Below are 144,179 nucleotides of genomic sequence, written 5' to 3' on the forward strand. Positions count from 1 at the left end.
TGCTTAGGATCATGAGCAGCTCCTTTCCTTCTCCATACTCTTCTCTTCCCATCACTCTGGTACAAGTTGATCTTGGTCTCATCTGTCCATAGGATGTTGTTCCAGAACTGTGAAGGCTTTTTTAGATGTCGTTTGGCAAACTCTAATCTGGCCTTCCTGTGTTTGAGGCTCACCAATGGTTTCCATCTTGTGGTGAACCCTCTGTATTCACTCTGGTGAAGTCTTCTCTTGATGGTTGACTTTGACACACATACACCTACCTCCTGGAGAGTGTTCTTGGTCTGGCCAACTGTTGTAAAGGGTGTTTTCTTCACCAGGGAAAGAATTCTTCGCTCATCCACCACAGTTGTTTTCCGTGGTCTTCCAGGTCTTTTGGTGTTGCTGAGCTCACCGGTGCGTTCCTTCTTTTTACGAATGTTCCAAACAGTTGTTTTGGCCGCGCCTAATGTTTTTGCTATCTCTCTGATGGGTTTGTTGTGTTTTTTCAGCCTAATGATGGCTTGCTTCACTGATAGTGACAGCTCTTTGGATCTCATCTTGAGAGTTGACAGCAACAGATTCCAAATGCAAATAGCAGACTTGAAATGACCTCTGGACCTTTTATCTGCTCATTGTAATTGGGATAATGAGGGAATAACACACACCTGGCCATGGAACAGCTGAGAAGCCAATTGTCCCATTACTTTTGGTCCCTTAACAAGTGGGAGGCACATATGCAAACTGTTGTAATTCCTGCACCGTTCACCTGATTTGGATGTAAATACCCTCAAATTACAGTTGACAGTCTGCAGGTAACGCACATCTTGTTAGTTTCATTTCAAATCCATTGTGGTGGTGTATAGAGCCAAAAATGTTAGAATTGTGTCGATGTCCCAATATTTATGGACCTGACTGTATATACAGATATAGTATAAAGCGTTTTCAGCACAACCTGCCATTACTAACCATGCTGGCCACAATGTTTATCGGGGCTCACCTTGTAGACTCCCAAAAACTTTTTCACATTTCACCAGTCAAACTTCCTACTACTGCTCTGGAATATCATATTCCTACCATCTCCCTCGCAGCATGGGTAGCTCAGGGTATTCATTCCATTGGCTGCCTATATGCAAAATCTACCAGGGAGGATTTATCAACACTCCATAATAAGTACCTACTCCCAAATAAATTGTTCTATCAATATCTCCAGATACAGCATTTTCTGAGTTCTCTGCCTTCACTTTTTTTTTTTGTCAGGAGAATAAACCTCTCAATTCCTTCCTTGATAACTGCAAGACCCCACGTCCCAAATTATCCACCCTTTACTCTAGTATACTATCCTCTGACACAGAAAATAAGCAGCCATTCATGATGAGATGGGAACAGGAAATGGGGAAGTCTTTCTCCATTTCTCAATGGCGGCAGGCCCTCTACTGGTCCTTTTAAATGCTGCAAATGTGTCAGTCATGTAGAGCAGAAGAGGAAGATCCAGTTGCGCTGGTATCTGACCCCTAATAGACTGGCCCACCTGGTTCCCAACTATTCTCCATTATGCTGGAGGGGGTGTGGTGAGGTAGGAACTCCACTCCATATGTGGTGGTCATGTCCATCAGTTAGCACCTTCTGGTCTGAAATGACTGATATTATTAAAGAGGTCACAGCAGAAAACCTAATTCTCTCTTTGGAACTGTCGATTCTGGGTATAGGATTAAAAGATATCCCCACTAAATTCTGGTGGTGCGGCTCGCAATATTATTATCCGTCAGTGGAAGTTGGCGCAAAGCCCTTTAATTGCTGAGGTTGTGCAATCAGTCAACTCGCACATGCACTGTGAGATGGTTTTTGCCCCCACCTTAAGCTCCAGGATAAGCGCTCATAATCAGTGGTTGCCCTGGCTTTCCAGTCGCTTTGCCACTGCCCTGCCTGATTGTATCATGTAACCTACATCCTGTATACTTTGCGCAAATAAGCACTTTTCTACATTTGTATCATATCTGCATTTGTATCATACTACACCTGTATCTTAGTGTAAAATCATCTCAGTATGTCTTACCTTAAGATGTAGTACGTTTCGGTCGCTGATTTATGCTCAAGGACAATGTACTCCTGCTTTTCTTTGTTTGTACTCCTTGTTTGTAACTACTCTTTCACTGAAAACTTCAATAAAAATCTATTGAACACAAAAAGTGATGAGATAAGAGAGGTGAAATAGGTTTACTTGGCAAGGTGGGGGGCAGAGTTGTGGGTTTTATCATGAATTTATAATGGAGAAAATCTGCAGATATTCATAATTTATTTTACAGTGCCCTTTAAAAATAATTGTGCTTAGTAAATAGTGCCCCTGACAGTAAGAGTGCCACAAGCATATTGTCTCCCAAAAACAATTGTGCGAAGCTCATAATGCCTCTGACAGTAATAATGCCCATTAAATGGCCCAAAATGTCATTTGCACATGACCATAATAATGTCCAAACAGTACTTCCAAAAATAACTGTGCAAAACAGAATGCCCAAATAGTAAGGGCTCACCCAGTACTCGCAAAAAAATGGTGGCAAGCAGAGTGGTCTCAACAGCGCTCCCAAAAGTTACTGTGCCAGGGTGTCCCCCATACTAACAGTGCTCCCAAAAGTCCCACCGAGTAATAATTCTCTCCCAGAGTGCCTTCCTACAGTGGCTCCTACAGTGCCTCCAATAGTAATAATGCTCCCTCACTGTGCCCCCAGTACTAATAACACCCCTTATAGTGCCCCTAGTATTAAAGTCCCCAATAGTATCTCCCATATTTCCCCCGGTATTTATAAGGTTCCCCTAGTATAGTGCAATTAGTAGCAGAAATGCTCCCCTGTATTGCCCCTAGTAGTAAAAAAAAGCAAAACAGCCCTACTCCCAAACCCCTGCAAAATAGGGCTAGGTCTTATTTTCGGGGTAGGTCTTATTTTTGGAAAAACACGGTATCTACTATATGTTCTAGCATATTATCCAGATTGTGATCTTCCATTTATCCTGTGTGTCTTTTATCCACTGCTGTATTGTATGTACTTGTATTTTTATCCATTTTATGGTTTAAATAAAGTGTATTCGTTATCAGTTGTGCTATGTTTTTTTCTTTGGTGTTGCTCTTCTAAAAGAGGTTCTGCAGCTGTTGGGGTGTGTATGACAAGAAATAATGTCCATCCCATTATTAAGAATATTAGATGACACTCGGATTTGTGTGACCTGTATAAAAGTTTCCACTGTGGCATGTTCACTAAGTACAAAATGTGTCTATAGTGTGTTTCTTTCATATCAAGGAACTGATGTCAGGGAATACAGAGATTTGCAAATGAATTACAGAAGGTACAGAGCTGGAAACCTATAAACAGGTCCATTCGTTAGGAAGTAGGACTCCTAAGGAAGTAGCAGGGTTGTGCAGAAGAAGACTGTGTGTCAGCGCACATGGGAACTGGGCGAGCAGCCATGGATCAGCAGAAGATACATGTTAAGTGTACACAACGCATTTCATTCCGTGCAACTGGTTGCTGAATGAGGACTGGTTTGCTTAGCATTTTTACAAATGTTTGCCCCTTTTTTACTATGGAACAAATTCTTGCCTGCGCAAGGAAATACTTATTACATGACCTTCTAGAAAGTGAAAAAGTCTTTCTATTTATAGGCCGGGCTGATCAGAAACAGGAAACAGGGCAAAGAAAATAGACTAGACAAACTCACTTCTACAGCACAGACCCGTGTGACATTTGATGTTTTCTTGTGTAGCTGTAATCTACACAAAATTACTATATACTGTGGCGGAAAATATATTTGTAGGTAGCATCGAAGCTGCACTGAGCAGAGGACATATATCCTTAAAGAGATATTTCAGGATATTATAGATTGTGGTAACTTATATATTTTAATATATTTCTGTCTGATGATAATAGCATGGCTTAGTTAGAGGAGGACCTGATATTTACTGTTTCCTTAATTCTGACCTTCATGGTTAATGAATAGAATGGCAGATTTGCAATGAAGACTGATACATATGTAGGTAAAGGGAGTGATCACTGCAATAGAAATCATTAATGGTTGTCACCAGCACTTTATAGTCCTAATATTCATAAGAAATGTCAAAACACAATGGGGACATTTATCAAGACTGGCATTACCATACGCCAGTCCTGATGCCTGATGTGCTGGAGTGAGATGCCCCTTTATTTAATAAGGGGCAGCTGGCGAAGACTTGAGCTATAATTACGCTAGTCTACGGCACAAGAGACTCTCTGGCCCTTCCTCTTTTCTAGCCACTTCAGAAAGGTGGTAAGCTCAAAAAGTCGCAAATTCTGGGGCAAATATGAGGTGCACCATAATTTACGACTTTTTAACATCACAATAGTGGCGTACACACATTAACAAATGCCCCTTAGGGCTCATGCACATGGCTGTATCAGTTTCTGCGGTCCGCAAATTGCCATTTTTTTTCACTCCTTCACAAATGTCCTATCCTTGTCCACAAAACGGACAAGAATAGGAAATGTTCTATTTTTTGCAGGTCCGGAGAATGTCACAGAAGCAAGTCCAATGTAGTAGAGTAGTAACAGAAGTCCAAAGAAACAAGTGATGGACAACAGGAATGCCGAACCTCCTGAATAATCAAATTTGAATAACCCACCAACGTGACCTCATTGCTGAGCATTAGTTTGCCATGGAAACTTTATCTGCATTGGAAAGAGGCTCCAGAGCGAGGAGGGGAGCGGTGCATCTGCTACTGTAGCTGGATCCGGGACAACAGGGGAGCTAAACCTATGTATAAATATAATGCATCACAATGTAGTGCAAGAAAATCACTGCAGCTCTCACCTGCACCTCCCAATGGAACACGGAAAATCAGACCTGGACACAGTCAGATCCAGAGTTCAATGAAAAAAAAGGAGAATCCAGCCCCACGTACAATAAACTTTAATCGGCTTCCATTAAAATCCAGACATCAAAAATGGACAAAATTTGCTGTGATGAGTTTCGGGCTATAACATCTTTAGCCCTTCATCAAGACCGATCTTGATGAAGGGCTAAAGATGTTAAAGCCCGAAACGCGTCACAGCAAATTTTGTCCATTTTTGATGTCTGGATTTTAATGGAAGCCGATTAAAGTTTATTGTACGTAGAGCTGGATTCTCCTTTTTTTTTTTCATTGAACAATGGATCACAATGTGGTCTTAACAAGAATCTGGGTTTTATGTGATGGTATGACTACAGCTTGCCATAGATCATGAGATTTGAACCTGCTATCAGTGCTTAAAGTCCTTATAGTGCTTAAAGGGGTTCTCCAGAAATTAAGAAAATGAAAATATGTAAATATTACTTTATTATAAATATATTCCCAAATACCTTTCATTAGTTATAATGGCTCATTTTGTCTAGGGAGCAATGATTAGGAGAAACAAAATGGCCGTTGTCCTGTCAGTACACACAAAACCAGGAGGACAAGTTATTTCACAACGCTGAGGTAAAAAGCTGCCTCATCCTCCTCTCTGCTCTGGTTGTCAGGATTATGATTCTGAATACAGTTTAATATGATATTTAGCAGAATCTTTGTGGGAATAGAGTTCATGAGGAGACATGAAGTACAGAGAGGACGGACAGGACAGACTGTGGTAATGTCAGGCTGTAGTAATGGAGACTGCATTCAAGTGCTGCTGCTCATTAGCCACATCTGCTCATGAACTCAAGTCCAACAGAGATTCAGCTAAAGATTTTATCATCTGTATTCAGGATCATAATCCCTGACAAGCAGAGCAGAGAGGAGGATGAGGCAGATCTTTACCTCAGTGTTTTAAAGTCACTTGTCCTGCTGTGTTATTAGGACAGGTTTTGTGTGTACTAATAGGACGGCGGCCATTTTGTTTCTCCTAATGATTGCTCCCCAGACAAAACGAGCCATTATAACTAATGTAAGGTATTTGGGAATATATTTAAAATAAAGTAATATTTCAGTATTTTCATTTTCTTAATTCCCAGAGAACCCCTTTAAAAGTCGCTATCTCTCTGCTGACTCAATAACTGCAGAGCTCAAAACCTCTTTTGGTATTAACATCAGCACAAAGACTGCACCAACAGCTTCATGGAATGAGTTTTCATGGCCGAGCAGCTGCATGCATCCTTACATCACCAAGCACAATACTGAGTGTTGGATAGAGTGATGTAAGGCACGCCACCACTGGACTCTGGAGCAGTAGAAACATGTGACGCATCACACGTCTCTATCTGGGAGCCTGATGGACAGGTCTGGGTTTGGCGAATGCAGTGACTTGACCCTGTCTTGTACTCTGAATCCTCACTGCATCATCATGCATCATATGCTTCTAATCGTTACTTCTCCGTGACTCTCTCTCTGTCTATAGAGAGATTGTGTTTCAAATGCTGGGTAGCGATAATGGAAAGTCAAAGATTAACAAACAGCAGAGTAGATATGGAGTAACTACCTTACCCATTGTAGTAATGGGACAGTCATGTAGTCTTTCACATTGGTAATCTCAACATCAGCAAGCCCTGACAGCATTAAAACAAAGGTGCTAAATATAGATAATGGTATGTAACAAAGGAAATGAATAGAGCAAATGAAAATAATTACTTCTGAGCTTTGGTGACATCATCATGTAAGCATTCAGATACATATCGGAGCTTTTTTATTAGCTCGGAAACCTCTTTCAGTAATAGACTATGCAAAACTTCATCCAGTAATTTAAACTGCTTATCCCTAACTGAAACTACTGTAATATCTGGATGCAAGCACATCCAAACTTAAAAAAGGGCACTTTGGTCCCCTGGAGAAGTGGCCCAGTCAGATTTAGCACAGTGGGGTACTGATGGCAGCCTTGCTACTCCACCCTGTTTGGCTAGCATGGGTGTAAGGGGTGATGCACTCACCTGGGGACACACAGTGCTGTTATGGCTGAAGGTTTGTTGTGAGAGATGTCCTGATGGTCGGAACTCCGAAGGAGAAAGGCCACAGGAGACAGAGAGTTCCTCGGTCAGGTGTTGACTGGTGTCCACTGTTGAACTTTGAGGACCAGTGTAGCCACTGTGGTGGGATTATTCTCGGTGGGAAGCAGAGGACTCCTGCAGACTAGAGGCCTTATAAGAGGAAAGCAGCAAGTACAGTATGTTTCCAGTATAGGTCGAGGGAGCAGAGGAAGTCTTGGTAAGTAATGCAGGTTGTTTTTTTTCCCAATAAAAAAACAAAGTTAGGGCTCATGCACACGACCATATGTATTTTGTGGTCCGCAAAAAAAACGGATGACATCCATGTGACGACCCTGTTACATTCATTTTTTTTGCGGATCCATTGTAATAATGCCTGTCCTTGTCTGCAAAATGGACAAGAACAGGACATGTTCTATTTTTTTGCAGAATGGACTTGCGGACATATCTGTTTGGACACGGACTAATTTCTGTTTTTCTTGTGACCCCATTGAAATGATTGGTTCCACATACTGGCCGCAAAAAAATGGACACGGAGAAAAATATATTCATGTGCACAGGCCCTTAGTGAGTAGTTATGTCTCCTATATAGTTGCTGTGAGCAGAAGCTCCTGGACTAAGCGAACATTTTCCACTGGGTCCAGGCCATGCCCCCTTCTTTTCCAGTTTAAACACAAGGTTGTTGGTCTGCAGAAGATCTGAAGCATCACATGAATGATGGTCTTCAGCCAACTAAAAAGCAAGGAAGATGTTCCTTGCAGATTTGAGGCTGCATTTCTGCAAACTTGGTCATGATTTCAACAGTGAGAAGAAAACCCTTAATACAAAACCATCAGGGAGTCACCTGATCAACCCTCACTCTCCAACATGACAATAACATTAATGGGGTCATTTATCAAACTGGCTTAGTTGTCCATAGCAACCAGGGGCGGATTGGCTATAGACCCTACAGGGAAATTTCCTGGTGGGTCAATGTCCAGGGGGCCACTCAAGCCCTCTTGTTGGCCACAGGCCAGATACATAATGATCTGATTCTCAACTGCGGCAGTGCCTTCCTGAACTCAGCTGTATTACTGTCTTCATGATGGTGATATAGCTGAATACAATGGTGAGGGCGGCAGTATTTTGTGCTGTCCTGTCGTATTTGGTTCTGCTGGGGCGGTATTCTGCGCTGCACTACAGTATTACAGGGCACACCTACTTCGGTTGTCCCCGCCTACTTGTTTCAGCCTGTCTTCTGTGAGTTTGAACCTACCAACAACATGGGGCTACTTTTAGTATTTTTTCCAGGGCCACTTTAAGTTCCCAATCCACCCCTGATAGCAACCAATCAGACGCTACCTTTCATTTTCCAAAGGAGCTGTCAAAAATTAAAGGTGCAATGTGATTGGTTGCTATAAGCCAGTTCTACTTTACACCAGTGTGATAAATGACCCCATAAATCTACAGGAGGCACAGACACAAAAAGATTCTCATTTCTTATAACTAGCTTTCTCAAAGTACTACATAATAAATAAATAAATAAATATCTACCGTATAAAACAAAAAGGTAAAACAGATCACACACTATGAAGCAGAAGCCACCCAGTCACATACATCAGCAAAAGATGCCTAACAATTTCACAAGCCAGTTAGCCCAATATAAAGTCAAGGTAGATGGGCCCTCAGAAGGGGCATCCTTAGAATACACTCTATATACCCTGTATACAGTCCAACACTGAATGATGCTCACCATGTGGACTGTGGACAATATAGCTCAGCATCGTGCCAGTCCTTAGTGGCTGGATCATCAATCATTTACTGCTTTTACATTCAGTGAATGGAGCCCTTTAAGGAGAAAGCTGAGCAGAAGGACGAAGAACGACACAAAATCCCTCCATGTCCTCTGATGCATTTTGCATTGTGCGGTATATAAATGTTTTGTTTTTCTTTTGTCAATCACAAATTTAAAGAAAGGGAAGGAGAGAAAAAGAAAGGCACTAACTGTTGTGTGTCCCGGCCATGCCATTTACAAGCCAGCTTTTAATAAAATAGAACAGGATTTCACAAATTCTCACAAATATTTGGTTACCATGGAAACATTAAACTCTGTATTTACAAAACTGCCTTGTGTTACCAGACGTCTCCCAGCAGTTGAAAACTTGTATTTCATTCACAAGCTGCAAGATAGACGCCATCGTCTTAACGCTATCCTAATATTCATGTTATGTAAGATCTTCATCCGACAAGTGCTGCTAGTCGTGTGAACATGCACTACTACAAAAAAAATCCCACGTCTGTCATACTGTATGCATACCATTATGTTTCCTAATTAAAGTTGTCAGGCATGATGTCGTTTTCACTGCCTGGCCCTGTCAATTAAAGTGCAGAGGGCGCGGTAGTTGCAGAGAGAGCAGAGCCTCTAGGTGTAACAGCAACGACCCTGTTGATCCCAGAGGCTCATTTTCATATATTAAAGTGTCGTTTTTTCTCAGCAATGCGGGCACATATGAACATGGGACCAACACAGATGCCTTCAGCTGCCAAGCGCACATGTAACAGGTCAGTCAGTGTCATAGGTACAAATCTGCTGCAAACAGATAATTTGGACTGTTGCCAATAGGAAATCTGGGTCAATTTATTTAGGAGCACAGAAGCTTTTACATAATACACAGTTTCACTATATACCGTTTGTTTCACCCTATAAGACGCACCGGCCCATAAGACGCACCTAGGTTTTAGAGGACAATAAGAAAAAATATTTTTCATTAGACCTCAGATCAGACCAACAATCAGACCCCCAATGTTAATCAGACCTCAGCTAACAGCCTCAATCAGACCCCCAATGTTAATCAGACCTCAGATCAGACCCACAATATTAATAGGGGCCCCCATTCAGACCTCAGATGAGACCCACATGCCACAGATCAGCCCCCATGCATATATCAGCCCCCAGCCTCAGATCAGCCCCCATGCCATATATCAGCCCCCAGCCTCAGATCAGCCCCCATGCCATATATCAGCCCCCAGCCTCATATCAGCCCCCATGCATATATCAGCCCCCAGCCTCAGATCAGCCCCCATGTCATATATCAGCCGCCAGCCTCAGATCAACTCCCATGCCATATATGAGCCCCATGTCATATATTAGCCCCCATGCCATATATCAGCCGCCAGCCTCAGATCAACCCTCACATATCAGCCCCATGCCATATATTAGCCCCCAGCCTCAGATCAGCCCCCATGCCATATATCAGCTCCAAGCCTCAGAGCAAATAAAATAAAAGAAATCCACTTACCTGTCCTGCTCTGCTCCAGCACTCTCTCTTCTTCTTCCTACTGTCGGCTGTGCTGTGACCCGACGCACACAGCCTGAGGTCACAGAGCGCCCTCACGCTGTGCGCAGCCACAGCATAGCCGACAGCAGAGGACCAGGAAGTGGTGAGTACAAGGCCTGGGGAGCACTTCATTCACTGCTTCCCGGTCCTCCGGTACTAATGAGCGCTTCCATAATGGAAAGCGCTCATTAGTATTTGACCCATAAGACGCAGTGACATTTTGCCCCCACTTTGGGGGGGGGGAGTGCGTCTTATGGGGTGAAAAATACGGTATATATTTTACTTACACATGACAGTATAAAGCATAATTTTATTATAATAACATATAGTCATTAAATGCCTCCTAAAGTATTACATTAGGTTCGAATACGACTAAGGACAAAATCTTTATGGTTTGTATGTTCTCCCTGTGTTTGTGTGGGTTTCCTCCAGGTTCTTCGGTTTCCTCACACACTCCAAAGACACATTGATAGAGAACTTATATTGTGAGCCCCATTGGCTCACAATCTAAAACGCTGCAGAACATAGCAGCGCTATATAAGTGCATAAAATAAATGCTCCTAAATGGATATATTACACACTGCCCTCCCTGAACTTGTCAGATGATTATGGAGTAAATCCTTGTGTTTTATAATGGATAATATTTTCAGGACTGCTGACACATGAGAGGAATGTCTTACAGTCTGACATTCCTATGGCTTGCTCTATCCACCATTCACAGGCCTATTGTTATTAAAAGAAAAAGTATAAATAAAAGAGTTCTATAAAACACGATAAACCATTAGATACAATGTGAAACTAAATTACTCAAAACACCAGATTCATAAAAAGAGTGTATTTCAGCCCTCTTTGAAGGATGACTTACTTGAAATATTTTCTACAATTTTGAGGAGTATGCCCTATTGATGATAAATGTGGTGCATGCACCATGGGGGAGAAATGCTGTGTGACCACCTGTGTTAGTTTTATGGATGAAGCAGCTCTTCAGATATCTACTCTTCGCTATACAGAAGATACAATGGTTATTGTACAACTTCTCAATTCATTCATAACTTTTAGTGGGAATAATAGATGAATGAAACAACATGGAGTCATAAGATAGATCCTCCAGAATTATGACATGGGGTAAGTAGTTAGTAAAACAGACATGTCAGTAGACGTGACAGCTCCTTCTTTAAGAAGGTTGTCCAGATTTTTTATTTAAAGAGAACCTATCATCAACTTTATGCTGACCTCACTGAGGGCAGTATAAAGTAAAGTAGTGACAGAAATGCTGATTTCAGCGGTGTGTCACTCATGAGCTAAAAGTAAGTAGTTGCCGAGAACCAGCACCATAATCATTGCAGCACATGCCTTGAGAAAAAAAAAAAAAGAGTCAAATCTACTTGAGAAGAGTCATGGTTATTGATAATTCCTGCTGATGATTGGCAGTTCTCTCCTAGAGAGAAAGGGAGAAAACTAGGTAGAAGACTGTCAGCCATCAGCAGGTGGGCGGGAGAGCAGGAATTCATGAATAACCAGGACTCTTCTCAGGTGGCCGGGACTCTTTTCCAGGCCCAGTCTGCAATGATTGTGATGTTGGTTCTCGGCAACCACTTACTTTTAACTTTTAACTGACAGACTGCTGAAATCAACTCACCTGTCTCTACTTTATTCTGCCGTTAGTATAGGGTGCATTCACAGGACCGTATAAATGGATCCGCATCCATTCCGCAAATTTGCGGAATGGGTGCGGACTGATTCATGTCAATGGGGCCGCAAAAGATGCGGACAGCACACCGTGTGCTGTCCGCATCCGTTGTTCCATTCCGTGGCCCCGCAAGAAAGATAGAACATGTCCTGTTCTTGTCCGCAACCGCGAACAAGCTTACGCATTCTCTATATAGTGCTGGACATGTGCGGTCCGCCACATGGCATACAAGCCAGTTTTTCTGCAGAAAATATGCTAAAAAATGCAAATTTTTAATAGTAAATCTGCCCCATTTCTCTGTGAATTGACACACCCCGTAGGTGAAACAACGCTTCAATGAACAAGATTCATTGCAAAGGGTCTAAACTTCCATCTACCATCATACCCAGTAAACAACTGCAACAGGCCACACACTTCTGTTTATCCTCTTCCTTTAAGGGCTCATTCACACGGCCGTTGTTCGGCCTTTCCGTGCATTGGGGACCGCAATTTGCGGTCCCCAATGCACAGGCACCATCCGTGCGACTGCCGCAACAGATCCAGACCCATTCAACTTGAATAGGTCCATGATAAGTCCGCACAGCAAAAAAATAGAATATGTTCTATTTTTTTAGCGGTGTGGAGGCACGGAGAGGAAGCACTACGGAGTGTTTCCATGGGGTTCCGTGCTTCCGTTCCGCAATGACCTTCTGATATATACTTTTTAATTTTTTTTACTTTTCCTAAGTTTAAAGTTGAAGTTTAAAGATCGGACTTCCTCCATACATTTATGGCGGAGGTCCGGAAGTGGTTAAAGAACATCTGTCAACATGGCATATTTATTGTCCTTTATATATTTAAGAAAATTAACTATTTGGAGCACCAAGGGGCTGGCCATAGTGCTAAGAGCACCGCTAGCGTAACACCCCTGTGCTCTGTACTCTCTCTCCTCTTTTGATTGATAGGGCTAGACATCTCATCTAGTCCTGTGGTCTCGTGCCAGCACAGAGTTGGCTAAGTGACTCAGTGCCTGCGAAGTGGATCCAATGAGCGCTGCTTTACAAGCTCATCAGATCCACTGCGGAGGGGCCATTTAGTCAACTTGGCTCTTGCGCAATGGATCTGCTGCTGCTTCCGCATCTGATCCACTGTGCAAAGGCCGAGTCACTGAGGAGACTTTGTGCTGGCTTGAGAACACAGGACTAGATGAGATGTCTAGCCCTGCTAATCAAAAGGGGAGGGGGAGTACAGAGAGTACAGGAGTGTTACGATAGCTGTGCTCCTAGCACCGCAGCCAGCCCCTTGGTGCTCCAAATAGTTAATTTGCTTAAATATAAAAAGGACAATAAATCAGCAAATATTAACCCTAGAGACAAAAGAATGGTTTCCTTTTAGTCAGCATAATCAACCCTACCAGGCAATATGCCTGCTTTAATAGGGTTGATCATGCTGACAGATGCTATTTAAGTGAGTGGAAATAGATGCTGGCCTCAGCTGTGCAAAAAACATAATCGCTGCATCCAGCAAAACAAAGAGCCGTGGTGAGGACTGAAGCAGATTGCAGGAAGAAGCAGAGGGAAAAAATGGTATACATTCAATTGTTATTTTAGGCAGTTTACAGGAGTTGCCCAAGTTTTTATATAACTCAAGCAACTCCCTTACATACCGAGAAGTGACACCACAATGGAAAGATCTATATACACTGAGCAAAAATATAAACGCAACACTTTCGGTTTTGCTCCCATTTTGCATGAGCTGAACTCAAAGATCTGAAACATTTTCTACATACATTTCAGAGTGTCCTTTCAAAGGCCCCTTTCACCCAAAGACCCATTACTCTCAAATATTGTTCACAAATCTGTCTAAATCTGTGTTAGTGAGCACTTCTCCTTTGCCGAGATAATCCATCCCACCTCACAGGTGTGTCATATCAAGGTGCTGATTACACAGCATGAATATTGCACAGGTGTGCCTTAGACTGCCCACAATAAAAGGACACTCTGAAATGTGCACAGTTTTGCCTCACGCAGTGCAATACATCTCTGTCGCATAGAGTTGATCAGGTTGTTGATTGTGGCCTGTGGAATGTTGGTCCACTCCTCTTCAATAGCTGTGCGAAGTTGCAGAATATTGGCAGGAACTTGAACACGCTGTCGTATACGCCGATCCAGAGCATCCCAAACATGCTCAATGGGTGACATGTCCGGTAAGTATGCTGGCCATGCAAGAACTGGGATGTTTTCAGCTTCCAGGAATTGTGTACAGATACTTGCAATATGGGGCCGTGCATTATCATGCTGCAACATGAGGTGATGGTCGTGGATAAATGGCACAACAATGGGCCTCAGGATCTCGTCACGGTATCTCTGTGCATTCAAAATGACATCAATAAAATGCACCTGTGTTCATTGTCCATAACATACGCCTGCCCATACCATAACCCCACCGCCACCATGGGCCACTCGATCCACAACGTTGACGTCAGCAAACCGCTCACCCACACGATGCCACACACGCTGTCTGCCATCTGCCCTGAACAGTGAAAACCGTGACTCATCCATGAAAAGAACGCCTCTCCAACGTGCCAGACGCCATCGAATGTGAGCATTTGCCCACTTAAATCGACGAACTGCAGTCAGGTCCAGACCCCGATGAGGACAACGAGCATGCAGATGAGCTTCCCTGAGACGGTTTCTGACAGTTTGTGCAGAAATTCTTTGGTTATGCAAACCGATTGTTGCTGCAGCTGTCCGGGTGGCTGGTCTCAGACGATCATAGAGGTAAACATGCTGGATGTGGAGGTCCTGGGCTGGGGTGGTTACACATGGTCTGCGGTTGTTAGGCCGGTTGGATGTACTGCCAAATTCTCTGAAACGCCTTTGGAGACGGCTTATGGTAGAGAAATCAACATTCATTGCAGGGGCAACAGCTCTGGTAGACATTCCTGCAGTCAGCATGCCAATTGCACGCTACCTCAAACATTGTGATATCTGTGGCATTGTGCTGTGATCAAACTGCACATTTCAGAGTGGCCTTTATTGTGGGAAGTCTAAGGCACACCTGTGCAATATTCATGCTGTGTAATCAGCACCTTGATATGCCACACCTGTGAGGTGGGATGGATTATCTTGGCAAAGGAGAAGTGCTCACTAACACAGATTTAGACAGATTTGTGAACAATATTTGAGAGTAATGGGTCTTTTGTTAATGTTTCAGATCTTTGAGTTCAGCTCATGCAAAATTGGAGCAAAACCAAAAGTTTTGCGTTTATATTTTTGCTCAGTGTATGTGGAGTATATAGTGGCCATGAATTCTTGTGTACAGCAGGGGTCTACAGTCCTGACACCAATCTATAGAATTATACTGCTTCAATGAGAAACCAATATAGTATCAATAGAACAACACAGGAAATGTTTATGCAGTTTGTGGAATTAAAAAATCTGATCCACATGCTACGGAGAGTGTCTGCAGTGAAATCCGCACATAACTTGAAATGAGGGTGTGTATTTAAATTTATGTAGCAGACATTTGCCCCAGATTTCTTCATGTGCAATGCAAAGGGTAAAATCTGCGGCAATCTGGCAGCATAACATTTGTGCATCAAAATCTGCCCTATTTGAAAAAACTTTGTACATGTAAACATACCCTAAGGCCCCTTTCACACGGGCGAGACTTCAGCACGGGTGCAATGCGTGAGGTAAACGCATTGCACCCGCACTAAATCCGGACCCATTCACTCCAATGGGACTGTGCAGATGAGCAGTGATTTTCACGCATCACTTGTGCGTTGCGTGAAAATCGCAGCATGTTCTATATTCTGCGTTTTTCATGCAACGCAAGAAAATCGCAAGCATCCATCCGCAAGCAAGTGTGGATGCGGTGCAATTTTCACGCATGGTTGCTAGGAGATGATAAGGATGAGCAAGCCCATTAAAGTCTACTCACTGTATTATTTTCCCTTATAGCAAGGTTATAAGGGAAAATAATAGCATTCTTAATACAGAATGCATACTAAAATGTGCCATGAGGGGTTAAAAAAAATATATAAATTAACTCACCTCATCTACTTGTTTGCGGAGCCGGCATTATCTTCTTTCTTCTCCCACGTGGTGAGCGCGATTATGTAATCAAAGGACCTTTTGCAGGTCCTGAAAGAAGAAGAAAAAAGACGATGCCGGCTGCGCAAACAAGTGGATGAGGTGAGTTAATTTTTTATTTTATTTTTTTAATTCCTCAAGGCACATTTTACTATGCATTCTGTATTAAGAATGCTATTATTTTCCCTTATAACCATGTTATAAGGGAAAATAATAAAATGAATAGAACACCTAACCCAAACCCGAACTTCAGTGAAGAAGTCTGGGTTCGGGTCTGGGTATCACATCCAGTTTTTTCTCACGCGCGTGCAAACATCGGAACGCAATCGCAGTCAAAGCTGACTGAAATTGCGCGCCTACTCGCGCGGTTTTCCCGTAATGCACACGCGACGCATCCGGAGCAAATCCGGGACGCCCGTGTGAAAGAGGCCTAAAGGTACAGCTTTCAGTCATTCAGGATAGTCGCCACTTGCTAATCAAAGCGACATACTCAAGAACAGTTGGTCTGACTGTGTGCACAAAGCAGCACGATAGTAGCGCAATGAAAGGTTTAAGACTTTATCGATTCCTCATTAAAATCCATCCCATAGAAACAATGAACACCGCTTATGCATTTCAGGCTAGCAAGCTGTAGCTATGACTTTAGGGCCTTAGTGGCCTGAAAAGCATAAGTGGTGTTCATCTTTTTCTATGTGATGGGTTTTAATGAAGAATCTATAAAGCCATAAACTTTTTTTCATTTTTTCATTGATTTTGGATGCTTTCCTATATTTCTGGTTTTGCCAGCAGAGTGTTGTTCCATGCATGCTCAGAAGTAATAGGAGTAGGAGCAAGGCGGTACTGTGGAGTGAGGTAGGACTGAATCCATGCTACTGAACTCTGGGAGAATTAATTTTCAGCTCCCCCCAAAAAAATGCCAGTAGAGAATGAAAGCAAATGGCAGATGCTTAACAGTTCATGGTGCAAAGTTTTGCTTTTTTGTATTTTTTTTAATCAGACCTGCATGAACTTTTTTTTTTTTAACAGAAAACCAGAGGCCAAAACAAAATGCTACTCTGGTGAAGAACACGAAGAGTTGCAAAAAAACAACAACCCCAAAACAACCATTTCTCACTATTGGCTGAATCAGCCCCTTGCAGACTTCGAGCTCTGCCGCCCCCTGTCTCCATCAATCCTTACTGCCACTCTGATTTCCTATGTCCAGCACTTAGGACTTGGTAGGTCTCAGTTCCTTCAATTCCCTGTTATCCTCATACACATGAATGTAAGAGATAGAACTAGTATGCAGTCAGGTCAGAACACAAACCATTCACATATCCTTACCTATAGATGCCATGCTACAGTTACCAGCCTCCCTTATCTGACATATGAATCAAATGCTTGGTCTTCATATTGATGCACAAGTCCCAACATATTGAGGCACATTCACTAGAGACGCGTTTCAAACACAAGTCTTAGCAAACATTCCGCCAGAGTAAAATAGACGCACACCTCTTAATTAACTTGTTATATCTTGTGCTGTCCGTGGGCCACAAACCCAAACCTCTGGTATAATTGACTTCAGTTTCCTAATGTAAAGTATTGTAACTGTAGAAGGAAGTGTCAGGTATGTATACAGTATATATATATATATATATATATATATATACAGTGGATATAAAAAGTCTACACACCCCTGTTAAAATGTCAGGTTTCTGTGATGTAAAAAAAAAACGAGACAAAGATAAATCCTTTCAGAACTTTTTCCACCTTTAATGTGACCTATAAACTGTACGACTCAATTGAAAAACAAACTGAAATCTTTTAGGTAGAGGGAAAAAAAAAATATAAAAATAAAATAATATGGTTGCATAAGTGTGCACACCCTCAAACTAATACTTTATTGAAGCACCTTTTGATTTTATTACAGCACTCAGTCTTTTTTTGTATGAGTCTATCAGCATTGCACATTTTGACTTGGCAAGATGTGCCCACTCTTCTTTGCAAAAACACTCCAAATCTGTCAGATTGCGAGGGCATCTCCTGTGCACAGCCCTCTTCAGATCACCCCACAGATTTTCAATCGGATTCAGGTCTGGGCTCTGGCTGGGCCATTCTGAAACTTTAATCTTCTTCTGGTGAAGCCATTCCTTTGTTGATTTGGATGTATGCTTTGGGTCGTTGTCATGCTGAAAGATGAAGTTCCTCTTCATGTTCAGCTTTCTAGCAGAAGCCTGAAGGTTTTGTGCCAATATTGACTGGTATTTGGAACTGTTCATGATTCCCTCTAGCTTAACTAAGGCCCCAGTTCCAGCTTAAGAAAAACAGCCCCAAAGCATGATGCTGACACCACCATGCTTCACTGTGGGTATGGTGTTCTTTTGGTGATGTGCAGTGTTGTTTTTGCGCCAAACATATCTTTTGGAATTATGGCCAAAAAGTTCAACCTTGGTTTCATCAGACCATAACACCTTTTCCCACATGCTTTTGGGAGACTTCAGATGTGTTTTTGCAAAATGAGGCCTGGCTTGGATGTTTTTCTTCGTAAGAAAAGGCTTTCGTCTTGCCACTCTACCTCATAGCCCAGACATATGAAGAATATGGGAGATTGTTGTCACATGTACCAAACAGCCAGTACTTGCCAGATATTCCTGCAGCTCCTTTAATGTTGCTGTAGGCCTCTTGGTAGCCTCCCAGACCAGTTTTCTTCTCGTCTTTTCATCAATTTTGGAGGGACGTCCAGTTCTTGGTAAGGTCACCGTTGTGCCATATTTTCTCCACTTGATGATGACGGTCTTCACTGTGTTCCATGGTATAGCTAATGCCTTGGAAATTCTTTTGTACCCTTCTCCTGACTGATACCTTTTAACAATGAGATCCCTCTGATGCTTTGGAAGCTCTCTGTGGACCATGGCTTTTGCTGTGGGATGCGACTAAGAAAATTTCAGGAAAGACCAACTAGAGCAGCTGAACTTTATTTGGGGTTAATCAGAGACACTTTAAATGATGGCAGGTGTATGCTGACTCCTATTTAACATGATTTTGAATGTGATTGCTTAAAGGGCTTCTGTCACCCCCCAAACAGCAATTTTCAGTATTTGAATTAATATAATTGTTAATGTACGGTCCTCATTCGGCGCAGGCGCTCTGAGAGAAGGACGCTCGCTTGGCTGCTCCTTCCTCGGTGCGCCTGTGCCGATGACGTCAGCCCTACACCCGTGGAATATATCCACTGTATATATTCCCCAATGTGTCCAGTATATGGATGTATATATATAGATATGTATGTAGGCCCCTGTAAATTGCATACATGTCTGTATATATACTTATACAGTGTATATGTCCCCAGGTTGTATATATATATATATATATATATATATATATATATATATAGATAGATATATTCACAAGACCCTGGTTGATCCCCCGTGACGTCCTATTGTCTCGGCTCTGACTCCATCTTTAGCAATATTGCTATTTTTTGGACAAGGTTCTGCAGCATTACTCAATAGAAGGTAGTTCTTATATACAGGACACGCCAGACTTCCTGGTTAAGCTTGGAGAAGTTGATTTGGCTCACTCCTCCCCTGTATTGCTTGCCTCCTTTGATGTAACTTCGATATATACTTTGATTGTACTGTACACGAAAGAGGCATTTCAGCCGTCACAAGGATGCTCAGATTGTCAGCGTATACTGCTCAAGCATCAGACTTCATTATTACATTGCTGAATATCATTTTGCAATACAATTACTTTCTTTTTCAGGATGTTTTTTATTTACAACAACGCGGCGTGGCGTGGGGTCCCATGTGGCCCCTACGCAGGGCTTTTTTTCTCAGAGAAAAGGTGATGGAACTCACCCCCCCTCCCCTGGCCACGCCCCTACCTAACCCTAGGACTGCCCCCTACCCAGCCCTAAGACCGCCCCCCTACCCACCCCTAAGACCGCCCCCCTACCCACCCCTAGGACCGCCCCCTAAAACCGCCCCTTTAGAGAACAGGGATGCAAGTAAAATTTTGGGGGGGCTATAAAAGTCCAGCCCAGCAAAGAAACCCCCCAGATCGGGATGGCACTGTTAATGGGGGATCTGGGGATGGCACTGTTAATGGGGGATCTGGGGATGGCACTGTTATGGGGTGGAGGATCTGGGGATGGCATCCACAGATCCCCCATCCTATAACAGTGCCATCCACAGACCCCCCCCCCCCCCATCCTATAACAGTGCCATCCATAGACCCCCCCACCCCATAACAGTGCCATCCACAGACCCCCCCACCCCATAACAGTGCCATCCACAAACCCCCCCACTCCATAACAGTGCCATCCACAGACCCCCCTCCACCCCATAACAGTGCCATCCACAGACCCCCCATCCTATAACAGTGCCATCCACAGACCCCCCCACCCCATAACAGTGCCATCCACAGACCCCCCTCCACCCCATAACAGTGCCATCCACAGACCCCCCCACCCCATAACAGTGCCATCCGCAGACCCCCCCACCCCATAACAGTGCCATCCACAGACCCCCCCCACCCCATAACAGTGTCATCCACAGACCTCCACCCCATAACAGTGTCATCCACAGACCCCCCATTGCCACTCCAGTACAGTTATAAAATGTGTAATTAAATGAATAATGATTCATGCTGCCCCCTCAGTAGTATAACTTTCAATATATTGTACTCACAGGGCTACTGTTATCGTAATGCAGGCCGGCCGGGCAGACGAGCGGCAGCGTCACTGACTGACGTCACGTGACTGCGCCGCCTACTTCATTCATAAAGTAGGCGGTGCAGGCACGTGACGTCAGTCAGTGACGCTGCCGCTCGTCTGCCCGGCCGGCCTGCATTACGATAACAGTAGCCCTGTGAGTACAATATATTGAAAGTTATACTACTGAGGGGGCAGCATGAATCATTATTCATTTAATTACACATTTTATAAGTCTCTACTGGAGCTGCGGGGCCGGAGCACAGTGAACGTACCGGCCCCCAGCTCCTCCTCCCAGTCCCTCCCCGCTGATACATCGCAGGCTGCGATGTCAAAAGGTGGCGGAACGCCGTTCCGGTGCGTTCCGCCAGAAAAAAAGCCCTGCCCCTACGTACGCAAATACGCAGTGTTGAGGAAGATGTCGTCTATCTGTCCCACCACTTCAGACATGTGCTGAGGTGGTGGAGATATATCGACGACATCTTCCTCATCTGGAGTGGCAATGAGGCCCAGTTGTTGGATTTTCACATGTTCTTGAATAACCAGGATGAGAACTTGCAGTTTATACTTGTACACTCTAATACTGAGATCCAGTTTTTAGACACCAGGGTCATATGCGGTGCAGGCACATTACACACTGAACTTTACACGAAACCTACAGACACTCACACGTTCTTGTGTTATAATAGCTCCCATCCCAGAAAGATGATTCAGTCGCTTCCTTTTTCCCAATTTCTCAGGGTGAAACGCATAGTGACTGATCAAAGTAAACTTGATCCTGCCCTGGATTCCATGATAACCAAGTTCCGGGACAGGGGATATCCCTATCGGTTGCTGGCTGAACACAGGGACAGAGTATGCGGCCTTGATAGGAATGACATTCTGTCCAAACAAAGAACTGCTCAGAAACCAGACAGAATCCCGTTTGTCTCTGTGTACAATGAATTAAGTCCCTCTATTAACAGGATCATCAGGAAGCACTGGGATATATTGGGTACCTGTAGCAGGAATATTCCCTAGTTTAAACATCCCCCGTTGTTCTCCTATCGACGATCCAGGAATTTGCGAGACCAGTTGGTTAGGGTTGATATTGGTTCCAAGGGTACCACCAGACAGACCACGTTGGCACAGCCTGGGCTGGGTTGTTTTCTCTGCCTAGGCTGTGTCAACTGTAGGTATATTCGCAAGGGGAAGAAATTCACACACCCTAGTTCAGGTATATCTTATGACATTATGTTTCACTTAACTTGCGATTCCAGTTCTGTTATATACGTGTTGTCCTGTCCATGTAATTCACTTTATGTGGGCGAGACCTCTACGGAACTAAAAACTCGCCTCAACAATCACCGGTATAATATTAGGAAAAAGCGCCTTGACTTGCCGGTATCCAAACATTTTACTAAGGCTGGACATAGGGAGAATGATTTGTAATGTTGGATCTTGGACCACATACCTCTACCTAGACGAGGTGGTAATAGACTTAAGTTGTTGAAACACAGGGAGTTACTGTGGATACACAGGTTGGGCAGCCTTAAGCCCAATGGATTGAATGTGGAATACAATTTTGGGGATATCATGTAGAGGGTGGTTTGCCTTTTCTGACCTGTGACTTGTGGCGTGTTCTCAGGTGTGCAGACTTGGAGAACTGCAATACTGTTCATAATGTTTTTAATATACTTATATATTTTTCTTTTTTTCTCTTTAAGATCACTTGCACAACACGAATGAAACAGGGATGGAGATCAAAGTTGAACCACTGCTTCACATCCATTGGGAATCCGGCACACTTACTGTAGTGTTTTATTTACTACATGCTGCCCTGAGTGAGGAGTGCCAAAGGGTACAAGCCACACAAGCCCTAAATGCTTAGTCTATATTGTTTTAGGCGTCCTGTTTGATTTGCCCTTTATATACATTGGTTCACCGGCCTGAGGAGATCCCTCTTGAGTTGAATGGTGCCCGCATTACTTTTATGGTAACCCCCCCCAGATAGCCACGTGATATGTGGTGGTCTTCGGGACGTTGCCTGGAAGGGTGGGGTTGCAGCCCTGTGAAGGGGACTGCCCCTACCACTTTGCGGCACTAGGCTCGATTATAAGGCTGTATTCCGATTTAAACAGCATTGATATGCGAAGGTAGGGCAGTTGACCAGCAACCAAGATGGCGCGTGTGTGCTTGGATCGCACTGGGCATGCGCACAGTATTCTGTAGAATGGGCAGATGAGCGGAACGGCAGAAGGGGAATGCGCATGCGCAAATATTTGTCTCTGACGCAGGACGCTCTCAGCTGCCTACCTGATTGGCACTCCCCGGAGCAGGCGCAGTAGATTGTATACAACGCTGGGATGGCGTGTGGATCGTGTGCCTCATCCCCTGGGTATGTTAGCATTTTCAGGCTTTTTGGCTCCTCCCCTTACATTTTACTTTGGTTTTCACAACTCTCACGGTCAACACTGGAGGTGGTGTTTATTATTATGGATCATATATGGATATCAGATTATAATTTAAATCACAATGATTGATTGACCATGTCTTCATCTATGCAATTTGTAGTTTGCAATGTACATTGTATATTTTGATGTATTATTTCTCATTGTTATGTATGCTAATTTTGTTAACACCCACTGTTTTGATTGGGTCATATGATGATGATGTGTGCTGTTTCACCTGTTATATACCCACCATATGTATATGTTCTTTGCTTGAAAAAGGCTCTAGCATTGAGCCGAAACGTTGCACCGCACAGGTGATTAAAGAAGTTATTTTCATATGCCGCCCGGATGACTGGAAAAATGTGTCCAGTTGAGGGCACATCAAAAGACAGAGGATCAAAGAGATCCTCTGCCTTTTGCTAAACACCTCAGGCAGGGCCGGAGATGTTTGGCATAACAAGGGCAGGGGAACAAAGGGCTCCCCTGCCCTTGTATGCCGCGTACCTGCAGCGCTGTAATTACAACACCAGAGATACGCGGTCACTTCAAAGGCAGGAGGATCAAATCTATCCTCTGCCTGGAAGCGCCGGGATGCGCAGGCTGGTGCCGTGATGTCATATCACCACGCCAGCCCACGTGCACTTGCCTACAGGCGTGCTCGCACGCCTGTAGCGTGGGCTACTCGGAAGCGGGGGCCGCCGGTGGCGGAGCGCTCAGCAGTTGAGCCGTGCATCCCCGTCCACCAGCAGGAATCATCCCCTGGAAAACAAGCAAAGCCAAGCAGAATCATCCCCTGGGGAAACGAGCCAAGCAAGCGAGAATTTACCCCTGGAAGATGAGTATTAACCCCTAGAAACGAGCATCTGGCTGAGTAACCCTTTCCCTACCACCCTAGACCGATGAGTAATACTATTAATCCCTGCATTATCTACCCCTAATTCCTTATAACCCTTGCCTTTCTACACCTTGATTGGAGTCCACCTGTGGTAAATTCTGTTAAATGGACATAGTTTGGAAAGACACAGCCCTGTCATATAAGGTCTCACAGCTGACAATGAATATCAGAGCAAAAACCAAACCATGTGGAGGAAAGATCAGCCTGTGCAGCTCAGAGACAGGATTGTGTAAAGACACAGATATAGAGAATGGTAGAAAAAATTCTGCTGCACTGAAAGTTCTCGAGCACAGTGCCCTCCATAATTCTTAAATGGAAGGTTTGGAACAACCAGTGCTCTTCCTAGATCTGTCAGCCCCACCAAACTGAGTAATTGGGGGAGAAGGGCCTTGGTAAAAGAGGTGTCTAAGAACCCAATGGCCACTCTGGCTGAGCTCCAAAAATCCTGTGTGCAGATGGGAGAAACTTCCAGAAGGTCAAACATCACTACAGCACTCCACCAGAAGGACCCAGAAAAACCCCTCTCCTCAGTAAAAGACACATGAAAGCCTGTCTGGAGTTTGCAAAAAAGCACCTAAAGAATTCTCAGACTGAGAAGGATTTGCTTTTTGGCCTCGATACGAAGCAATGCTCATCACCTGCCAAATACCATCCCTATTGTGAAGCATGGTGGTGGCAGCATGATGCTGTGGTGGTGTTTTTCAGCAGCTGGGGCAGGGAGACTGGTCAGCATGAGGGAAAGCTGAATGGAGCAAAGTACAGAGGTATTCTTAAAGGGGTTGTCCGGGTACAGAGCACAACCCGAACATATCCCTGTTTTCACCCAGGCAGCCCCAGGCTTTTTTCTTCACATTTCTCACTGCTAGGCTAGCCATTTTACATGCTGAGTGGGGGAAGATGGGGATATGTCCGGGTTAAGCTTTGGGTCGAAGGCTCCCCTTCTAACAAAACAATGACCCTAAGCCCAAAGCCAAGACAACACAGGAGTGGCTTAGGGACAACTCTGTGAATGTCCTTGAGTGGCCCAGCCAGAGCCCTGACTTGAACACAATCTGTGATTTTATTTTTCCTTTTCAATAAATTAGCAAAGATTTCAAATCATATTGTTACATTTTCATTATGGGGTATTGAGTGCACAATGATAAATTTTTAGCACAAGGACACAACATAAAAAAAACTAGAAAAATTGGAAGGGTCTGAAGACTTTCCGAATGCTTTGTATATACTAAAAAGAAAGACGTCTAATGTTTGCATATAGTCCAGTGCAGGGGGCGCACAAGTAGCAGTCATACTTGGGTTCTGGCTCCTTCCCTCAGGCCCCTCCACCACATAAGAAGACACCAGTATAGCAAAGACATACAGCAGTAGTGAGAGCTGTTACAGAGTTTGGTAGGTAAGACTTAAAACCATTGAACCCTGGGTAGAGTAACGATATAGTTATTACTAACCACACTCTATATTACCCCCAGATCCTTTCACTCTCAAAAAAACAAATTGTCAAACTACAGTATTAGAAATGAAACCCAGATGTTTTTTTCTTAATAGCGCAGCATAGTTAGAATTCTTCATGGCCGAGGACACATCTTTGTGTTCGGATCTTTGCACTGTTCTTACTGAGCGAGTAAAGTACAAGGGAGCACTGTAATAAGACACGCTCCATTAGGAAGGCATTTATTCAGAGACTTTTGTAAGTTAGGGAAATGTTTGTGCCACTTGTGTACTACTTTGAGACAGAGAAGGTTTTACAAAGCTCTCAAGTTCCCGGGCACGTGCTGCTCCTGACTGGGAAGCCGATGAAGGCACGGGATAGACCTTGGACATTGTTGGTTCCTATGACAGTGTCTATTTATAAGTCCCCCTCCGGGTATGTTATAGAGAATTTGCTCGTGAAGTTTAGTTACATTTCATGTAGGATAAGGCTACTTTCACACTAGCGGTAGCCTTTTCCGGCGGGTGAACAGCCTGCCGGATCCGTGCTGCCGCTAGTGCACACGTGCCGCTGGAAGGTCTTATAATTTATACAACTATAGATACATAGTATTCACAAAGTAAAAATATTTTACCACATTCATCCCTGGCAGTAAGCAGGGTCTACCCCATGGAGCAACTTTTTATTCTGAAAATGAATACGTTAACTAATGTAAAAGCTGAATATCAGAAGCGCTGCACAACATACCCCTCATTTATGGATACTGGTTGAATATGTAAAAGATTATTGTGAAATGTGTTTTTTAGATTGTTTGAATGTATTTATGATTTTTTTAATTGTATGAATAATTTTATTATTGGAGCCCTTTAAGGGCAAATCCCAGAGATGGGAGTAGAAATGAATATTTTTAATAAGGTTAATTTAAATAAAAAAGGAAGTGACGTGGGGATAAATACCGCCCTAGTTTGAAAGTGAAACCATAATGCCCCACACGAAGCAGGAGCGAAACCCGGGTTGGGCATTGTTTTATGTCGTAGGGTACTTTCACACTAGCGGCAGGGGAGTCCGGCAGGCTGTTCCGGTGGGTGAACAGCCTGTCGGATCCGTCCTGCCGCTAGTTCACGTGTGCCCCCAGACTGCCGCTCTGTCCCCATTGACTATAATGGGGGCGGAGTTACGACAGCGCACGGCGAGAGACAGCCGGACTAAAAGTACGACATGCAGTGGGAACTCCACCCCTATTATAGTCAATGGAGACGGAGCGGCAGTCCGGGGGCACACGTGAACTAGCGGCAGGATGGATCCGACAGGCTGTTCACCCACCGGAACAGCCTGCCGGACTCCCCTGCCGCTAGTGTGAAACTAGCCTTATACGATGATAAAGACTGTGATCTTGTAAGTGAAATAAAGTTTTTGGAACCGATATATATGCGGGTCTGCACTATGTTTGTATTTTCTTTGAAGGTGCGAGAAGTATAATTACCATTGCTCGTCGGTTCAGAGACTTAGGAAAGGAGGAGAAATAAGGAGAAAACGGGAAGAAACAAACTGTGTATGATGGGCTTTTTCTGAAGGATGAAACTGAGCATGTGCGGTCATCTCAGTGAGCAGGTCAAAATAAGTAAAAAAACAAACAGCAGGTGGCGCTATACAGATACATTTTATTGAATAACTCAGTGGCTATACTAAATTTGTAATTACATGCAATTACAAAAGTATTCAGATCCAGGTGCTGGATTGAAAAATGTAGAATATTTTTCATGGGACAACCCCTTTAAGGTACGGCCATGGGTGGCAAAAAAATCCTCAATGTATCTGCCTGGATTTTAGTGCAAATTTTAGTACACAAATACTGCAGATTTGGGGTGGAGGATGAAATCTGCAAAAAAAAAAACGGATGACATCTGTGTGCATTCTGTATTTTGCAGAACGGAACAGCTGGCCCCTAATAGAACAGTCCTATCCTTGTCCGTAATGCAGACAATAATAGGACATGTTCTATTTTTTTGCGGAACAGACATACGGAAACAGAATGCACACAGAGTAACTTCTGTATTTTTTATTTTTTTGCAGACCCATTAAAATGAATGGTCCCGCTTACGGTCCGCAAAAAAAAACAACTGAACGGACACGGAAAGAAAATACATTCGTGTGCATGAGCCCTAAAGCTAATATCACACAAGCGTATCAAGTCAGTGTAATATGCTATGTGTGACAGGGGTATTACCGAATGCTGCTTCTGTGACAAAATCCCAGCATTTGAGGACTGTCCTGTCCTTGTCTGGTTAACAGAGAAGAATAGAACACAATCCATTTTTTTGCGGGGCCGCGGAATAAACATTCTGATAGCGCAAGGGCGTGCTGTCCGCATCCGTATATCTGTTCCGTGGCATCCACAAAAATATAGAACATGCCCTATTCTTGTCCGCATTATGGACAAGGATAGGACTGTTCTATTATGGGCTGGACATTCCGTTCCGCAAAATACGTAACACACACAACGTTGTATCTGTGTTTTACGGGTCTGCAAAAACAGCTACGGCCGTGTGCATGAGCCCTAAGGGTTAAATGCACAATGAAAATCTGCATTATAAATTGACTTGCTGGAGGTGTAAAATCTGCACCACGGCATACGAGTCTGCGTTTCTGTAATTTGTGCCATATTCATCAAATGTCACACAATGCTTAACTAATTCGGTACATCTTTAAGAGTTACCCTTCTGTATTAAGATGTTACTCCACTTACTCCAGTGAACGGGATAGTGTAGAAAGATTGCGACAAATTTGGGGACTTTTTAAAAGGTCGGAGTTGATAGGCGACAAACAGCCACTTTCCCACCAATTTTTCAAAACTGTAATGTGTGGTGTAAAAATACCAAATATTGCAAAAAGTCACAAAGCCCTATTCTGCGATTTGTGAAGTGCTTTATAAATTCCCTCCAGTGTGAAAAACTAAGGGCATCCAAACTAGGGATCGACCGATTATCGGAAGTACCGATATTATCGGCCGATATTCAGGATTTTGTACATTATCGGTATCGGCATCTAACCTTGCCGATTTACCGATAATGCTTATAAAGCGAATACTAGTGAGCGCTTCCATTATGACCTGACGCTGCACGCTGTCAGGTGACAGTGCAGTGCGGGCCGGAGAACACAGGGGAGCGAGACGGCGGACCCGGAGATGAAGAGGAGCCCCGGCGCAGGAGAAGTGAGGAGTTTTTTATTTTATTCATCTGAGGTTTGATAGGGGTTAATAAAGGTCTGATCTGAGGTCTGATAGGGGTTAATAAAGGTCTGATCTGAGGTCTGATAGGGGTTAATAAAGGGCTGATCTGAGGTCTGATAGGGGTTAATAAAGTCAGTGAGGAGGGGGGGATGGTGTGAAAATTGGCATTTGGCACTAGTATAGTATAAATGTAAATTATAAATTGACTACCAACTAAGGGCTTTATTCATTTATAATTTACATTTATAGTATACTAGTGCCAAATGCAAATTTCCTCAGTGACTACCAACTAATATAATATATATATTATGAGATATAAAATATTGGTATAAATTATCAGCTATCGGCCTGTAAATTCACAGATTATCGGTATCTGCTCTAAAAAATCTATATCGGTCAATCCCTAATCCAAACGGGATGTCCTTTAAAGGGTCGCTACATTTAAAAAAAGCTTTTGATATGTCAGAGAGATATCAAAAGTTTAGATCAGTAGAGGTCTGAGCGATGAGACCCCCACCAATCCCTAGAACGCCGGCAGAGAAGCGCAGGCCTAGTGTGAGAGAGAGCGCAGTATGCAGATGCTTCTCTCACCTCGTTCCAGGGATCGTAGGTGTCTCAGCGCTCTCAGACCCCCACAAATCTCACCTAAGGCTGGGTTCAGACCTGAGCGTCTTTGATATGCGCGTTTAACGCGCGTTTTTGACGCACGTTTTTTGCAATAGTAAACGCGCGTTTGACGCGCGTTTGTGTGATTGACTGCAATGTCCTATGGCCACAAACGCGCGTCAAAACGCCCCAAAGAAGCTCAAGTACTTGTTTGAGCGTAGGGCGTTTTACAGCGCGTTTTCCAGCGCTGTAAAACGCTCAAGTGAGAACCAGGGCCATAGGGAAGCATTGGTTTTCATGTGTTGAGCGTTTTACAGCGCGTTTGAACGCGCTGTAAAACGCTCAAGTGTGAACCCAGCCTAAAGGTCTCCATGACATGTCAAAAGCTTTTTGAAAAGTTGGTGACCCTTTAAGTAAAAAAAGAAAACAAACTACAGATTTTGCTGCAGTAAAATCCATGACAAATCTGTGTCACACGCAGATTTTGCTCTGTATTGCATAGACTGGAATCTGCTGCATAAATCGGCGTGCTGTGAATTTAAAATCCTGCACCAGGGGTCAAGTTACGCTATGAAAATGCTAAAATGGTAGATGCTAAGAAAATGTCGTTTTATTGTCCTGTGAGATCGGAGCAGCTCATTATCTTCTGCTTGTTACCAGCTGTTCATTCAGCAGAATCACACGGCTTCCATCAGTCTCCCCTCCCTCCTCACAGACGACCACGTGGCGCAGAGGAGCTCTGTCCGTGTTAGCCATGGGCACTGCTGCTCGGGTGTTGGGCATTATTCACACGTCAGTGATTGGGAGCCTAAACCAGGAGCGGAGCCTCCACAGACATAAGGTAGAAGGGAAAGATCTGCGCCTGTTCTGTGTTTACAGACGCACCTGGTTTGGGCTGGTAAACTGAAATTACTGACCGAACACTGTGTGAATGAAGCCTTAGTGCTCACGTGTGCTGGCCGTTCCGTGCATTGGGGACCGTAATGTGTGGTTTTCGCAGACGGATGCAGACCCATTCAACTTAAAGGGGATCTGCAGTCTGTTTTAACTGTAGATCATCAGCATCTGATCGGCGGGGGTCCGACCCCCGGAACCCCCACCGATCAGCTGTTTAAGAAAGGCAGCGGCACGGCCTTCTCACGGTTTACTTTACGGCCCACTGACGTCACGACTAGTATCAACTAGCGTGGGCAGAGCTAAGCTCCATTCAAGTGAACAGAGCTTAGCCGCGCCCAGGCCAGTTGATACTAGTCGCGACGTCACTGGGCCGGCGGTAAACAGTGAGAAGGCCGCGGCGCTGCTGCCTTCTCAAACAGCTGATCGGCGGGGGTCCCGGGGGTCGGACCCCCGCCGATCAGATGCTGATGATCTATCCAGAGGATAGATCATCAGTTAAAACAAACTGCAGAACCCCTTTAATACGGGCCCGGCCGGCACACGTTCGTTTAGGTTGGTGAGATCTCCACACAAATTCCCCTCTACTAATCTACCTAGCCCCTAGCTCAGGCATGGCCAACCTGCGGCTCTCCAGCTGTTGTAAAACTACAACTCCCACCATGCCCTGCTGTAGGCTGATAGCTGTAGACTGTCCGGGCATGATGGGAGTTGTAGTTTTGCAACATCTGGAGGGCCTCAGGTTGGCCATCCCTGCCCTAGCTCTATTAACATTCCTGCCTTTCTAGTGAGCTTAGGCATGCCACCTGTGAGCGAGATCGATAGAAGTGGGAATTCTTCCAGCACAAGCTGCATCTACCGCCATAATATGCAGAAGCTGCAGCCTCAGGACATGCTGACCAGTTGCCTCATATGATTGAAGCCACTAGTACAGGAGCTTTGGGTGCCATCTGATACAGCATCTCCTGCCATCGTTTCCAAACTAAGGTGGGAATTGCATCTGGTGACATCTAGGGCACAACTGCTTTGGCTTTTCTTTCCCTGCCGCTGGACACCGAACCAGCCACAGCGATTATATTTTTCCACCAGAGAAAGTTATGTTTTAAATTCTAAAACTGCACGCTGCGGTTTTTGTCCGGCTGCCTCTCGGCCCGTTTGCCGTGCTGTGCCCCGATGTCCGACCCATCCCCATTATAGTGAATGGGGCTAGGGCGGACTTACGGCAGCGCACCGCACTGTACAAACGTTAGTACCGATCCGGCAGGCTGTTCCCCTGCCGGACAAGCCTAACGCCAGTGTGAAAAAAGCCTTATCACTTTTGGGGTGGCTACACATATAATTTTTGCTCATAAAAAGCCATAAAAAGCGCTCACGTTTTATCCATGCCACATGCGTTTTATAGCATTTTTAGCCGATTTTTTTTATAAACAGCTTTGTGCTCCACGTGTGTGCGCTGCATTTCTTTAAAACCACATCGTGATTACATATGACTCCTTAAGGTTGGTGTCATACACAAGGTTTTTTTGCCTTTTTTGGGGGCTTTTGAGGTTTTCGGTGCTTTTTTTATGGCTTTTTTGTTGCATTTTTAGGCATTGCATGGAAGTCTATGGAAAATACTAAACATTGCACAAACAGGTCTTTGAAGTGACTTTTTTCAACCTTTAATTTTTTGTGTCAAAGATATATATATTTTTAAATTTGTCAACATACTCTGACATCGTTCCCCCTGTTGCCTCTGCATTGTCCAATAGACCCCCATTTTTTTCTGCTTAAAAAAACGCATATGCAATGTATGTTGGCATATTTGATGGAATTTTGTTTATCAATGCAGTTTTCCCATACAGCTCTACGGAGGAAGCGGCGTTACAGGGGGCGTATACTTTATTCAATAAAAAACAAAAACACCAGGTGCTAAAAACACACTACATGGGCAAAAATATCTAAGGGTACTTTCACACTTGCGTTGTTGGATTCCGGCAGGCAGTTCCATCGCCGGAACTGCCTGCCGGATCTGGCAATCTGTATGCAAATGCATTGCAATACCGGATCAGTTTCTCTGGTTGTTATTCAGAAAAACGGATCCGGTATTTATCTTTTTCATGTGCAGACCGCAAAACCGGATCCGTTTTTCCGGAATACTTGGGGCCGACATTAATGCATTTTAATGGAAAATAATGCGCAAGTGTTCCGGAATTTTGGACGGAGAAAATACCGTAGCATGCTGCTGTATTTTCTCTGTCCAAAAACCGTACGGTGACTGAACTGAAGACATCCTGATGCATACTGAACGGATTGCTCTCCATTCAGAATGCATTAGGATAAAACTGATCAGTTTTTTTTCCGGTATTGATCCCCTAGGACGGAACTCAATACCGGAAAAGTTTAACGCAAGTGTGAAAGTACCCTTATGTTATCAAGTCAGGTGCTTTTCAAAGCTTTTTTTCTTGCCCCTCAAAAATGCCAGGACTAAAGCTGTGTAAAAGAAACCCTTAGGCTGAGTTCACACGGGCGGTGCGGGAAAAGGTGCAGGTGCGTTGCGGGAACATGCACGATTTTTCCGCGCGAGTGCAAAACATTGTAATGCGTTTTGCACTCGCGTGAGAAAAATCGCGCATGTTTGGTACCCAAATCCGAACTTCTTCACAGAAGTTCGGGCTTGGGATCAGTGTTCTGTAGATTGTATTATTTTAACTTATAACATGGTTATAAGGGAAAATAATAGCATTCTGAATACAGAATGCATAGTACAATAGCGCTGATGGGGTTAAAAAAATAAATAATTATTTAACTCACCTTAATCCACTTGCTCGCGCAGACCGGCTTCTCTTCGGTCTTCATCTTAGCTGTGTGCAGGAAAAGGACCTGTGGTGACGTCACTCCGGTCATCCCGGTCATCACATGGTCCGTCACATGATATTTTACCATGGTGATGGATCATGTGATGACCGGAGTGATTTTATTTTTTTTAACCCCTCCAGCGCTATTTTACTATGCATTCTGTATTCAGAATGCTATTATTTTCCCTTATAACCATGTTATAAGGGAAAATAATAATGATCGGGTCCCCATCCCGATCTTCTCCTAGCAACCGTGCGTGAAAATCGCACCGCATCCGCACTTGCTTGCGGATGCTTGCGATTTTCCCGCAGCCCCATTCACTTCTATGGGGCCTGCGTTGTGTGGAAAATGCACAATATAGAGCATGCTGCGATTTTCACGCAACGCACAAGTGATGCATGAAAATCACAGCTCATGTGCACAGCCCCATAGAAATGAATGGGTCCAGATTCAGTGCGGGTGCAATGCGTTCACCTCCCGCATTGCACGGTTACACCCGAGCGGAATACTCGCCCGTGTGAACTCAGCCTTACAGGTAATAATTATAGAAGTCTCTTGCAAACACTCTGTGCCTCTACAAATGTCTACTGGGTTTTCGACAAATAAAACTGGTTGAAATGAGCACCAGATGTTCTCACATTTTTATTAGACGCTGTGTTGAGAATTAATTCAGTGCCTGAGCCCAGATCTCGTAGACCACGTTTGCACGGAGTACATTATAAAAAGATTTCTATATACCTCGCCTAGAAGTGCGCTGGATATAAACAACCCAAAATGTCCCGATAGCCATAGCCAACACCTGCTGGAGGTGACCCAATTCATGCACAACGTCTAATAAGAAATGTGGGCACATATGGTTCTCATTGTAACTAAGCTTTACATCTCAAATCTCGAGATTCCCTTTAAGTTTATTCTTCAATAGGTTAACTATGTGGCTACTGGTGTTTTACAACTTCTAGTTAGCCATGATGTCAGGGGAGATATATAACAAAATGAAAGAAATGTACAATAAAGTAAGAGAAAAAAAAAAATACTGGAAGGAATATGAACATGAAGAACACTTGTGCCCCACGATTATGACTTCCACAAATAATGATGGTGCTGCCTCTACATAATCATACAATTTAACATTTTGCTAAAAACATAATATTAATAGGCTCCAATGAGAAATCATTAGGACTCCTTTCTATTTTTGTCCATTGAGATTCAGCCTGTGGAATTTGTAAGCACATCTGTCATGAATAAAACAAGCAGTGCCCCCTACTGGCTGTAAAAGCAATCTTCATGTTAACAACAACATGGAATGACTTCAGACATACCCTCATTGACAATAAAGTAACACACCTATATAGAAATGTCAGATCGCTGCAAAGTTCAGCATGTAGTTATCTGCCGTTAGGAAGATATGTAAATGAATGTGGTCTGATTAGACACTGGATCTTGCCACAAGAGGGCGCAAAAGTGCTTCCCTGCTTTCTTATAACCAGGTTCTCAGATGGTACTTTTGGGTAGTGTACCTCTTGTGAAAGATCATTAGCTGCTAGACATGCCTCTAAGGCCTCATTCACACGGGCGTGTGTGCCCCCCCGTGGTCGTGCTGCGGCCCGCAAAATGCTTCCGTAGGGTTCCGTTTCATGCTTCCGTTCCGCATCTCCGGATTTGCGGACCCATTCAAGTGAATGGGTCCGCATCCGTGATGCGGAATGCCCACGGAACGGCACCCGTGTGAAAGAGGCCTAAGACGCACTCAAAGATATTTTGTCCAGTTGACAGACTGAGAAAGAGCATACTGAGAGAAGCAGGACGGTTGTTTCAACAAATTTCGCACTGTCTACGCCGCTCTGATCTAGGAGGTGTTAGGAGCAGTGGTGTAGGGCATGCACAAGCAGTAAAAAGGCTCTGGATGGCCCAGACAGACCACCAGTAGAGAGGATTGTTTGATCCACTGACAAGCACAGGCAGCTCCCACAGTTTAGGCTACTTTCACACTAGCGTTCGGGGCTCCGCTTGTGAGCTCCGTTTGAAGGCTCTCACAAGCGGCCCCGAACGGATCCGTCCAGCCCTAATGCATTCTGAGTGGATGCGGATCCGCTCAGAATGCATCAGTCTGGCACCGTTTGTCCTCCGCTCCGCTCAGCAGGCGGACACCTGAACGCTGCTTGCAGCGTTCGGGTGTCCGCCTGGCCGTGCGGAGGCAAACGGATCCGTTTGAAGTTGACAAAATATGGCTTAATTTTCAAACGGATCCGTCCCCCATTGACTTTCAATGTAAAGTCAAAACGGATCCGTTTGCATTATCATGAAAAAAAAAAATGAAAAAAAATATATATATTTTTTTTTGTTCATGGTAATGCAAACGGATCCGTTCTGAACGGATCTAAGCGTTTGCATTATAGGAGCGGATCCGTCTGTGCAGATACCAGACGGACCCGCTTTGAACGCAGGTGTGAAAGTAGCCTTAGCTGTCCACCATCCAGACAGAGGTGGCACCTTCATTACACAGCCCAACCTGAACCATTTCCAAGCACTTAGCAGAAGGAAATTTGGTGTCACAGCGCCTATTACATGTCCTGCCATTATCACCTTTGCTTGCAGTGGAGTCATGAATGGGAAACCTGGACTTCTATGGACTTGAACCGTATTTTCTTTAGCCATGAGTCCAGGTTCTATTTGGGATTCCTTGACTGTTGGGTTTCAGTATGGAGGCCTGGTGGTGAGTGCTTCAGTCCTGCCTTTGCTGTGGAGCGACACACTGCTCCAGCTACTGGTGTGAAGATCTGGGGAGCCATCACATACGACAGTCGGTCACCCCTAGTAGTGAAACGAGGGACACTAACAGCTCAGAATATGTGTTGCCTCTCATGGCATCTTTCAGCAGGATAATGCTCGTCCACACACTGAGCAATGGTTTCCAAGTAATGTCTCCACCAGATTACAGCGCCAGTCGAGCATTTATAGGACCAGCTGGGACACCATCTTCAGTAACCCTTGAGGCCGAGCTGCCACATCTGCAGGCAAACAGTGCCACAGGATATCATACAGAACCTGTATGCCTCTATGTCCAACCGTATCTCATCTTGTATCTGGCCTAGAGACCAGAAAAATCACCTGGGGCTGAAAGAGCATTTCCCCTCCGCCTCCCTCATTCAACAATTTGGACTCGTTTCTCAGGTTCATTACATAGATTCGACATTAAATAGAATTTTAATTCCAGGTTGTAAAGCAACAAAACCTTTTTCAGTAGGATACTGTGCCTTGCCACACTGAAATTTTAGCAAAAATTCCTTAGGAATGGCTTTATAAACAAAGTGGTGACTTTGCCTCCTAAGGCCTCTTTCACACGGGCGAGTTTTCCGCGCGGGTGCAGTGTGTGAGGTGAACGCATTGCACCCGCACTGAATCCGGACCCATTCATTTCTATGGGGCTGTGCACACGAGCGGTGATTTTCACTCATCACTTGTGCGTTGCTTGAAAATCGCAGCATGTTCTATATTGTGCGTTTTTCACGCAACGCAGGCCCCATAGAAGTAAATGGGGCTGCGTGAAAATCGCAAGCATCCGCAAGCAAGTGCGGATGCGGTGCGATTTTCACTCATGGTTGCTAGGTGACGATCGGGATGGGGACCCGATCATTATTATTTTCCCTTATAACATGGTAGATTAGGGATGGAGGGGTTAAAAAATAAACTCACCTCAGCCACTTGTTCGCACTTCTTTCATGACCTGGGAGGAAAAGGACCTTTGGTGACGTCACTGCGCTCATCACATGGTCCATCACCATGGTGATGGATCATGTGATGAGCGCAGTGACATCATCAAAAGTCCTTTTCTCCCAGGTCATCAAAGAGAATTCGGGCAGTACGAACAAGTGGCTGAGGTGAGTTTAATTATAATTTTTTAACCCCCTCCATCCCTCATTTACTTAGCATTCTGTATTAAGAATGCTATTATATTATTCCCTTATAACCATGTTATAAGGGAAAATAATAAAATCTACAGAATACCTAACCCAAACTCGAACTTCAGTGAAGAAGTCCGGGTTCGGGTCTGGGTACCACATGCCGATTTTTCTCACGCGCGTGCAAAACGCATTTAAACGCTTTGCACTCGCGGGGAAAAATCGTGCATTTTCCCGCAACGCACCCGCATCTTTTCCCGCACGTCATCCGCAACGCCCGTGTGAAAGAGGCCTAATACCCCGCATCTCAGTTTGATCGATCCTCTGTGGGATGTGCTGGAAAACCTGCTACTCACAGAACTTGTAATTTGAACGTTCCATGAATATTCCATAAATGTACAGTCCACACCTCAACAGGTCAGAGCCGTTTTGGAGGAGGACCTATGGGCTGCTCTGTCTGGTCAGGGTATAGTCCAGCTAAGATGGACTAGCATCTTTAACCATACTAAAATCAGTTTGCCTACTTAAAGGGGTATTCTGATTGGATTAAGTTATCCTCTATTGACAAAATAGGGGACAACTATTAGATCGGTGGGAGTCCTATCGCTGGGACCCCCACCAATCACAAGAACTGGGGCCTTGCAATGAATGGAGTAGCTGGTCGGGCATGCGTGCTGCTGCTCCATTCATTTCCATAGGGATTCCATAGGCTCTCTCTGGAACTCACATTAGAAGTGAATGAAATGGCCATGTGCATGCCCGGCCAGCTGCACCATTCTTTTCAGGGGGTCCCGTCCTTGTAATCGGTGGGGGTACCAGCAGTGGGATCTCCACCAATCTAATAAGTTATCCCGTAAACTGTGAATAGGGGATAACCTAAATGTAACCCGGAACACCCCTGATTTTTTAGTAGCATGAACTACTTTCAAGGAAGAATATTGAACCTGTGTTTCAGAAAAACTGGCAACCAGCTTATAGGGGGCGCTGAGTGGCACGTAGATTTACTCTATGGTGCTCTTAGAATTTTTTGCATCATGGAAAGTGTCCCGAACATGTATTCTACTGACTAAGTAAAAGACAGCAGAAAAAAGTTCCAGCACTATTGAAGATTCTGTTGCTTTGTCTTTATTTTCGGTAACAAATTACATCATGTGGACACCATTTCACACCCCCCCGCACATTGACGCGTTTCGAACTATACCGGTCTTAGTCGGAGCAACAAAGCAACAGAATCTTCAATAGTGCTGGAACTTTTCTCTGCTTTTTACATCTTGAGAACTTACCTGGTTCGTTCCGTGCACGAAGGATAAAGGATACATGGTGAGCTGGACATTTTGTTTATTAACTTTACAAGTAAAAGACAACAATTTTGAATTTTTTTTTTATTTCTGTGTAAGTTAAAAGAAAATGTACACGCTTACATTTCAAAAGAACTTGGGCATGCACTTGGACCTTGCTGCTACAGATCAAATTTGTTTTTGTTTTTTTTTCCATAGGAATTTCCCATAAATTTACATCCCAAAGTCTTCAATGTATGTACAGCCTAAACCATAGCAACCTATGATTATGCCTTTTTTTATTTTTACACTGTGCAAATCAGAAGGATAGTGGTACAACAACAGACACAAATAAAACTAAATAAGAACAGTAATCATCAACACATTCATATTAGTTTGGTCCTTCTTAACCCAAATCAAGCCGATTATGCCCCAGAAATCTGCAATCGTATTTTTAAACACACAAACAAAACGGAGCAGGACAGACAGACGGATGCTTATAAGTGGATGGTTTTGTGTTGTAGTAAAACCCTGTCCTGTCAAACATTTCAAACTTTATGCCAAAAATGCATCTGGCAGGAAATGGATGAAAGAGCATCACCACCAAAAAGATCCCCTGTGAAGTAAAGTCCTTGAGGTGTCCTCCTCTGCTAAGGACCTGCTAAGTTCACCCGAAATAGGTATGTATATTCTCCATCAAAAAGTGCTGCTTAGTGCTGTTCCTCTGTTATTCCTCCAGGAAACTGAATCGATTGTCAGTGAGGAGCGTCCTTACACAGACTGGGTAAGGATGCACTCGACCGAAAAGGGGAATGGTAATGTCCAGTTGTCAATTTCACACAGTCAGTGTTTGGTCAGTGATTTCCATCAGTGATTGTGAGCCAAAACCAGGTGTGGAGGCTACACGATCACCGATAGACATCACTGACCAGACACTGTGTGAAAGCAGCCTTAGGCCTCATGCACACGAACATATTTTTCTTCCATTTCCGTTTTTTTTTTTACAGGTCCATATGCAGAACCATTTATTTCAATAGGGCTTAAAAAAAAACGGAAATGACTCCGTGTGCATTCCATGTCCGTATATCCGCATGTCCATTCTGCAAAAATAAATAAAAATAGAGCATGTCCTTTATTTGTCCGTTTTGTGGACAAGGACAGGCATTGTTACAATGGATCCGCAAAAAAAAAGAAGAAGAAAGCAACATGGACGTCACACAGATGTCATCTTTTTTTTTTGCAGATCCAAGTTTTGCGGACTCCGTCCTCATGCACAGGCGCATATATATTTTTTGTGCCGTAAATGGCGGATCCGCAAAATATGAATAGGCCCTATTGTAGAAATGCCTATTCTTGTCTGCAAATGGGCAAGAATAGGACGTGTTCTCTAGCTTGTGGAACGGCCGCACGGATGCAGTCAGCACATGGAGGATATGTGTGTGCTGTCCACAAAATAGCAGAATGGAAGTGGACCAAAAATACGGTTGTTTTGTTACATTTATTATTTATTTTACGCACTTCTATAGCGCTGACATATTCCGTAGGTGTGTTAAACGTCGTGTTTTACCATAGGCTTTTTTACAGGACTGGTAAAACGCATTAAAGCAGCACGTCAAAAATATTTGAATAAAAAAAAAAAACTTTGTTGTCGCACATTTTTGACAATTTTGTTCCCTTATAAATAAGTCTACAGGCAAAAAAAAACGTAATGCATTTTGATTAAAATGCAGGTACTCAAAAAATGCCCCAAAAAAACAAGAAAAATACTTGTAGTGCGTTTCGAAAGTTTCTATTGCCTCACAGTCATCTCATCTGGCAATGGTGTATGCCTGTTGGGGGAAAAAACAGAGTTTTTGCTAAAACCGCTGTGTGAAACCTTCCTAAAACATATCAGGGGAGCTGCCTACATACCTACTTCTGGAGCACTTCAGTGATGACCTCTATTTGAGGCAGTCACTAGGGATGGGCGATAACGTGGCAATGTTTTTTAATATAGTACAGCAGTCTTTTCTACAGATAGAAATCCTCCGCCTGAACTGAAGTCAAGGTAGGAGGAGGGAATCGCCCTCTGGTTGCTCCTTCCACTCCTCAAGAAGTTTCACGCAGCCCCATCAAAGTGTTCTTGAAGTCTCATTTTGGCAGAGTAGGAGAAGATGTCGCACTAGGAGGAGACCGATCAGGATAAATACATGTGCACCATACAATACTGGACACGGGTGTAAATACAATGGATTGGGAGAGCAGCATTGTTGTAAATGTGGATCTTTGGGACAATGTGCCGCTCTCTGTGCCCATTGTCATCTGTATTGTACGTATGCGCCGCTTTTGTTCGTGTTCTCGAGCTGAATTACTTAGTTCATCCAGTGTGTGTGTGAGATAGCCTGAAGAGACCAGAGTCAAACCAGGAAGGCCATGCCCATTTTATGTGATGGGGGCATGGCCTCCTTGGCTCCATTCACATCTCCATATCAATGGTCCTAATGAGAACTATACAAGGTGTAGGTCCTATCAGAGAAAATCTAAGAAAACCTGCCTTGTTATAGAACAATTTGGTAGCATCACTATATACCCAGGCACGTTTTCCATTTAGGGGTCTGGGATAGCCTCAGTGGGACCAATAATGGCAGCCATACTGGTTGTCACCCAGCTTACCCAGAAACCAAACGAATTAGTAAACCAGGGAGAAGACTTTGTAAGGCAGCCGTTCTGGAATCTGATCTGGATAAGGATCGGGCTGCCATAGCTCACCACGTCAGGCATAGCCGGACACAACTAACTGGGTACTGCTGCATCCCCATGGACTGGGTTTGGGCTGGACAAAGTCAGTTGCAAGCAACGATCTTTGGTCCAGCTGACACCTGGCATATGTGCCATCTCAGCATGCCGCAGATGTGAACCCTGCCTAATTTCTTTACAGAAGAGGACACCTAAAAGACCTACAGGGTTTAATGCTCCTAAAGCCAGATTCAGCTCCATCTTACTTCAAGTTAACACACAAAAGAAACAACACTGAACATTGAGATGTAACAGTACAACAACTTCAATACAACCGGGAGCGGAAGAAAACAAGAAGTCACCACGACAGGCTCACAGGCAGTGAAGGTTTTGCATGTTCACTCTTGTCTGTTTTGGATTTTTTGTAAGAAAGGATCCACCAGTGTATGTACCCAGCACATCAAAGAAAAGAAAAAAAAAACATTTCCTCTTGCCTTTATATACAAACTATTTTGAAGATTTTTCATATAAATGAAGTATTCAGTGTTGAAATATACATCCGAGTGTATATACCCTTTATAGTGCTGCTTACCGACAAATCAGCCCAAGTGATTCTATAAAAAAAAAGCAAGAACACGTTCGTCCTCTTCAAAAAGTTTGGATATAAAACATCCAATGCATTTTGGATTCTTTGATATATTTTTTCTTTCTCCTTAGTTTTTGTGTCATCAGTCAACCTTATCTTGACAACTTGTTAGAGGTGTTAAAGAGACTGGGAACATCAACACCTTAGCATGCATGAAGGATAGGTCAGGGAGGCTGGCGATGACCTTCGCGGCCTCTTCACTGAGGTTCTCGTCCCTTCTAGGTTTCCTGTGAGGAAAGTGATAAAACACAACCCGAGTTATACCAAACAAAACAAAGAGCTAAATAACAAAAACATCCCAAGAGCTTGAAATCCCCTTCTCCACTTCATACTGCCGCAGATTTAAAGGGGTTCTCTCACTTCAGTAAGTGGCATTTATCATGTAGAGAAGGTTAATACAAGGCACTTACTAATGTATTGTGATTGTCCATATTTCCTCCTTTGCTGGCCTGATTCATTTTTCCATCACATTATACACTGCTCGTTTCCATGGTTACAACCACCCTGCAATCCAGCAGCGGTGGCCGTGCTTGAACACTATAGGAAGAAGCGCTGGCTGGAACCGTAGGACCACATATAGGCTGGTGATTTTTCCTACAGTGTGCAAGCACGGCCACCACTGATGGACTGCAGGGTGGTCGTAACCATGCAAACAAGCAGTGTGTAATGTGAAAAATGAATCCAGCCAGCAAAGGAGGCAATATGGACAATCACAATACATTAGTAAGTGTCTTGTATTAACTCTGTCTACATCATAAATGCCATTTGCTGAAGTGAGAGAACCCCTTTAAAGTGTATCGGTCACCAATTATTGGGATGCAATCAGTATCAGTTCAAGATACAAACCCCTTAAAGGGGGTTTTCCGAACATTTTTATACTGATGACCTATCCTTAGGATGGGTCATCAGTATCTGATCGGTGGAGATCTGACACCCGGGGCCCCATGTAGATCAGCTGTTTGAGAAGGCACCGACGCTCATGTGAGCGCCCTGGTCTTCTCGCAGCTTACCGAGCATGGGGCTGTACGTGCTTCGTATTGTGCACATTCACTGCAAAGACGCGCAGCGAGATACCAAGCACAACCACTATACAATGTACAGCGCTGTGCTTGGTGAGCTGTGAGAAGGCCGCAGTGCTCACAGGAGCACCGGTGCCTTCTCAAACAGCTGATCAAAATGGGTCACGGGTGTTGGACACCCACTGATCAGATACTGATGACCTATGCTCTGGTATAAAAATCTCGGAAAACCCCTTTAAGCACTATTAACTGCAGTACCACATAAGTAGTGATGCCAACACGGACTCCAGAAGACTATTATATATGTGTATACTTCCGCCCCCTGCTGTACATGATATGGTACTGCTGACACAGAGTTCAGATCACTACTTTAGGTTTATACTCCGCTGCTGTAAAGCGCTGCTGTAATACACTCAAAAAAACTAACGCACTCAGATAGAAATGCCAGTGTCACGGCAGGGCTTCTAACTGGCATCTTTCAGCAGGATAATGCTCGGCCACACACAGCAAGGGTTTCCCAGGAATGTCTCCACCAGATTACAGCACTTCCTTGGCTGCCCGGTCACCAGTCGAGCATTTATAGGACCAGCTGGGACGCCAGCTTCAGTGACCTACGAGTGTGCAGGATCTACAGGTCCAGCTGTAACATCTCTGGACAAATGTGCCGCAGGACACCATACAGAACCTGTATGCCTCCATGTTTAACCGTATCTCATCTTACATCCAGGCTAGAGGTGGTCCTACAGGGTCCTACAGCCTCCTTACATTGTACAGTTTTCCCCAATAAATTTCTCCTTTTGCTCTAATATTGTAATCCCTCACATATCTCATGATTACATTCACACACAAAGTTTCATTCAATTCCAACAACTCCTTGGTGGGTTACTTTTTTTTGTTGTCAAAGTATGTACATTGCCAGGACTGAGGGGCCACACACATGTAATGGAGAGGACCTTGTGAGAATGAACTCATGATGAGTCCTTTGAGCTTTGCAGTGGAGTAGGAACATAAAGTAGTGATCTGAACTCCATGTCAGCAGTACTACTCATGTAGTATTACAGTTAAAGGGGTTGTCCAAGATCATTAAAAATCTCACAAAACCCCTGTCTTAAAATGCAAAAATAAATAAAAACTGTTTCTCCAGCAGCATTCTCTGCGGTGCTCCTCCAGTACTCCCACTGCTGTTTATTTTCAAATAGCAGTAGCGGTGTGACTAGATACGGCACTGGACTGCGGCAGCCAATCACTGTCTTTGATATTGATTGCTTGTCCTCTGATTAGGTCATTAATATCGGATTGGTGAGGGTCCGACTCCCGGCACTGCCGCTCTGTCACGGCCTCCCGGCAAGTGTCACGGCCTCTTCCTAGGCCTGTAACGTAACGTTCCTCGGTTAAAACGAAGGACAGACGTTATCCAATGGACAGCACTGCGCTTGGTAAGCTGTACTGACGGCCACGGCACACACAGGAGCACAGCAGCCTCTCCCAACATTGGCGGGGGTTCCAGGAGGCAGACCCCGCTCTCTTGAGGATAGGTCATCAATATAGAAGGCCTGAAAAACCACTTTAAGAGATTGTAGGGATTTTTAATTTTCTCAGACCGCCTCTTTTAAGACTCCCTTTATTCTACGAGGGCAGAGCCCATAATGAATATTCATCAGCAGACATGGCGGTCTGCAGCCAGCACCAATGGAGGCTTACTGAAAACAGATTTATACAGCTCCCATCAGCACTACATTTTTAGTACATTACTCAGTTCCCCCTAGTAGTGCCTGGATGAGGTAGCCGTAGAATTACATTATTTTCTACAGCATATGCCCTGTAAAGACGTGTGAATACATAAAATCGGTGGCTACTGGAGAGAAATAAGAGGCTACAACTTTCCCCAATGATTGCTAGAAACTGGATCTTACTAAGAAAGAATAGTCAAGATCAGAAACTCCTTTAAAAAGGGAACCTGTCGCGTTGAACCTGATGTTAGAGGTGCTGACAGCAGGTTATAGAGCAGAAGGAGCTGAGCAGACTAATATATAGTTATAAGGAAAAAAAAAAGTTCAGTAAAACTTGTATTTTATACATCTAAATTCCTGCCCATTCTGGGCTTTGAAGTCCAGGAGGCGGTCCTATCAGTGATTGACAGCTATCTCTGCATACACAGTCATGGAGGGAAGGCTGTCAATCACTGATAGGACCGCCTCCTGGACTTCAAAGCCCTGAATGGGAAGGAATTTAGATGTATAAAATACAAGTTTTACTGAATCTTTTCCCACAAACTCTATATCAATCTGCTCAGCTCCTCCTGCTCTATAACATACTGCCTGTAGCTTACACTGCATTTTCATACTGACATGTTCCCTTTAACTATGTAGAGAATTAATGGGGTTTTCTGGGATTTTAACATTGTTGACCTATACTCAAGATAGGTCATCAATATCAGATCAGCAAGGGTCCAACACCCGGAACCCCCATCGATCGGCTGGTTGAAGAAAAGGCCGCGCTCCATGCAAGCGCATCCTTCCCTTCATTATTCATTGCTCGCAGTCGACATCGCAGCGGTGAGCGGGTGTAATTGCAAGCCATCCCATTCACTTCTACGGGACAGCTCCTTCCTATTCAAGTGTATACTGCAGAGCCGTCCCATAGAAGTGAATGGGACGGCTTGTTATTACACTGCTCCCTGCCGCGATGTCGACAGCAAGCAGGTAACAAATGAAGGGATGGCTGCGCTCGCGGCTTTTCTTTAACCAGCTGATCGACTGGGGTGCTGGGAGGTGACCCCTGCCAATCTAATATTGATGACCTAAGGATAGGTCATCAAAATTTAAATCCTAGAAAACCCCTTTAAGGAATCTGAAGATAAAAAAAAAAACACACCCAAGAAAAGGACATATTCTGACATTAATCTGCACAAAATTTTTGACCTATTCAGATCAAAAATAGAGAAAAATAATAGCTACACTTTAAATTCCCTGCTCTTCTCTATGCCTAGAATCGATGCCACCCATAAAGAGCGCGATACAAGTAATTCTCTATAGATTATTACCTAAAGCTCCGATTTATTAAGAGCAAAAAGAACCACAAAGGATAATTAACTCATATTATTTCAAATAATTAATTCATTACTTCTGCCACTTGCAAAAAGAATAAAGCAAAAAGGCAAGACACAAATGAGGAGTAACCAGTATATAGAGAAGAAATCCAAGGATACAAGCAGCTAAGTGTTAGATGTAATGCAGATTTCTGGATGTAGCAGGAGGAGGACACGTCTACCCGTGTATGCCCTCAACACGTCTCCTTCCTCCTTTCTGCCTTTGTTAACATGTGATCAAACAGACTACAATATAATTCCCACAGGACGGTCCCGGGCTTCACGGCAAAGTCACAATTAGCATATGTAAGAACGCGAGTGCTGGTGCAGCAAATGCTGGGGTCAGCAGGCTCCCTGTCTAGACGCATAAACCTGGCATGCTGGATGCCAGCTGTAGAAGTCACTCTTTCTCGGTTACCATAGAGACCCGCAACAAGGTTAGAACTGATGCCGATCCACAACGGCAACGCACTGAGCGCAGGAAGCGTCTACGAGAAAAATGCTCATAGAACTGCATCCGAGTGGTTAATATCAAAGTAAATCAGTAGCTTAATGCCTCCATTTATAGTCTGTATTACAATACTTAGGAAATTGTTGATGTTCTTTAAAAGGGTTTTCCCGGACTTTTTTACTGATAATCTATCAATATGTAATTGGTGGGGGGGCCCCCGACACCCATGACCCCTGCCGATCAGCTGTTTGAGAAGGAACCAATGCTCACAGCAGTGCCACGGCCTCCTCTCAACTTACCAAGCACAGCGCCGTACATTGTATAGTGGCTGTGCTTGGTATTGCAGGCCATGTGATCAATAAAAGTGACATCACATGACCTAGGCTAAGCTGCAAGAAGCTTCGTGTCTTCTCAAACAGCTGATCGGCGGGTGTCCCAGTTGTCGGACCCCCACCGATCAGATACTGATGACCTATCCTGAGAATAGGTCATCAATATAAAAGTCTAAAAAAAAATCCCTTGAACTTTGAGCATCCTTTTGTGATAAAATGGCAGTCCACAGAGAGTACTTGGGGGAACTAGTTTATTATAATTCATTCAATAGGAGTAATATTAAAGGGGTTTTCTGGGAGTTAAATACAGACGAGGTATTCTCGGGATAGGTAATCAATATCAGATCAGTGAGGGGTCCGACCCCAGAACCCCTATGATTAGCTGTGTGATGAGGCCATGGGGCTCGGACAAGCGCTGTGGCCTCTTCATAGTGTACCAAGCACAGCACTGTACACAGCATTGTGGTTTGTGTTTGGTATTGCAGCAGAGATCCATTCTATTGAATGGGACTGAGCTGCCATGTGACCGGTGGACATGACATCACTGGCCTAGGAAGAGGCTGCAGTACTCCCTAGGGTGCCACAGCCCCTTCCAACAGCCAATCAGCGCAGATGCCGAGAGTCAGACCCCACTGAGCAGATACTGGTAATCTAGCCTGAGGATAAGTCATCAGTTTTTTAATTGCCCTTCAATCTGTATACAGTACGCACCCCCTAGTGGTGACTGCAGGCATCCATAATTTTGTCACTTAACTCTATGACTAACTATTATATGTTATGGAAATGAACTGGAACAGAATGCTGAACGTGAAAAAAATTTTTATGATCATTTCAAAAGCAGTCCATTCACACGTCCATATTTCTGGCTCCACGTGCGTTCCGCAATTTTGTGGAACGGGTGCGGACTCATTCATTTCAATGGGGCTGCAAAAGGTGTGGACAGCACACAGTATGCTGTCCGCATCCGTAGTTCCGTCCCGCGGCCCTGCAAAAAAGATAGAGCTGGTCCTACTCTTGTCTGCAATCGCGGACAAGAATAGGCATTTCTATCATGGGGACATGAGCGGTCTGCATAATGCACGCGGACCGCAAAACACTTACGGACGTCTGAATGGACCCTTAAACTGACATACTGTGATTATGTGCCCTCCAGGACCTGCAGAGATCTAAGAGGTCCAACTGTTTACCTTGCCGATGTGCTTGTGGTTTCTGCTGTGGACATCAGTCTTGCAAATGCGTCAGTCGCCTTGCTGCTGGCACTGGAGCACTCCACCTTCGCCGTCGTCAGTGCGTACAGCTCGGGATCCACACCTTTCAGTATAAAATGATAATCAGTGATGGAAGAAGTCAGCAGAGACGGAGACTAGTCAGCTCAACCGATCACAAAAAAAACACGCCACAGTCCTCACACTCCTTTAAGCATCCGAGCGCCGATGGTATCAGGATTCAGTGGCAGATACTGGATCTATCCATGAAGGTTGTACTGTGATAATGGAAGCAATGCTGTCGTACATAAACTGATAAATATGTACGACATACTGTATATGTGTATAGTACAAGAAAGGAAGGAGGACGAAAAGAGATCATAGCTGAAAAGGTCTGCAGACGGCCGTACGTCTGCTGACATGGGCCTATAAATAAGCAATTTTTTAAAGTAATTGAGAACCGCACTCTATTTGTTCCGATTAGGTGCCAATCAAGGGCTATAGATAGCCAATAAATATATAAGTAAATTTGAGGCACACAATATTTTGAGTTGCAAAAATGGGGCATTTATTCATTAGCATATAATGCTGTCATCCATAGGCCCAATCTTTTTCAAGTTGTACACATATTTGGCAGAAACCGTACGTTTCGGTCGCGCAGGACCTTCATCTGCGGTTTTATCTGCTCAGACGGATGTGTGTAAGTGGGGCGCTGGATGCATCCAGCGCCCCACTTACACACATCCGTCTGAGCAGATAAAACCGCAGATGAAGGTCCTGCGCGACCGAAACGTACGGTTTCTGCCAAATATGTGTACAACTTGAAAAAGATTGGGCCTATGGATGACAGCATTATATGCTAATGAATAAATGCCCCATTTTTGCAACTCAAAATATTGTGTGCCTCAAATTTACTTATATAAATAAGCAATGGCCGCTCTCAGATACTTAAAGTAGTGCGACGCACTAAACCACTGCTAGAAATCTACGACTAGCCACTACACAAGCTCGCTGAAGCATTAGGGACATCCACAAATCAACAGAACACGCTTCTTCAGAAGAGGACGGAACACACAAGGGTTGTGGAGAAAGCCGTTTATTAACCCCTTAATAGCATATTATTAGGATTAAGCAATTTTTTTTCATTTTCACATTTCAAGAGCAATAGCTTAAATTTCCATTGGTGTAGCCGTGTGAAGGGCTGTGCGTTGGCATGGGCCAAGTTGTACTTTTCAAGAGCATCATTATGGGTTGCTTATAATTTTTTTGCTTTTATTTTCAAAGGGAGTGGCAAACAGAAAAACAGCAATTTCACCTTTGGGCTTTTATACATTTTTTTTTGTTTGTTTTTACATGCAGTAAAAATATGACGTTTAATTTATCCCCTATGCTGTGGACAGGGGAAAGGCGTTTGCAATGGGATAACCCCTTCAAGATACATCAAAGAAGTGTCTCATGAAGACATCCACTTCATTTCGAGGCTGGTCCAGCGATCTGCTGATCTCTGCAGTCTGTGAAGATCACCGTCCTTATGTAGTATTACATACCGACCATGTTATACGTGGACAAGCCAGGGTCGCCCATGTGTTAGAACGCTGTGGCTCTGGATAATGGGGGTTAAGATGAAAGGGTTATAAATTAGAACTTCTGCTGCTCTGTCTCTTTCCTTCATTGGATAGACTAGAAAGGAAACTTCTCTAATAACAGACATACTTGTAAAGTGCTGAACATGCACTTTAAATACACCTTAACTATGTCTGTTCTTAAAGAGGTTACCCATTTATTTAAATTTTTTTAATGCCCCCAGTCATCTAGACTTGTGAAGAAATCCATGGTTACCTGCTCCTCGCTGCTCCGTTTCAGCTCCTGTCCTATCTCCTTCACCTTCCTGCACAGGCGGGGTCATGTGCACCACTGCAGCCAGTGACTGGCCTCAGCGGTGACGCATCCCCAAGCGACACGTGATCCAGTAGCAACATGCAGCTTGGACACGTTACTGCTGAGGCCAGTCACTGGCTTCATTGGGGAACATGATCCCGTCCCTGCTGTAAGATGCTAGAAAGAGACTTAAGGCCCAGTGAAGAGAGCCAAGGAGCCAGGGACCAGGTGCTTATGGATTTCCCCATGGGTCCCAATGACTTGGGGCAGATTTAATAAGCAAAAAGCTGGACAATCCCTTTAAGGAAACCACAGAGGTGCCAAACACTGGAATGGAGGTCTACCCTTCTGGAGCACTACATGCCTGGAAAAACTCTCCATTCTTCTTGTTCCTAGATGATTAAGTTGAGGAGAAGAAGAAATTAAACAGTTCACCTGTAATGCCACCAAATCCCAACTAAACACAGATATATATATATATAAATAATCCACGTTACTTGATGTAACTAAATTTGACAGCCACCACTGCACCACCAGCTACTTTCACATGCCTGGGAACTTCCAGAACAAGCTGACCAGAACTATACTTATTGTGCATGCCTATGTGTATTGTAATGTATATGTCCTGGTGATATCTTAAAGACCAAAGCGGAAGGATTACAATTCATTTTTTTTACGGTGTTAAATCGGATCTGATTGACTGCAGTCAGTTAAAGACCAAGTGAGTGGCTTGGTCAGGCTTTAGTGTCGGTCAACCTGCGAGTTCCGAGGCATGGTCGCTACACAAAACGGGCAAAACCACTCCCAAATGTTCAGCAAGCTCTATGACTTTCCCAGAAACAAGTTGTGTGCTGAAGGGTTAATTTGAAAACCACAGAAAGTAGATGAGACGATATCTCCTCTTTCAGGGGCAGGATTTCTGAAAAGACCGCTAAGAGTGAAGATTTTTTTTTTTTTTTTTAGGTATCTCAATGTGACCAAAAGTCCCTGAAGAGTTAAAAAGTGTATAATTAGTGAATTTGTTAGTAACGTGAGAGGAGTTGGAAGGCAATCCTGGAAGAGACCAAACATTAGCTTGCTGAGAACTGAAAACTACATTTTAGGGAACCCCGTGAACCCCATGTATTATCCTGTCACATGTCAAATACTTTATCTGTAGACTATGGAGGGGGGGGGGGGGGGGGGGGGGGAGACTTAGGGTACTTTCACACTTGCGGCAGAGTTATCCGGCAAGCAGTTCCGTCGCCAGAACTGCCTGCCGGATCCGTCAAAACGTATGCCAACTGATGGCATTTGTAAGACTGATCAGTCTTACAAATGCATTAAAATGCCGGATCAGACTTTTCGGTGTCATCCGTAAAAACAGATCTGGCACTAATACATTCCTATGGGAAAAAATGCCAGATCCGGGATTCAGGCAAGTCTTCAGGTTTTTTTGGCCGGAGATAAAGCCGTAGCATACTGCAGTATTACAAATGTCAAAGACCCTTTAGACCCAGGAAAATCTAATTATATAATTCAAATAGTCTAGTTGCCTAGACTAATAAACTCCCGTTTCTGGTCAACTTAAAACATAACGTTTATTTATTTTCTTATATTAAAAGTAGTATAACATAAAGCGGGAGAACAAAGGAAAACTTTAAAATCCTAGGTATAGCAGGATCCCTAGGCAGAGCTAGGGGTTAAATTCCACCCATATATTCTGCGTACCCTAACATTTATCCATCAACCTTTTGCCTAATATTCTAGCAATATAGTTTTTCCTTTATGGAGTTTTATGTTTAGGGGTCGCTTAGTCAGTCGTTTTCAGTCATTGTTTTCATCTTTAGATATCTTAAACACGACTCTCCACCATTTACGGTCGCGGTTCAGATGAGTCTGCAGATATTCCTCTCCGTGACGGGATCCCTGCCTAACCTAATCTAAAATTTAAAGACTAGAGCTCCCCCTTCTGGGGGATAATACTGCAGTATTATCTCCGTCCTGATCAGTCAAAAAGACTGAACTGAAGACATCCTGATGCATCCTGAACGGTTTGCTCTCCATTCAGAATGCATGGGGATATAACTGATCAGTTCTTTTCCGATATTGAGCCCCTAGGACGGAACTCTATGCCGGAAAAGAAAAACGCTAGTGTGAAAGTAGCCTTACCAAAACTGGTGTAAAGGAAAACTTAGTTGCCTAGAGCATCCAATCAGATTGATCTTTTCATTTTCCAAAAGGAGTTCTGAATAATGTAAGGTTGAATCTGAATGGTTGCTATGGACAAATATGCCAATTTTCCCTTTGCACCAGTTTAGATAAATCTCCCTCTATGGATTTTTATTAATACAGCATCAAAGTTTATGGTTGAGGGTCTTGTTCAAAGGGATGTGTAAGAAAGAAAAACATGGCTGCTCTCTTCCAGAACGAGCATCCCTCTTGTCTGGTATTACAGCTCCCCCCCCCTCCCCCATCACTACATTCATGTAATACAATGGTGCTGATGGAATACATCACAATGTGTATTTAACCTATATATAAATGTATTGTTTTATCAATATTAAAGGGCATTTCCACCTAAAATAATAATAAATAAATAAGTAAATAAATAAATAAATAGAAGCCTTAGTCCTATAGTCACGAAGAGAGGGAGCAAGTGTGCTCAGCTTTTCGTGTAACCCCCACAGGTGTGAATGGAGAAAGCCGCTCATGCGCAGCCACCTCTCCTGTCACCGCAGCGAGGAGACAGGGCCCTATTCTTAATATAGGAGCAGGTCCCTCAGGTGAGACACTTCATCTATCCGTCATTAGCGGCATATCCAGTCCATTGGCCATATATGTCAGAGATGGAAATGCCCCTTTAAATAATCGATGGATTATTCTTGGGACAGGTCACCAATACCAAATTAGTGGGGGGCTGACTGCTGAACAGTTGGTTTGTGTACAAGGCAGAGAACAGTACATTGAGAAGTGGCGGTGCGTGGGACTGCACTCACGTGAATGGGACTGAGCTGCAGAAAGGTCATGTGACCGATCAGCATGGGGTCACAGGCCTAGAAAGGTCCTATTGCTCGCCCACAGCAGGTTGATGAGGGTGCTGGGAGTCGGACCCCCGCCGATCTTATATTGATGACTTATTCTAAACACCTGTGAAGTCCATTCACAAGGGTCACCCCTGCTACATTCCCAGTAACTGGCCCATGTAAACGCGCGCTGATCAGCTGACAAACACGCAAACGCTCGTTTGTCAGCTGAACGCATATTTCATGCAAATACTAAAGAGATATGCTGATAGCAATGTAACAGTATGTGTATGAACATTAATGATTCCCGTACAGCGACTCACTGCTTCATGGAAGGGTCCATTCACACGTCAGCAAAATGGGTGCGAACCCATTCATTTTCACAGTGTGCTGTCCGCATGTGCACTTCCGTTCCGCAGCCCCGCAAAAAACATGTCCTATTGTTGTCCGCAGCCACGGACAAGAAAAGGCATTTCTATTATAGTGCCGGCCACGTGCGGTCCACAAAATGCGGAGCGCACATGGCCGCTGTCCGTGTTTTGCGGATTGCAAAACAGTTGCGGATGTGTGAATGGACCCTAAATGGAGCTAGGTGACCATTAACCAGCTTAATATAGTGTCCATCTGCCAGTGTGAATGGGCCCTTATTGCCGAGTTGTATAAGGTATAAACATGCAGTTAGAGGCACATTTATTAAGACTGATGTTTTAGACACCGGTCTTAAGCCGCTGCGCTGGCGCTGGATCCAGTTATGTAGAGGGGCCGGCTCCCTTGTCGTCTTACATTTAGACCATTTTCTATGCATAAGAAAATGCTAAATGAAACGGACCTTTGCCCCGCAATCTGCGCCAGAAATACGCCTAATATAGGCACATTTCTGTTTAATAAATGAACCCCTTAGTCTCTAGGCTCCCTCTGGTGATGGGTGCAGGAGCTCTGTATCAGAAAAACAAAGCACTGACCGCTATACAAATACATTAAAGGGTAACCTAAACCTATACTTTATTAACAACTATTGTAAATGCCATAAAATGTATGTTTGTAATATACTTTATTTTTACCGTTTTCCCAGCTAAATAGGCACCTAATGTTCAGGTGCCTATTACGCTGTACTTCTGCATATTGCTGTGTATGGGAGTACGGCTTCACTGAGCAGGGTTGCCAACCATCCCAAAATTTCTGGACAGTCTGTGAAAATAGGCAACTTTTTTCCGTTGTCAATGAAAAATAAAAATAAAAATGTGTCCGTGATTTTTTTTTTAGGCTGATGGTCGTGACTAGATTGTAGTGGTAATCATCATCATTTTACAGCTCACAGTAAATGCTGGCAATGAGTGCTTATCAGTATATTGAGCTACAGACATGGATTAGTTCATCTTTATCATTCATTATGGTAATAAGTTGGCTGTCCATGGTTCTGGGATAAATAGTTCAGAAAAAAAGAATAATTCTGGTTGGCAACCCTGGGTCTGAGTGCTGTATAGGCTGGAGCAGCACTGCTCTCCTAAAGCCTGGCATAGAGGGGCTATGTCAGGCTTTAGCAGAGCTGGCCCAAGAAGAGGAGTGATGTCTTATACGTGAGCTCCTGCCCTGTACCAATGAGGCTATTAGCAGAGCAGATCAAGCACAGGGCAGGAGATATCGCTCCTCCTATCTGTGCCCGCTCTAAGCCTGACATAGCCAATATATGCCAGGCTTTAGGAAAGCAGCAATGCTATGGCCTGTACAGCGCTCAGTGCGGCCGCAGGGAAGTCTGTACTCCCATACACAGCGGTGTATGGGAGTATGAATGCTAAAGCGCAATAAGCCCCCTATTCATTTAGATTGTTGCACCAAAAACATTCTCCATTTTTCAAGCCAGAACTTGGATCTGAATACTTTTGTAATTGCATGTAATTAAAAATTTTGAATAGCCACTGAGTTGCTCAATAAAACCTCTGCATAGCGCCACCTGCTGTTTGTTCTTTTCATTTTTTTTTTGTCCACCTCAGTATCGCTGAGGTGGTCCCACGTGCTCAATTCCATTATTCTACCTCCATTATGTCTACTGTTAGAAGCTTTGACAGATACAGGGAGATAGCTGTATTAAAAAGGACACGCCCCCCTGAGCTGTAAAAGTGAGAGCCCTGCAGAAATCCCCCCCTCCCCCGAGCTACCAGGCCGAAGATAATCTAGCAGAGCAATTGAAGCTATGAATGGGAAGATCTCTGGACCCATGTGAGGTACAAGGCTGGTTCTCACTTTGTTAGAAAGAGATTGTCATGTACTATATGATGATTGTCTGATTTTCATGTTTTACATTACTCATGGGATAAGCGCTCTAAAAGAGGTTGTCATATGGGCGTTCCCTGCTCAGGACCCACCTCTGTGCGTTAAGTATGTAAAAGAGGTTGTCATATGGGCGTTCCCTGCCCAGGACCCAACTCTGTGCGTTCAGTTTGTAAAAGAGGTTGTCATATGGGCGTTCCCTGCCCAGGACCCACCTCTGTTTAGTTGTACTAACCTGACATTTTACATGTCCGTATTTAATACTAAATTTCCCCTGAAGTGGAAATGAGCAGTCGGAGACAAATCCCCCTGGCAAAATCCATTTTTATTAAAGGCCTGGTCTGTGATTAGAGAAGCCTCTTTAGCGTGTACCAAGTAATTGATATTACAGGCTTCCGCCCTCGGTAACACCGCAGTACACAGGAAGAAGATCTACACTTTAATCACACATCTAAGACCGGATTGTAATACAGATCTTCTGGTATTTCACCTTTCACATCAAGTAATAAGACTGCGGGACGAGAAGCGCTCACAATTATACACATGAAAAGATGCGGAAAGGCTAAGCAATGCTAATCACATACAGTACAGACCAAAAGTTTGGACACACCTTCTCATTCAAAGAGTTTTCTTTATTTCCATGACTATGAAGGCATCAAAACTATTAATTAACACATGTGGAATTATATACATAACAAACAAGTGTGAAACAACTGAAAACATGTCATATTCTAGGTTCTTCAAAGTAGCCACCTTTTGCTTTGATTACTGCTTTGCACACTCTTGGCATTCTCTTGATGAGCTTCAAGAGGTAGTCCCCTGAAATGGTCTTCCAACAGTCTTGAAGGAGTTCCCAGAGATGCTTAGCACTTGTTGGCCCTTTTGCCTTCACTCTGCGGTCCAGCTCACCCCAAACCATCTCGATTGGGTTCAGGTCCGGTGACTGTGGAGGCCAGGTCATCTGGCGCAGCACCCCATCACTCTCCTTCATGGTCAAATAGCCCTTACTTTCAAAGTTTTCCCAATTTTTCGGCTGACTGACTGACCTTCATTTCTTAAAGTAATGATGGCCACTCGTTTTTCTTTACTTAGCTGCTTTTTTCTTGCCATAATACAAATTCTAACAGTCTATTCAGTAGGACTATCAGCTGTGTATCCACCTGACTTTTCCTCAACGCAACTGATGGTCCCAACCCCATTTATAAGGCAAGAAATCCCACTTATTAAACCTGACAGGGCACACCTGTGAAGTGAAAACCATTTCAGGGGACTACCTCTTGAAGCTCATCAAGAGAATGCCAAGAGTGTGCAAAGCAGTAATCAAAGCAAAAGGTGGCTACTTTGAAGAACCTAGAATATGACATATTTTCAGTTGTTTCACACTTGTTTGTTATGTATATAATTCCACATGTGTTAATGCAGATTTTTGATGCCTTCAGTGTGAATCTACAATTTTCATAGTCATGAAAATAAAGAAAACTCTTTGAATGAGAAGGTGTGTCCAAACTGTACTGTACATTCATACTCCATGGACCCAAGCACGGAGATGACGACGTGCACGCATTGCTCTGAATGGTAGCTGCTTTGGGCAGATCAGAATAGTTTAGACTGGCACGGAGGGGATAACTAATCCTTGTTGGGTTAGGGCTCTTTCACACAAGCGAGTTTTCCGTTCGGGCCCGATACGTGTAATGAACGCATAGTGTCCGGACTGAATAGGTTAGTATTCATTTCAATGGGTCATTTTTCACGCATCATTTCTGCGTTTAGGAGTTCTATATTGTGCGTTTTTCACGCAGCTCTGGGTTCATAGAAGTGAATGGTGCTTGCGTAAAAAAAACAAAAAACGGAAGGTGTCTGGAGGCAATGTGTTTTTCACTGACGGTTACTAGGAGATGTAGATTGTTATTCTTCACATGCATGAAAAATCCATGCAATCCGGATGGAATTAAAAAAAATGCAATAAAAAAAAAAATGATTGAACTTCCGTACAAAACCATCCGTTTTTCCCTGAACAGATCCTGGCACAATCCGTATCGCTCGTGTAAAAGATACTGGCTAGGTTACTATGTGGAGGCTGAGATGTCATGTAAATGTGACTGATACAAAGACATTGCATCACAAACAGTCACAATTATAAAACACACACACCTTCACACAAAATGGCAAAATCAATGATTTATTTGGCTTTCTTAAAGGGGAACTCCAGGCTTCAAAATTTGCAGAGGTTCATTTTATTTGGTAAAGTGCAGAAACAGTCTAAATTGACCTCCTGCTTGAAGTCAGGCTACAGGTGCATGGCCATATACTTTGCGGTCCGCAGAATAGGAATACATCCATATTTTTTTGAAGACCCATTTACTTCAATGGTTCCGTGGTCTGCATTTTGCGGACCAGAATAGGACATGTTTTACAAATGACAACACATGTCCTATTCTGGCCCACAAAAAGTATTTTTTTTGTGTGTGCAAAAATGAAAGCTGCACTTATTGGTTCATATGCACATCAAGGCCCGATTCTCGGCTTGACAATTCTGATAAATCGTCCAATGGCGTGTATCCCTAATGCTTTTCCATAACGTCTCAGCTCAGGACCGTTTTTTACAACAGGATGTAGATAAGAAAGCACTTCCTGTACTGAAATTAACTGCGGCAATTGCCAAGTCCTGGAAAACCCCTTAAAGGCTATGTACTGTACACCTTTAGGGGCAATTGTTTTTAATTATTGCATTGTACTCATTTTGAGCTAAAATCATTTTTGTAATTGGCCTGTATTCAAAATATCTTTTTGTACAGAGCTGAGATGCTCTAGAAGCAGCCTGTGGATTTTCTGCCTTTCCCGTCAGTTGGGGAGCTGACGGGCTCCTTATCTCTGCTCTCTGGCATTATAAACACTGATTATAGCTCAGTTCTTATCTTATTGGTAAGAATGTGTTTATGACCTCTAAGTAAAATTTAGAGATAAGGTTTATTAGATGAATGTACTAGTCACACAGCTAGAAAAACAGTTAACTCTTTGTGACAGAATGGCTCAATATTTTTAATAAAGGCCAATTGAACACAATTTTTTTAGCCAAAAATCAGTAAAATGCAATCATAAACAAAAATTGCCTCCAAAAGGTGTCCATAGCCTTTAAAGGAGAGGCGGAGGGAGGGGAATAAAATGATAATTTATAATAGTTCAGGAGCATGCAAAACCAGTTACTGTCTGATAGCAATAAAAAAAAAACAATATACCGACTGGGATATATTGTTTGTATGACTTTATTGTGAAGTATAGACAATATCACATAGGATAGGTGGACTACATAGTATAATGCTCTAATATACTTTCCAAACCTCAGTGCTAAAAATCAATCTTATTTGTACTCACAAGACGATACTCTTATAAAGACTCCCCCCCCCCCCCCCCACCCCAGTAACAATAGGGCTCTGCAATATTTTCTTAAAGGAATTGCCCAGGATTAGAAAATGTGGCTGCATTCCTCCAGATACATCACCACACCTGTCTTAAGGTTGCGTCTGGAATTGCAGATCAACTACACCAGGGATGGCCAACCTCAGGCTCTCCAGCTGTTGAAAAACTACAACTCCTAGCATCCCCAGACTGCCTACAGCTTTCAGCCTACAGCAGGGCATGGTGGGAGTTGTAGTTTTACAACTGGAAAGCTGCAGGTTCACCGAAGTGAATGCTGCTCAGCTGCAATACCACAGGTGGACAGGGGCGGCACTGTCCATGGAAGAAGGAGGCTATGTTCTTCTAATCCTCGTACAACCCCTTTAAGGAGCTTGCGACATACACCGATGAGAATTACACATGAGAGAGAAAACCAAGACGGGGGTTTCTTGTTTGTAGGAAAGTCACAGTGAAGTGCTCATGCTTTTCTAAGGCAATCATTTTGACACTCAGCTGACCTGGGATAGTGGTGGTGCTGTTAAAGCCACTGTCATCCACGGGTCCAAAGAAATCAAGATTCAGAAGAGTAGACCCTCCACTAGCTTGAAAGTCATTGACCGTGTTGGGTATTCAGCCGTAAAGAAGGTAAGCCAAGGGGAAGGAGTTTGTGTGTAAAAAGGGGGTAAGACACACACACTTAAACATGCATATTGTCACTATCATAAAGGAGAAAAGACCAACATCTTACATGGTTATTGACAAAAGCCGCTGAGGAGGGTGCCAAAATCTATGGTCCACCGCTCTCCAGCAGGTAATAAGTGCTTTAGGGTTAGCTTTCTGATAAGCATAGTCAAGTAAGAAAGACACACAATCCAAGTGCTTAAAGGGAAACAGCCCAGAGTATCTGCACAACACCCAACGTGGAGGATGATGTGGGATTCACTAGCCTCGCTGATACGTACATCAAATGTTAGCCTGCATTCTTATAAGTTAATTGGTTATCGGATTACAAGAAGCCATTGACATCACCAGGTCATGATGTGATGTCATCAAGTGTACTGTACTGCACTATTCCTATATACGGTAGGTTGAGTACAAGAGGTTCTAGTAGTTAGCAAAACGGAGGAGGAGGCAGGGTTTGCCCTCTGGGCAAGGATGTGGCTATGTACACCATGGCTGGTGCGCCCCATTTTGACAATATATCACAAAATGTGATTAAGATATTTGCTAATGTTATTAACCCTTCAAGGATGTAGCTAAATTTGGCTTTACCAATGGAACCAAACTTTTCATCTTTAACCCCGCTGCTTGTTTACAGACTGCAGAGGAGACATGCTGGTATATATAAAAAGAAAAGAGACCACTGCAGCCAATTACTGTCCTCAACAGGCTAATGCTCAGGACTGGCTGTAGCGGTTACATTTTGTACACCTGCAGATCACGGTGTTTGTGATGGGGAGGAAAGTTAGGGTCTTATGGGTCGCCTGACACTGGTCACAGAGGTGGTGTGTCACGCCAGGGGAGCCCCGTTTCCCACACCTTGCGGAAGAAGGCAGAGAGGCCCCGGGGGGTGAACTGGGTGGGCGCACCCCACCAGCAGTTCCAGGGGCCTGGGCAGGAGTCCCTCAAATTATCATGACCGCCGCAGCCAATCACTGTCCTCAGCAGGCTAGTGTTCAGGACTGGCTGTAGCAGTGACATTTTGTACACCTGCAGATCACGGTGTTGGTGATGTGTAGTGCCGTGTAGGTGGACAGCACATGACCGCCGCAGCCAATCACTGTCCTCAGCAGGCTAATGATCAGGACTGGCTGCAGTGGTGACATTTTATACACATCATAGTGTTGGTGATGTAAAGTGCTGTGCAGATACAAAGCACATGACCATCCACGTTCATCGAGTAATAGGACTGTTGGTGCAGACACCTAAAGCATTGTTCTCCAGCAGCAGAATGTGTCTAAAAAGCCTTTGCTGCCAGCAAACAATGATTCTGTATGTGTTGGCATTAGTGATTACTGCTCCCCATACTGTGGAGGGGATTGCTGCATGTAAATGCAGCGATCTCCTCCACTGACAAGCAAGCGATTGCTGGAAAGAAATGCTTCCGTCCCGACAATCACTTGCTACATCAGGCAGTGTAAAGGGGCCTTTAGGTTTAAAGAAAAAAGTAAAGCCTTAAGGTGTTAAAGCATTAATGGCGTTAACTACCTTCAAAAACTTTTTTCTCAAAGATTGAATTTCTTCTTGCTAGACAGATGGCCTGCTTATTCTCTCCCGGGCCACTATGACTGGACGTAGTGAAGCTGCACCACTAGCATCCTGGACAACACAACCGCAATGATGAGGGGTTGTGAATGGAGAGATGGTCGAGCATCTGCCTGTCCACACCATTCCACCAAATCAACCAAGTGCTTAGCCGTTTCTTCAAACTTCTCATCACTACGGTCAAAGGAAGGAACAGAGGACTCCCCATTCCAGTGATTTGTGGGGTCCCAGTGATCAAATATTTAACACCTATCTCATGCATAGGGGATAAATGTTATTAAGAAAAAGCCCTCTTTCCAAAAACTGTTCTACAGACAGTTCCTAAATCAGCTTCTACCAAAATCTGCACAGTGAGGCTCCAGACTGACCATTGTAGTCTAGAAAACAACTCTGTGTCCATGTCTCTAATGGTCCATTCACACGTCCGTAGTGTATTGCGGATGCGCAATACACCCGGCCGGCACCCCCATAGAACTGCCTATTCTTGTCCGCTATTGCGGACAAGAATAGGACATGTTCTATTTTATTCTGGAGCCGCGGACCGGAAGTTCAGGGCCGTGCTCTGGAAATACGGATGCGGACAGCACACTGTGCTGTCCACATCCATTCCTGCCCCATAGAGAATAAATGGGTCCGCCCCTGTTCTGGATAATTGCGGAACGGGTGCGGACACATTCTACGGACGTCTGAATGGAGCCCAAGTCTGCAGCACCGACTATGGGCAAACTGTGCTAAAACAGGTAATGAAATGTATTATGAAAGGGAAACACTAGATAAAGCCCTGCGAGCCTAAGTTTCTCTTGTGAAAATAATAACAAAATTAAGAAATGAATAATAACTTCATAAAAAAGAAAATGGTATGTGACAAAAATCCGCAAGATTCGAGATTCAAATAATTGTGAAAATAACCTGGAATGTTTCCCTTTAACACACGAAAAGCAGATTAAATGATCATGTACAGTACTAAAAGAAAGAAAGGAAACTACAAGATGAAAGAGAAGAATGAGCAAGACAAGAACTTGCAACGTAAGCCTTTAGTGCAATGAGGGCGTCACCACTGCTCTTGTTGCACCCAAGCTTCACCCCTTTCTGTGGCCAGCCCCGCCTTTGCTGCTTTGCACTGCCTGGACCTGTCAAAGTAGCCAGGAAGGAGCAGGCCACAGAAAGAAGTGGAGCTTGGGTGCAACAAGAGCAACGGTGACGCCCTCAATGCACCAAACACGTAATCTGCATCTTAAGAAAACATATGATAACTAGGGAATGGAGCCTCAGATCAACAAAAGAAAAACTGCGTTTTAGGTCTCATTTCAATCTCTGCTAGGAGATCCGGCGGCTATTCCAGCACAGAGCAGCCTCGCAGGATCTGGGGTTGCCGAATTCTCTACGTTACCATCAGATCCCCAGTGACTGTAATGAGATCCGGCGGTGATCCAGCTGTTTTCTGGAAGGTTTATTGTCTGGCCGACAGCTGAATCTCCTTTACGGAGGTGTGACCACAGCTATGTGCCTATGTATAAACAGTTTGATACGAAGATTGCTGGTGACACATTCCCTTTAAGCACAGATTCTTTTCAATTATTTCTCACTTTCTGCAAGAAAGACAACTGTTCCATCCTAGAAACAGTCAGCAAGTAGGCCAGGGTATGACTATTTTTTATTCATATATGGTGTACCTCATTAATACGTGAATGTCCATTACGACTAAATGAGTGAAATAATCCGCCATTACCAGGATTTCCAGAACCTAATTTGGATAAATGGCATCAGAGTTTGAGGTTGGGTCTGCCAGTTCTACGTTTTGGGGCTAGGAAGCGGATTGTCTCATCTCTAGTAACTTTGCAGCCTTGCAGACCGATTTGCGGTGTGCCCTCTTTTTGGTAGTTTAAAGGGATTGACTATATTGGATAAGGCATTATAGAGCACCCTCCTAAATCTATGGGGCGACTGTGTAATGCACATGAGCTGGGTCTATCAGTCTGCTATGGCTAATAGGGTGGAAGTCATAAGGGACAATCCTCTATTACAGCCATCTGTACTAACAGGACAGGTTTTAGCAACCCCTACGGTCTCACAATATGGCCACGGCAGTGTGCATGAAGCCTTAGGCAGGGACCTTTATAGCTAGAGGTGGTTATTCATCTCAGCCAAAACGCTCATTTAGCTAGCAGGTATTCCCCCCGACTATCCCATAAACATGCACGCCCGGCTGCAAGAATGCATGTATTCTCAAGGGAGAGAGCAGAATTGGCCTCTATCAGACTCTTCTGGTGGCCGCTTATCTCATATAAAGACAAAGGATTGAGCATGTTGAAATCCAACACGCCCAGTCTCTCTGCCCCCTTCAATATCTGCCGTCAGGGTGGAGATAGGAGATCTCCATACACACTCGTTGGTCGGGCGGTCTGCTCGGCTGACGTACATCTAATGTGTATGGCTTATTTACAATGGTGTATATGAGGTCCACCCCTCAGCTGTCAATTGTGCAAATAACTGACAGCAGAAAGGACTACAAAGGCAAAAAAAAAAAAAAAATACTGGTAAGCGTGAGGAAGAGGCTAGAAAAGAGACTGAGAATATAGGAAACGTTTAAGAATACAGTAAAAATGATATCAAGAAAGAGCAGCAAACTGAACATACCTTGTTCTTCAACTGGCAATAAGTTAATAAATAAATACATTAAATAAATGACCACATAACACCGGATCTGAGGACATTAGAATAGAAGCTGAGCGCTACACACGGTATATGATGGGCACTAGGGATGAGCGACCCTGACCTTTTCAGGTTCGGTGTACGGGTGCTGAAGGAATTCAAAACAGAAGTCTTTAAGAGGCATTCCGTTTTGATCCATCATAATCCGTCATAATTGAAGTCTATGGCCAAGCTTAACGGATCCGTTATGCTTGGCCATAGACTTCTATTATGACAGATCAAAACGCAACGCCTCTTAAAGACTTCCGTTTGGCATTCCGTCGACGAATTCCGTTATAACGGAATTCCTTCAGTACTCTAACGCCAAACCCTAAAAAAGCCGGGTTCCTTAACCCTACTGGGCACTAATCTGCCTAAAATGTAGCACTCCTTACAATGACAATCTGCCATTGTATATAACACATTCATCTAATGGCTGAAGAAAGAAAGCCTGAATTTCCTAAGAAAACACTATAAGACAGGGGGAAGGTCAGCAGAGAGAAGACTGCGCGGACTCTGAAGCTTTCTTATGTCTAGCTCTGTTCCTAGAGGCTCTACGGAGAGACGTACCATCTAAGGGGTTGGTAAGGCCGCTGCTACTCCAGTCAAACTGGACAGGTGGGAGGGATTCCTGCAGAAGAAAGAACATGCAGATTAACCATTTAAACTCTGCATTATCAACAATTTCCCACTTTATATCTGTCACCTGAATCAACTGCGATACAAGCATGACTTCCCTAACTAATAAAGTCCTCATCAATTCTCCTGCAGATGATGTCATCAGAGTAGAAACCTAACGGCACCTGAATGGGGCAGGAGGCGAGGCCAATGCAATGAGTGCGTCTCTGCGCTCGCTCCGCTGAAGGGGTGGTCTTACGGGACAATACCTTGATCGCCAGGGGGTTCTGGCTGCCGTAACCCTCAGCAATCAGGGGTGAAGAGGTTGCAGTGTGACCATTCCTAAAAAAATGTGCGATTGTAATATATAGCACGGGTCGGCACTCTCTAGCAGTCAACGGCTGTGGAACTACAACTCCCAGTTGTTCTCGGAATTCACATAGAAGTCATTGCCGCATGTTGGGAGTTGCTGTTTCACGAGGTTGCCGACATCTGATATATAGTTTTGAGGCACTCGGGATCATGAGTGGGGGACCATATCTATGACAAGTATACACTGCGTGCAGAATTATTAGGCAAATGAGTATTTTGACCACATCATCCTCTTTATGCATGTTGTCTTACTCCAAGCTGTATAGGCTCGAAAGCCTACTACCAATTAAGCATATTAGGTGATGTGCATCTCTGTAATGAGAAGGGGTGTGGTCTAATGACATCAACACCCTATATTAGGTGTGCATAATTATTAGGCAACTTCCTTTCCTTTGGCAAAATGGGTCAAAAGAAGGACTTGACAGGCTCAGAAAAGTCAAAAATAGTGAGATATCTTGCAGAGGGATGCAGCACTCTTAAAATTGCAAAGCTTCTGAAGCGTGATCATCGAACAATCAAGCGTTTCATTCAAAATAGTCAACAGGGTCGCAAGAAGCGTGTGGAAAAACCAAGGCGCAAAATAACTGCCCATGAACTGAGAAAAGTCAAGCGTGCAGCTGCCAAGATGCCACTTGCCACCAGTTTGGCCATATTTCAGAGCTGCAACATCACTGGAGTGCCCAAAAGCACAAGGTGTGCAATACTCAGAGACATGGCCAAGGTAAGAAAGGCTGAAAGACGACCACCACTGAACAAGACACACAAGCTGAAACGTCAAGACTGGGTCAAGAAATATCTCAAGACTGATTTTTCTAAGGTTTTATGGACTGATGAAATGAGAGTGAGTCTTGATGGGCCAGATGGATGGGCCCGTGGCTGGATTGGTAAAGGGCAGAGAGCTCCAGTCCGACTTAGACGCCAGCAAGGTGGAGGTGGAGTACTGGTTTGGGCTGGTATCATCAAAGATGAGCTTGTGGGGCCTTTTCGGGTTGAGGATGGAGTCAAGCTCAACTCCCAGTCCTACTGCCAGTTTCTGGAAGACACCTTCTTCAAGCAGTGGTACAGGAAGAAGTCTGCATCCTTCAAGAAAAACATGATTTTCATGCAGGACAATGCTCCATCACACGCGTCCAAGTACTCCACAGCGTGGCTGGCAAGAAAGGGTATAAAAGAAGAAAATCTAATGACATGGCCTCCTTGTTCACCTGATCTGAACCCCATTGAGAACCTGTGGTCCATCATCAAATGTGAGATTTACAAGGAGGGAAAACAGTACACCTCTCTGAACAGTGTCTGGGAGGCTGTGGTTGCTGCTGCACGCAATGTTGATGGTGAACAGATCAAAACACTGACAGAATCCATGGATGGCAAGCTTTTGAGTGTCCTTGCAAAGAAAGGTGGCTATATTGGTCACTGATTTGTTTTTGTTTTGTTTTTGAATGTCAGAAATGTATATTTGTGAATGTTGAGATGTTATATTGGTTTCACTGGTAAAAATAAATAATTGAAATGGGTATATATTAGTTTTTTGTTAAGTTGCCTAATAATTATGCACAGTAATAGTCACCTGCACACACAGATATCCCCCTAAAATAGCTAAAACTAAAAACTACTTCCAAAAATATTCAGCTTTGATATTAATGAGTTTTTTGGGTTCATTGAGAACATGGTTGTTGTTCAATAATAAAATTAATCCTCAAAAATACAACTTGCCTAATAATTCTGCACTCCCTGTATAGCATATAAAGAGAACCATCTGAGCAATGGATGCGAGACAAATGCTGAGCTTCAGTTTAATATCAGGGAAACCTCTGGACCCTTGTTTCCACTTCTTTGTGCAAATAACTGTCTATTGTAATCCTTTTTTGTAAATCCATACTGGAGTTTTCTGTAGTAGAGATGGAATTTAAAGAGGACCTGTCCCCCCAGAAGTGCAGTGCACTCTGCAGGCAGCATGTTATAGAGCAGGAGAGGCTGAGCAGACCGATATATAGTTTTATGGGAAAAGATTCAGTGAAACCTGTAATTTATACATTCAGGTCTCCATTTCGGATTTATTTTTCACGGGGAGTTGATTGATAGCTATGTCTGTATACACACTTACACATAGAATGCTATCAAGTCAGAAAGAGAAGAGATTTGAATGTATAAATGACAAGTTTAAAGAACTCCTGCAAAAAAATTGTATTCTATGATCCACTAGAAAGGTACAGAATGTAATCTGCTTACCATTGCCTATCCCCTCCCTTCCGATCCTCAGCTGTGTCATGTGACCAGAAATCAGACTTTCCAAATAACACAGCATCTTATGTGTGGATAGGAAGTCGGTTTCTCTAAGTATTCCTATGGGGGCCTCAATGTCGGTCTCATAGGAATGAGTAGAGACGTAAATGACTTCCTGTCCTGTCTCAGATGGAGATCAGAGAGTTGGTCACATGACACAGCTGAGGATCAGTAGGGAGGGGATAGCTCACAAATACGGTCACTGATGAGAAGATTACATTCACTACAGTTTACATCTTGCACCTTTATAACAGGTCAAAAAATAAAAGTGTTTTGAGAGAGTGCTACTTTAATTGAATTTTCCGCAAAAATATAGAGCAGGAGGAGCCGAGCAGATTGATATATAAGACGCTGTCTGAAGACTGCACTGCATTTTCTGGTGACAGGTCCTCTTTAAAGGGGATGTCTCACTTCAGAAAGTTGCATTTATCATGTAGAGAAAGGTAATACAAGCCACTTACTAATGTATTGTGATTGTCCATATTGCTTCCTTTGCTGGCTGGATTTATTTTTCCATCACATTATACACTGCTCGTTTCCATGGTTACAGACCATCCTGCAATCCATCAGTGGTGGTCGTGCTTGCACACTATATGAAAAAGAATCAGCCGGGACCATGGGAGCACACATAGGCTGGTGCTTTTTCCTATATTGTGCAAGCACGGACACTGCTGATGGATCGCAGGGTGGTCGTAACTATGGAAACGAGCAGTTTATAATGTGATAGAAAAATAAATCCAGCCAGCAAAGGAGGCAATATGGATGATAACAATATATTAGTAAGTGGCTTGTATTAACTTTCTCTACATGATAAATCCCACTTACTGAAGTGAGAGAACCCCTTTAAGACCAGCTATGACAAGGTTGAGCTTCCCAGTAGAATATTTTACATGGTTGTTTTTGTATGATACGATTAACACTAAGGCTACAATGACAATGTATGTAACTAGACATTTTTTCCATAGAATAATCACAACAAAGTCCATTGAAAGCCATATGTAAAAGAGTTTCAATATTAATATATAAAGCAAAAAAACACAACTATAGCTAGAAAAAAATAATTGAATAAAAAGCATTTTGTTCGACTTCATTTCTTTTTAGACAACTTAATAGATTCCTATGGATAGACTTTCAAGGCCATGATCACACAGAATGGATTTGGAACATCTGCCATGAATTTTTCAGAAAATCTGCATCAGATATCAAAAGCTACATTGCAGCAGACGATGACTAGAATGAGCGTCGGTCAGGAATGTGCGCTGCCGCTTCATTCAGTTCCATCAGACTGCCGCAGATAGCAAAGTGCTGTACTCCACTTATCTTTAGCAGTCCCACAGAGCTGCATCGGTGGGGGGCCGATCGTTCGGATACCTATCCCCTATAGGCATTTTCTGGAAGTTAAATATTGATGACCCATCCTCCGTATAGGTCGCCAATATCTGATCAGTGGTGATCTGACTCCCAGCACCCCCGCCGATTATCACAGTATGCCAAGTGCAGTTGCATGCATTGCATAGCGCCTATGCTTGGTATTGCAGCTCAGCCCCATTTACCTGAAGGGGACCTACTGATGACCCATCCTCAGGATAGATCCTCAATAGTTAATGGTTGGAAATGCACTTTAATGGTAATAATACAGCAAAATAACAATTGCAAATTCCACTGATGTCTTGCTTGATGGCAAAGAATTGGACACGTATGTACCTGTAACTGGTCAGAAGAACAAATACTCTCATCTGGAGGAACAGGAGACGACTGCGCTATTGATGCTATCTTTTCTGCAGCAGATAAAGGCTTGAGAGGTTCCTTGGTCGGCTCCAGCATACCCTACATCATCACCAATGGGTAAAGAAAAAAAAAACAACAAATTACATAAAGCATCGATGAGATGGTAAAATAACATAGAATACCACAGTTCTTCGTAAAAACAAGACATCAGGCGCCCTCTTGTGGCCATCCACTGGATAAACCACACAGGCTGAAAAAAACTTGTGCTACACCCAAGCAACTTCAAGCAAAACCGATGCAATTGAGAGTAACCTTATATACAGACGCTGCATGGAGCTGCCGTTGAATATTGTACCTTATTATGTGTTTATATAACTTATAACCTGATCGTCATTTTGCTGTAGTGCGTGGACAAAACAATTTGGATTCATGTAATTGGTTGGGAATAATTTCCAAATACATTTTAGCTCACATAAAAAATATTTGCTTAAAAAAATAATATGGATCAGATAGGTTCCAAAATAAAAAATAAATCAGCCACCCTCCCCATCACTGACCCCCTGCTGCTGCTGCCATAACGGCACTGTTCAGGTCACAGCTGCCCGACGCACTGGAAATGCCAAGAAAGGGCTGCTCAGAAATCACCGCTAAGGCCACTGACTGGGCCTCTCTTACCATTTCTGGCAAGACAAGCTGGGATCAGAAAGTGCAGATCAGCAGGGACCAGAGCAATGTCGGAACAGACACGATGGGATGGGGGTTGAATCAGCGATGTGTAAGGATTTATTTTTTTTTTTTTTAAAGGGGTTCTCCAGACATTTTCATATTGACGATTTATCCTCAGGATAGGTCATCAATATCATATCGGTGGGGGTCCAACACCCAGCATCCCCGCCAATCAGCTGTATGGGGAGATGGCGCTGTGCGCACGTGCAGTCTCCCTTCCTGTCCTCTGCTGCTGTCTCATAGACATACAGTGGATAACAGGAAGAGAGAAGGGAGACAGCACGTGCACAGCGCCATCTCCCCATACAGCTGATCGGCAGGGGTGCCGGGTGTTGGACCCCCGCCGATCTGATATTGATGACCTATCCTGAGGAGAACCTAACATTTTCTCACCAATTTCAAGAAACACTGGTGAAGGGCAGCTGATAATCTTCTCAGTTGGGTAAAATCACTGAGATCGGCGGGGTCTGACTCCTGTCGCCCCCACTAATCGGGAGCAATCTTCTTCTAACTGACAACATGTCATACACAGACGAATACGGATACCACGCAGTACATTTTTTTACTGGATGCCTCTGTATAGAACAGCGTGGTTAAAGGGGTTTTTCCCCGATTTTCATATTGATAGCCTATCCTCATGTTCACCGATGCCTAGCACAGCCGCTGTGCAATGGATGGAGCTGTAATTGGTAAGCGCACCGTGGCTCCCTCAAACAGCCGATTAGTGGGGGTGACAGTGGTCCGGCCCCCGCCGATCTCATGTTGACGACCTATCCTGAGGTTAGGCCATCAATAAGAAAATCCCCCAAAAAAAACTTAAATACACCATCCTATGAATCTAAAAGAAAAGGGTATAACAACACATCCGGAAGCCCCATTCTGGCCTCGATCGGGTGATCTGCAACTACAGCCAATTCCAAGCCTGGCATCATCAGAAATATTCTGAAGGCTCACAATTACCAGCTGGGTACATCTTGTACATGCAGTGATCTGATCAGACAAAGGCTCCACATTGCATTGCCCGTAATGAGCAGAAACCATATAGGGGCATCCTAGTCCCCTGCTTTTCTATGCAGCTCATAGACGACACTGGCTCTGGAAAGTTGGGGGTAAACAAGTGTCTGTATAAAGAAACCCAAAGATAAAAAAAAAAAAAGAAACCAGCAATAATCATTGGCTAGAAACCTGTATAAATCTAAGATATAATAGACTACACGGCTTACCAGACCTGCTGCATACATGGGCACGATAACCGGCTGCTTCTTATTGCCTGTAAAGAGCTGCAAACAGTGAGACAATCAGTACAAGACGTCGTCCATGGGGCAGCAAAGAGCAGGTGAAGGGGTATTACGGTATACAGCTCGCGTTATACTTCCTGCTTCAATTCCTCGTGGGATTATTTTTTTTTTTTTAAGATCTCTGCTTGCTGCCATTCAATAGGAATAGTTATTGTTTACTTCCTGGAATTATACTGGAAATCTGAATTTCAGGATACGTTTTATTTGCTGAAACCGAAATACCTCTTGAAAACACAAAATAGTATATAACATACTAAAAAGGGTTATCCAACACTAACAAATGCCCCCCCCCCCCCCAGATATGCTGGGCCCCTCACACTAATTCTACTTAGGTTCCATTCACACGTCCGCAAAATGGGTCCGCATCCTTTCCGCAATTTTGTGGAATGGGTGCGGACCCATTCATTCTCTATGGGAACGGAATGGATGCGGACAGCACACAGTGTGCGGTCTGCAGGCGCAATTGCGGAGCGCGGCCCCGATTTTGGGTCCGCAGCTCCGCATAAAGATAGAGCATGTCCTATTCTTGTCCGCAGCTTGCAGACAAGAATAGGCATTTCTATGGGGATGCCGCAATTTGCGGGTCCGCAACACACCACGTACGTGTGAATGCAGCCTTACCTGGCTCCCCGCGCCACTCTTGGTCCCCGTACCGCCGCTGCTGCTTCTCCCCGTGCACGGATCAAAACATCCGGTGTCGGGGGAAAGCAGCCAATGGCAGGCGGTGACCCGCGATGCTAGGGAGGCTCTTCACCGCCTGCCATTGGCTACTGCCCCAACACCGGATGTTTTGATCCGTGCACGGGAAGAAGAAGCAGCGGCGGTACGGGGACCAAGAGTGGCGCGGGGAGCCAGGTAATGTGAGGGGCCCAGCATATGGGGGGGTATTTGTTAGTGTTAAAGGGAACCTGTCACCGGGATTTTGTGTATAGAGCTGAGGACATGGGTTGCTAGATGGCCGCTAGCACATCCGCAATACCCAGTCCCCATAGCTCTGTGTGCTTTTATTGTGTATAAAAAACGATTTGATACACATGTAAATTAACCTGAGATGAGTCCTGTATGTGAGATGAGTCAGGGACAGGACTCATCTCAGGTTCATTTGCATATGTATCAAATCGTTTTTTTACACAATAAAAGCACACAGAGCTATGGGGACTGGGTATTGAGGATGTGCTAGCGGCCATCTAGCAACCCATGTCCTCCGCTCTATACACAAAATCCCGGTGACAGGTTCCCTTTAATTTATCATACTAGACATGCTTTTACTCTACCCCAGTTTTTTTTTTTCCACTTTGCTTTCATTAGAGAATATAAATGATAGAAAGCCAAATCATCAGACAAAGGATGGGCAGAACACAGTTTGCCGGACGCTTTGGCAGTGACAATGGGGTTAAGAATTGCTGACCCAAGACGCTGTTTCTAAGCACATGATGTCCGCCGAGGAGCTGCTAGTTAGAAGGTTCACTCAAGCGGCTTGCTCCTTCCCTGCAGGGCCTTTGTTCAGACAATAGCGGGGACAGAACAACTAACATACTATGTTCCTTGTGTCGATTCCTAGGGAGCGCAGGAGCTTTTTGTTGCTGTGAGATCCTCCCCACTGGTGCTTCAGTCCGTAGGCATCATGAATATCCTGCAGCTCGCTCCATATGTCCAGCACTTCTGTGTGTAAGCTGTGGAAAACCAAGGCGTTAGAGAGCTCCCACTGCTCGCACCGACAATGGCACATCTGCTGCGGGGAACGCTTCGTGCACAGTCCCTTTAATAGAAAATATGGACGCGGTAGATCACTGCAGCAGAGCGACAAGCGCAAAAGCAGAAAGTGACACATTGCATCAAAAACGGCCTGACAGTCCTGCATCATTTACTACAGGAGGCTAAATGGAGGCCCACAGGTTCTTATTAGGGACTGTACTCCGAATACTGCAGAGCTTCGGACAATATCTCCTTCAGGACAAGTCGAATTTTGCAAACAAAGTGGGTCATTTATTAAGACCACGTTTTAGATGCCGGTCTTAACCCCTGCCCTGGGAGTGGATCCGCCAAAGTTATGTAGAGGCGCCGGCAGTGTAAATCTACGCCAGCTCCCTTGCTGGCATAGATTTAGAACATTTTCTACACCTAAAGCAGGCGTAGAAAATGAGAAATGAGACGGGCCTGGCAGCCTGACTCCTTCTGTGCCCCGTCCCCATTTTTAGACCTGGCTTGAGTGGGGGAAAAGTTGCAGATTGCGGCGCCAACAACCTTAGCGCCGCAATATACTGCTATATATGATCGTAAATGATCCCCAAAGATTTAGATTTTTTGCTTCTCACCTTCCAAGGGCCATAACTTTATTTCACCATCGCCTTGGGAGCGCCTGCTTTTTGTGGGATGATTTAAAAGTATAATCTGTCACCACGATCCTGGACTATGATCTGCAGTAATATATGTGTAGTAGCGAAAATAAAGCTAGTTTTACACCTGCGCTGCCAGATACTACCGCCTTCTCACCGGACACTATTGACTATAATGTGGTCTGGCCGAGATTCGGCCGCTATCTGGCAAATATGCAGAGAATGGGACTGGTAAAAAAACAGCAGAAAGTAGCCTAAAGAGTCCAGATCACTATTTTTTTTATTTTCCTCGTGCCCCGCCATTCCTCTTCTGTCAGCATTTATAGTTCGCTTAAATACTTTGTCAGGGCTGCTGTGCATGTGCCCAGGAATCCTCTCCATTATGTCAGCATGGCACAGCAGTGTGGACTGTGTATGTCAGTGCCACGTTGAGCTCTGACAGCAGAGGAATGATGGCCAGTAGAAAACTAAAAAACGATGATCTGGACTCCATATGTGCAGCACTACAAGGAAAAAACGGTAGACTTTTTTTGTCCGTCGCTATCCAACGTCATCAGGGATGTGCTGGATGAATATGAACGATCCCCTAAAAAATCTATGGGATCAGTTCTGGCTTTCTGCCCTTTTCTGCACCTCTCTGGAGGGGAACTGAACTGGACTGCCGGATATACAGTACAGACCAAAAGTTTGGACACACCTTCTCATTCAAAGAGTTTTCTTTATTTTCATGACTATGAATTAAGGCTACTTTCACACTAGCGTTTAGGTCGGATCCGTCTGGTATGTGCCCAGACGGATCCGCACCTATAATGCAAACGCTTAGATCCGTTCAGATTTACGGATTTTTTTTTTTTTTTTGTTCATGATAATGCAAACGGATCCGTTCAGACTTTACATTGAAAGTCAATGGGAGACGGATCCGTTTGAAAATTGAGCCATATAGTGTCATCTTCAAACGGATCCGTCCCCATTGACTTACATTGTAAGTCTGGACGGATCCGTTTGCCTCCGCACGGCCAGGCGGACACCTGAACGCTGCAAGCTGCGTTCAGGTGTCCGCCTGCTGAGCGGAGCGGAGGACAAACGGAGCCAGACTGATGCATTCTGAGCGGATCCGCATCCATTCAGAATGCATTAGGGCTGGACGGATCCGTTCGGGGCCGCTTGTGAGAGCCTTCAAACGGAACTCACAAGCGGAGCCCCGAACGCTAGTGTGAAAGTAGCCTACACATGTGGAATTATATACATAACAAACAAGTGTGAAACAACTGAAAATATGTCATATTCTAGGTTCTTCAAAGTAGCCACCTTTTGCTTTTATTATTGCTTTGCACACTCTTGGCATTCTCTTGATGAGCTTCAAGAGGTAGTCCCCTGAAATGGTTTTCACTTCACAGGTGTGCCCTGTCAGGTTTAATAAGTGGGATTTCTTGCCTTATAAATAGGGTTGGGACCATCAGTTGCGTTGAGGAGAAGTCAGGTGGAAACACAGCTGATAGTCCTACTGAATAGACTGTTAGAATTTGTATTATATTATGGCAAGAAAAAAGCAGCTAAGTAAAGAAAAAACGAGTGGCCATCATTACTTTAAGAAATGAAGGTCAGTCAGCCGAAAAATTGGGAAAACTTTGAAAGTAAGGGCTATTTGACCATGAAGGAGAGTGATGGGGTGCTGCGCCAGATGACCTGGCCTCCATAGTCACCGGACCTGAACCCAATCGAGATGGTTTGGGGTGAGCTGGACCGCAGAGTGAAGGCAAAAGGGCCAACAAGTGCTAAGCATCTCTGGGAACTCCTTCAAGACTGTTGGAAGACCATTTCAGGGGACTACCTCTTGAAGCTCATCAAGAGAATGCCAAGAGTGTGCAAAGCAGTAATCAAAGCAAAAGGTGGCTACTTTGAAGAACCTAGAATATGACATATTTTCAGTTGTTTCACACTTGTTTGTTATGTATATAATTCCACATGTGTTAATTCATAGTTTTGATGCCTTCATAGTCATGAAAATAAAGAAAACTCTTTGAATGAGAAGGTGTGTCCAAACTTTTGGTCTGTACTGTATGTGAAGCTGGTCTTACAAGCCAATAGAAAGATTGTTTTGTATTAAAACCTTGCCATTATCTTTCCACCTTTATTTTGAGCAAAAAAAAAAACCCATGGCCGGATGTTACATGTTCATTAATAGGAACTTATGAAATGCCCACAAACACTGTGGGGGTCATTTACGAACAGATACGCACCACCTTTGTGGCGTATATCTAGTACATATTCTGTCGCACACCATGTTGCAGCAGAATCTGTGACTTCTTCCCCGTTCATGCCAGGTCTAAAAAAAGGGGCATTGCATGGGCGGGGACGGGCCAGGCGTAGCAAGGAAGCAGTCTTAGATTTGGAATCGGCGGTGGATGCGCCGAAGTTATGTAGAGGCCAGGCGCCTCTACATAACTTTGGCGATCCACCACCAGCGCAGGGGCTTTTTAAGACTTACGTGTAAAACCATGGTCTTAATAAATGTGCCCGATGCCTTTTTAGTGGTGTTTTAAATTCCCTGACTTTTTTTTTTGTCCCTTGGCAATTTGGGACAGCATTCTCTGGGCGTGGCCTTTTTTCAGGCATTCTTTCACAGACCTTCTATAGGGGGGAAAAAAGGCTAAAAGAAAGTGAAATGTAAATAAAAAGATGCCACTCAAAAATAAAATAATAATAATTTCATGCCACTTTTTACAAACTAAAAAAAAAAACTAAACATAAACTTAGTATGGCGGCCCCCTAACACAGCCACACAACGCAGTAATAGTACACCACTGCCGTCTAGCGCACACAGTGGCTGAGACCTTATCTGGCGCACATAGGCGCTTCCGTCATGCTTTTGGTACAAATGTGGCTATGGTTTTAAGCAAAAAAAAAGATCTAGTAATTTTTTGCTAGAATTGTGAATGAATAAAAACAAATATGACTGCAATTATGGCAAAACTGTGATAAAAAAATAAGTGAAGCCATGAGCTCTATATGTACATGTACCCCAAGTCCTGTTAGGGGTCCCCTTGGCATATCAAAGTGATTTAGGTGTGTGAAAATTTCAACGCCTGTTCTGTGGCAATTCCTGGGGTTTAAGACCTATCCACTTACCAATGTACATAGGCTGCATGTGTACAGGGGGATAAAGTGTGAAGATGCAGTTTCCGATCACTTCAGTTCCATTTTGTGGGCGAGCTTTGTCTACATATTTTCTCAAGGTCGTTTTGGGATTCTGACTCACTGTGGACCTGGGAACAGGCTTCTTCAAGGTCTGGGGTGAGAGCAGATGAACACCACATACACAGTGACAACTATGGAGAGCATGTGCTGGCTACGTTCCACCAGAGAGCATAAGGGTCCATTCACACGTCCGTAGTGTATTGCGGATCCACAATACACCCGGCCGGCACCCCCATAGAACTGTCTATTCTTGTCCGAAATTGCGGACAAGAATAGGACATGTTCTATCTTTTTCCAGAGCCGTGGATGGGAAGATCAGGGGCAGGGCCCCAGATGGCGACCACAATGGTCGCAAATGGGACTTAAAATTGCTAAATGGCGACAAGACTTTGTAGTCTTGTCGCCATTTGCGCCTAGACCCGCCGCTGCTCTGCCGCTTTCACAAACTGACATGGCACGCGCTGCTCTCAGCGCGTGCCATGTTCTTCTCAACAGCACAGGGGAGAAGGAGGCAGTCCCTCCCCCCTGTACTGCTGCTGCCACCAATGGGCTGATAGCAGGGAGGAGGAGGAGGGGAGGGGCTGTGGCCACTGCACCACCAATGAATATAGTATATGCTTAATACGATCGCAGGCTGCGCTGTGGGTGCCGGCCATATCCCATACAAGGGCACCCAATCTCTATGACTGCGCGCTGCGATCCGCCGCTATTAACCCCTCAAGTGCCACACCTCAAGTGTCCCGACAAAAATTAGGTTAGGACTGTTCTATTATGGTCCAGACGTTCCATAAAATGTGGAATGCACGCGGCTTTTTTGGCGTTTTATTTTTTTCACGTGGTATCGAGTATCGCAACCCTAGGTAAGACGTGTGTTTTTTTTTATTATACCGTAATTATATGTATTTTAAATTTGGCGACTAAAAATTTTAATTTGGCTCCTAAATTTTTCAGGTTAGGAGCCAATGGCTCCTTGATATTTTTTTTTTAGTATGGAGCCCTGAGGGGTGCGCTCCGGAAATGCGGACAGCACACTGTGTGCTGTCCGCATCCATTCCTGCCCCATAGAGAATGAATGGGTCCGCACCCGTTCCGCAATTTGCGGAACGGATGCGGACCAGTTCTACGGACGTGTGAATGGACCCTAAAACTGTACCCATTCAGGGAAGATGTCAAAAGCTCAACCGACGGGGGAGGACGCCTCGTGTAGGGACCTAATCAGTGTTTTCCCGAGCGAGACTCTGACTGCTGTCGCTGAAAGGGCTTCCACGCCGATGTGTCGCTGTCAGATGATTTTAACTCCATCGTATGTACCTTCATTCTGGATGTAGTCAGGACTCCAGCTGAGGTGTTGATATAATTGTGTATTATGTGCTTTATCCTTTGCATGTAGATAAGCGCAAAATAAGGACATTATATCGCTAAATGTATATACTAATTATATTTTAAAGAGTTAAAGAGTATCCAAAGAGTTAGAGAGTATCCAAACCTAAAGTCTTGCTCTTAACAGCAAAACAGGGGTTGGCTACTGCGGTGTATCTGCCTGTGTATACAGTGGCCAGCAATCATTGGTGAGACACTGAGACGGCTATAAAGGCAGGAGTGATTTGTCTTTTAATAAGACCCCCTATTGTCGGGACGATTCAGCTATAAAGGAATCTTACTGCATATGTGCATATACACACAGCCAAAGAGTAATGCTGCATTTACCTGCGTCTATTGAGCACATAATTGTCAGAAAGAAAGCTTTCCTTCCTGAAAATTGCCTGCTTGTTCGTGGAGGCGAAGAACTGCGTTTACATGGAGCGATCACCTCCACAGTATGAGGATGGGGGAATCACTACTGCGACCTCTCGTCCTCATACGGCTGCATTGTTTCTGGGCAGCAGATCGCTGTTCACACGGCGCGATCTGCTGCCCAGAAACGATAAGTTAGGTGTCCACATGAACGAATGTTTCACCCGATGAAACGGGCAGATTATTGGGAATGAGCACTCTTAGGAAAACGGCTCTCAGTGTAAACCTGCCTTTAGAAGTTTCATCATCTCATGTTGGGCGGACAGTGCGGCAGGGCTCTCCTGATCATACCTGGCAGAAGACCTGGACTTTGAGGTCTCCTCCTGCTGCTCTGTGCATAACAGAAGATCTAGAGGTGAAATCTTCTCATCGATTTCAGCAACAGGAGGAGGAGGGAAACAGGCGAGGATGACTCTTTCTAGACGACTCAGTAATGGATTCTACAGGAGGGAAAAAATATAAATCACACTGTTATGCATATAAAGCTATATGTGTGCTGCTTTTGTAATGTTGGAGATACAAATGATAAAACTCAGAATAACAACGCACAAGTCAACTAAGCAGACACAGAACGTGCCTTTTTAATTTCAACCCACTGACTTCTAGGTGTAAAAAAAAAACAAAAAACACGTAACCTTACGCATCTATTGGAACATGCTACGCACTTCAAGTACTTGAGGGACACCTGGGGACCGTTGCGTGCCATGTTATAACAGTTTCAGGGCTATGCTGCAAATAGTAGGCTGGGGCTACACAGCGACATGACCAGAAATATTTCTGTGACTTGCCTGCAACTTGTGTCGCGTGACTATCGTCGCGTTGCAGTCGCGGCTTGTCGTGTCTTGCACTTCGACACCATGCGATTTTCATGTCACTGTGCAGCCTCAGTCTAAACAGCACCCCGGGAACGGCTCATCTGATTTCCTTGTCACCCATTTAGTGCAGGCAGCAGTTTTGGGGGGTGTCAGAACTGCTGACCGAATGTATTGACTTCTTTTCAATGAGAAAAAAATAAATAAAACAAAATGAAAGAGGTTTTCCCATAAACAATGTTTATCATCTAAGCACACAGGTGACAAAAGTAAGGCTGCTGGGACCCCCACTGGTCACGAGAACAGTGGTCCCCAATCCGTCTGTGTGAAGGCAGTGGCGGTGCAAAGGCGTAACCCCTGTTCCATTCCCTTCTCTGTGACTAATGACACTACATATACCCCACCACCCCATTAAAACAGGGGGCTCAAGAACGGTTGTTGCCATGATCATTGATGGTCCCAGCAGTCGTACCCTCAGTGATCACACATTTATCTCTATACAGACGTGTCACTAATGTAGGGGGCTGCCGGCCTGCACATTACACATTTATTAATAATTCAGTATGGATTCTCGTCATCCAAAAAAAGGATAGCATTACAGGCAGAGCGGCTGCGCCGGCAGGTTAAGACTGCTGGACATAAACCACGATTATGTCTACAGGGAAGGAAGCTGCGCTCTAATTGAACATAGTAAATTCAATCTAAAAGATGTCGCTCACTGGGGAGTATACACTGCTAAACGGAAATGTGAGCTAGAAAACAATCAGAAAGCAGCTCCTCCATTCATTACCTAACCTCATGTCTCCTCTTAAGGGGACACTAACCTAAAAATAAATCCAAAAAAGGAATAGACTAGACAGTCTGCATTTTCCAGACACCAAGAGTAGAAACCAGTTGTCCATCCCCTGTAGGCCCGCTCCATAATCAGCTGAGGAGGCAGGGGGACCAGTCTGTGGTCACTAAACCACCACCATGCACCTGGGGGTTTAGCTTTCTAAAGAAGCCCCCCTGTCACAGCCAGCCATTTCAGTATCACCAGAGATGACTCCGAGAGAGGAGTTCGATGGTGTTGGGTGCTTGCTCGCACAATGAAGCAAGGTGTACTGTCCTCGTCTTCATCCGTGCAATGTCCATGTGCCCAATAACGCCATAGGTTCATCTCTCGGACTCATTTTGGGTAATACGCAAGTTCTTTTACTAAATAATGCTGGTCATTGGGGCATCTGTAGATAGTGGTTTAGTCAAACCTCATCTCCATTGCATTAACAATTAGACATAAGGACTTGAAAACCATGCAAATCTAATCTGGGAAAATTATCATTTCTTACAGCTTTAGTCAACAGGCTCCCCTCATTCACGGGATCGGACCCCCACTGATTATAATGGTATAGCAAATCCTAAAGAAATGCCATAGCATTATGAGGTAAGAACATCCCTTCAATATTCTAGGACAGTATCTCTCCTAATAAGTGGGGGCCGGATGGTCAGCAGGACCTCTAATACCGACATGCATGAAGCTGCACTTCTGAGGAATTAGACACTTGGTGCCCGTTTTAGTTTTTCAATCTTTTCATTATGTAAAGGCTACAGACACCACTGACATGGAAAAAATGGTCTTCGTGGTTACCCTAGGTTTCAGTCTGCAATCTTCATTCCTTCATTATTTTTCAGAGCACTTGATATTCAGTTTGTAATTTGTTCCTAGTTTCAGACTTTTCTCATGTGACTGTGTCCCTCTTAGTAATATATGCAGGATCTGTGTGTCCAGGATGCTTCCCTCTTCCCCTGCAAACGGCCTTGCGTGTGCTCTCCTCACTAGCTACAGCCTGTGTGAGCTACTCTCCGTGGATCCTTTCTACACACACATGTGGCATGTATAACCTTGTCCCCCTCCCTGCTGCTTTCTCAAACACTGAGAAAAGGCAGAGAAAGGGCAGAGGGAGATATCAGGAACAGGAGCGGTGCTGATAGATTCATGTCATTCAGCAGCACCAACCACTAGGTAAAGGGCTTACACTCTGCAGAAGCCAAACAGTAGGAAATAAGTATTTTTTCAAGATTTGCTTAATTTTGCATTAATGAAGCAAATAAATAAAGATGGCTCAGAGCTGTCTGAAGAAAATTCGAAGAATGCTGAATAAAGTGGTCAAAGTTACGGTACTTTCACACTAGCGTTCGGGGCTCCGCTTGTGAGCTCCGTTTGAAGAGTCTCACAAGCGGCCCCGAACGCATTCGTCCAGCCCTAATGCATTCTGAATGTATGCGGATCCGCTCAGAATACATCAGTCTGGCAGCGTTCAGCCTCCGCTCCGCTCAGTGAGCGGACACCTGAACGCTGCTTGCAGCGTTCAGGTGTCCGCCTGGCCGTGCGGAGGCAAGCGGATCCGTCCAGACTTACAATGTAAGTCAATGGGGACGGATCCGTTTGAAGATAACACCATATGGCTCAATCTTCAAACGGATCCGTCCCCCATTGAATGTAAAGTCTGGACGGATCCGCTCAGGCTACTTTCACACTTAGAAATTTTTCTAAGTTATAATGCAGACGGATCCGTTCTGAACGGATGCAAACGTCTGCATTATAGGAGCGGATCCGTCTGATGAAACATCAGACGGACCCGTTCTTAACGCTATTGTAAAAGTAGCCTAAATCGACATGCTCATTTAGACCATGTTTACATATTCAGCATTCGGTCAGGATTTTGCACCTAAATCTCAACAAACTATTCCACCAGCAATTCAAGTGAATATCTGTGTGAAATAATGAATGACCAGTGGGTTTTACAATGCAGAGTCCGCACAGAAACATTGCAGATCCATTGAGGACATGGGGGCTGATCAGTCTGCTGATCCTCTGCAGAAATACAAGGTTCCGCTTTAGATTTAGATCATCTACTACACATCACTAGGTTCTACAGCCTATGGCAAATAAGAGCCACATAAAAATGACCGCCATCCAGAATAACTGCATTTCTTTACCTTTCAGCTCTTTTCCTGAATCTTTTTCCAGCTATGTTACTACTGGAATCCCCAGCTGCAGCTGACGGGAGGGTCAGCTTGCTCACCAGCCTGTTTCTAACCTGAGAGAGCCTTGTATATAGCTGTAATGAGCAGTCAGACTATCCTCCAGCTCCTTTTTGTATTAAAACAGCTTGAGAAGCAAACAATATCAGCCGACTAGAAAGGGAATGCTGGTTTGTTGGGCGATCTGATTTTTTCCTGCGGCTATAAAAATGGCCATTTGCCGGCAGCACATTTCCCCTTGTAAACAGTGGTGTGCTGCCAACAATAATGTAAATGAACGGCCGTGTGATTTATGCCAGTATTGAGCAGCAATTGCCAACACGATTGTTCAAAGACCTTTTACATGAGCAATTAAGTAGTGAGCGATTAACCATGCAGCTGCTCATTGGGACAGTTAAGTCCCCTTTACATGGCCCAATTCCTTGCTGACATTCGCCTGCTCGTTAGCGAAGGAGACTGCTGAATTTACATGCAGCGATCTCCACCACAGTAGGACGAGCAGTGATCGCTAATGCCATCACCCGTCCCCATACAGAATCATTGTTTGCTGGCAGCAGAGGCTGTTTAGACACAACGATCTGCTGCCGGCAAACGATGATTTAGAACGAGAGTAAGAGATTATCTCTAACTAGTGTTCGCATGAATGCTATGTAGCGATAATCTTTCTGAAAATCGGGCAGTGTAAAGGACCCTTTAGAACCATTTGTGCAATCGTTTGTTCACACGAGGAGATGTCCTACCAACATATGAAGTCAATGTGCCACAGGAGCGCTGCATTTAGATGCAGCAATCATCCATTCGTTAGGGGGATGAACAATCACTACTTCGATCGTTCATTCCCATGCAGGTTCACTTTTTGTGGACAGCACATCCTTGTTTATGCTTGGTGATGTTTGGTGGTCGGGTGGTAAATTCATGAAGGCCAATGATCAACAACAAGCATTCATGTGAACATTCATCCTATTAACCATCCCGATCCTGGGCCCATGTAAGTGGGCCCTAACAGCAAAGTTACCCTGTCAATTTTTATCATGCGTGCTTTGGTAAAGTTATAAGGAAGAAATGCAAAGCTGCAATCATTACCTGAAAGGCAATTGTTGAATCTTCACAAGCAAGCATTGTTTCAGGTTCCTGAACTGCCGGGAGGTCGATGCTTTGTGTGTCTACAACCTGCTCATTAGTGCTAGAGGGAATGTCTGTCCTAAATGACTGCCAATCATCAGACTCTGTAGAAGGCTCTATCTCCGGATCTCCAAAGGCAGCCCAAGAAGCAGCACTTCCCTCCTGATCATCCTCAAATGCATTCCAGTCTGAAGGCTGCTGAATACTGCCTGCCGTACTGAAATCAGCAAAGTCATCTGAGTCCTGTGTAACACTCGACTCCTCTTTTTTTGCCAAAGATACAAAGCTTCCAAACTCCCTAAACTCATCTGGTTCCTCAGAAGCCCACTGTTGAGATGTCTTGTCTTCAGAAGACAACTTTTCTGAAGGCACTGCCTGGTCCTCCTGGAAAGATAAAGCTGTATCCTCAAAACTACCAAAGTCATTATCATTTCCCTCCATCACATTCGAGGGCAGTTCTAAAGGTTCATGAACATGTTTTTTATCCAACGTGACACTGTCTGTCACAGGAAGAGCAGCATCAACATCTCCAAAAGCATCAAACTCTGGCTCGTGAGGAACATTCACGTCATGTCCACTTTCAATATCGGAATCAAGTTCTATCTTTCTAACATCTTTTGATGTTTCCAGAGACTCATTATGAGGAGGATCTATTGTATTAATAGTCTGTTCTTCCTCATTTCTACTATTTTTGGTATCCAGTGAATGCATACTATCAGAAATTTCGGATTCTGTCATATCTGACTTTGTTTCAGGAGGAAGAACACTGCTTAATGTTAATGTATCAGGCTCTTCAATTTCTTCTCGAGGAAAGGGGTCTTTTAGTTCTTCCATGGCAATCGAGACACCGCCATGTTCAAATCTACTTGATTCAGTGCTAGGGTTAATACTTTGAGCCTGTCCTTCATGTGAACCTTTCGATGGTTCCAAATGTACCTCATCTATGTCTACATGGTCCTTGCTTGAAAATGTAGCAAAGTCAGCAAACTCATCTCTGGGGCTTGGTGGTGAAAAGTCTATACTTAAATCTGTACTTTGAGAACTGGTTGACTTAAATCCTTTTGAATGTCCCATTCGGTCAAGATCTTGTAATCCCTGAGGGTTGTCGCCATCTGCCACTGCAAACCCATTCGTGAGATTTTCCAGGCTGTTTATTTTCTCACCATTGCACGTACTAGCTATTTGTTCCTGACTTCTACTTATAAAATGATCATTATCATTACAAGTAAGTTGGGTCTCTGAGTTTATATATTTTGCGTTCTCCCCTGAGCTCCCTTTATTATCAAGTGCAGCAACGTTGAATTGGGTGGTGTCATGGTTGATGTTAGTCTCAAACACAGAACAAGGTCCCTTCTTCGAAATACCAATCTCAGAGATGTTCTCATTGGCTGTGATGGAGGTAAGGCTAGAGAAGTCATTTACGTTATCCGAGAAATCGTGTATAGGTAAGAAATGTTTCGATGGTATAAAGTCCTCACTAGTCTTCGGATAACTGACTGTGTCAAAGTTGGCAAACCCAATTCCAGAGCTGTGGACGTCAGAAAAGCCTCCAAATTCTCCAAACCCATCATCGTCGTCATCATCTGCAACACTATCGAGAGGAGGTGGGGATGAGGAATACATTCGAATAATTTCAGGTTCCATGGTGGAAAGTCTTGGTTACAGTAGAAAAATTACACCTAAAATAAAACAAAATTGATAAATTAATATATACGGTACATAAAAGTAAAAAAATAAAATACAATTTATAAATAATAGAACAGCATATGTCCATTTTACCAAAATTCTCTCTGTTTGCCAAGAACTGATGAAAACGTATCTATGTAATAATCATGGACTAAACCAATAAGAAATGCAAAAGAAAAAAAGCAAAAAAAAAAAAAAGCACCATCTTGGTGGCAATGCATGGTAGGATTCACTGGGCAAAAACTGAAAAAATACAACAGATCATAGCAAGCACCAGCTACTCCCTGACCAAACATAAGAGACTCCAGTTTATTCTACCTTTAGTCACAAAAGGATCTGTGTGTAGCAGGAATTGTAGCTCGATCAGGATAGATAAGACCTCTGCCAGTTTTCCATTGCATTGGTTAAACAGAGAAAGAAGCGGGACGTCAGACGAGAGAACAAGAAGTAGAAAGAGCACAGATAAAGACTTTTTTCCCTAACTCAGAGCAGGTAATATGTCATACACCAGGTTATACTGAACCATATTATTCCCTGTTTCAGCTGCACAGCTAGATGCATTTCTCTCAGAAAAGAGGGGGAGGGGGTCTCCCTTCTGTGAAATCTGCCAGCACTGTATTGCTGTGATGTCCTTTCCTTTATTTCCCTTCTATGTTTGTTTTCAGCTCCTGAGCTCACAGAACAGATGGGAGAAATCAAACTAAAGGCTCATTCACAGAAACGTAAGGGCTCCGTGCCCGTGCTGCAGACCTCAAATTGCAGTCCACAATGTATGGGCACTGGTCATGCGCACTCTGTGCTGCTGATGCAGACCCACTGACTTGACTGGGTCTGAGATCCGCTAAATACGGCAAAAGATAGTACTTGTCCTACTTTTTGCGGTGCGGAAGCACGGACCCGAAAGCCCTCAGAAGGGCTTCGTAGGGCTTGCCATCCATGCCTCTGCTCCGCAAAAGACAGGACATGTGCACTCGGCCAGTGCCCGTATATTGCGGACCCGCCGTTTGCAGTCCTCAATACGGGCACGGAGCCCTTGCCGTCGTGTGAATGGGTCCTTACAGAAAGGCTCCTGTGAATTCAGAAGCAGTGCAGAAGCAGTTCTTTTATCAGGCTGAGGATCTCAGCTAGCTCTGACACACCGCCACTTCTTCTCTGCTACAAGGGACGGATCTTGCCTGACAACAGGCAGTGGACTGCAACCTAGGTGGAAGTGAGACCCCTAGTGGCCATGACTTTACAGCATTTTTTAGGTGGATGCAGGCAGATTTTTTTTTTAAATGAAGTGATTTAGAAATGTGCTAGTTACACCATTCTCTATTAAATGAATGTGTGAAAGTACAGCGACTCTGATATGGCATCCCCTTTGACACATTACATGGTTTAATACCAAGTCCTGCTCTACCAGAATTGCTATCGTTAAAGTTATTATTCTAAGTCATTACGATGCATAGGATCTTTTTACATCAAAGAGGATAAATCATCTCCTCCAGAAAGGTGGACTAAAATCTATATGTGAACGTAAGTTGCAAAATGCTGAAGATGGCCGAGCACATCGGGTGAACATTGGCCGCACAGTTTCCGTGGAGCTAATGGGTATGGGGGTGTCCGAACTCTCCGCTGATGTCAAATGTCTAGGTCAAGAATAGAGATGAGCCAATTTCATATTTTGAAATTCGAGCTCGGGTTCAGGTTGTGGTACAATCTAAATTGCGTTATGGATTCCGTTACCACGGACCATAACGCAATTCTATGACGGAATGCCTTTAGAGGCATTCCATTATTCATTCCGTCATAATAGAAGTCTATAGCCTGCGTAACGGATCCGTCCCGTTTCCATTATCCAGGAGTGAACTCCAGCATAACGTAAACGGGACGGATCCGTTACGCAGGCTATAGACTTCTATTATGACGGAATGAATAATGGAATGCCTCTAAAGACATTCCCTTATGCATTCCGTCATAGAATTGCGTTATGGTCCGTGGTAACGGAATCCATAACGCAATTTAGATTATACCATAACCTGAACCCGAACTCTATTTTCTAAATATTAAATTCGCTCATCCCTAGTCAAGAACAATAGGACATACTCAATTTAAACAAGAACTACCAGGAACTGCTTTCTATGTAACATCTATGCTCTGCTTAGGCCTCTTGCACACAACTATTTTGGATATGCATTTTTTTTGGAGGATCGGACACATATCTATTGAGTTGCATGGGTTTGGACCATCTGCCTGCCCTGCAAATTACAGAACATGAACTATTCTTGTCCGGTTTGCCGACCAGAATGACTTTCTTTTAATGAAACTGAGAAAAATGCAGAATCCACACGGAAGGCATCTGTTTTGCGGATCCGCAGTTTGTGGGCCGCAAAACGAATACGGTTGAGTATGTGTAGCCTTTAAGTGGTTGCCCTGCCAATATTCACTTATCACCTGTCCACATGTATGATCTCAGATGCATGTTACACATTGTGAGGTAGCAAGTATACTCACTATACACATTTCCAAACCTGAGGCCTACACTACTGAGGATTAGAAAAGGTCCTCCCGCTCCAGCACCACAAGCACAATAACCTACAAGACTGGGAATGCCGGCAGCCAAGGGGTACACATTTAAGTACATACGTCATTCCAATAGTCCAGAATTTTGAATTAATGCCATGCAATGACAATGCACAAAAGCCACATCAGATGGAAGAAAAAAAAAAGCCCTATATTTGATAATTTTGCACTTTACCATGGGGGACTACTATCAAAATCATGTAAAAGCCAGATACAGTTGTAGCGGACAAGATGTCTTTTCACATGCCTGGACCCCTAAGTAGGCAGAGCGCACGCTGTGCAGGAGATTGAATGTTTCTGGATTCAGACTTCAGCCACCACCAGGCAATCACCGCAACAAATAAAGCTCCATCTGAACAGAAGACGTGTATTATGCAGCTCTGCAGAGAGTGTTCACTGTGCCAGAACCATTACAAAGAGGCTGCACAGACAGCGCAGCCCAGCGCGCAGCATCTACTGGACAATGGAGGATTGGTGGAAATGATCGTGTCACCTGGCGAACGGTCCAGAGACTGCACAACTACTATGTCACTATGAGCTAGCCATACGTGTACAAAGGAAAAATCTATATCAGGGATCGTCAACCTGCGGCACTCCAGCTGTGGTGAAACTACCACTACCAGCATGCACACTTGCTTGGCTGTTCTCAGAACTCCCATAGAATTGAATGGAGCATGCTGGGAGTTGTAGTTTCACAACAGCAGGACAGCCGGAGGTTGCAGACCTGTGATCTATAGGATGACAACAGAGGATGCCAAGGCTTAAAGGTGTTTTGCCATCACATACTATGCGGGCATATCGCTAGGATATGCCCCCATTTGTCTGTTAGGTGCGTGTCCCACCTCTGGGATCCGCACCTACAACGAGAACGGAGCAGGGGAACCAATGGAGGGCGCACTGCACATGCGCAGCAGCCCTCTAAGTTTCAATAGGGCTGCCGCTGCCTCGGCTATCTCCATCTGCCCCACAGAAATGAATGGGAGCAGGGGCCTTGCGTGTGGGGTCCTCCAGCCACAGCTCTCACCGCTCCGTTCTCCTTGTAGGTGCAGGTCCCAGAGGTGGGACCCGCACCTATCAGACAATGGGGGCATATCCTAGCGATATGCCCCCATTATTGTATGTGATGGGAATACCCCTTTAAAGCTGTATTTCACAGCCCGATTGTGCAGACGATTGTCGGGAGGGAAGCGCTCCTACCCGGCAATCGTCTGCTCACTAGCGGAGGAGACTGCTTCTATTACATGCAGCGATCGCTTCCGCAGCAGGAGCAGCCATCGTTATGCCATCACTCGTACCCATGCTGTATAGTGGTTTGCCGGCAGCAGATCGTTATTAGACAGCACAATCTGCTGCCTGCAAACAATGATTTTTAAGCGTGCTTAAAAAATAAAATAAATAAAAAAAATCACAATTGCCCAATGTAGGAGTGTACATTCATCGGTAGCAGTATTACACAGCCAGATCATTGTTAATAAGCTTTCCTGAAAATGAACTGGCGGTGAATCGGCCAGTCTAGTACACCCTTGAGGCTGTATTACTGCAGGCGATTGTCGGGATGGCAGCATTTCCTCCTGGAAATCGCCTGCTCACAAGCGGAGGAGACCGCTGCTATTACATATGGCGATCTCCTCTGCAGCATGGGGAAAAGTGATCAATATGCCATCGCTCGTCCCCATGCTGTCCGGTTGATTGCCGGCAGCAGATCGTTATTAGACATCTCGATCTGCCGCATGCAAACAATTTTTAAACCTGTCAAAAAATTTGGATTGTCGCTCGTTCAGCAAGTAATCCGCGGAAGTATTACACTGCCAGATTGGCCCGACAATTGCCTGGTGTAATCCAGGCTCTAAGGCTCTGTTCACATCTTGTCTGAGCCATTTGTTAGATGTACATATCTGCAGTGGTCACGTGGGTGTTTAACATATGGCTGCTGCAGGAAAATTAATAATGACCAGCGGGGACTGAAGGAGTGGCAGGGGATTTATCAAGCGAGTATGGGTTCTTTTTTATTTTATGACATTTCCTCCCTTCAGCTTCATTTTTTTCCCAAATTCTGGAAAACCCCTTTAACACAGGATGTTGATGCTAAGAGAGACGGGAGCTGCAGCGCCGGCAGTGTAGCCATAACCCAGTGGCGGGGACCAGGTAAGTATGATTACCACCGTGGGTCCGGCCACTGTGAGGTCTTAAAAAAAAAAAAAAAAAAAGTTGGATAACCCCTTTAAATGTCAGAAGGACAACTCTGTACAACCAAAGGCTAGGGACGTGGCATGTTATACACAGTACATTTGTGCATGATTGTGCATGATAGTGTGCATGACACTGGCCAAAGAACAGGTTTGCTCAGTAAATGCAAGCAACGCAAGTCAACTGGAAGGGAGAGTCCATAGAGAAAGCAGAGGAGAGTCTGGTACAAGGCTTTATGGGGGGCCATCACATAATTGCTGCAACGGAAATACAGCGCTAAACGAATGCCATCCAAATGAATGGGTATCAGCAGGGACAGAGGATATGCCGTGCCAAACACTTCTTATACCGTAATGAATTAGTACAGAAAAAGGGACTACTACATAGAAGAAACCCATCATCCCAAACGTATACTCTGTGAACCAGAAATCCAAATTTCCCCTCTAAGGGGGGGGGGGGGGGGGGGGGGGGGGGGAAATTGCCTTCTACCTCAGTTTCTTTTTTGCCTTCCTCTGGATCAACTTGCAGGATGACAGGCCGAACTGGATGGACAAATGTCTTTCTTCGGCCTTCTGTAATATGTTACTAAGGCCTCATGCACACAGCCGTTGTGCACCCCGCATCACGGATGCGGACCCGTTCACTTGAATGGGTCCGCAATTCCGGAGATGCGGAACGGAGTCACAGAACGGAACACCAGAAGCACTACGGAGTGTATACGTGGTGTTTCTTTCCGTTGTTCCACACCGCAAATAAATATGACGTGCGGACAGACCCCCAATGCACAGAAAGGCCGCACAACGGCCGTGTGCATGAGGCCTAAGGAGGTTTTCCGGCAGATTTTCCTACAGGTTTTTCAGCCATAGCCAGAAGTGAATTCAAAACGAATTGGAAATATAAAAGCAGGAGTTACACTTTTCCTTCTGGCTGGATCCACTTCTTGCTTTGGCTGAAAATCTTCTCAAAACCTTCTCCAAAAAGCTCCTACCCTTAGGCTGCACGTGGGAGCGTTATTTTCCAGCCTGATCTCCGCTCCTGTGACAGGACCTCAGAGCATTATAATGATTTATAATACGGTGTGTCCCCGCCTGACATCGGCTGTAATTATTTGTATTGATGGCATTAAAGTGGTTTTCCGAGATTTTCTTACTGATGACCTATCTTATTGGTGGGGGTCCAGCACGCACCTGGGACCCCGCCTATCAGCTGTTTGAGAAGGCAGCGGCGCTCCTGTGAGTGCCGCAGCCTTTACTAGGCCGGTGACGACACATTCATCGGTCACGTAGCCTAGGAGCAGCTCAGCCCCATTCAAGTGAATGGGGCTGAGCGCGATACCAAGCACACCCACTATACAGTGTACGCCGCTGTGCTTGGTGAGCAGGGAGAAGGCTGCGGCTCTCACAGGAGCCCCACCGATCAGACACTGGAGACCCATCGGGGTACAATTCATTACAGTCGGTGTCGGGCAGGGACACATAGCATTATATTATAATGTTGTGAGGTCTTGTCAAAGAAGCAGAGTTCAGGCCCGGAAATAACGATCCCACATGCAGCGCGTTTCCCGGCCTTAGGGTTTCCATTCATTTCAGCCTCAGAGATACTGGCTAGACCGGAGATTGTAACAGGAGAGCATACATCTGGACAAATGGTAAGTGGAAATACACTATAAATAATGGCGAGGCTTTCATCCCCTCGTGCGGCCTCTCCAGGCTCTTCAGGTGTGACGGAAAAACAAATACCAGGTTATATAACTTCTTCTCACAAGTGCAATAGACGGTCAGAAAACGCGTCAGCAGCAAATCAGTTCACGTCTGATGCACAAGTAGTGGAGGCTTCACCTCATTTTTGAGCCTTCTCTCCACAGTGGTAGGAAAAGCACCGAGGACTGATCAGCTCTGTTATATAACTGCCGCCTCGTCTTCCTGCCAATGGATTTCACATTGATTGCAGGGTAGGAAAGCACAGACTGCACAGCCGTCAGCGGCGACTCAGCCCCACTCCCACCATTAAGATCAGCAGCTAGGCAGCGCTCCACAACGTGCAGCGCCGCGTCCGCTCCCCTCCATGTACTCGGTGGAAATCATCAGGCGGCAACTGTCCCTTGATTTTCAGTAGAGCGTTAGATGAATAACTTCATAAAGAACTGTATTAATGAGAATAAGTCCCTCCTGACATTGAGTAACGTCACCAGCAGCCAGCCGTGACGCAGGACAGGACAAAGGTAACTATACTAGGAGGTTATTTTTATGGACCTGTCACCTCTACTAACTACTTGCATTCCCCATGTAATTACAATTCTGGAGCATCTATTCTTATGGCTCATGTTGTGCCGTTCCTTTATTATTCCTGCTAGAAGTTATGAATGAATTACCAGCAGTTTGCAATGAAGGTCCAGAGGGATGTTACCAGTTAGGGGTATATAGTCTGACAATATCCAATCAGGGCTGCCAGTGTTAACTGTGTAGGGACCCCCCCCTTCCACCCCCACCCCGACTGGTAACACCCATCTGGAGCTTCATTGCAGACTGCAATCTAATCGGTGGGGTCTGACACGTGGGATCAGCCGTTTTAAGAAGGCAGCGGGACTCCTGTGAGCACCTCGGCCTTTTCACCGCCCGCCAAGCACAGCGCCGTACATTGTATAGTGGCTGGGCTTGGTATTGCAGCTCAGCCCCATTCACTTGAATGGCATCTGATCGGCAGGGGTCCGACACCCGGGACCCCCGCCGATCAGATGCTGCTGATCTATCCAGAGGATAGATCATCAGTAAAGTGCAGAAGCCCTTTAAGCTTGTCATCGTCCTGCGTGTGAAAGTAAGAGGAGAGAAGCAGGAGGCTGGGTGATGGCCATGTGCCGCAGCGTTCATACATCATCTCATTTATGTCCGGACACAATAAAAGGGGATTTTCCATCACGTCAGAGGAGACTTCTGGGTGCCTGGTTACACCGCTGTAATATAATCCACTCTGCATTTTTTATCGCCCTTCCAGCTCTTCCCTACCTAAACTAGCAGGAGACATCTCCGTCCTGCATACAGAAACTAGAATGTAAACAGCAGCTGAACTACAACTCCCACCATTTCAGCTCACAAAGGAATAATGAAGCCCCTGGTGATACAAGCGATAGAGTTGTGCTCTTCTAACCCCCGGTTTTGGTGCTGTTTTATGTTAGGCCTCTCACTTCAGTAAAGGGGCATTTATCATGTAGAGAAAGTTACTACAAGGCACTTACTATGGATGCATTTTTCCATCACATTATACACTGCTCGTTTCCATGGTTATGACCACCCTGCAATCCAGCAGTGGTGGTCGTGCTTGCACATTATAGGAAAAAGTGTCAGCCTCTCTGGAGGCCGGGACCGTGGGAGTACACACAGGCTAGTGCTTTTTCCTATAGTGTGCAAGCACGACCACCACTGATGGATTGCAGGGTGGTCATAACCATGGAAATAAGCAGTGTATAATGTGAAGGAAAAATGCATCCAGCCAGCAAAGGAGGCAATATGGACAATCACAATACATTAGTAAGTGGCCTGTATTAACCTTCTCTATATGATAAATGCCACTTACTGAAGTGAGAGAACTCCTTTAAAGAATTTTCTATTGGACTTGAAAAAGTGTGTGTATGTGGAGGCCTGACCAGGAAAGCTTGAGAACTACTAGGCAGCTACAAGGCCAATTCAATGACTGTTTACACAAGCAATCTCCCGAGAGGACGTGCCGGGGTGGGTCAGAAGACTGGATCCGCTCCTTTGGTTTCCGTGGTGTAATCTTGGCTTTAAGCACAAATCAATAGTTTGAGGTCTTTCTGTACATCTACAGCCTCATCTCTCTCCGGCTCTCCCAAGAAAAATCCCTGATATATAACAAGGAAGGCCAATTTACCCCGACTCTGGTGCTGCACTACTTGCCAGCCATCGATACTGATGACTAGTGTTCGGCGTTCGGGTTATCTAAGAATTCTGTGTTGGATTCTGTTACCACGGACCAGAACGGAATTCTAGGACTTCTATTATGACGGAAAGCCTCTTTAAGGCTTCCGGGGTGCATGGCGTCATAGAATTCCGTTATGGTCCATGGTAACAGATTCCATCACAGAATTCTTAGATAACGCAAACCCGAACTTGCAAATTGCTATTTTGCTCAAAACTACTGATGACCTATCATCAGGTGCTTGCACGGAGAGCCGTCCTCTCATCAAACAGCTGATCGGCTAGGATCCTGGTTGTTGGACCCCCCGCCGATCAGATATTGATGACCGATCCTGACAAAAAGGCTGGACAACCCCTTTGAGGCCACCTGCCTATGGGCGCAAGTGAATGCACATAAGATCTGCGCAAATTTCTACAAGGATTTATGTGCGTTTCTGCACCATATCCGGCAATTTCTAATTGTGTATTTTGGTGCGGATTAGATGACGTTTTGCAGCAAATCTCGCCCCCTTCATTGGCAAGGTATCTTAATAGATATGGAGCTCAATGAGGTCTCGCTCACATCTCCGTCAAGCAGATCCGGCTGCCTGATCCGACACAAATGCCGGGTGTCGGCCGGACAAAAAGAAAAATGTTACCTGCATCTCAACAGCGCCACCTATTGGAAGTGGCTCTCTAGGAGTCAAGATCCAACTTTCCAACAAGCCTTGGGATTTCATACTAGCGAGATGGGACTCTTCCTTGGGAGATACCTCTTTGCATATTCTTTTCCCATGGAGCACTTCCAGTAAGTCTCCGTACAGGACTGGTCTCATTAAGGAGCTTCCAAGGAGTCACACTGAGTCAGCCAGAACCCTACTCCGTACTCATGAGGGGCAAGCACCCCGAATCAACGGTCTACAGATGGATATCTGGCTATATTCCCTTGTCAAATCCCAAGGCTTGTTGGAAAGTCACTTCCAATAGGTGGCGCTGGTGAGATACCTCTCTGCATGCCTCTATGGTAGAACACAAGTGCAGGCAGTAAACTAAGGTCATATCCTTTTATATGAAAAAACGCATTAATATTACGTTTCCTGAGGGCATTGTGACGTCCCCATTGCGGATGAGCTTATTTCAGTCCACCGGTTCAGGATCTGCACCGCTTTCCTGAGGAAAGCCTGGCTGATGTGTTATATGGAGGCCATGATACCAAGCCGCCACCATATAAACAGTCCCCATGGAGCAGCCTAGAAAACACCTATGGATCCCATGGGGGATGAAATAAATGCAATCTACGGACAAAAGCCATAGCTACGTGGAATGTCACCGATCGAGTTCTTGCATTTACTTTCTAGTGTCTCGCTCTGGAAAATTACAAGTCTGCTGAATATTTCAGGAGATAGGATCAGGTGCCACCTGCTCGTCGCACCCCTGCCTGGAAGCCAAAAGCAACTCCCTGCCAGAGAGGCACAATGTGGAGCGACACCAGGAGCGAGGCCTTCCAGGAGAAAGCGAGAAATATTTCGCTTTTCTGGGTCGTAGATTACAATGTATCCTCTGCAGTCTTCTATGGAGGAATATCCACCACGAGACCCTGCCACGTGTCCCTGCTGATTACCTTACAGAGCAACCTGGTAAAATTGTAATGAGAACCTCACAATTTGGTAAACTAAGCAAATTTACCAAGTACAGAGATACGAGAACCGACTGACACCAGGATATAGCACTACAGGAACAAACCAGAAAAAGAGCATTGTAGGTTCTTTTCATATAAATCGCCCCAAATACTGCTTAGACTTCCTAATATCCGGTCCTAGGATCTGATCTGTAGTACGACTGGTTCTACAAGCCCCCTGTCCAGAGGGAACTACAGAAGTGTCCATACCGTAACATGGAGCGGCCTGTCCTGGCACCCCCCTATGATCAGATCTTAGGGAGCAGTTCAGTGCAAATATAAAGCCGGCCATACATCTGAGATAATGGATCGTTCATACGAACGATCCCACCAACTAAGGCTACTTTCACACCTGTGTTAGGTACGGATCAGTCTGCTGTCTGCACAGACGGATCCGCACCTATAATGCAAACGCTTAGATCCGTTCAGAACGGATCCGTTTGCATTACCATGATAATGCAAACGGATCCGTTTTGACTTTACATTGAAAGTCAATGGGGGATGGATCCGTTTGAAAATTGCACCATATTGTGTCAACTTCAAACGGATCCGTCCCCATTGACTTACATTGTAAGTCTGGACGGATCCGTTTGCCTCCGCACGGCCAGGCGGACACCCGAACGCTGCAAGCTGCGTTCAGGTGTCCGCCTGCTGAGCGGAGGACAAACAGTGCCAAACTGATGCATTCTCAGCGGATCCGCGTCCACTCAGAATGCATTAGGGCAGTACGGATCCTTTCGGGGCCGCTTGTGAGACCCTTCAAACGGAACTCACAAGCGGAGCCCCGAACGCTAGTGTGAAAGTAGCCTAAACTGCCCGACCAGGGGGTCAGTTCTTAATAAAAACAGACCCCTTGGTGCAGGGATCAGCAACCTCCGGCACCTCAGCTGTTCTGAAACTACAACTCCCAGAGTGCTCCATTCGTTTCTGTGGGAGTTAGAAGAACAGCCGAGCATGTTTGCATGCTGGGAGTTGTAGTTTCACAGCATCTGGAGTGCTGAAGGTTGCTGATCCCTGCCCTAGTGCTTGAGCACAATGGCAAATCATGCCATCAACATGCAGTTTAGGCGGATGAACGGCCGAAGGTTTCCAGCACGGCGGATTGCATTTCGGAAGACAAGAGTTTGCTGTCGGCGATCGCGAACACTTCTTCTCGCTAATTTTTCAAACAGTCAGCCGGAACGGCCAAAATCTGCCATTCCAGCCCATTTTAATCTCATGCGTATGGCCACCTTAAAGGGGTTGTCTCACTTCAGCAAATGCCATTTATCATGTAGAGGAAGTTAATACAAGGCACTTACTAATGTATTGCGATTGTCCATATTGCTTCCTTTACTGGCTGGATTCATTAATTTCCATCACATTATACACTGTTCATTTCCAGAGGTTATGACTAGGGATGAGCGAATCGACTTTGGATGAAACATCCGAAATAGATTCGCATAAAACTTTGTTCCAATACATACAGTAGCTCCATACAGTATTAGAATGTATTGGCTCCAATGAGCTGAAGTTATTGCTTCGCGAAGTCTCGCGACACTTCAGGTAATAACTTAATAAATTCATTTGTACTGTAAAAAAAACATTTCCCGAACTCTGGTTCGGTTCCAAGGTACCACTTGGAACCGAACCCAAGTTTGGGAAATGTTTTTTTACAGTACAAATGAATTTATGAAGCAATGCATGTACTCTAATTGTTTAAACCTTTTAAAGGAATGATGCCCTTAAGGAACACCATGGGGTCATTTATTATAGAGTCTTGCACTAGTTTTAGGCCTCATGCACACGACAGTTGTTTTGGTCCGCATCAGAGACGCAGTTTTTGCGGCTTGGATGCGGAGCCATTCACTTCAATGGGGCCGCAAAAGATGCGGACATCACTCCGTGTGCTGTCCGCATCTGTTGCTCCATTCCGTGGTCCGCAAAAATAATATAACCTGTCCTATTCTTGTCCGTTTTGCGGACAAGAATAGGCAGTTGTATCAAAAAAAAACAAAAAAAAAAAACAGATGAAACACAGACGTCACATGGACCTAGGGCTGCAACGATTCATCCATGCAATCAATGCAAAAAAATCCTTGATGCGATTAGTTTAAATCACGTGACCACGGAGCAGGAGTGAAGTGAGGCCTTTCACTCACCGCTCCGTGGCCTCCCGTCGGCACCGTGCTGCAGGGCCTTGCGTGCACACATCGTCAGCGAGTTGGCTGACGCTGTGTGTGACATCAGGTCCCCACCAGTGCATGCTATGAAGAAGACGCAGTCCGTCTCCTGCAGACTCCATGTCAGCGCACTGCCAGGAAAGGTAAGTATAAAGTTAACAGTAGCAGGGGCCGGAATCTGGCGGGGGGGCACCTATGATTTGAAGGTGGCATGGGCTGATGGCGCTGGGGGACATGGATGGCAATGGCATGGAGGGGCTGATGATATCTGATGTCACTAGGGCAGTGGGGGACATGGCAACGGATGGCATGGAGGCACTGGGGGAGGGGGACGTGGCATGGAGGGGCTGATCTGATGGCACTGGGGGAGGGGGACATGGCAATTGGCAATGGATGGCATGGAGGCATTCAGGGATTGGGGGGCATGTCAATGGATGGCATAGAGGGGCTGATGACACTAGGGGAGTGGGGGACATGTCATGGAGGGACTGATCTGATAGTGGTGGACATCACATAGCAATGGATGGCATGGAGGCACTGGGGGAGTGTGGGACATGGCAATGGCATGGAGGGGCTGATAGCACTGGGGGAGTGGAGCTGAAGGCATTGGGGGAACAGAGCTAATGGCACTAGGGGGAACTGATGCACTTGGGCTGATTGCACAGGGGGGAAAGAAGGGTGTTGGGGACTGATGGCAGGGGGTCTGATAAGTTTTTATAAAGGAAAACAATCTAATAATTATTTTTTTCTTATTAGAGTACTCGATTATTCGTAAAAATAATCGGTAGAATACTTGATTGCTAAAATAATCGTTTGCTGCAGCCCTACATGGACCTCATCCATATTTTTTGCAGATCGCAAAATACATGCTGTTGCATGAAAGAGGCTTTAGACTAATTCTCATGGCTTTTTGTGAGCATTTTTTGGCCCATTTATGTAAGTGCGCATTTTTTTCAAAATAAATTTGATGCAAAAACCGCAATTAGACCTACCAGTAATTCTGTTTCCTTGAATCCACCATGACTGCTACACATGAGATTAACCCCTTGACCTCTGTAGGGGCAGGAACACACAAAGTTTAAAAGCCCCCACCCAGTCTCACCCATCAGTGTTTACAAAATTATATATTTTTTTGTGAGTATTACTTCATACTCCGTATTAGAACAATTAAGGGAGGGAATATACAAACCGTCATGGTGGATTCAAGGAAACAGAATTACCGGTAGGTTTTAATTACGGTTTTCCATTTCATCCACCATGACGGCTACACATGAGAACTAACAGATTAAACGGTAGGGGGGCTACTGCTGGCAGAACTTTCTGGCCAAAGGTCAGATCTGTGGAAGCAGAGATATTTAGACGATAATGCTTTATGAACGTACTTATACTTGACCAAGTAGCTGCCCTACATATCTTGTCAAGAGATACACCAGCTTTCTCTGCCCAAGAAGAGGCCATTGCTCTGGTGGAATGGGCTCTAACATTAGAAGGACTTGTAAGACCCATTAGGGAGTAACAGCAGGATATCGTGGTTTTTATCCAGCCACCTATAGAAGCTCTGGAAACCTTCTTCCCTTTTATTGTGACCTGTAATCAGAATCAGAAGATTGTCATCCTTCCTTAATTCCTTAGTGGCTGCCAAGTACTGGATAATTGTCTTCCTTACATCTAGGAGATGGAACTGTTCTTCTATCGGGTTTTGTGGGTCCATACAAAATGAAGATAAGTTGATTTCCTGTTCCCTATGGAAGTCCGAGACCACTTTTGGAAGGAAACCCGGATCTAATCTTAGCACTATCCTGTCAGGAAATATTGAAAAAGATAGGGTTCTCTGCAGGAGAGGGCCTGAATTTTCCCCAAGCGTCTAGCTGATGTTATAGCTATTTGGAACGCTGATTTAAATGCTGGGTGTTTAATTGAAATGTCCGATATAGGGCTAAATGGAGACTTCATTAATCCTCTTACAACCAAGTTTAAATCCCATTGAGGAACATTAGGAGTTAGGGATGGTCTTAGCCTGGATTCTGCTCTTATGAATCTTCTTATCCATCTATGATCGGCTAGATTCATATCATAGAATGCCCCTAGGGCGGAGATCTGAACTTTTAGTGTACTTGGTCTAAGGCCAAGATCTAACCCCCTGTGAAGGAAATCTAAGATTTTCTGGATATATGGGGATGACATATCCGGGGAAACTTCCCCCAACCAACTACAGTACCTTTTCCAGATCTTAAGGTAGATAGCTGAGGTAACCTTTTTCCTACTAGCCTTCAATGTATTAATATATTAATAACTTTGTCCGAGACCCCTTGCTCCTCAAGACCTTGCTGTCAGGATGCAGGCTGACAGCTTGAAAAGACTGGGATTCTGAAGAAAAATTGGGACTTGTGACAGAATGTCCCTTTGCAATGGTATTTTCAAAAGGTTCCTCCAGAGCCATTTCCTCTAGGATGGAGAACCAGCTTCTCTTGGGCCAGTAGGGAGCTATTAATATCACTGTTACTGGGACTATTAGTATTTTCTGCAGGACTCGAGGGATTAGAGTACACGGAGGAAAAAAGTGTATGCTATGTCCCATATCCATTTTTCTGAAAAGGCGTCTACTGCCCCCGACTTTTTTTTGGGATTTAAAGAACAGAAGCACCTTACTTTTGCATTTGTCTTTGAGGCGAAGAGGTCTATTTGCGGCAAGCCCCATTTTTCGGAAATCTTCTGAAAGATTCCTTGGTTTAATGACCATTCCCCCGGGTCTAATGTTCTTCTGCTCAGGTAATCTGCCTCTATGTTCTCTGATCCCTTGAGATGGACTGCTGTAATGGAAAGGACGCTCCTTTCTGCCCAAAAATATATTTTTTCCGCTAGTAGTTTCAAGCTTGGAGATCTTGTGCCCCCTTGATGTTTTAAATAGGAGACAGTCGTGGTACTGTCCAAAAATATTTTTAGATGTTTTTTGCGTAACATTACTTGAGATACTTTTAGGGTTTCCCAGACCACTCGTAGCTCTCTGTAGTTTGAGGATCTGTTACTTACTTCATCTGACCACTTGAGGAGGCCACTTTTGCTCCCCATCCATAACCGCTTGCATCGGTCATAATCTGTATTTCTGGCACAGATTTTTTATATTTTTGTTTACCTTTATCAACCAGCCCAATTTTGAGACTTTTTGTAACACATATTCGGTCTGTCTGGTCGTTTCCAATTTTGAGTTCCTTACTATAAGGAAATCGTCTAAGTAAGGAAAAATTAGTAGCCCTTATTGTCTGAGGGGGTATATCATCTCTACTACCAGCTTTGTGAAAACTCTTGGGGCTGACTAAATACCGAATGGTAGAGAGAAGAATTGAAAAGGATTGATTATGCCCGCTTAGTTTTTTTAGTGCAAATCTGACATATTTTGCATGGATGGGAACGTGGTAGTAGGCATCTTTTAGATTGACGGATGTCATCTAGGCTCCCTTCTTGATTAGGGGGATGATTGACAAAATTGATTCCATTTTGAATTTCCTTCAAGTTATTGATTTGATTAGACCTTTTAGGTTTGTAATAGTACTGAAAGAGCCGTCGAGTTTTTGGACTAGGAATAGTTTTGAATAGAAGCCCTATCCTATTTCCGATTCGGGTACTTTTATCACTACTCCCGATTTTTTGGATAAAATGTTCTGACTTTGGGACGTGATTTGAAATCTTCTTGGAGGGATTGAGGAAAATTCTATCTTGTAACCATTTTTCACGATGTATATAGCCCAGAGATTTGAGTTACTGCTTCCCACTGAGCCAGAAATGTCCTCAACCTTCCTCCTACACTGGCATCATTGTTTCATTTTGTTTGTTTTGGGGATTAAGGACCTTCTACCTTTGCCACGTTTCCCCAACGTCCCATTTTGCCCTTTCCCTTGTAGGATTTAGACTGAACTAAAGGACTAAAAGGTTTCCTCTTATTCTACTCTGGGAACCCTTTCTTTTTGTTGGCCGCCTTGTCTAAGATTGCATCTAGTACAGGGCCAAACACTTATTTTCCTGAAAAAGGCAATTTAGCACAATTTTGTCTTGGAGGTCCTGTCACCTCCCCAGGATTACATCCATAGTGCTCGTCTGGCTGAATTTGACAGAGCTGCATCTTTAGCAGCGAATCTGACAGATTCTGCAGAAGCATCAGCCGGGATTGCTGTGGCAGACCTAAGAAGGGAGATGAAGTTTAAGATTTCTTCTCTAGGAGTTAATTTTTTATATTGTTTTCTAATTTGTTGAGCCAAAAATACATGGCTCTAGCCACAGAAGTTGCCGCTATGTTTTTCTTCACCCCAAACATGGAGGCCTCCCGGCATTTCCTCAAAATGGGCATCTGCCTTTCGTTCCATGGGACCCATAACTGACGAATCATCGAATCGCAGGTAAAATTTTTAACAACTTTTGCCACTTGAATGTCAATCTTTGGGGTCTCCTTAAAGACGGGTCAAATAGCAGCCTATTTAAACTCCTTGGAGACTCCCAACCTTCTTTCTGGATCTGTCCATTCATCAAAGATCATATCCTTAATGGGAAATATTTTAGATCTTTTTTTACGTAGTCCCCCAAACATCTCATCCTGTACTGACCGGGGTTTCTGGATATTTTCCATACCCATGGTAGCCCTTACTGGCCTTAGTAATTCCTCTATTTCCTCAGAGGAAAAGTAGTATTTTTTTTCGTCTTCAACAATTTTCCCCTCTGACAATACTATGTCCAGAGGTGGAAGCCTCCTTGTCCATGTCCTCTGCGTCAGAGGAGGATGGAACTGATAACCTGAATTTTTAGGCCGGAGGCATAGGAGGAACTGGCGTAAGAGAGGCCAGGGAGGATGTCATTTAATTTTGAACCATAGCATTAACCTCCATAAGGAAAGATGGTTGCTCTTCCTTTAAAAGCTTACTAATGCAAGATTTGCAAAGTTTCTTTTTATAATTTTCAGGGAGTTTTTTTTATACAAGTTGCGCATCTTGCGTATTTGGATTTAACTTTACATTCTCTCACTCCCTACAAAAAGAAGAGCAATTGGGTATCAGAATTTTACACCAGATAAGCATGAAGACAAATGCAGATTTTTTTCCCTTAGGGGAACTCACCGCAGGAGCAGCCGAAGGTGGGTCTGCACTTTCCATGTGGCTTCCAGGGGCTTCAGGAGCTGACATGCTGTACCTTCTTCCAGGAGCAGGAATCAGTGGAGACAGTAATGGACTGAATTGCCTGCCCTTCCACTCCAAGAGCGGTGTCTGACATCACAAGCGCGCGCCCGCGCTCCCCACGTACTCCCTGACTCCGCCCCCTCCGGCAATCCTGGGAACTGAGCGCTAAATGCGGCTCATGCCTCCCGATCGGCACCCCTACAGAGGTCAAGGGGTCAAGTAGTGTAATTGAACACGAACCACCTGCGCCATGACAAATACAAAGATGCATGCTGTAGGACGCAATGGACGGGCACTGGCCGTGTGAATTTGGTATCGCGGCGTGGACCCATTGACTTCAATGGGTCCGTAATTTACGGCAAAAGACAGCACACATACGAGTGCTTCCGGGGGCTTCAGATCAGTGTCTCTGCTTTGCATCTTGCGGACCCATTCAAGTCAACGGAATTCACACGGCTGATTTTGATTCGATTTCGATACCATAAAAAAGTATTGCGATACTCAATACCATGCGAAAAAAAATAAAACTTCAAAACAGCAGCGTGCATTACGCATTTTATGGAACATCCGGCCCATAATGGAACAGTCCGATTCTATTTTTTGGGGGGACAATGTTACTACGCAGGTTTTTTTTTTTTTCTGTCACGGCGCTCACCTCCTAGGAGATTTTTAAAAAAATTTTAATAGTTTGGACTTTTCAGACGTGGCGATAAGTAATATTTTATTTATTGTTTATATATTTTATATGTAAGATTTTCCTAAATATAATCCATTTTCTAAATCATATAGTTTTTTTAATAAAATTGAAAAATCCTATAGAATTGTTTATAGTCGCTGCCCATGGATACAGCCACCGATTGCCGGCCGCATCCATGGGCCGCGCCTGCGCACCGCTTACCATGGTGATCTAATGGCCGGCCTGTATTAGATGCTGTGAGCGCGCACGTCGGGGGGCGGCGGCGCATGCGCAGATCAAGTTTACTTCGTGCCACGGCTCCAAACAAAGGAAGATACTTCTGCGCGGGAGCCAGAACACTTCGGTGGATGAAGAGAAGAGTCGGACGTCTTTTGAACAGCCAACGCAGGACATGGGTAAGTATTATTTGTAAATGCCCCACCAATTCCACCAACGATTTACTAATAAAAGCATCATCAATGGGGGCATTATTCTTACTGAGGGGGCACTAATGGGGGCACAACTGGAGGCATTATTCTAACTGGGGGGGCACTAATGGGGGCATTATTTTACCTGGGGGCACAACTGGAGGCATTATTCTTACTGATGGGGGACTAATGGGGGCATTATTTTTCCTGGGGGCACTAATGGGGCAGTATTCTTCTTAGGGGCACCAAAGGGGGCATTATTATTCTTAGGGGCACTAATGGGGGCATTATTGTTCCTGGGGGCACATTTCTGGCAATAAATACTGTGAGGGGGCACATATCTGGCGCAAACTAATTTTAGGTGGCACATAGATGGCAATAAATACTGTGTGGGGGCACATCTCTTTAGAAAATAAAAATTTTTGTCAAGTAAATTAAATATAACATTACTATTCTAATTTTTCTTATTTTATGCTTGTTGATTTGAAGTTTATTTTAAAATAAACATGTTAATTACGTTCACAATAAAGAAAAATTTCTTAACTAAGGCTACTTTCACACTTGCGTTCGGAGCGGATCCGTCTGGTGTCTGTACAGACGTATCCGCTCCTATAATGCAAACGCTTGCATCCGTTCAGAACGGATCCGTCTGAATGGATGCAAATGAATGGGGACGTGTGTTGTCCGTGAAACGCTGACGTGTGAATGAGGCTTTAGTTGTCAAAAAATGCCAGTCCGTATTCCTGTGAGTAGAGTTCTGAAGAGTCTGACAGGCCTGGGTGCAGTTAGTGTAATAATACCTACTAGATTACCAGGGATGGCTCATTGAGATCCGTAATCTGATCTCAATAGCGGGGGAAACGCTTCCGTTTTGTCTCCATTCATTGTCAATGGGGACAAAACTGAACTGAATGAAACGGAGTGCGCCAGAATTTATTCCATTCCGTTTGGTTGCGCTCCCATCACGGACAGAATAACGCTGCAAGCAGCGTATTTCTGTCCGCGATATGGTGCGGAGCAAGACGGATCTGTCCTGGCACACAACGTAAGTCTCTGACACAATAGAAAACTGATCCGTCCCCCATTGACTTTTAATGGGGTTCATGACGGATCCGTCTTTTGTTATATAAGATCTAATACAACCGGATCCGTTCATGACGAATGCAGGTGGTTGTATTAGAAACCACAGGGTGCATTCAAACAACCATATGTATCTTGAGCTTCGCAAAACATGGATCCACAAAAAATACGGATGACACCTGCGTTGCATCCATTTATTTTTGCGGACCCATTATAGCAATGACTTTCTGTCCACAGAATGGACGTGAATTTTGTCATGTTCAGTCTTTTTTTTTTTTTTGCTGTGGAATGGACATACGGATGCGGACAGGACACAATAGGGGAGATTTATCAAAAGTGGTGTAAAGGAAAACTGGCTCGGTTGCCCATAGCAACCATTGGGATTCCACCTTTCGTTTTTGACAGCTCCTTTAGAAAATGAAAGGTGTATTCTGATTGGTTGCTATGGGCATCCGAACCAATTTTCCTTTACACTATTTTTGATAAATCTCCCCCAATGATGTCTGCGAAAAATTGAAATGAACGGTTCCGTGTGCGATCTGCAAAAAATGCAATACAGTCATCTGAATGGGACCTAAACGTGTGGATGGCATTTTTTCCCTATAGTGATGGAAGAACAGTATAACTCTAATATCTCGCGATTTGTAAAAAAAAAAAAAAAAGGCAGAGACACAAAAATGCCACCAAACAGGATAAAAAAAATTAAATAAAAACCTTGCATGCCTATTTCCCATAGACTTTCAGCAAATTTTTGGAGCTGGAGGTTTTTTGTTTTGTTTTTTTTCTGCAAAAAACGCACCAAAATCCCCATGTGTGAATCCATCCTTAGTAAGTTCAACCAAGACAAGTTTTCTCAATGCTCTTAGGGCGCATACACATTCAACGGCTGCTTCTCCCGAAACCCCCGGGTCCATTCATGTTTGGCTCAGCCGACTGTGCATGCGCATTCAGTGGGGAGAGAGGAGAAAACTGCCGCCAGACACTTCCGGTGGAGGCTCATCTCCAGGCAGAACAAAAAGATCAGGCAAAAATATTCAGAGTCGGGAGCCCCCCACACACATCAGACTGTCAGCCGAAGCCACCGTTCTCAGCGGATCTGGCTGATCCATGTGTGCAGTGAAGAACCCCCTTTTATGTCGATGTAGGAACCTTCTTTCCCCTAGAAGTAGAAGATGTCCCCTCGTCACAGTCCTAGGTATAAACGGAGGAGGGGAGAGATCTCTGTACTGACCTTTAAAGGGATTCTGTCACCTGGATTTAGCCTATAGAGCTGCGGACATGCACTACTAGATCGCCGCTAGCACGTCCGCAATATCCATTCCCCATAACTGCGAGTGCTTTTATTCAGTCCAAAAATTTTTTTGATATGTAAATGAGGCAAGTAAGGAGCCCAAGGGGCTGTACTAACGTTTCCAACACTGAAGGAGCCAAGCACCGTCCGCATCCTCCGACGTCACAGAGTTGAAGCGCAGTAATCTCGCGCATGCGCTAGTATGCCACATGTGAGTGCCGGAACGGTGTTCCTTCCCTGAGCTGGCATCAGCCTCAGGGAACGAGCTGTGCATGCACTAGCTGCGAGATTACAGCGCTTCAACTATGTGACATCAGGGGAGCAAGGAGGAGATTCAGGGGATGCGGACGGTGCTGGGCTCCTTCACAGTGTCGGCGTGGCTGGGCGCCATCACAGTGTCGGCGTGGCTGGGCGCCTTCACAGTGTCGGCGTGGCTGGGCGCCTTCACAGTGTCGGCGTGGCTGGGCGCCTTCACAGTGTCGGCGTGGCTGGGCGCCTTCACAGTGTCGGCGTGGCTGGGCTCCTTCACAGTGTCGGCGTGGCTGGGCGCCTTCACAGTGTCGGCGTGGCTGGGCGCCTTCACAGTGTCGGCGTGGCTGGGCGCCTTCACAGTGTCGGCGTGGCTGGGCTCCTGAAACATTGGTAACAGCCCCTTGGGCTCCTTAGGCTACTTTCACACTAGCGTTCGGAGCGGATCCGTCTGATGTTTCATCAGACGGATCTGCTCCGATAATGCAGACGTTTGCATCCGTTCAGAACGGATGCGTCTGCATTAAAACTTAGAAAATTTTCTAAGTGTGAAAGTTGTCTGAGCGGATCCGTTCAGACTTTACATTGAAAGTCAATGGGGGACGGATCTGTTTGAAGATTGAGCCATATTGTGTCATCTTCAAGCGGATCCGTCCCCATTGACTTAAATTGTAAGTGTGGACGGATCCGCTCGCCTCCGCACGGCCAGGCGGTCACCCGAACGCTGCAAGCAGCGTTCAGGTGTCCGCTCACTGAGCGGAGCGGAGGCTGAACGCTGGCAGGCGGATGCATTCTCAGTGGATCCGCCTCCACTGAGAATGCATTGGGGCCAGACGGATGCGTTCGGGGCCGCTCGTGAGCCCCTTCAAACGGTGCGCACGAGCGGACACCCGAACGCTAGTGTGAAAGTAGCTTACTTGCCTTTACATATAAAATCGTTTTTTTGACTGAAAAAAAGCACACAGAGCTATGGGGAATGGATATTGTGGACGTGCTAGCAGTGATCTAGCAGCGCATGTCCGCAGCTCTGTAGGCTCAAACTAGCTGACAGAATCCTGAGTCCATAACTCTATGGATAAAGAGAAATTGGTTCCAAAGCCCCAACATGTCTTCCCAAGATAAGAAAAATAAGCAGATAACTACTACAGATAAAGCGAATCCTTCCACGTGACCGTCAGGAGTGGAAATCACCTTCTATGGTGAGGACAGGAGCTTCTTCAGGATCCTGTATAGCACAGCGACCGGAAAATAAAATGGAGCTGTCCGCACCTGACCACCATCCTGACAGAGGGCAGTGCAGAACATGTAGTACCGCCCTGTACTGTAAAGAGGCGCTACTGAGATAACCAATACAAGTGTATTACCAGAGAAATGGTCATGCAGGTTGGTTGACCTGAGGCATTGTATGTGGTCTAGTCCAGTGTTTCCCAACCAGTGTGCCTCCAACTGTTGCAAAACTACAACTCCCAGCATGCCCGGACAGGCATAAATGTTAGTAACTTTGCTGAGGGCCGCCGTCACTCCCAAATAAAACAAAGGGTCTTGTAATAACCCTAATTTTGATAATCTTTCTGGGATCTGTAGTCCCCCCCCCCATTCCAGTTATTACTTTAGTTGCCCTCCTCCGGACCCTCCCCAGCTCTGCTATGTTTGCCTTGTGCACAGGAGCCCAGAATTAGGGATCATTCACACGCCTATATTTTCATTCTGTGTCCGTTCCGGTTTTTTTGCAGCCCGTATGCTGAAACATTCACTTCAATGGGTCCGCAAAAAAAACCTGAAATGGCTCAGTGTGCATTCCCTTTCCATATGTTCGCAAGTAAAAAAAAAAAAAGAAGAACTTTTGCGGACAAGGACAGGCATTGTTACAACGGATTTGTATTTTCTGGACCGCAAAATACATAAGGTGGTGTGCAGTACTCCATGTGCGGTTTGACTACAGATTTATGAAGCGGCAGGGCTACGCTGCAGGAACCAACAGCGCGTGAAACCGACCTACAGAACGCGAGAAGCGTCTCCTGCTGTTCTGCAGAACGTCACACCTGTTGTCAGACACCAGCCCCATCAACATGTAGAAAACCTCAGATAAAACCGCCTTCAGAGTAACTTTACACCTGACAGTGCCGCACATCTCACCCTGTGGCCCCTGGCTCCGCCGGCCGTCATCTGCCCGGGTACTGCGTAATGTCAGGGCCTCGTCTGCATAGGATTATCATCACCCTCCATGATGAGCCCCACGTGTGGCGCCACCTCTCTGCTGCGGAGTTAGTGGGTCTGGCATGGGGGCTATATGTGGGGTCCCCATAACATGTCAGCAATAAAGAGTGCCACAAACGCCCCCGATTTCCCAGCGGCCGGACATATTATGCTCGGGAAGGGGCCTGCCCACTGCAATATGGCAGACAGAAAAACAATGAGCCAGTGAGCAAACACATCCTAAATTAAAGGGGCTGTCCAGGATTAGTAAAACAGCGCCTCCCCTGGTCAGGGACCGGTACTGCAGCTCACCTCCACTGACAGGGATGAGCTGTAATACCACATGCCGCCTGTGGACAGGCATGGCGCTGTTCTAGAAAAGGGGGCTGGTTTACTAACTGTGAAGAAGCCCTTTAACCCTGTACTTCCTCTCGTCACCCAGTTCTACAGCAGGTAGTGAAACAGGTGCTACATACGGAAGCCTCTGCAAGGACTACGTGGTAATACTCCTCCCAGGGTAACGCTGGGGGAAGTTGTCAGGTGCTGTCATGGTGTGTCCAAGGTGTCAGCTCATCTCACCTTGTCCCCTTCTCCCGGGCCGCACAGCTCGGAGGGGCCACTCATGTCGGTGCCCGGTATAGCCCGTGCTCTCCGCCACTTGTACGGCCGGGACGTGGTAATCTACCGGTCACCGCAGAGATTTCCGCAGCTCCACTCGCCAGGTAATCCCGAACCCAGGAAGCGGCAACAACACCTCACAGCTCCCAACTCCTCCCACTCCCGGATCCGCCTTCCCGTCATCCACCGCGTTCAGCTGTAAGAGGCGGAGAAGCCGAACCGCTGCGCAGGAAAAGACGGAAGTGGAAGAGCAGAGAAGGGCGGAAGCGTCGAAGCTGTCAGGCTCCCTTTGCCAGCTTGTCGTCACTTCCTTTGGCGGCGTGACGTCGGCTTCCGGTGGCTGGACTAGAGAGTCACGAGTTTAGGGGCGGGCCGAGAATTAGTGTTGCGTTGTCCTGGAGAGAGAAGTTTGTGTCACGTGACGTTCATGGCTTTTGGAGTGGGTTGCGTAATCACCGGAACTGTGTGATGTGTACTGGGTGACGTCATATCCGTCACGGAGCTGTAGCTGGTGGCTAGAGCGGAAGTGACGCGTTTGTGCGGCCGGTGTGATGGCTGGAGACGGAGGAGGAGGCCGGAGTTGTTGAAGTCGAAGGCGTCAGCTGTGTGCGGAGACAATGCGGTGAGGAACGGCCAGCTCTGGCTTCTCGGCCTGCCTCCTAGCGCCAAAGAGCTGCGATTTGTATGCATTTCCCAATTCTCTCCCCCTTTTTTTTTTAATCTGCTTTATTGAAAAGGTTCCGAAGTTGTGTAGGAATGTTAGATTAAGGTATACTGGGCTGAGACACTAAGGCTGCTGTGCTGCCACCCATGCTTTACACTGCATCTCTTCTTTACCTGTCAGGACATGGAGAGCTTCTCCAGGACTAGCAAAAGAGACAAGTTTGATTAGTGGGGAGTCAGGAGTTCCCCTTTAATGTGGAAATCTATTGCATTGTGCCTGAAGGCAGTGTCGCATTAGGTGTCTCACACATCTGTCTCCGTGGTGACTTCATCCGTGACACAATAGTCAGTGGTTCACCCGTGAAGTATCAGTGTTTGGTCCATGTGTCAATGTTTTTGTCCTCCACCTGTCATCCATGTTCCATGGACACTGCTAGGCTGAAAGGGGACTTATAAAGCATCTCCTACCAATGCTCCGGATGTCCTCTGTGTCGGTGGTCTTCATGGACCCATAGGACACTGCCACACTTTGCAGCTGTGCTGCGTTTTAGGTGCAGCAAAAAATGTATCCAAAAAAACACAAGCCGTTTTTGCAAGAACGTACCTGTGGTTAGGCTGCATTTTCTTCCAGCCAAGGGGGAAAAAAGCAAATCGCACACAACAAACCTGAAATACATTAATTACCAAATAAAGGTATATTAAAGTAGCACTTCCACAAAAATCTTTATTCTCTGGCCCATTAGAAAGGTACATGATGTAAACTGTAGTGAATGTAATCTTCTTACCATGGTCTGTATTTGTGAGTTACCCCCTCCCTTCTGATCCTCAGCTGTGTCATGTGACCAACTCTCAGATCTCCGATTGACACGGGACAGGAAGTCAGTTACTTCTCTCTTCACCCCTGCTTTACTCCAAAACACCAGTAATTGTCTGGCAGCTGTCTCTAACATCATGTCCTCTGTGTATCTAAAACTGAACTTCGTCCTGTTTAAAGGATAACTGTCACATTTAGACCCTAATTTCAATTTTCATATATGTAGTTACTAATAACATGATATTCCAGGATCAGTTACTATTAGACTGACTTACCCCATATTTAATAAGATTCAGCTCTTAGCAACCAGTCATAAAACTGCAATTTCACTATTCAGTTAAGATGGCCGCCACTGCCCTCACCCAGAGGCTAATCCCGCCTGCCCTCATTAGCCAGTAACAATAGCCCCCCAAAAGTGTCAGTAACCAGATCCCTCCCCCCTAAAGGGTTAATCTCCTGCAGCACAAAGGGGTCCTCTTACCACATGTTGCTTTCATTTATACACTGAGCAGACGGCAGATCTCCCTTCCCTGGTCTGCGCTGATTCAACTCTGCATTCTCCAGCTCTGCTGAGTGAGGGAGCGTCTGCCAAGTGCAGGGACAGGGAGAAGTGCACACAGCCCAGGCACTGTTATCAGCTGCTGGGGAGGACCTGGCTTTAATCATTTACTTACAGTCCCTGACTGTCAGTAATGTGACCCTGCACGCTGCGTGCTACTGCATCCTCTGTCCTTCAACAGATAGACGGACCATGCCTAGCAACCCTATTTAAGCACAGGTAAAAGTAGGCAGTACAGGGAACAAAAATGTGGAATTAGGGGGTAATTGACTACACAGTGAAAATTTTAAATAGGGCCACCAAGGTGATATTAATCACCACAATCCAATACTCCCAACAAAAAAAAATATGACAGTTATACTTTAAGTGAGTGGGGCTGAGCAGCCATACCAAACATGGCCATTACCAAATGTACGGCGCTGTGCTTCATCATCAATATGTAAATCCTGGAAAACCCCTTTTAAGTTTTAATTAGACAATATTGATGACTTGGGGTGCATTCATACAACCGTATAAATTGATCCACATCCGTTCCGCACCTATTCATTTCAATAGGGTCGCAAAAGATGCGGACAGCACAGCGCGTGCTGTCCACATCCGTTGTTCCTTTCTGCGGCCCCACAAAAAATATAGAACATGTCCTATTCTTGTCTGCAACTGCGGACAAGAATAGGCATTCTCTGTATAGTGCCGGCCATGTGCGGACTGCAAAATACTTACCGTTGTGTGAATTCACCCTTAACCTGATGTTAGGTCATTAGTATGTAAGTCCCAGAAAACCCAATATGAATAATATATGACATTCAATATTTTTATACTGGAGATGAAGCTAGTTCCGACTCCGCAGCCCTTGTATTAATGTTTCAGAAATGTATATACTGGTAAAACATCTTACATCTTGTATAATGAAAGGTTCAGATATTATCACTGATTCAAGATCTCTGTTTGCTGTCCGAGGATGGCATTTTTCTTTATGGAAGACTTAGAGTAAAGGAGAAGGGATGTAGTGTATGTAAGAAGAAGCCTACTTCTGCCTGGGCAAAACCCCTATGTAATTAATGGAAGAGGAAGCTCCATCTTATATGGGCAGCATAAAACAGATGATACGTGAAGAGGTCAGCGAGTCGGTTAGCGGTCTGAGAAAGCACCGCCCCAGTACTTCCACAGCTGCTGCAAAAGACTCCCCCTCCAGTGATGGTGAGATACTTTCTGGTCTGGAGGAAGGAGGAGAGTGGGGATCAATAGGGAGACTACTTTTTCATGTGGAAAATACTAACTCCCTTGTAAAGGCGGTTCGGGCCACTATGGGGTTGGACGATCAGAGGCCACACATTCAGTTCAGGACTCTGTTTGAAGGGTTAGCTCCCAAGAAGAGGAAGGTGTTTGATGTGCATAAGAACATTCAAGATGTGATTGCCAGAGAATGTAAAAGGCTGGATAGGACGTTTTTCGTCCCTTCTTCGGTGAAGTAAAAGTATCCGTTTGAAGAGGCGTTGTCTGCCCCCTGGGATAAGACCCCAAAGCTTGATGCCCTAGTAGCTAAAATGTCCAAAAAAGCCGCACCCCCCCCCCCTTCCCCCCCCCTTTGAGGACATGGGTTTGCTCAAGGACCCGATGGATAGGAGAGCAGAGGTTTATTTAATGAAAATTGGGAAGCCTCTGCGGCGGCTTTTAAACCTGCTATTGCCGCTACGTCTGTTGCCAGATCACTAAAAGTGTGGATGGGGGGAATTAGAGGCTCACATTAAAGGAGGTACCTTAGGGAGCAGGTTTTGTCTTCCTTCCCTGTTATAAGTAATGTCTTGGGTTTCTTAGCTGACGCTTCTGTGGATACCTTTAGACTATTCCAGGGGTGGAATGGGCCCAGTAACATTCAAGGCTTCTTCAGCTTCAGATCCTGCGAGATTGGGACAGAAGTCTCCCCTCTCTGGACTCGGAGAGAGATGAGTTCCTTGGACCAGGGAGGCGGTTCTCCCCTTAACCACGGATGCGATCCCTTCCGTTTGGGGAGCACATGTGGGGTCCCTGCTATTGCAGGGGATTTGGGACAGCAAATCTCTGTCCCATTCGCACAATTTTAGGGAATTGGATGCCATCAGGATAGCCTTAGTACAGAGTCTCCCGACCATCAGAGGCAGGAATGTAAGGGTCTATTCGGACAACACAACAGCAGTGGCCTATATCAATCGGCAGGGAGGTACAAGAGCTCGGGGCCTAATGTCTCTCTCCCATCAGATTTTCAGCCTCGCAGAAGCTTCTCTATTATCTCTTTCTGCAGTACGTCTAAGGGGTTCGGACAACGTTAAAGCAGACTTCCTTAGTCATCCTCAACTATTCCAGGGAGAGTGGTCCTTGGATCAGGAGGTTTTCAATCAGGTGACAGCATTATGGGGTACTCCAGAGATGGATCTCTCTGCCACCAGGGCAAACAGGAAGGAAGAAGTCTTCTTTTCCCTTTCTCCGGTGGAGCATCCGAGAGCTGTGGATGCGCTGGCTCAAACTTGGAGGCAGGGTCTTCTGTATGCCTTCCCCCCACTATGCTACCAAGAGTCCTCAAGAAAATCAGAGAGGAGGCGGCCACGGTAATAGTTATAGCTCCCTTTTGGCCGAGAAGAGTGTGGTTTTCCTGACTCGACAAGATGTCCATAGCAACACCATGGGTGCTTCCATAGTCTCAGGAGCTTCTGTCCCAGGGTCCAGTTTTTCACCCAGAGGTGAAGATTCTGCACCTGACTGTCTGGTTATTGAAAGGGAGATTTTAAAGAAAAGAGGTCTCTCCAAGGATGTAGTTGGCACTCTCTTGGCCAGTCGGAAGGAGGTCACTTCTGAGATCTACCTTAGGGTTTGGAAAACCTTTTTCGGATTCGCCAAGAAACCCGTGTCTGGGCTAGAAGCTCCTGACATCCCGCTAGTATTAGATTTCCTACAGGAAGGACAGAACAAAAAAACTTAAAGTCCAGATTTCAGCATTAATTGCCTTATTTGAGTTTAAGTTAGTGGAACATCCGCTGTAAAAATTGAATTTCTTTAGCCATTTTCTTTAGCCTACTCTTCTGAGGGGATTGATCCACCCTCTAAGGGGCCCACTCTACAAGATCAGTTTCCACGTCTTGGGCAGAGAGAGCTTCTGCCTCTATAGAGCAGATTTGTAAGGCAGCTACCTGGAGCTCCCCACATACGTTATAGACTACCTTCTAATGTAGTCGTAAGGTACTTAAGTAAATGTCTGACATGTCGTAGTTTTATTCCAATAGCCTCTCGCTGTGCGCTGCCGGAACTCCGTCCCGACCCCATTATAGTCAATGGGGACGAGCGGCAGTCCAGGGGCACACGTTCACTAGCGGCAGGACGGATCCCACAGGCTGTTCACCAGCCGTGCCGCTAGTGTGAAAGGACTGGAGATAGAGGGGATGATCGCTCCTTTTAAAAGGCGGTTCTGGTTCCTGTGTCCTGTCCTGAGGAGAAGGAGGCGGTCTCTCCAGGGGTGCTGTCATAGGTTCAAAGAAAACCGATTACCGGTAATTGTAATCCAATATTATTATTTTTTAATCCCAAGGAAAACCTATACAGACCTAAGATTTATCACATCTAAGGGTTTGCTGCAGTTGTGTCCTAGGTAGATTATACTTTGTGAAGTGAACGGGCTGGACTGAAGGCTGAGATGTTTTACCTGCAGTGACACATTGTAGCAGACTGTTAATATAACATGGAATGAGTGTCTCACAGATTAAGGCTACTTTCACACTAGCGGCAGGACGGATCCAACAGACTGTTCACCCTGTCGGATCCCTCCTGACGCTATTTCGCTGGACCGCCACTCCGTCCCCATTGACTATAATGGGGACCGGGGGGGGGGCGGAGCTCCGGCGCAGCACGGCGAGAGGCCGCCAGACTAAAAGTACTGCATGTCCGACTTTTTAGTCCGACGGCCTCTCACCGTGCACTGCCATACTGCGCTGGAGCTCCGCCCCCGTTATAGACAGTGAGGACGGAGCGGCGGCACGGCGAAATAGCGGCAGGACGAATCCAACAGGGTGAACAGCCTGTTGGATCCGTCCTGCCGCTAGTGTGAAAGTACCCTAACTAGATTGGCTACAATTGTATCAAACTCGGTTGTAGGAGAGTTCTAGGAGTTTCAGCATCTGGATGGATTGACGGCAAACAGATCTTTACAATTAAACATTTAAAAGTATGTTGCAAAGAAACATGCCTTTTCATTATTCAGGGATTGTAGGTAATTTTTATTATTTTTTGTCTTTTATATGGTTCATTATTTTTTTTTTTTTAGGCCTCTTACATATCTTCCAGTTTCTTTAGCAAGAGGAAGTTAATTCCAGGTAAGAAACCGCTCCTTTCATTTACTACAGTGTAAAGTCTATCTCCTGAGATGCTGTGTCATTGACAGTACTGCATGTAAATACACACTTGGGGTACAGCCCCTGGCTTATAATAAGTTTCCATGCACACTTGGTTTCCTTAAAGGGGGTCGTCTCACTTTAGCAAATGGCATTTATCATGTAGAGAAAGTTACCACAAGGCACTTACTAATGTATTGTGATTGTCCATAATGCTTCCTTTGCTGGTTGGATCCATTGTTCCATCACATTATACACTGCTCGTTTCCAGGAGTTACGACCACCGCTGCAGGTCAGGATGGGAGCTGCTACTCATGTGTGCCTATGTGGGCTACCACTGTCCCGTCCACCGGAGAGGCTGGCGATTTTGCTGTAGTGTGCAAGCACGGCCACTGCTGCTGGATTGCTGTAAGGAGGGAATATAAACAATTACATTAGTAAATGCTTTGTACTAAAGGGGTCACTGATTTCCAACCAATCTGATACTGATGACCTATCCAGACGATAGGTCATCTTTAAAAAAAAAAAAAAAAGTCTCAGAAAAACCCCTTAGGGGTGAGTTCACATCGTGCAGTACTTTTTTTCTTTTTTCTGTCTGAAATAACAGGTCTTTGACGGAAATGGCTCATACGGATGGTAAATGTGCATAAATGATGCACAAGATCTTGTTTTTTTTTTTATATATATATATATTATATACACACACACACAGGATCTTTTTTTCTACTCTTCTGGTGGATCAGAAGAATGAAAAAAAAAAAACTGTGATGTGAACTCACCCTTACTTTGTTTACAGAGTGCTATACAATCAAATCTGGGGTTTAAAAATGGAACCCTCTTGGAACCATGGAAATGGAAAAATGGAACCATGTTGGCGGACACTTAACCCCTCAGATGCCGCAGTGAATTCCAAATACGGCATTTGAGAGCTTTGCCCCGTAGCACTGTGCTACGATTGAGGGAGCCGTTCAGTTGATGTGGCAGCCTCAGGCCTTCAACAGGTTCCAAGGCCTACTACAGAGAGATGCGGCAGGGCTCATTAGGGACATAGCTATTCTCTCATAGACGGCAATGTTAATTCATTGCAGTCTATGGGAGATTTGATCAGACAATATCATGTTTTTAAAAATTTACACTCCAACATTGAAATTGCAGCACTAAGAAGGAAAGTCTCGGAATTACGGAAATATCTCAATTTGTTCAGTATTGAGTAGGAGTGCAATGGGCAGGAGTACACTCAATGACACATTTTGGCATGCTATCAGTGAGGTTATTAAAGGGTATGACTGTCGTAAAACCCCTTTAATGCTTGTCTGAGGAATGTTTTGCCACTCCAAATGCAGTTGGGCACGCCAACCGTAAAAGAGTGGGCCAGACCTGCCAACCCAGTGTGGAGATGATGCTCACCTGAACCCTGCCACTGGATTCGTTCTGTTGGGCACCTGGGCTGGCAGCTTTGCCCCCACATGCGCTGAGGACAACATCCGTTTAATGGTTGTCTGAGGAATGTTCTGCCATGCTGATTGCAGTGGGGCACGGAAATCATCAAGATTCACTGCTGGCTGCTCTCTTTGCAATTGCTGACCTATGACATTCCATATGTGCTGGATGGAAGACAATTCCAGAGAAGCTGCATTTCATGTTAGCACTTTTTGGCCACACAGGCTGCTCACAGTAGCACAAGCAACATGCAGCCTGGCATTGTCCTGTTGAAAAATGACTCCTGGAACACTGTGAAGAAATGGCCGTACCACTGGTTCCACGACCAAATCAATGTAACGCCAAACTGTTATTGTACCTGAAATGAAGGCTAAAGGACTCTCCGGCAAACATTATGACACTTCACATCATAATCCTGGTAGTAGCATCGGTGTGATGAGGCCTTCATTCACAAAGGAACTTCATGCCATTGCCCTTGTGATCTCCAGACCAATCTCTGGCTATCATTGTGTCTGAGACAAAAGCAGGACTCCATTGCCATCTTGCTGTGCACCATGATAGTCTTTGAGGTCAGTGGAACACCTGTAGCTGGACATCTGGCTCCTAGCCTAATGTCATGCAGATGCATTCTGATGATTTGGGTAGACCCTGTTGCTGCCCTAGGCTTGGGATGTGACGTCCCATTTCACTTGCAGTACAGTGTGGATCCCTACACGTTATTCTTCTAATCAGACGATCCGTTGCGCAGAGGTTCACCTCTGTGCACGTCTTGCTGTCATTCCAGTTTGTCGTTGTTCTACCAATCACTAGGACATGCAGTGTTGACCAGTGCTGACATCTCGGCCTAGGCGTGTAGCGGTCTGCTGAAGTGATAAACCAAGGTCTCTCAGTTCAAGGATTCTGTCCCTCTCAGTATGGGACATGTGGCGATAACTGACGAACAGGAGGCATCGCACAATTACCCCATACGACTTGATTCAATTGTTGAGGTTTCATGTGGCTTAAAATGTTTTACTTTTAATCCAGCTTTTTATGCCCCTCTGACATGCCACAGATTGGAGCTAGGTGCTTGAAAGTTTGATCCTCTGCAGATCTTAACACCACCTGCTACTTCCTCGATTTGTATAACCTTGTGGCTTGTCCGTTTTGGTGTTGCAATTTCAACATTGAGGAGTGTATAAATATATATAAAAAAAAAAAAACTTTATCCCCACATTAAAAGTATAGATCATAGGTATTGCTGCTTCCCAAATCCCCAAACTATTAAAATGTAAATGTTTGTGAAGCAGCACAAGATCCATTTGTGCAAACGCTGCTCAGTAACTTGGTGCCTGCGCAGTGAATCAAAAATGCATTCTGGTAACTATTAATTTTTCTCAGCATGATAAACCCCATCGGTCAATATGCCTGGTTTAATAGGGTTGTTCATGCTGACTCTCTTTAAAAATGCTATATGTACATAAAACTGGAAATTAAATAAGTTGTCAGAGTTTGAAATAAAAAAAGGGAAGCAGCAAGTGGTCTTAAAGGGTAACTCATGTTTTCATCAAAAAATCTATTTTAGTATATGTTACTGCTGCAGCAGCATTATGCATAAAGCAATCTTTAGATTCTTCATACCGCTGTTTTCCTTGAGTTTTTCACCTTAGTTACGGCTGTTTAAACATTTACAATATGAGGACCTTCTCAAGATGGCTCCTCTGCCAGTTCTCTGAGGCCAAAACTGCATTCCCTGAGGTCACATACACACTTGCTGTAGCCAGCAGCTTCCCGCCAGCCAATCAGATTGGATTACTGAGAGACACGCCTCCTCACTCTGCAGCCTAATGCAGGCCTGATGTGTGAAGGACCGCCCCTCTGTCTTCCTGTCGTCTTAGCCGGAGACAGACAAGCCATAGCAACTGTCTTTTAAGGGAGCAGTGGAAAGGGACAGAGGACATTAATGAAAGTTGTTATTATAAGGTAATTACAGATCTTTTGACAATCATTGACAGACTAACTCAGGTATACATGCCTAGCTCTAATAAACTAGCAAATAAAAATAATATGACAGTTACCCTTTTAATAACAGAAATCAGTGCAGTCCAGGTCAGACCTAAAGGCAGTCCTGCTGGTTTTTGTTTACAGGCTACCAGTGATGACATGCTTTACCAGCATGCGAGAGCTGCAGCCATTCTGTGGCCTCAGCAGTCACGTGCCATAGTTACTGACATCACTGCAGAGCTAATTAATGTTCCAGCACAGCATGCCGTTGCTGGCAGCCTATAAACAAAGACTGATGGGATCGGCGCTGCACTGGATTGGCTGGGGTTTGAAGAGGTGAGCGCAGGGCATAGCAAAAGCACAGCTCCTCTGTGTCTCGTTATCCTTTCTTCATGTGTCTTCCATGCATTTGCTTTAGGCCTCATGCACATGACTGTACACATTTTTTTGCGGACTGCAAAATACATATCGTCTGTATTTTTTTGTGGACCCGTTGACTTCAATGTGTCCATGGTCTGCATATTGCTGCCAAATATAGGACATGTTCTACCTCTTTGTGCAACTGACATGTGGATGTGGAAAGCACACAGATCCAGTCCTTTAAAAAAGATCGAACATGTCTGCAAAAAGCGGACCATGGACCCATGGAAGTTGATAAGTCGGCAAAACAAATGCAGACCGCGCATGGACAGTATCTGTAAAACAGAAACGGTCATTTGCACAGGGCCTTATCCAATGAATATATTGTTTTTTACATGATCTGATGCTTCTTTCTATCCCATCCAGCAATCATTTTTCTGAGGTCCACCCCCGTGTCGTAGCTGAAAGCCAGTACCATGAGAATGGCCGGACAGTTCCGAAGCTACGTGTGGGATCCCGTCCTGATCATTTCTCAGATAGCATTAATGCAGTTCATCTACTACGGCTGCCTGGGCCTCTGGATCGCATTGCTGGACGCCTTGATTCACTACAGTCCTTCTCTCGACCAGTTATTTAATTGTGAACTCCTGGGATTTTCTTCTGTACACGGGAGGATCTCCATGATGGCTTTCATCTTAAACTCTTTAACCTGCGCCTTGGGACTTCTCTACTTTATCCGCAGGGGAAAGCAGTGCCTGGATTTCACTGTGACAGTCCATCTGTTTCATATGGTGGGATGTTGGATATATAACGCTCACTTCCCTAGCACAATCACCTGGTGGCTACTGATGTTTGTATGCATTGGCCTAATGGCAGTGACTGGCGAGTATCTGTGTCTGCGGACTGAACTCAACGAGATCCCCCTCAACTCTGCACCCAAGTCTAACGTGTAAACTGTTTTAACCCAGCATACCTCTCCTGTTTCTTATACTTCAGTATTTATCCTCCACACTGTTAGATCTGCTAATGGTTACTGGAGTTTGGTTAAAACGACTTCTAGAATTGAAGCTACGGAATGACGGAGATCATGGAGTATACAAGCTGTGAGCGAGTATGTCTGTGTAACCTTTCAGCACTTGCATTACACACTCAAGGTTTTGGTTGTTTTTACGGATTGGTAATAATTACGTCCACCTTGACCTTCTTGTAGATTCTTTGTCATCTTAAACTTGCAGGAAGTTTCTTGGAAGAGAATGAAAGTTTTCCGCATCATCATTTTCTCAAAAAGGTCCATTTACAAGTGGCGGGAAAAGAAAAAAGCAAATGGATAGAGATGCCAATAAAAAGAACATGGTATAGATACTATTCTGGTATAGTACACAAGAGAGTCATTGACATTGTGACATTCTTAGTATGGTTCTATTTCAACCAGGGGAGGGCGGAAGACAGGGTTGTAAAGGAGGTGGGATATATGTAGGCCCATTGCTTTTCCCTTCTCTAAAGAGGCCTTGCCCTGTCCTTTGTTAGTTGGTGTCACAAGAAGAGAAGACACAATATGAGGGTGGTTATACACTGTTCCTATGACTTGGGCTATGTCCAGGGCTTGATGAGGTTTTAGGCATAGATTCTACCATGTTCGTACCCCATCTGCATGCAGATTAAAGGGAACCTGTCAACTGTATGCTGATCTCACTGAGGGCAGCATAAAATAGTGAGACGCACTGATTTCAGCGGTGTGTCACTCATCAGCTAAAAGTAAGTGGTTGCTGAGAACCAGCATCATAATCATTATAGAACAGGCCTTGAAAAGAGTCAAATCTACCTGAGAAGAGTCCTGGTTATTCATAATCTCCTGCTCTCTCACCCATCTGCTGATGATTGGCAGTTCTCTCCTAGAGAGAAAGGGAGAAAACTAGGTAGAAGACTGTCAGCCATCAGCAGGTGGGCAGGAGAGCAGGAATTCATGAATAACCAGGACTCTTCTCAGGTGGCCGGGACTCTTTTCCAGGCCCAGTCTGCAATGACTGATGTTGGTTCTCGGCAACCACTTACTTTTAACTTTGCACACGATCGTATCAGTTTCTTGAGGGCTGCAAATTACAGATCCGCAAAACATGGATATGGACCTTCTGCGCTCCGCATTTTGCAGATCGGAATGTCCGGCCTTATAGAAATGCATAATCTTGTCTGCAAAACGGACAAGAATAGGACATGTTCTATTTTTTATTTTTTTGCTGGGGCGCGGAACGGAAATGAATGGGTCCACATCCGATCTGAACTGAAAATACGGTCATGTGCATGAGGCCTAATGCTGTGCGCTCCTGTCAGTGGAAGGGAGATCAGAACGAGACCTCCCACTGATGCCAGCTGCGAGTGTTTTACATTGAACTCGCTCATGTGTCTGGCCTTATGGCCACCGCTGCAGAAATCAGGATCTGCTTTAAAGTCTTTGAAAAGTTGGATTTGCCTGTAGCAAATCATGAATAGAGGAGTTCTCTAGTTTCAATATTATTTTATTTTTTGCCCACTGTACTGTTATATTTTTTTTTCTCCTGTTTTCTCAGCTTCACTACATCCTGGCAAGATATTTAAATGAAAAACTTCCTGTAGTATTTTTTAAACAAACCCAGATTTTCTCCATGTAGCTAATATATAGGGGAGAGGCGTGGGGAGTGTGACTACTGCAAACAGCATATCCAGTCCTGAGAAGCATTACAGAGCAAAGCATGCTGGGTTTGGTTAGAAAACCCAGCAGGAAGCTGATAAAAACAGGAAGTTCTGCTTGTAAACCTCCTAGCAGAATGCAGTGATTCTGAGAGCAGGAAAGGGAGGTGATCACATGGAAAACAGGTATATGGGCCAAAAAATATATAGTATGGGTACTCTGGAAATAAAATTTTAAAAAAAACTCATTGTAAAATCAGAGAAGGGCTGCACTGTGGTCCGTTGTCACCTGCAAATTGCTCTAAAAGTGCAGGAAAATGTATTTAAAGGGATTGTTCATCTTTGTGGAGCTTTTCTACAGACCATGGCATTACACAATCCTTACCACTGGGTTCCAGTTTAATCTCTGCCCCGCTGGCTCTGCAGGTTACTGGTCTCCCCGTATCAACATTTGGTTTGATGCCGCGTCAAGTGACCGTGGCAGCCAGTCACTTCACCCATGTGTCGTGTCAATGGGTCACATGACGCATGCGTATCACGGCTATGACTAGTCATTGGCTTCAGCCGTCACGTGACCAGTAGTCAAACCGGCTGTTGACGCTGGGAGACCTGGGACCTGCAGGGCCGGAGCTCAGCGGCAGGTATCAGGTAAGTGTATTTACCACCGTGGGTCTGTAGAAAAGCTCCACAAAGATTAACAATTACTTTTAAAGGGGTTGGGCAAGTGATTTCAAAATTTGCCCCATGCCAGTGAATGCTGTCAAATAGCAGCTCTGGTTCTCCTCCTGGTGTTTGTATGCAAGGTGTAGAGCCATATGGCACAAGAATGCTGAGGCCAGTGATTGGCTGCAATGATCACATGACCATGCACCACAAGGAGGACTAAAGCCGCACAGATAATGGTGGAGAAGAATCCAGTGAGTATATGGTTATTTTATTTTATAGCATTTACAGTCATGAGGGGAACTTTAAAATAAGCCTGACAGCCAAATCAGGGGCTCGACCTGTAATAAAGAATAGATGATTATTTAGCCTGTGCAGCAGTGACGTCAGGTTCACGACCTGTGACCGCTATAGTCAATAAGTGGTGCACTGAAGAGGCCAGTGATTGGCTTCAGCGGTTACATGTTGTTAACATGACATCACTGCTGCAGCTCGGAGAACGGAGCCCTGCCAGGAGAATCTCAGCTCCAGATCTGTCAGGTAAGTAATCAGCTATTCTTTTTTTCCCTGAGTTGTCTGGTTTCCTTATGAAACTGGACAACCTCTTTAAAGTTGAGCTCTAGTTTTATTCAAGGATAAGTAATCTGGCTCAGGCCTGGCATGGTGATGCCCCCAAGACACGGCAAACTAGAAGCATGTTGTTTTTTTTTATTTGTTTTTGTTTTCAATGGTTCTCCTCAAGCAAACAGTGAAGGTGTCATTTTATTCTAGGGCAGGAGCTAGAAAATGTAGGTTTTCACACATTGAATGAGGTATCTTCTGTGGGCTTAGTATTCGAGTATCCTAGCAATGTGAATACTTTACATTAATCTTTAGAATATAAGACCTCCAAAATGTGTAACTTCCCACCCCTTCCCAAAACCATAAAGCTGCCAACACTGCCAGTTGGTCTTTCTCTTACTACTGATGGTACTTGGGCGAACCCGATAACATTGGAAAGTACTGTGGGTATTATTGCTGTGAACTACTGACCATATATCTGCCTGTGTGTAAACTGGGTGATGACCAGTATCACCACTTCCATTTGTGTTGTCGGTGACTGGCTGGTTAGACGGTACTCGAGATCTGTCATTGCTGTAGGCCTCACGCACACAAACGTTCTTTGGGTCTGCATCTGAGCCACATTTTTTAGCAGCTCGGATGCTGACTCCTTTAGCTCAACGGGGCCGCAATACATGTGGGCAGCACTCTGTGTGCTGTCCGTGCTGCAGCCCACCAAAAAAATAAAATAATATAGGACATTTCCTATTCTTGTCCGCATCATGGACAAGGATAGGACTGGTCTATTGAGGGCCAGACTTTCTGTTCTGCAGAATGCACACAGCTGGTATCTGCATTTTGTGGATGGCAAAATGCTGTATGGCCATGTACATGAGGCCTTAAAGGGAACCTGTCACCTGGATTTTGGGTATAGAGCTGAGGACATGGGTTGCTAGATCGCCGCTAGCACATCTGTAATATCCAGTCCCCATAGCTCTGTGTGCTTTTATTGTGTAAAAAAAAAAAAACATTTGATACATATGCAAATTAACCTGAGATGAGTCAGAGCTTGAAAATATGACTCTTCTCTGGTCACACAAGTAAGATATGACTATTTTATGTTAATTTGCATATGTATCAAATCGTTGTTTTTTTTTACACAATAAAAGCACAGAGAGCTATGGGGACTGGGTATTGCGGATGTGCTAGCGGCCATCTAGCAACCCATGTCCTCAGCTCTATACCCAAAATCCTGGTGACAGGTTCCCTTTAATTAGACAAATCGACTGTTTAGGAAACGGTGAAAGCCCCACTGCAGTGTTATGCCACATCCGTATCAGTGACAAGGATCCATGTTTTGTCCATTTTTTTATTTTTATTTTTTTTTTTTGCCCTCCATGTGTCTTATTCCACAGACACTGCTCAGCTGAAAATTAATTTCAAGAGCATCTCCTACCAATAATCTGTGAAACACGGATACCGCTTTTTTTTAACAAACTCATAGACTATAATGGACGGACAAAAATAGGACATGCTTCCATGTTGTAACCCCAGAGTGTGGTAAATTTAAAATCAGTGGCTACATGGAGAACACAGACAGCCCACGTACGTGATTGACCAATGTCTGAATAAAGCCTTATACAGTACCAGGTAAGTAGATGGGATTTTAAAAATCTTATCTACATGACGTGGAACTTTTTTTTTTTTGCACATAAAATAATCTGTGGTTGTGGATATTGAAATTCACAGCATGTCAATCCGTTGTGAAAATTTTCATTGCAGATTTCATACAAATCGGCTACATAATATCCATGTAACACACGCAAATTTCGCTTCATTACAGAATCGTTGAAAAATACATTGCCGTGTGCATGTGAGTTTACTGTTGATATTGTATTGCAGTTTAATACACCTTGGTCCCATGCCAGTGAACAGTACTGAGCTGCAACACCGGACACAGTCACTGCTAAAAGTAAGGGGATGCAGCGGGTGCCTCAGTTTGTTCAGAGTCGGCCCTCACTGATCTTACTTTGATAGCCTAGCCTATGGATCCATTTTAAAGAACTGGATTAGTCCTGGTCAGAAATGCTCTTTTAGCACCTAACAAAAGGCGTTATAAAATCTATTAAGCACAATTTTTATGTATAGTTAATAACATTTTTAAAGGAAGTCTAACCGTCCAAAACTGCTGACGGCACTAGTTAGGGTTGGGGATTGCAGGACAAATGTTTTATGGAGCTTTCATTATCAGGAGTAGTGTGAATAGGAAGTCTTATTCTGATGGATTCAGGTCCTGCAAGTGCCCAGGAGGCGGGGCTTCACTGTGAGGTGCCCTCTGCATTAAGCTGCTTTACAACCCCTCCTCTGAGTGACAACTGTAACAAACCGGTACAGCTGTCATGTAGAGGGATGGGGCTGCGAAGCTCCGCTTCCTGGATATTGCATTACATTTTTCCCCAGGAAAGGTGGTTTATAATATCTGGTCACATGAACTATAAAATTATAATGTTATTTAACCTGAAAGGTGAGCAATGTAAAAAAAAAAAATGCTAGAATTGCTGTGTTTTTTTTTTTTTTTTTGTTTACCTAGTCTCCAAAAGAAAACTTTTATGTACCCCAAAATGGTGCAATGAAACTCATTCTGCAAAAAAAGCAATCCTATAGCTCTATCAATGAAAAAATAAAGTTATGGTTCTCAGAATGTGATGACAAAAGATTTATTTTCTCTTACTAGTAAAAACATAAAAATCAGCTTATAGAAATAGGGTATTGCTATAATCATACTTACCCACAGAATAAAGTTAACAGTTATCCCACATGGTGGATGCCATAGAACCCAAATACAGTTTGTGAAGTTCTAGGGCGATACCAAGGTGATGACATATCTTCGCGACGGCCATCACTTTGAGATGAGAATATCCCTTTTAAACCGCTAACAATTTAAAGAGCTTGGGCAGCAGGGTGAGTTGGGAAGGGCTACTTTAAGCCTTCATATCTTAAGACTGGTCTTGTTTGAAATTTAGATGGCAATCTAAGCTTTAAAACAAGACCAGAATCACAACATTATCTCATCTTCATCGATATACAATTATCAGCTAAATATAACCTTTTGAAATCGGGTAGGGAGTGACAGCAGCTGAAAGTGAAAGCAGGTTTCAGCTGCCTTCACTCCCAACCGATACCCCCACCAATCAGCGGTTAGGAGAGAAAGCAGCACTTGTATGAGTGTTGCCTTCTCTTTACTGTTAACCTGTTTGCCGTCACTACCACTGGCTCCTTCCTGTTCAAGTGAATAAGGACATAGCGGAGCTCTAATTACACTGCTTAGCGCTGCAATGTTGAAGGCGAGCAGGTAAACGGAAAAGAGAAGGCAGCACTTGTATGAGCGCTGCTTTTTCTTCCCCCAGCCAACTGCCAGCACCCACATTGATTTGATATTAGTGACCTATCCTGAGGATAGGTCATCAATAAAATTTAAAAAAGTGGACCACCTCTTTAAGGCTAAATTAGTTATGTCACTAAGGGGTTTAAATGCCCTTCAGTCACCTGAGTTGTGCACCAATTATATTTACTTCAGACATAAATTCAAAATCTACAATAAAAAGTGACATTTTAAGGAGGATTTTTCCAATGTTACTGTGACTGTTGGGGGTTAATATACATGTCTGTCTGCGAGCCATCTAATTGATTTAAGGCCAGGTGTGGGATGTTGGCTTAAAGGGTCATTTTATTTTTTTATGTAATTGGATTGGTCTGAGTAAGTTTACCTTAGTTCCCTAGTTAATACTTTTGTATAGGTATTGAATTACCTAGTAATTGCAGCATGTTCTTTCCTCCCCCAGGCATTTCAGTGGTGCGGCTAAAACAGCGTTGCTAGGTGTCCTCCGTCTCCTATCTTCTATATACAGAAGACGGAGGACGTAGTATTGGGCAGTCCCGAACGCTGCATGCACGCTCCCGTCGGACCGGGATAGTGCCGATATTCGCAAATAAAAATTTGCGATCAACAATTCAGGAGGAAGAGGGCGTGTTTAAGTCTGGAGAAAGCCGATTGGTTGGGGTGAGGCTGCGCGTTCCCGAGATGAGCCAAATTAATTCTGGGTAGTTAGGGAGGGAGGTCTTAGCCTCAGGGTAAGGGCATCGGCGGCCATCTTGAGAAGATAGTCAGTCAGAAAGAAGACTTGTGAGGAGCAGTTGCTATGGACGAAATCTTATAAAACAAGTGGTATGTGAACATAATTAGTGATTATGGATTATCACCACAGCAGCAGCAACAACATATATGAACATTTTTAGTGAAAATATGTCAATTATCCTTTAAGGTTCAAAGTGTGTCCTTTCTGTGACATTTGAAGGATAGAACTGAGGATGTGCTTCCATCTCAGTGAGCAGGACAGAGAAATTAGAAATGAGCAAACAGCAGGTGGCGCTATACAGATAGATTTTATTGAATAACTCAGTGGCTATACTAAATTTTTTATTACATACAATTGCAAAAGTATTCAGATCCAGGTGCTGGTTTGAAAAATGTAGAATATTTTTCATGGGACAACCTGTTTAAGTGGGCACGAAGAAATCCTTTTTAGTTGTTACTGTGATTGACAATTGTACTGAGGTTGGAGGTTCATCGAATACAATTTCATAACTGAGAGGAGAGTTTACAGGCGTCTTATTTCTACGTTTGGTGACCAGGAGACTTTACAGACTCATAGCAGACTTTATTCTTCAGCTTCCATCGTTTCGCCCTCCAGCCGTGAACGTCAGCCGCTTTTCTTGTGGTTTATTTCTATTCTTCTGGTGTTTTTGTGTGAGAAGGCTCAGATCGTCACCATGCCCTGTCTGGTATTTCAGTAACGCACAATGTCATTTAATAAATGAGACAAAGCAAGAAAGAGTGAAAGTTTTGTCCTCGTTATTTCTGCATGCTCCATTTAAAGCAACTTCAAAAGTATAAAAAATATTTAAAGAGGACCTTCATCAGTTTAGCCCTAGTTTAATTATGGTCTTACCTTATAGGGAGGCCCCCACTGATGCCATGGCACTTTTTTATTTAGCGAGGGAGGAGCTCATTCTCCTTGGCTAAGAGTGGTGTGCTCTGATTGGATGCGCTCACAGCCATGGAGAAGAGAACCGCCCCCAGTGAAACTGCGAGTCTCCGCCTAGTATAACCGAGTCTGCTCATAATATAAGGCGCCAAAATCAACGGGGCCAACAGTGGACGAATGGGGGGGGGGGATTTTGGGAATAAGTGCCATGGCATCAGTGGGGGCCACCCTATAAGGTAAGACCATAATTAGACTAGGGCTAAACTGCTGAAAGGTCCTCTTTAATAAAAAAACAGGGACCAGTCTATACATAAAATGCTTAAACTGGCAAATGACGTCTCTCCTTTTGACTATTTGATCCTTTGCTGTGCATTGGAAAAACCCTCTAGGAGGCGAGCTCCGCATAGTGGTATTGGATGTGTACGCCGCGGAGATATCCCATATTACCCTAGTACCTCATTCACACAGCGCCATGTTCACCAGACGTGTAATAGGGCTTCTATGGGAGGCATACAGAATCTCCATGCGTAATACGTGATACTTACCCATTGAATTTTACAGCAAAAATCACAAGAACAAATTATGGCATGCTGCAGATCTAATCCACAGCGTGAATGTGGTTTAATATGGCCTGTGGAATGGTGTTCATCAAATCCCTGTATTGGTCATGTGACACTTGGAGACGTATGACTGCTGAGGCCAGTCATTGCCTGCAGTGGTGCATGTGGCTGCAGTTTGGCTAAAAGTAAACAAACCTGGGACTGGAAAATCGACGAACACCCCCTAGTGTGCAGGCCTGGAGTGGAAGGGACTAGTGTTGAGCAAACTTGTGTTTTCAAGTTCGGCGTACAAGATTCGAGTTATCGAAGAATCCCATTATGGATTCCGCTACCACGGACCATAACGGAATTCTATGACTGCATGCACCACGGAAGCCTATAAGGCATCCTGTATTGCATTCCATCATAATAGAAGTCTTTGGCCAGCATAGACTTCTATTATGACGGAGTGCCAATATAGGAAATAAGCAATTCTGTACAAATAATGGATCTAAAGCCTCATGCACACGTCCGTGAAACACGGACCGTGTGATACCGGCCTGGATTTCTTCTGAGTGCAGGAGCGCACGGCGTCATTGGTTGCTATGACGCCGTGCGCTTCCTGCTGCTGCCGCCGCCGCAGTACAGTATAGATCATACCAGTGGATTACTGTACTGCGGCAGCAGGAAGCGCACGGCGTGCGCTCCTGCACTCAGAAGAAATCCAGGCCGGTATCACACGGTCCGTGTTTCACAGACATGTGCATGAGGCTTAAAAGACCCATGATTGTTCAGAATACAAAAAAAATAAAAAAAAATTGTAGGCTCAAATATGATATTCAAAATCATAAAGTAAAAAATTTATTAAATATATAAAAAATAAAAAAGTTTAAATCACTCCCCTTTCTGTATAATTAAAAAATAAATACATTATGGGCATCACCGCATCTGAAAACGCCCGTACTATTAAAATAAAAAAATATTTTTCCAATATGGCGAATGGCGTAACCGAAAAAGGGCCAAAATGGCCAATTTGACATTTTCTTTTCATTGCTTCTCTTACACAAAAAATGTTATAAAATGTGATCAAAAAGTCACCCACACTCCAAAATGGTATCAATAAAAACTACAGATTGTCCTGCAAAAAAGGAGCCCTCAGCACAGCTCAGTAGATATAACTCTAAGGAAAAAAAAAAGTTATGGGGGTCAGAATATGGTGATGTAAAATAAAAAATAAACTTTTTCACAGTTTACATTTATTTTTACACTATTTAGACATATAAAACCTATACATATGTGGTATCCTTGTAATTGTACTGACCCAGAGAATGAAGAGCACAGGTCAGTTTTGCCGCAAAGGGAACTCCATGGGAACTATACCTGTGAAACGGTGGAGGAATTACTTTTTATTTTATTTTATTATTATTCTTCCATTCTTTTTTTCCCCACTTCCCACTACATTGTATGCCATATAAAATGGTGGCATTATAAAGTACAACTTGTCCCGCAAACAATAAGCCCTCATAAAGCTATGTGAACAGAAATATAAAAAGGTTGCTTTAGTTTTCATTTTAACTGCAATAACACAATGCAAAAAAAATTGGTTGCAAAGTGAACCTTTCCTTTTAAATAGACAGAATAGGACAACCCACTGATCTAAAGAAATGCATTGAGTCACGGAGTTGTACCTTTACACAGAACATGTCGGCATGACTGATGTGTTATGAAGTGACTCACTTTGCCAGTCAGAGCAGTGACTATAATATTCAGATTATTCTAGAACGAAGAGGTGCGATCATCACTCCCACAGGATTGTCACACTGACTTTTTTTTAAATTCCTTTCATGGGCAGATTCGCCCTAGACCGTACAGGAAAATGTCCCGGTGGACCAATTCCCAGAGCGCGGCTCAAGCCGCCCTCTTAGCCGCCAGCCGGGTACATAAAGATCTGATGCTCTCAGCATTAATTAAAGAGGACCTTTCACTTGAATAAAAAATGTGAACTAACTATACAGACATGGTGAGCGGCGCCCAGGGATCCCCCTGCACTTACCATTATCCCTGGGCGCCGCTCAAGCCGCCCTCTTAGCCGCCAGCCGGGTACATAAAGATCTGATGCTCTCAGCATTAATTAAAGAGGACCTTTCACTTGAATAAAAAATGTAAACTAAGCATACAGACATGGAGAGCGGCGCCCAGGGATCCCCCTGCACTTACCATTATCCCTGGGCGCCGCTCCGTTCTCCCGGTATAGCCTCCGGTATCTTCATATGTTCGGCTAAACTGGGCGTCTCCTTCTCCCATGCTGTAGCGCTGGCCAATCGCAGCGCTCAGCTCATAGCCTGAGAGTTTTTTTTTTCTCTCAGGCTATGAGCTGAGCGCTGCGATTGGCCAGCGCTACAGCCTGGGAGAAAGAGACGCCGGCAGGCTCTACCCAGTTGAGCCGAACATATGAAGATACCGGAGCCTATACCGGGAGAACGGAGCGGCGCCCAGGTATAACAGTAAGTGCAGGGAGATCCCTGGGCGCCGCTCTCCATGTCTGTATACTTAGTTTACATTTTTTATTCTAGTGAAAGGTCCTCTTTAATGTAGGAGAATAAGCTACTTACACACATGGCTGACAGCCGCAGATGCCCTCCTGAATTCAACTATATTGATCTCCTCAGGACAATGATACCGTTTCATACTGTGGTGTAGGGTGTCAGTATTTTGTGCTGTACTGCGGTATTTGTTTCTGCGGGGGCGGTATCTTGTGCTGCACAGTGTTATTGCTGGCCCCGCCTACTTGTGTTGCCAGCCTTCTGTCAATTTAGACCTTCTTACAATACGGGGATACTTTAAGTTCCCAGTCCAACTCTGATTCCTTTACTTAGGGTGGTTTCACATACAGGTTTTTAGTGGCATTATTGGACTTGCAGATATTAGGGTATGCTGGGAGTTGTAGTTTTGCAACAGCTGGTGGGCTGCAGTTCGAGCATCTCTGGTCTATGGGAAATGCACTCATTGACAAATAAAAATAACGCATCCAGATGGAAATGCCGGATTGCTGCAAAATGTGGCATGCAGTTATGTCTCAGGCAGATATGTAAATGATTACAGGTGTGGTCTTATTCTGCACTGGGTCTTGCCACAGGAGAGCATAAAAGTGCTTCCCCCACTGCCCTATAAAAAGGCTCTCAGAGGCTACTTTTGGGTGTTGGACCTCTTGGTGAGAGATCTTTCACTGCTAGAATGCACTCAACATTTTACACTTTACACAAGAGAATCAGGATGGTTGTTTTAATGAATTGCCCGCCATCTAGGCTGTTCTGACCTACCTGTTAGGAAGTGTTGGGAGTGGTGGTTGCATGAGGACACGCACACATGGCGAACATGCTCTGGACCACCCAGACAGACCACTAGTAGAAAGGATCCACCGAAGAGAACTAGCAGCTCCCACGGTTTAGTTGTCTATCATCTAGACACAGATACCACCTTATTACTGTCCTCTGTCTCTCTGTTCCAGGCACTAAGCAGAAGGAGATTTGGTGTCACAGCGCCCATTACATGTCCTGCCATTGACAGCCAGCCACCATCACTTTCATTAGTGTTCCTTTCATGGCAGGGCTTCCAGCTGGCATCTTTCAGAAGGATAATGCTCTTCCAGACACAGCAATGGTTTCCCAGGACTCTGTCCACCAGATTAAGACACTTCCTTGGTCTGCCCAGTCGCCAGATTTATGGCCAATCAAGCATGGGTCCAGCTGTAACATCGGTGGGCAGATGTACCACAGGACACCATACAGAACCTGTATTCCTCCATGTCCAACCATATCTCATCTTATATCCAGTCTAGAGGCGGCCAAACAAGGAACTAGTGCCTCCATTCAATCGTACAGTTTTACGATAAATAATAAGATAATAAACTTATCCTTTCAGGGTGCTGCCACCGGTTCAGGCTTTTTGATGTAGCTTTTGAAGCCAAAATCAGGTGTAGATTGATTATAACAGGAGAGCAAGTACTGAGGGCAGAGACTTCTCCACTTTTTTCAAACCACTCCTGGTTTTTGCTCAAAAAATCTGAACGTGTAGCAGCAACCGCATTTTTTGCTACTGCCATTTTTGTTAATTACGATAGGTGGCATTTTTTGGGTATCGATTTTTTTTCTTTTTTTTTTAACGCAGCATGTTGGAGGTTTTAGCGGGGGGTTTTTTCTGCTGTTTTCACATCAGCTCCTCTGCAGGGGAAAAATGCCATAAAAATGAGGTTTAAAAGAGTTGTTTAGAAAAAAACGCCATAAAAACCACAAGCAGCGCTTATGGTGTCAACTCTGTGAACTAAAAAACGCCAGTGCAGAATCACGTGTGATCATTGCGACCACTTAAGCCCCTGGCTCCATATCCTAATCAGAGAGAACTGGAGGAGGAGAGAAAATGGGACAGCTTTTGGGACAGTGTATTGTACTGCACAGTGGTATATGGCTCTAATGGGATGGTATTTTGTACTATGATATTACTGACCCCGCCTATTTGTGCTGCCCCGCCTTCTGTCAATTTGGACTTCCCTACAACATGGAGCCACATTTAGGATTTTTTTTCAAGGGCCACTTTAAGTTCCCAGTCCGTCCCAGGATGGGACCCGCACAATCACAAAAATTAGGTGCCAGAGTCCCTAGAGTGAATGGAATGACTATCACGCATACGCTCTGCTGCTCAGCTTGGGCCCCCGTCCTTCAGTGCTTGTTGGCAAGGGGCAGGGGAGCACATATCCTTCCTGCTGCCTTTGGAAAAACATTGAAAGGGCACCCCCTCATGCCAAATTCTTAACCTAACCCCTTCCCTCCAGCCAGAGGTGTAAATTGACCAGTATGCACTTTCTATAATGCCAGTATCTTATGTGGCACAAGGGTCTTTGGGCCCCCTCAGGCTCCTGGGCCCAGTAGCGACTGCTACCTCTGCACCCCCTATAGCTACGCCCCTGCCTCTAGGCTCCATTAAAGTGAATGGGTCTGAGCTTGAGCAATGCCAAAAACCAGGCATGCTCACCCTGCGGCCCTCCAGCTGTTGTACAACTACAACTCCCACAATGCCCTGCTGTAGGCTGTTTGGGCATGCTGGGAGTTGTAGTTTTGCAACAGCTGGAGGGACGCAGGTTGAGCCTGCCTGCCATAAACAATCTGAGTGAGAACAGATGTGGTGCTGATTTTGGCAGAAAGCAGCCATTTGTTTCTAATTCTGGACATACTTCTTAATTTTGTTTAGAAGGAAAATAACCAGTGACCACCAGTTCTCCATTGTGTGGACCCTGTCAAGCAGCTCCCCATATTTCAAGTAGATGGCATGGTAATGAAGCAGGGATGCAGTTCTATCTTTCCTTTCAGGTTTTCAGTTCAGTTTGTATGTAGCGCTGCAATGTTGTTGAAGGACAGCTTGCCTTTTTACACTAGTGAGAACATTATGGTGACAGTCTGTGTGTAGTGCTCCATGATTACTGTAGGTGGCAGCACTCTACTGTGACATCCAATAGCTGTATTCAAGACATTTCTGTCCAGGTAGGAGAATAGCTATAGGAGGTGCAGAAATAGTAGTCGCTACTGGGCCCAGGAACCTGAGGGGGGCCAAAAACTCCTCTGCCACGTCATAAGAAGACCCCAAAGCACATGGTATGTGGGGGAAGGGGTCCTCTTACAGAGTTTGCCCTGGGGCCCAGGTTAAATCACTGCGTCCTCGTAAGCAATGTTGCAGCAGTCATATTATGATAAGGTTTTTTTTATCGAAGACAGGGTCAAGTGCAGCAAAAAATTCCACCCCACCAGACCGAAATACCATAATGCTGTCAGCCAGGTGCCTAAGTACCAGATGCTCCTAGCATTAATTAATGTTGAGAGCATCAGAGCTCGGGCTGCCCTCTGGGTTTTGAACCACAGGGAAATTTCCCTGGAGGGTCTATGGCAAGATCGTCCCTGTCTGGAGCAACATCTTGTGGTATTGCTGCAATTGAGGGGGTTAAAGACCGCCAGTGTGCTCATGCTCTAATAACGGGCTCTTACTGACAGTCAGGGTTCTTAGCGCAGGCTGCTTCACAGCCAGGATCAGAGGTAGCTGTTAACCCTTTCAAGCCGCAGTCCATACCGCAGCATGATCAAAGGGGACTTCCCCCGGCAATCGGGTCACCGTGTTTCCCAGTGACCCAGTTGGAGACTGGGGGAGTCATTGTGGCCATCCCTGAGGATTTATGAAGGACTAGGGTTGCCATAACAGCAGCCTGTGTCATACTGACAAAGAGCATAATATATTAGCATACAGGGGTATACTAATCTCATATATATATATATATATATATATATATATATATATATATATATATATATATATATATATGACCTTCTTTATGCGCGACCAAAAGACTGGACCGATCTTCACCAAATTTGGCATACAGGTACATCAGGTGTCCGGGAAAGTTTTAGACCGGGTCTCAGCTCTCTAGGACGTACCGTTTCTGAGATATTCCCAAAAAATGACCCACATTAGCCAATACAAGCCTACAAAACTGCCATAAACACAGTTTTACTCCAGGTTTCCATAACAACCCAGCCATTTTTCTTTACTGCTTAAAGGGGCGGTCACTGTAAAAGTCACTGTGAAAGTCACTGTTAAAGGGGCGGTCACTGTGAAAGTCACTTTTAAAGGGGCGGGCACTGTGGAGGTCTGTGTTAAAGGGGCTGGCACTGTGAAGGTCACTGTTAAAGGGGCGGCCACTATGAAGGCCACTGTTAAAAGGGTGGTCAATGCTAAAGGGGCGATCACTGTAAAAGGGTCGGGCACTGTGGATGGCACTGTTAAAGGGGCGGCCACCGTGGAGGTCGATGTTAAAGGGGTGGCCACTGTGGAGGTCAATGTTAAAGGGGCGGGCACTGTGGAGGTCAATGTTAAAGGAGCGGGCACTGTGGAGGTCAATGTTAAAGGGGCGGGTACTGTAGAGGTCACTGTTATGGGGGGAACCGGTCAATATCTTTTTACGACACACAGAAACATAAAATGAAATACAGATGTAGCAGGGGTAACACACACACACTCTTAACTCAAATTTCTTAACTCATCACGTTATCTTGAAACAAAAGCCATTGAAAAGCAATTGCTTAACGCATTTAGTTGCATTTAGTTTAGATAACATGTCTCATAAAGCATGTGTGTTAACCCTGCTACATCCGTAGATGAAATATACCCGTGCGAAGCCGGGTCCTTATGCTAGTACATTATAAATATGAAATAAAGGAATAATATAGTAATCACATAATGGAATTAAAAAAAATAATCAAATAGTGTAAAAAAAAATCACAATCCCCCCATTCCTGAAAAAAAATCTCCATTATTTAGTGTAATATACATTTATTGTGCACACATTAAATGAAAATAAAAAATGCACATATCAGATATCCATATGACAGTAATAACCAGGAAAATGTAATTATCAGGTAATTTTGTGTGAAGCATAAACGGCCTAAAAAAAAAAAAAAGACACTTTTTTTTGCTTTCTATATTACCGCAGCAAAAATAAAAATTACAGTTACACCGTAATTTATATGTACCCCCGGACAACGCCAAAAAATAAAAACATTTCTCGAACATAAAACAAGGCCTCAGAGTGCCACGTCAGTAATAAAATAAAAATGTTATAGTGTCACGGCGGTGTCTCTGTTGTTGTAGTTCGCCGTGACACGTCTGCTGTGCATGCAGTTGCCTGGGGCAACGTGTTGTTATGCATGTTTGTGCACTGCTCTCTTTAACTTTGTTCCTTCTCAGTCTGGTGTGTGTGGGGTTAAGGTGTAGATCTAGGTGTGTACTGGGTGTGGCCTCATGGTTCTACTTATTCTGGTGCTGTGAGCTTGAGGTCAGTGGTTTTCCTGCCTTGGTTGATGATGAAGCTTTACTCCTGTCTGGATATTCCATCTGTCCAGTGTGAGGGCCACTTAGTTAAACATCAATGTCTCTCCTATTTCTTCCCCTTTACCCATTCTCACCTGTTGTTTTGTTAGGTGTGGTTTATGTTCAGGGTGTGTTATGTCTAGTTTGGTGTTCCATGTCTGGTCTGTTTGGTGTTTGTAGTACAGCATGGTTGCTAGACATTTCCCGTGTCTGTGCCTTCGGTGAGAGTGTTACTGGGTTCCACCCTGTTGCTGCGGCAGGTAAGTTCTTGTTGTTCCGGTGTGTTGTTGTATCACTGGGTTCTTACCTGCCGATCCAGTTGCTGTACAATGTCTTCCCCTAGCTATGCTGCTAGGCCTGTGGAGACTCCTGTTCATCCGTGTTTTGGAGGGACAGGTCGTCTCAAGTTGACCTTCATCTCAGGGATCATCAGGGCGACTCAGGGTCTGAGGTTCCTGTGTATGAGCCCTCCTACCATCTGGATCCGCTCATACGGTTAGGAGTCAGGGCGAGGTTTAGGAATGCATTAGGAGGTTCCCGACTCCCTTATCCCGGTATCCAGGCCATTAGTATTCGGTGTGGACTTCCCCCACTCCACACCGTGACCTATGGTCTCTGAAATGCAAAGAGGCAAAAATGAAAAAATGTTGTTAGTCATTAAAGTGTCTCTGTCTCCCAGATCAACCCTACCCCACCAGGCATATAGCCTGGTAGGGTTGATGACGCTGACATAAACGATACCTTTCTTTCTTCTGTAGTTGTTCTGGTGGTAGAGAAAAATCTACTTTTATAAATATGCAAATGAAGTATTCAAGCACTTGAAGGCAGGCTTATGCCATCCAAGCACTGCTTCAGCGATGGCACCGTTGCTTAATAATGACGCCCCTCACCTGTTGACCACGCCCACATGCCTTTAGATTGACAGCGCTAGACTTTCCGGTTTAGCTATGAGATCCCCGCACCTACGCACTCGCATCCAGAACAGCCCGGGTTCAGTGACGTTCAGGCTCATTCCCGTTGCAGCCTGCTATCCGAACGACGGGGAGATGCAGCGGTGGCCGTGGCATCAGGAGCAATGTAGGGGTGGAAGGTAAGTACAACCTCTGCGAGGGGCCCGGGCATATAGGGGGCATTATAGGTCTTGGATAACCCATTTAAAGTAACAATTCTCATTACTGGTTTTATTTCTATTTCTCAAATCCTATGCATAGCAGGTATACAGATTTACTAATGTGTCTGCCCTTAAAATCTGTCTGAGGAATGGCACAATTTTGGTGCAATTTGGCACAACCAGGGTTTTTATACTTTTTTTTCTGACTTGCTGAAAAAGGGTGGAAAAGAGCGAGGCTTAATATAAAGGGGCATGCTCTAAGATGCGCCAAAATTGCACCACAATTCTGGCATAAAATTCTGTCACAAAGTAAGCCAACCAATAGTTGGTATAGTGTCAGTGAAAAGGGTCTATTACTTCACCAGATTTAGTATCCAGCCTGAGCCCCTGTGATAAATGTGGTGCAGCTCTGGATAGCCTAAGTTTGTGCCATTTACAGGTTTAGTAAATCTGGGCCAGTGTCCTTAAAGAGCATCTCTCAGCAGGATCAGCCCTTTTAAAAAATGCATAATGCCTGATAGGGTTAACCCTGCTGAGTAAAATTATTCCTTGCTCCATTCTGAAGAAGCCCTCGCAGTTCCCCATCGCCTTGATTGACAGGGACAGGCATTTTGCCTGCCCTGTAATCTCACCTACCCACTCTGAACGCTTGCGCAGTAGTTACCTGCTGAGGAGCCAGAAGCAAATGCACTGCACATGCGCTGATAGGGGAAACTACTGTGCTGGCATGAGATTACAGGGCAGGCAAGATACCTGTCCCTGTCCCTCAAAGGGATGGAGAGAGTGGTTGTATGAGAGGGGTGAGGAGCTCTGAAGACGTAAATAACTTTTTATTAAAATATTAATTTTCCCCAGGAACAGTGCAATGGAATATCATAAGACAGGTATTGTTTTACTTAGCAGGATAAACCCTACTGGGCATTATGCTTGGTTAAATAGGGTTGAGCCTACTGACAGATGCACTTTAAAATTCTAGTGGTTGTATTTAGAAGTTGACTCAACATTTGATGTAGATGTTAACCCCCTTCGCAACTGCCTACTGTGTATATAAAGTCCAGATCAAAAGTTTAAGACCACTTGAAAAATGGCAAAAAATCATATTTTACATTGTTGGATCTTAACAAGGTTCCAAGTAGAGCTTCAACATGCAACAAGAAGAAATGAGAGTGCGACAAAACATTTTTTGAGCATTCAATTAATTGAAAATAACGATTAAACTGAAACAGGCTGTTTTTCAGCTGATCAAAATTTTCCCCACGCCTCCACAACGGCACTACCTGGAGGTTGGCCCGCCTTCTCAGGGACAGGAAACAATAGCAAGATCAGCCAATAAAGGGCCCCCTCCCTCTTACCTCTCCAGTTGTTTCCTGTCCCTCAGAAGGTCGGGATCGCGGATCAGCAAGCTCGCACGGCCTTTATGTGAGTATTCCCGGCTCTGCCGGAGGGCCGTTGCAGGAGGAGGGGTCGCGGGATGTTGCCCTTTGTCCATCCCTCCCTCCTCTCGGTGAAAATCCGGCGGACGCCGGTGACCCCGGGCTTTTACCTCCCGTGTCCTGGACTCCGGACCGGCAGATTTCTGGGCCGCAGGGGGCGTTCCCGGGACCTGAGAATGCTCCCCATGTGTTTCCTCCGTGCGCCGTGCTGATTGGGCAGAATCACGTTGGCACGGCAGCACGCACCTGGAACCAGGAAGTACGCACCCGGAACCAGGAAGTAGAAATACAGAGCGGGCTGCCGGCGTTTCTTGCAGCCTTCAAGCTCTGTCCTCCAGCAACATGTCTCTGCAAACTGGATCCGAGGCCCCTGACAAGTCCACAGATGCTCCCAGGCCCTCAAGCCCGGTAAGCCTCCTCCCTATTATTATCTTGACTCCCTCAGCACTTCTCTTTGGTGGCGGTTGTAAAGTTACTTCTCTCAAGTACTTACTATGTCACCTTGAATTATGTCTCCTAGGGGAGAGACCTCTCAAAAAAGGAACCATCCATCAAAAAGAAGTGTCCTATCTGCAAAAAAACGCTTTCTAGTTCTCATAAGAAGTCTTTATGTCAAAAGTGCTGTGATAAGGTGGTTTCAGACGAATCCCCTTCATTAATTGAAAGTCTTAGAACCATTATTAAAGAAGAAGTGGGGGCTGCAGTAGAAGCAAAAACGTCTACTGTTCCGCCAAAACCCTCTACGTCAAGTGCTTCCATTATTGAGCAAGACTCGGACGTAGACGAAGGGGAAATCTCTGCCGACTCAGACTCATCTGTTTCTGAGGACGTCTATAGGAAGCCTCTTTGTTCTATTGAAGAAACGGATTCATTACTAAAGATCATCCGTGCCACAATAAATTTAGAGGAACCTAAGGAACCGCTATCGGTGCAGGACCAGTTGTTTGCAGGCTTGGCGGACAAGAAAAAACGTGTCTTTCCAGTCCACAGCAGTATCAAGACCTTAATTCTTAACGAATGGAAAGATCCTGAAAAACGACAGGCGGCATCAAAGATATTTAAAAGAAAATATCCCTTTTCGGAAGAAGATTCAGCCACATGGGACAAGACCCCTAGGGTGGATGCACCAGTGGCAAGAATCTCAAAAAAGACAGCACTGCCCTTTGAGGATTTGGGTTTACTCAAAGACCCAATGGACAAAAAATGTGAGAGTCTGCTTAAAAGAACGTGGGAGTCCTCTACTGTGGTTCTAAGACCCGGAATTTCGGCGACTTATACCGCCAGAACCTTATCTTTGTGGCTAGGTCAATTGGAATAACACATCGAGGCCGGCACCCCAAGAGAAGATATCCTAGCATCTATCCCCATGTTGAAACAGGCCGCAAACTATATGGCGGACGCTTCTGCGGACATAGTAAGATTGTCAGCCAGAACAGCTGCCCTGTCCAATGCGTCTCGTAGAGCAATCTGGTTAAGAACCTGGTCGGATGATACAGCATCAAAAAACAAGTTATGTGCCTTACCTTGCGAGGGGGATAGAGTGTTTGGCACAGCACTCGATGATATTTTGGAGAAAGCATCAGATAGAAAAAAAGGCTTTCCCACGGAATCGAAGTTCTTTCAGCAGAGACGATCCTTTCGGCCCCAAAGACGTGGTAGACCTGATCAAAAGAAAAAAAAAATCAGGGGCGTCGTGGCAGTCATCCAGAGGAAGAGGGAGGGGCTTCCTATTTAATCCCGAGAAATCTTCCCGGACCACTACTTCCCAATGACGCCAGAGGAGCAGTAGGGGAAAGGCTCATGCATTTTTACCCAGCATGGGTGAAAATTCAGACCTCCCCTTGGGTACTGGGGGTTATAAGAGAAGGCTACAGTCTGGAATTAATCAGTGCCCCCCCAGACCGTTACATGGAGAACTCCAGACTCAGGGGAAAAAATCAGGAAGCAATGGACCAACAGATATTGCTCCTGTTGGAGAAAAGAGCCATTATTCCAGTACCAGTCGGGGAACAGAAGAAAGGTTTCTATTCTCCCATATTTCTGGTAAAAAAAACAAACGGTACCTTCAGGGCGATAATAAATCTAAAGGCCCTAAACAGATATGTGGTTTACAAAAAATTCAAAATGGAGACGGTGAGATCTGTGGTCAATCTTCTACAAAAAAATTGCTATATGGTGACAGTAGACCTGGCGGATGCCTATTATCACATCCCAATCCAGAAGAGAGACCAGAAGTTTCTAAGAATAGCGGTTTGGTTCCGGGGTTCTCTCAATCATTATCAATTTCAAGTTCTCCCATTCGGCCTCAGTTCTGCCCTCGAGATTGTTTACAAAAGTCATGACGGAAGTAGCAAAATTCCTTCATCTAGCAGGAATTTCCTTTATACCATACCTGGACGATTTTTTTATTACAGCCCCGTCAGAAAATCTTCTTCTGTGCCACCTTCAAACAATTCTCTTTACCCTAGCCGACCTGGGTTGGATAAAAAAAATCACCAGAAGTCCTGTCTTCTCCCATCACAAGAAAAAATCTTTCTGGGTGTTCTACCGGACTCACGCCTTATGACCTCTTTTCTGCCAGAACAGAAAAAAAAAAAAATTAATTTCCAGTATCAAAAATTTCCAAAGACAAAGGATAACCTCCTTCAGGGAAATAATGATAATATTGGGACTGATGACGTCAACAATTTCATGTGTAAAATGGGCTCAGCACCACTCGAGGCCGCTCCAAGCCTTCCTTTTGGAAAATTGGGACAAAAATCAGTTATCTCTGAACAAGAAAATAAAAATTCTATCATATCTGAAGATGAACCTGACCTGGTGGACGAACCAGTAAAACTTATCCCGAGGGGTGGAGTGGAGACAGACGGACTTATTAGTCATCACCACAGATGCCAGTCAACAGGGCTGGGAGGCCCACGTGAATGGAAAAATGACACAGGGATCCTGGAAGACACAGCTACAACAGGCTTCATCGAATATGAGGGAGCTAAGTGCAGTCTGGGAAGCCATAAAAAAGTTTTCTCCTTATATCCATCTGAAAAACGTAAAAATCCTTTCGGACAATTCTACCACGGTAGCTTATTTAAACAAGCAAGGTGGAACAAGAAGCCGCTCCCTGTCCCTAGTCACAAGGAAGATTCTAGATTGGGCCGAGAGAAACCTACACTCTCTATCAGCAGCCCACGTAAAAGGGAGAGAAAATCAATTGGCGGACTTGCTAAGCAGGGATCGACTGCAGCCGGGGGAATGGAGCCTGAACCCTCAGATCTTTGCTCAAATTTGTGCCAGATGGGGCACTCCAAAAATCAACCTACTTGCGACAAGGAAAAACAGACAAGTCGGGGGTTTCTTCTCCCTATCCTCTCTAGACCGACCTCTTGCAGTGGACACCCTGTCATCACCCTGGCCTCAGGATCTTCTTTATGCGTTCCCACCTTTTCCTCTAATACCAAAGGTCATTTCCAAGATCCGGGAGGAAAAGGCTCAAATTCTCCTAATCACACCCTTCTGGCCCTGGAGAACATGGTTTCCCACACTGAAAAACCTAGCGGGAGAATACTGGTTGCTGCCACCCCGACCAGATCTACTTCTCCAGGGACCAGTAATACATCCCAGAGTCAGCCAGCTTCGCTTGACAGTCTGGAAACTGAACGAAGTATCTTAAGAAAAAAAGGATTCTCAGAGTCAGTAATCTCCACACTGTTGCAGAGTAGAAAACCGGTAACGTCAAAAATCTATTTGAGAACCTGGGAATCCTTTTTACGTTTTGGGAATGACAGGTGGGATCCCTCCAGGGAGCCAGCGGTGACCCTAATCTTGGACTTCCTTCAAACAGGACTCGATAAAGGTCTATCCGTAAGTACCATTCGAGTCCAAGTAGCAGCTTTAAGTGCTTTTCTAAATATCAAACTTTCAGATTTGAATGTAGTCAAAAGGTTCCTTAAGGGGGCAAGTAGAATTCGCCCTAGGCTTAGGTCTTCTGTCCCTCCTTGGGACTTGAATCTGGTCCTATCCAGGCTAATGCATCCGCCCTTTGAACCCCTCGGAGAGATCTCCTTGAGAGCATTAACACTCAAAACAGTATTCCTATTAGCAATCACCACTGCAAGAAGAGTAGGAGAAATCCAGGCTCTCTCTATTTTTCCTCCATATCTTACGATTTTAGACGACAGGATTATATAAAAACATGCTCCAGAATTCCTTCCTAAGGTAGTGTCCAGGTTTCACTGTCAACAGGAAATCACTCTTCCCTCCTTTTGTTCCCAGGCGACATCAGATAAGGAAAAATTGTTCCATAACTTGGATGTTAGAAGGTGCGTACTTCAGTACTTGAAAGCAACCGAAGTTTTGAGGAAATTAAACCAGTTGCTAGTGCAATATCTGGGACTTCACAGAGGCGAAGCACTGAGCAAAACTTCCATCTCCAGATGGATAAAGGCCTGCATTACGTTAGCCTACGAAACTGAGGGGATTGCTCCACCTCCTTCACTGAAAGCTCATTCCACCAGAGCATTGTCGGCATCCTGGGCCGAAGGTGCCTCAGCTTCATTGGAAGATATCTGTCGAGCAGCGACATGGTCCAACCCGTGTACTTTCTTTAAGCATTACAAGCGGGACGTCTCCACCAATAGAGACTTGTCCTTTGGCCGCAAAGTCTTATCTGCGGTAGTCCCACCCTAGTGAGGTCTCCTATGTTATTCCTCCAGGTAGTGCCGTTGTGGAGGCGTGGGGAAAAGACATAAATTACTCTTACCGGTAATTGGATTTTTCTTTAGCCACAGCGGCACGGGATCCCCACCCCCAAAAAAAATAATAATAATAAATATATATATATATATATATATATATATATATATATATATATATGTGGAAGTATGTGGATAATTCTACATTTGTTTACTTTCAAATACTCTTTTGAGACGATTTATGAGCAGTTGCTCTTTTCTTTATTTATAGCATGCTTTGAAGTTTTCTATTTCGAGTGAGATTATCTCTGTTGTTTATGTTTTATTAAATTGCTCCTTGTTTCATGCCTATTCCTAGGTTAATAACTGGAGAGGTAAGAGGGAGGGGGCCCTTTATTGGCTGATCTTGCTATTGTTTCCTGTCCCTGAGAAGGCGGGCCAACCTCCAGGTAGTGTGGTTGTGGAGGCTAAAGGAAAATCCAATTACCGGTAAGAGTAATTTATGTCTTTTAGGGCCACATGCCTTTAAAAGGCCAAATCTGTGCAAAGATGTGGATTCATTGTCATTTTCTGTCAGGTAGTCACACGTTGTGATGGCAAAGGCAAAAAAACTCTCCCTTTTTGAACGTGGCCGGGTTGTTGAACTGCATAAGCAGGGTCTTTCACAGCGCATCATCGCTGCTGAGGTGGGACGCAGTAAGACAGTCATTTGGAATTTCTTAAATGATCCTGAGGGTTATGGAACAAAAAAGTCAAGTGGAAGACCTCAAAAAATTTCATCAGCACTGAGCCGGAGGATCCAATTGGCTGTCCGTCAAGACACTGGACGATCCTCGACCCAAATTAAGGCCCTTACTGGTGCTGACTGCAGCCCCATAACCATCAGACGGCATCTGAGACTGAAGGGCTTCATAAACAAAAAACGCCTTCAAAGACCTCGTCTCCTTGAACGCCACAGAACTGCTCGTTTGGACTTTGCAAGAGAGCACCAAACATGGGACATTCAAAGGAGGAAGAAAGTTTAATTCTCTGATGAGAAAAAAATTT

The 144,179-nt window shown here is 44.7% G+C and overlaps 2 protein-coding genes across 5 annotated transcripts; one reads left to right on the plus strand and one right to left on the minus strand.

The window, feature by feature from the left end:
• Positions 1-10,201: 10,201 nt before the first annotated feature.
• Positions 10,202-108,556, minus strand: AFTPH (aftiphilin). 3 transcript variants are annotated; one of them, XR_005778515.1, is made up of 12 exons: positions 108,329-108,556; positions 82,440-84,157; positions 77,812-77,960; positions 71,730-71,865; positions 70,118-70,174; positions 68,145-68,267; positions 63,738-63,798; positions 58,730-58,813; positions 47,647-47,770; positions 39,426-41,796; positions 19,623-19,632; positions 10,202-10,211 (listed from the first exon to the last, which is right to left on the minus strand). XR_005778515.1 is itself a non-coding variant. In XM_040430112.1 (10 exons), the coding sequence occupies exons 2-10, from the start codon at positions 84,120-84,122 to the stop codon at positions 41,652-41,654; spliced, it is 2,562 nt and encodes an 853-aa protein (XP_040286046.1). In that variant the 5' UTR covers positions 84,123-84,157; positions 108,329-108,556; the 3' UTR covers positions 39,382-41,651. The 3 variants fall into 3 exon arrangements, 2 of the variants coding, with proteins under 2 accessions (XP_040286046.1, XP_040286048.1); XM_040430112.1 differs by lacking the exons at positions 10,202-10,211; positions 19,623-19,632 and having other exon boundaries at positions 39,382-41,796; XM_040430114.1 differs by lacking the exons at positions 10,202-10,211; positions 19,623-19,632; positions 58,730-58,813 and having other exon boundaries at positions 39,382-41,796; positions 108,329-108,552.
• A 295-nt stretch (positions 108,557-108,851) lies between these two features.
• On the plus strand, positions 108,852-120,304 carry SYS1 (SYS1 golgi trafficking protein). 2 transcript variants are annotated; one of them, XM_040430119.1, is made up of 4 exons: positions 108,857-108,989; positions 114,692-114,740; positions 115,030-115,166; positions 118,968-120,304. In XM_040430119.1, exon 4 carries the CDS (start codon positions 119,018-119,020, stop codon positions 119,492-119,494), a length of 477 nt encoding a protein of 158 aa, XP_040286053.1. In that variant the 5' UTR covers positions 108,857-108,989; positions 114,692-114,740; positions 115,030-115,166; positions 118,968-119,017; the 3' UTR covers positions 119,495-120,304. The 2 variants fall into 2 exon arrangements, with proteins under 2 accessions (XP_040286052.1, XP_040286053.1); XM_040430118.1 differs by lacking the exon at positions 115,030-115,166 and having other exon boundaries at positions 108,852-108,989.
• The last annotated feature ends 23,875 nt before the right edge of the window (positions 120,305-144,179 follow it).

The sequence above is a fragment of the Bufo bufo genome, chromosome 4 (assembly GCF_905171765.1).
Source record: "Bufo bufo chromosome 4, aBufBuf1.1, whole genome shotgun sequence".
In the NCBI taxonomy this organism is placed as follows: Eukaryota; Metazoa; Chordata; class Amphibia; order Anura; family Bufonidae; genus Bufo; species Bufo bufo.

What these genes read in the sequence shown, in the direction of transcription:
- AFTPH (XM_040430112.1), bottom strand. Translation starts at nt 84,122, where the DNA reads ATGGAACCTGAAATTATTCGAATGTATTCCTCATCCCCACCTCCTCTC. An exon ending in ATTCAACAATTGCCTTTCAG is followed by an intron (nt 77,961 to 82,439) that starts GTAATGATTGCA and finishes TCCCTCCTGTAG; the next exon opens with AATCCATTACTGAGTCGTCT. An exon ending in AAGTCCAGGTCTTCTGCCAG is followed by an intron (nt 71,866 to 77,811) that starts GTATGATCAGGA and finishes GGTTTTCCACAG; the next exon opens with CTTACACACAGAAGTGCTGG.
- SYS1 (XM_040430118.1), top strand. Translation starts at nt 119,018, where the DNA reads ATGAGAATGGCCGGACAGTTCCGAAGCTACGTGTGGGATCCCGTCCTG.